This window comes from Pseudopipra pipra, chromosome 5 (genome assembly GCF_036250125.1).
Source record: "Pseudopipra pipra isolate bDixPip1 chromosome 5, bDixPip1.hap1, whole genome shotgun sequence".
Taxonomy (NCBI): Eukaryota; Metazoa; Chordata; class Aves; order Passeriformes; family Pipridae; genus Pseudopipra; species Pseudopipra pipra.
The window spans coordinates 46,050,019-46,159,748 of NC_087553.1; the positions used below are offsets into that span (position 1 = coordinate 46,050,019).

Genomic DNA, 109,730 nt, shown 5'->3' on the forward strand with positions numbered 1-109,730 from the left:
CAAGATGCTCCAACAATGATTAGGACCTTCCTTTCTTGCCTGCATTTCCAAAAATGGGAAACCAGGGTTCTCAAAACCAAAATGGTGTAACCACTACTGCTGTGTCCTTTGTTGGACCAAGTAACTGTCTCATGGAGAAATGTCTGCACTGGTATTTCTTCAATCTTACATCACCTCCTGAGATGCAGCATATGTACTCTCCCAAATGGCAATGTCTTATGGAATATTAGATGATAAAAGTTTTCCATAGATTGCTAGTTGCTTCTTAATACTTTCTTCAAGAAAAAAATTTAAGATGACTATACAACTTAGTTTTCTCAGCTTGACATAAAGAATTTCTTCTTTATTATTTTTGACCACTTCCTATGAGAAATATTTCTAATTGATTCTTCCACCTTAAATAGAATGGTACGGGATGTAGTGTCTGCAACCAGCACAAGACTCAGATACAGTCACCAAAGCTCTAAAATGTGGGTTGTGTTATTAGACCTATATTCCAAGTGCCTCATAGGCATCCATGTCACACAGCTGCTCACTCACTATCCCTAGTGGGATGGGGGAGAGAAGAATAAAAGAAAACTCATGGGCTGAGTTAAAGACAGTTTAATAGGCAAAAAACAAACACAAAAAAACCAACCAACACCCTGAAGTGATACCAAAAAAACCCCAGTAGCTCACCACTAGCCACATAATACCCAGTCTGTCCCTGAACAGCAGCAGCCCTGGCAAACTCTTCACCCCCAGCTTCATACGTTGAGCATGATGCCGTATGGTCTGGAATATCCTTGTGGTCACTTGAGGTCAGCTGTGTTCATCCCCACTTCTTGTGCACCCCCAGCCTCCTCACTGGTGGGGTGGGGTGAGAGGCAGAAAAGGCCTTAACTCTGTGTAAGCTCTGCACAGCAGTAGCTAAAACATCCCTTTGTTATCAACAGCTTCCGTCAGAAACCCAAAGCACGGCACCACTCCACCAGCTAATACTTTCATATCCATAGTGGGTTTGTTGCTGATTTTCACCCTTACTGCTTATATTGTCATTCAAAGCTGCCAACTCACTCAAGTGAGGTTACAGAACCATTTAGAACCATTCCAGCCTCGGCAGATAGCACTGAATTTCCATACTCCTTTCCTTCAATTTCCACACTCCTTTCCTTCAATTTCCACCTCCTTTCTTACTCTTTTATGGGATCTGCACATTATCAAGTGCAAGGAATAACTTCCATTTTAAGTAGCTCTTACAGCAACAAAGAAATCAAATTCCTCCATCACAACATGTTTCCTTTCACCAGTGCTCTTCCTACCACTTTCCAGGAGCCCCACTGAGGCTGTTCTCTAGACCAGAGACAATTTTTTTTATATTGATCTGAAATAAATCCGAACTACATATGTTTGTTCTAAAGGAAGCAAGACTAAGAGCCATCCTTCTTCCTTAAGTTAAGGAACTGGCATAGTATATTTTACTTACATCAACAGGAAGCATACATCCCAAAAGGTTAAATGTGAACATTCAACACAATGTCAAGTATTGAATGGAAAATCAGTAACCTATCACTTATGAATGCAAATGAAACCTTTCACAGAAATAGCACTTAAAAAAATTAAAGACTCCTTAGTTCATGAGTAAAATTTAATCTATTTTTTCAAAATAGTCAGATTAAGCAAAGGACAATATAACAAACTTTTGAAAGATCTTACTGACTTGTTAGCTAATATAAAATACTCAAGAATACTGGCCAACAGGTCAGGCTCAAAGAATTATAGTAAAAGGGCCAGTGCTCTTTAATGTTTTTATAAATAAATGGTAAAGAGAGGAGTCAAATGTACATTAAGTAAGTTTGCTAACAATACTAAATTGAGAGGAGCTGTGGACTCCCTCAAGGGTAGAGAGGCCCTGCACAGAGATCTGGATAAACTAGCAAACTGGGCAATCACCAGCTGCATGACGTTTAACAAGAGCAAGTGCCAGATTCTCCACCTGGGACAAGGGTAGTTCTGATTATACATACAAATTAGAGAATGAGAAGCTGGAGAGCAGCCCTGCAGAAAGGGCCATGGAGGTCCTGGTCAAAGGCAAGTTGAATATGAGTCAGCAGTGCCCTGGCAGCCAGGAGGGCCAACCATGTCCTGGGGGCATCAGGCAAAGCATCGCCAGCTGGTTGAGGGAGGGGATTTTCCCACTCTGCTCTGCACTGGTGTGGCCTCACCTTGAATACTGTGTGCAGTTTTAGGCACCACAATATAGGAAAGAGATTAGGCTATTAGAGGAGGAGCCTGGAGAAGATTGAGGGGAGACCTCATTACAGTCTACAGCTTCAAGATGGGTAGTGGAGGGGGAAGTGCTGATCTCTTCTCTCTGGTGACCAGTAACAGGACACAAGGAAATGGAATGAAGCTGCATCAGGGAAAGTTCAGGTTGTACATGAGGAAAAGGTTCTTCACTGAGAGGGTGGTCAGTCACTGTCACAGACTCCCCAGGGAAGTGGTCATGGCCTCAAGCTGCCAGAGCTTGGATGATGCTCCTAGTCATGTGGTTCAGTTTTAGGTAGTTCTGCAAGTAGCAGAGAGTTGTACTCAATGATCTTTACTGTTCCTTTCCAACTTGACATATTCTATCACCATAAGCTTAGGTCTTACTTAATAGAAAAGCACTTGAAAATTCAGATACTTTTATCATGGTAAATTTAATAAGGCTTTTAACAAAGGAAACTCCTAACAAACTGTACAGTAACAATGGAGATTTTTAATCAAAAATATATTACACACAATTTCAGTATTTTTCCATTAGCATTTCTAACCCAAAGCAGAAACTCTGATGTAACACCCCAAAGGTTCTCTGTCCTGTAGACAAGTAGTGAAGTGCTGTAGTTATGCTTCTGCATCAGAGAAAACTTTGCCTGTGGTTCACAACTGATCTTGGTAAAACAGATTGCCAGAAGGGGTATGTCAGGTCTCACTACTGTGTCACAACAGGTTGCCTCTCTTCCCCTCTCTCCCTCACCAAATTAGCATCCTGTAAGGCCCATGAGCTGATTCCCACTACTGAGCAACTCACACAGTCCCAGGTGCCAACAAGAGTACTTGCAGGTCATCTCCTCTGAGCAATGTGAACTCTTAGAAACCAACAAAAGCCAACTGCAAAACTGCACCCTACTGACATGAGAACTAACCAGGCATCTCAGGAATCTGATGCAACGAATACTTAATACACTATAGGGAGATTTGCGTGCGCAAGATGCTGTGACACATTCAGTACCCTGTACGTCCAAAATCAATGCTATTTCATTTATGTTTCTGCACCCCATTCTGATGAAATCTGGAAATGGTGAGTTTGGTCATTAGTCCTTTTAGAGTTTCACATGTTCCTAAATGCAAATGTAGAGAAAACAATCATGCTTATACTTACCTCTTTGTGATTATGACTCAAATTATCCCTTTTCTAAAATGTTCATAAAAAACAGTATCTTAATGCATTCAATAGTCAGGATTCCACAAACAAGTCCTGAATATTTTTCACTGGGAGTCTCTTGACTTCCCTCAACCACTGTTCCCAAAATACAAGTTGCTCTATCACATAAAAAAAAGTGGTCCCAGAATCACCTAGGTTTGAAATGATAGTCAATTTGGGGCCTGAGGGATCAACTTTGTTTTACACCTAATCCAAAGCTACCTGGGGTTACTAAAGAGATGGTACTGCTTGCTTTCCTTTCCCATCTTTGCCACCCCAATTCCTGCTCCTTCTTGAAGTCGGAAATAAAGATTACACACAGCCTCGTTATTGTTAAAACTGATGGGTGAAAAGTGGTGAGAAGGTATAAGGGGGGAGAGGAACAGAGTAGGAAAAGGGAACTTTCCCTGCTCAGTGGCTGCCTGCAGTTACATTCTGTATGGTGTAGTCAAAAACACAGCAAATACAAACAGTAAAAAAAATTAGAATCCATCCTACATAATACTGCTTACTAGTAATGAGTCCTGATAGGGAAAACACCAAAATTTAAAAGGCATTTGCAGAATGCACAATTATAAAAAAATACAGCACTTCTTATATCAAGCAGTTAGAGTTGCTCTAGCAGTCAGAGACTAGAGTTAACCTCTTGTGTAATTTTACAGAATTAATCTGAATTTTTAAATTAAACCAAAACAGATTATTTAAATCATAATTGTGACCAATTTCGCAAGTCTTCCTTTCCTATAGTATATATGAAAACCAGACATATTTCTGCATATGTTGACAAATGAGAGCTGTGTCTTATTATTTTAATAAAAAATACAATGTTTGAAGTTACACTTAAAAGCATCAAAACATAAGAGTGCATACATCAGACTGAACAATTTTTACAAGCTAACAGTGTAAAGGTTTCAAAAATAGTTTATTGCTTTACAACATTTTTCAAAAGAACGTTCTTTAAAAGGAATATATGTCAACAAGGACAGGTAGGAACAATACAATTGCGGAGACCACAGTGAACAAGGGAACAGCCACCTGAGCTACCTCGAAGGAGCACAGCCTTGGGTTCATATCTCCAAAAAGATCTCATCTTTCCCTGCAAAAAGCAGATTTATATGCTATGGCATACGCAATGAAGAGGATCTAAAAGCATATTTTTGACCTTAGTATGAGCCCTCTTTGAAGGATTCTGACAGATCTTGATTGGCAGCATCGTACTGAGCAATGAAATGTTTGAGTTCTTCAATGCATCGCTCACCTATTTCATGCAAATTCTGCCTCAGGGCAAACTGAATGGACTTCTCTAATGATGGATCTTTATCAATTAGCATCTTCACTACCATGCCAAAGGTTTCACAGTCTTGTCTGTAGACCTAGAAACAACACATTTTACATTAAATGTAAGACTCTTCACCTTAGCATACCAACAGCCTTCATTGAATTAGATCCAAACCAAACAAGGAATATTGGATTTAGAGTGAGTTTCAACTGTAAAGCTTATTGGCATTTACCTCTCTTCTGACCTGTACTAATACAAATGTAACTAGCTCAGAACTACCTGGATACCAGAAATAACTTTTATTGGATGAAATGCCTTCAAAGGAGAGATTAAGTTCCTCTTGTAGAAATATTTAATAAATAATGGTAGAGCAAAGTGCAAATGCTAAACCAGATTTTCATTTCGATATATTTCAAATTAAACTGTGGCATGTCTAGCAATCTGATCTTTATACGAAGCATCAATAACTTAGTTTGTAATACTTCTTAATACTTTAAATACAAGGTGTGTTTAAATAATTCCACCAAATTTTGTTTGTTTGTTGGATATCTGTTTATTGTAAAAGTCCGTGATAAATATGACTTTGGGTGCACTGGTGATTCGATGACTAGGGAATAGAGAAATCCTGACAGTGCTTTACCTGAACCCATCTGACCTCATCCTGCAGGGAATGAGGAGTTTTCAAGTCAGTTATGCACCACATTTGAGGTGAAGGAACTTCTCATTATCACTGCAACTGTTTTTCTAACAAGCATCTGGCTATGCTCTTAGGTGGTTTTCAAAGCAAGTCAGTGGCATTTCAAATTTGGTTTTTTTCAAAATTCCACCTAAGTTTATTAATCTAAACACGCAGAGAAAAAGGAATTTGTCGAAGTCTTCCAACTGCCAGGTGCAGTTCATTTTCACACCTCTTTGGCCAATTTCCATTTAGAAAATGCACTGGTTTTTTTGAATGAAGATAGTAAGTTTTCTATCTCCATATATTTTTTTGAGGAAAATAAGCTAAAATGTTGATACTCTTCAAAGTATGATTATCTCTTAGTATTCTAGACTTGTCTTAGAACTTGTTTTTCACAGAGATGTGTGACCCTTTCCTCCCACATTTACCTATATTGTGGATGCCAGTGATACAACTGTATATGAGCAATTCCCCACTACTAAAAACAAAATTAAAAAACAAAGAAAACACCCATCTCACCCCCACCCAAAACTCACCACACTATTGTATTCATAAGAACCAGTCTGAGGTCACCTCAAGCATATTCGTGTCAGAGGAGCAGTAAAAAAGCCCAACATTCTGCACACAAACTAAACTATTCTCAGAAAAACAATGATTAACATGATACCTTTAATAAAGACAGTTCTCAAATGTTTGAAAGCATATTCTATAAAAACAGTCTAAAACAAGACTCAAACACTGTTGACAAATGAAAGAAAACCTTTCAGAAGAAACTGATTTTCAATGGTGATTAAAAAATTAAAAAGAAGAGTACAGCCCAAACCAAACTGGAGCTGAACATCTTCAGTGTGGAAATGTTGTGCACATGGCATTTTTTTCAGAGAAGGCTTTGTGGTAACTTTTGGGTAACTTTTTTCTCTGACTCTTTCCAAAGAAAAAGTTCAGAAAGAATTGCTGTCTCTGATTAGTCATGTGAAGACAGATGGGATTTTGCTTTGGGTAACTCAGGCCTTTCAAGTACTTGCAGCATGCTTGCTAACACCTTCACAGGACGATTTCTGAAATGTTTTTTTCCCCACAGACATTATGCTTTGGGGGAAATAGATTTTTTTTTCTTATTGCACATCTATTTGTCCTATTTTACCACCTTCAAAGTGGTCAGACCAAGGATGTGTGAATGATCTTCCACAAGTAAACAAACCTAGTAACTCTGAGTCTTCAGAGGACCCTGGCACTAACAGACAACACAGATGCATTGCCCCATCTTCTGCACAGGAAGGCACCCAGAGCTACAACTGAAGGAAATGCTCTACTTCTAATTGGTCTTCAAATGAATGGCAAATAGTACTATCTGCTATTTCTCTCACACACCACAAAGAACTAACCCAGATGAAATTCTCTGACCTTTAGCATATAAATATTAGCTCAATCTAAGCATATTTTTCTTTCAAATTTTCACAAAAGAAGATTTGGAGAAGAATCAAGAGAGCCATTGTCACTGCATCTGGAGTCAGAAGTCACTTTGCTGTCACAACAATCTGGAAACTAAACACCTTCATACAAGAGATGAACATTTTCAATACTTTATGACAAAAGACTTAAAAAAAATAGAATTGACCTAAATTAGGGGAAGAGGGCGAAGGTGGAGCCGGAAGGCAGTTCTAACAACAGAAAACAAAGGAAACAGCTCAGCTCCTCTAACAATAATTGAGCAATTTTCCCTCAAGAAGCTTTCTGCCCCAGCTACTAATTCTGATCCTCCTGGTGCAATCTGCCTCCTTCCCAATTGTGCTGATAAACTTATTTGTATAGCTGCAACATAAATTGCATCACTGAGATTATCCCTTTTAAAATTACTTTCCCTCAATTAGTGTGATTCAATGATTCAATTCTAAAAACAGATGCATCAGCACAACTGAAAAACTGTGAGCCATGGTCTTAAAGTGAAAATAACTTCACAAACCAGTTTATATCTGGTCAGTGCACAACTACCAACCTTCAGAGCGAAGTTACTATGTCTTACAGAAAGAAACAGAGATTATCAATTACAAAAATATCAATACAGGAGATGTTAATTACAACTTAATGGTACAATCAACTATTTGAAAAATGTGTGAAGCACTCAAAGCTCTTAAAAAAAGGAGGACAGTGGCATGACATTAAAATCCATCTTTACACAGAATACAAGGAGGCTATTTCTGGAGAATGAGCCGAGAATGTGATGCTTAAGAAAGGAAGAAAACTGCAGAAGAGACTCTAAACAAGCAAAAGAAGCTCTCTGTTGGAGAAAAATACTGAAAGAACTTGTGATCCAACAAGGTACAAAAATAACCCTATCTTTAAAATTCCAGCTGATACTGATTTTGATCTCAGACCATGAAAAGCTCATCTGTAAACATCTGGAACTAAAAGCTGAAAATTATATCATGTGTGGGGAAAGAAGAAATAACGTTTTTAAAATGAAAACCAAGAAAGGGAATGATACCAATGACATGATTATTCTGTCTAACATATGTCAGATAATCCAGACAACAGCTAGAGCCATAGGGTGATCATTTACTGAGCATACATTTATTCTCTGACCTAAGCTACGGCACCAGCATAATGGAAAGAGCATGTACAACTTCAGTAAGCAGATGAAAGAGAAGTATAAACAGCTGTTCTGTTCCACAATACATAAATATATTTATTTTATATATACATACATGGTCTTAATTTTCCTATGAACCAGAAGTATTTAAGCTGAATTGAAGTTCTTTTTGAAGAGTTTTCCAAAATCAACACATCTGACATCTGTGAAGTCAGAGGATCACAAATATGCATACTTTTATATTATTCTCATGGAATTTTAGCTCTTTTTATTGTTACATGATAACAGCTTAGAAGCTCTGGCTGAGATCAACCATTTGCTGTGCTGGTCTCCATATAAGCACTTGATGCAAATCTAAAGGTGTGATGCACCTGCAACATGTTAGTGAACACTCCTCATTTATTTCAGAAAACTAAATCAAAATTTGCACTTAGAACTGTTTAAATATAGCTAAAAGACATTTATTTCCAGATACAGTTTGAGAAAAGGAAATGTTAGTCCCCCAGGTGTGAGGTCATCAAGCCCTAGAATTCCCCAGGTAGAATGAAATGTGAAAACTCCCTGATCTACGTCTGTGCTGTTTTCACAGTTAACCTCAAAATGCCATCATCAGTGTCTTAAGTTACAGTGTATGACACTGACATGAAGGGAATGATGGACACCACAGACTTCTTTCAGCTCAGCTCTTCTCTGAACAGGAAGACAGAGGGGCAGAAGCAAGCACATGGGGACTGCTCATGTCTTTGACTACTATATCCCATCTTCAGTGATAATCTAAAAATGGTCTTGGCTTAAACCAAAGAAAAACATATTGAATGGCTTTGCTGATGAGTGAAATTATACCTAGCTAGGGAATACCTTGACGACATGCCTACTACTCACTGACAAAGTCCACATAGTTTCCTTGCTCTGCCTAGCACAGCCCCATGTTTTCCTCCAAAACTGTTCCAGAGTGGTACACGCATTTTGTTCAACAGAGCTGTTGGACAGTAATGAGAATGAAAACTAGGACTTCAGATGTCCTCCCCTGCAAATGATTACAGGCTGCAGAAGAGTCATAAGAGTAATATTGATCTCAAGGTCTTGCATACCTGGCCAAAAATCAGCTTCATTTCAACAGCAAGAGTAGACACGATATTCAAAGGGCATGAGGACAACCCTTATTTCAACCCGTGCACCAAGTTTCCCCCAGCTTAGCTCTACAGTCTGTGCAAAGAAAGGCTTCTTAACCTCTCAAAGTGACTCAGAATAGCTAAACCACAGCATCTGTTCTAAATAGATTTGAAGAATAGGGAAACAAGGCAGAAGTTCCCTGTTCACTGGAATGATCTCCAGGAAGACTGGTCCCACCAGGACACAAAAGTTAGCCTCTGTATCTCCCTTGTCCACAGCTCATAGAAAGTAGAACTGAGTAGAAAACGAAAGATGCAAATTTCTACTGTCTTAGAAAGGACTCAACTGAATCTTCACTTCTCATTTGTGGGAGAACTGATCTAATGGATGTGCTTTATTTTATATACAGGCGTTAAAACATTAACTTTCTTCTCCAGCTATGGCTTTGAATGAATATGGCACTGTGGCACCTTTTTTGTATGCTCTTGGCTTTATGCACATGTAAAAGCCTCTTGAATAGGAATCATCAAGAGACTTGCATATGCAAGGATTAAGCAGCTATATGCAGGAGATGGTCAAACTCACTTCAGTGCCGAAGGATAATCTCTTCTGCTCACAAACACAAGCAGGACCACCAGACAGACAAGGGCCACATCCATTAAGTGGGTGTGATGATTTAGCAAGTGAAATCTGTGCCCACAATTTCATCTGTAATTTTCAACCCCTTGCTCTTTTTCATTGCAACTTTTCCTGCATTTTTTTCAGTATTTTTATCATTCAATACATTTACAGATTCATCCAACACTCTCTTGCCTCCACCAGGGCTCCTTCTTCAAAGCAACACAACATGCGTCTAGGCCCTCTGAGCAGCTCTATACCATATGTATATAGCCTCAGTGCTTTTGAGTCAGTGCTCTTCTTCAGAGATGCCTGTTCTTAGCTCCCCATCCAAAAGGCCGAAGACCCTCAAGGCTCAGTTCACAGAGGGGAAGGAGCTAAGGTTGTGGCTCAGAAACCACGTTAAACAGCCTGCAACCCTTAGATACTAACTCACCTTTGAGAAGACCCAACATGCCCAGCGATCACAATCTGACATCTGTGATTCATGCAAGTACTCATTTAATATATTATCTTTCAGAAGACAGAAGCTCTTCATTTACCAAGGGCACATTTCCCACAAGTATCAAATACCCCATGCAAGGAGGAAAGAAGCAACATGCTTGCTGGTAATTGTTTGATTTCTCACAAAGGCACGGCATGAACTTGCAGAGCACAAGTACAGCACAAATTTGAAAGCCATAGCACATCCCCTCCAGACACCTCAATAATGAAAGAGCAAACTACCGGAAATTTTCCTTGCTTCAGTGATGCCCCAGGGCCCCCCTACACCAGGGAGAGGTAACAGCTTTTGTTCCCCCACCTAAACCACGATAGCTGGGTTGGTATAGCCCTCTGGTGGTATAAATCAGTTTCTTATTTCACCTCATCAGCAGACCTAAAATAAGTCTGACAAAGCACTCTTCTGTTAACCCAGCCACATCTATGCCAGGTTTTCCCACCATGGGTGAGACTGTAAGACAAAATTTTTCTTCTACTCCTAACTAAAAGCAATACTGAAAATTTTTGTAATGTAGACTTAACTCTCAACTGATTGCATGTGCAGTCAAATTTGCATTTTAATTGTGCACGTAAGCTCTAGCAAACTGGGAAAGTAGTATACATTGAATGACTTCTGAACCACTAGTATCAGTTTTTTCTTTGCCAAAAACATATTTTAAAAGAAATTATTACCTCTCCCCAAATCTCTTCTTTTTAATTTATTTACATGCTATCTTGGATTTTTTTCAACTCTGCAAATTAGACTTCATTAACTTACCCGAAATTTAGTCTGCTAAAGTACAATAAGCTAATCCTCTACTGAAAGAGTGCAGAGAAATTTTCATTGCTGCAGTGGCAGTGTAATTGTACTGTTATATTTATGAGTACAATATATAAATTTACAGCTCCACAGTACAAAGAATGCTCAGAACTGTCATTAAACCACTTGCAGACAATTCTCATGATCAAGACATTTAGAATTCATTTTCAACCAAGATAAACTATTTTTTATGGTTACAAAAAGCTAAATTAACATACAAAAAATTTAATGCTTGGTTACAATAGAGGTGTACAATTTTTAGTTATACAATATCAACAAGTCTATTCTATTCCTTTTTTAAAAACACACTAACAATTTTTTCCTGAATCCATGTAATATTTTCTGCACCCATTAATCAATGTGTTTATAGATCAACTAGATATTCATTGAAATGCAAATTGGGAGAAATAAGTTAATCTACTATGTAATAATGAACAATTGCATGTTAATCTGCTACTTACTGAAGTTATGCAAAATGTTAAAGTTATTTGCACTTAAATGCAATTCTGCCTGCCCTTCCACTGAACGTTTAAAATGGCTGGTTTAATAGGTTTAATCAGCTTTCAGAATGTAAGTCCAATATTTTTGGCATCTAAATACCTGACTGGAAGCCCCTCATGTGGAATAGATGTCGACACAGCCCTCACTTTAAAAGCAGCATGATTTCGGATCTGGACTCTGCTTCGCCCTCAAGGACCAGGACTGGCAATCTATGGGGGCAACAGGGGAGCACAGCACAGCAGGGACTGGTGCTGGGAGCCACAGTGCCTGGGAGGAGGCCCTTGGGAGAGGCAGTTGAGGCTGGCCCTGGACTCCCCAGGAGCTGGGGCCACAGTGTTTCTGTTCAGCTGGTCTACAGCACCTTGCTTCTAGGTCACAGCATCTCCTGTCTGTGATTTTCCTTTTTCCTTTGACTAAATTAATTTGATAGAGGAAATGCAGTGTAAAACAATGCCACTACAAGGCTTCATTTAAAAGTAGAATTCTAGAAAGGAGATGAAAAGAGCTCTGTAAAACTGATGGGCGGGTGTCTATGTCTACAGTAACAAACTCTGCTAAGTTTACACATACATTTTAGGGGCTGAAAACCCTGAAGAGTTGGCTTGGGTCCTGAGACACAATCTTGGTCTTTTCCATGCTCTGTAATACACTGGGAAAAAACCATGCAGGCCAAATTATTTACCTGCGTGAATCGATTACCTCCAGTTTAAGGTCGAGACATCATTTGGATACTCCTTTGCTTCATACCATGCCCCCAATGACACCTCTGCTATTTTGGTGAAGCCATGGGCTTTGAATGGGATGGAGCCCATTGCTGCTCAAGAGAAGCCCATGACTTAGGCATGCCATGTCTGCAGTTGTGCTCCAACAAAGCCACACTGCCTTGTCTTCCACACATCAGCCTCCTCTGCCCATGGCTTCTGCTCTTCTCTGCCCCTCGAGAGCAATCACACCTCTAATCATCCCTGCAGAGAAGCACCACCCGTCCTCAACTCCCTTCTTCTTTTCACCATCCAAACAAAAAATTACCTGTTTTTTAGCATTTGCTCAATGCTTATAAAGCAATCTAAAGATGGAACGTGCAGCTTTTGTATGACACTGTTGAGGAGACACAAAGAATAAGAGGGTCTCCTATTATTAAATAATAGGAGAATAGTAATAAATAGTAATAAAATAAAATAGTAAAAAATAGTAATAAAAATAAAAAGCAATAAAAAGGTAGGTCCTCAACAAGTGCAGTACATGTTTACAGCTCCAGTTACACAAGGACGGATCTGTAGAGCAAGGCTGTATAGTTCAGAACAATCATAGCAAAAAACAGCCAAGTTGGTACTACTTAGAAAGGTGTTCATATAAACTATTGAACTGTCTCAGCAATCTTTAAAGTCAAAGGGAACAGAGAAAGCATCACATTCAAAGCAATTAGCACAATGCAAGATTAATATTAAACTGCTGTGACTTGTACTGCCTGGCAATTAAATTTGTATCTGGACAGCTCAGCAACAGAGTTTTCATTTATGAAAACTTACATTTTGCAACTAATTCCCCACTGCTTTAAAGTTAATACACATAAGTTTTCAATAAGAAGCAAAAAATTATTTTAAATATATTGCTAGGAAATCCATGGATTTACTTTAATATTTTTTAATGCCGTGGTGGAGGACTTGACACAAATGTTTAAATGAACAAGAACTGGTACACAAAAGAAATGTACATGATGATACACTTCATTTAATGTTACATTTTGGCAAAAGCAACTGTATTATTACTCCTTCAAGAAATGTCTTGCTCAGTCAAGCAGAAGTAGCTCCCATGTGGGAGAGCAAGGACTATTATGTTACATGGTTTTACTGGAGATAATTCTTTGCTAAACCAATCAGACCACATAATAACAGCATTCTAACACCAACTAAAGGCCCTTGGAGACCAGTTTGTGTGTGGCCTAGATTTCATAGGCTTCTTTACAACAGATGTATTGGATGAGGGTAGTGTTACTTCATATATTAACTTGTGTGTTCCTTAGGTAAAGCAGCAGTACAAGTTTAAATTCTGCCTCTTACATATTCTTGCTATAGAAAGTGTGTGCCTTCTGTAAGCAGATCATAAATCTGAATTCAAATAATCCATAGCAATTACAGTTCATCAGTTTCTAAGCCTCACTAGGAGTACTGATAATCTCTTGAAGATATATCAATGACATCTTTTCAGCTTATGTATAAGAATACCCAGCTATATGTTTAAGAATGCCTAGATACAAACAACTGAGCAGCCAAGTCCAAAAATTGTCTGAAAGAGCAACTATTTATGTATCTAATTATTTCTCTTTGTTCTATAATGATCTTCAAGTCTAGAAACTGTGTTTTCATAGGAACATGAATGAAAACAAATTCCTAAATACTCTCCTCTCTGACTGATGCTAGAAAACTCCCATTACTTGAAATGTACCAGTTCTGGATTAAACAGGAAATAATCAGCTTTATGCCAAAGGAAGGACCTCGCCCTGCAACTTTTTATTTATAAAATACTGAATTGATGGAAAGCTATTTCCTAAATCTGCTCCATGGTAAACTTATTGCTCCATCCAAAACAGGAAGGGTGAAGTTTATCTGCAGAAGACTCTACATTAATTCTCTTGTTAAAAATGCTTTAATAGCTTTCAGTTATGTCCGCTGACCATAAAGGAACACAGTATTCATTTAAGCTTCATCAGAATGGGCTGCATATTAACAGCAACAATAAAATGGCAAACCAGTCTTCCTTGTCATAAAAACACACAAATATTTTGTATGAAATGTACAGTAGTTCAAAATCCACACCGACCGGCTGTGTTGCGGTCAAGATCAACAATGATGCACTTGATTTTATCAAAAAGTGACTTGTGGTGATTTAGTTTTCCCTCAACAAAAGTTGTCACACTTTCAATTTCAACAAATATTCTCAGCTACAAATATTCTCAGACTCAATACTGTGTTATGAGGGCTCATTTTCATTAATGGGCGAGACAGAATTTTATCCTGAGGTGTGGATCACCTGTATTTTCTCCAACTGCAAAATGAAAATAAGCAGCAATAGAAAAAAAAACAACCAAAAAACCCTTTTTCCAATTAAAAGCAACTCCAAGTAGTTAGTTGCACAATTAACTGACAGCAGCATTGCTAATATAACTTCAAAGCTGATGGATCCAGGAGTTTAAGAACTAGTCCTCATATGAGAAGACTTCCTCACCATCACTATAAAAAGAGCAACTTCTTTTTTTTTTTTTCTTTAATGGTTAAAAAAATGCTAAAACAGGTTTGAAATTGCATGCCAAAGGGTAGGTTTTTTCATCACATATGCAGCATAAAGAAAACACTACACAAAATAATTAAACTACTGTATGTAATGGACAGCTTTTCAGAAAGGAAAAGCAACAGCTGCAAGAAGAAAAACAATTACTTCGATTACCCACATTTTATTGCTTAGTTTATGTTAAACCTTACTGCTTCTGAAAGTTTAGAATTACTTCACACATTATATTAGCCTCACAAATCGATTTTATTAGTGCCTCAATAATGGATCAAACTTTTTTCATGTCCAAGTCATTGTCCTGTCTCTACCCTTGAAACAGGCTCTCTCGTAATTTATTTTAAGTACTCATTTCAAATCTAAAATCAAATAAAGGAAAATGACAATTAAGACCATGTTTTTGAAGACTTCTGTAATCTTTCCTTAGCTTGTGGACAGATATCTTTTTCCACATGCAGCTGTGACAGCTGAAAAGATTCTTCCCCCTTCCCAGCTATCAGTATTCCTATGCCAGAAACTATAACCCCACTTGTTTGAGTGAGCCAGTAGGATACAGGACTAAAATGAATTTTTAGGCAAAACCAGCCTCATTAGGTCACATGATAGCACATTGGTTGGGGTGTGGAGAGGAATCACCTATCCTGGGTGAGAAGGTGACAAGCATCTGTGAGTGAGGACTTTTATCTATAACTTTACAGTAGTGTTTACAGTCTCCTTGAGCTCATCTGGAACTACTCACAGAACTTCCACATAACCCAGAAAGACAAAGCATACAGGATCTGTGTTTAAATGTTTGCATATCTTAGTAGTATCTTTGGTCAAATACAAAACATACACAGAAACAGAACATACAGCTAGAACAATGGCTGGGGTTGGAGCAGGTCAGAAAACCTTTATGATGAAGCCTCATTTCTTATTGCAAATATATGCATTCCTTCTGTGTTTTTAGTATTCAACACCCAAATCATCTCTCTTCCTGAATCTGTTCCCACAATTCTAGCTATTTCCACTTCAATTTAGAAGCAGAAATTCAATCCAAAAATTGGTAAAAACAGAAAGCATGTCTCTCCCCGAAGAGAAAGCCACAACGAGTAGAGACTGTCTTTTATGGTTAGTAAATCATATGTCTTAGGGCAGCGATTACCAACTGTGGTCCCAAGGGAACGTAGTACGAGTTCTGCATTTACTGAGTGGATATACCACTGACTGTATCCCACAGTACTTAGAATTAATTATTTGATAAGTTTGGGTTACAGCTCATAAGTAATACTGAAGAATCACAGAGATTAGCTGGTTCAAAAGAGCTCGGGAACCACTGGTTTTTTTCATTGTGAATTATTTTTCCATGTGAAAAACAAGCCTATTTGTATTTAAAAACATCATCTCAGAACACTAGCTTTCTGCATTCTATTTACAAGCCTTCTTATTGAGATAGTTAAGCAACACTGCAGCATTTCAGCACAAGAACTGTTACCTATCAAACTCATTAAAGGAATGTCTGCCCTGTTCACTGCCCAGTGTCACTGTACATTTTCCAGAAGTTGTCTGATGGGGTGAACTGACAGAGGATATATTGGGAACAAACTTGGCAAGATATGTGAACACACTCAGGACTTTTTGAAGTGTTTGCTTGTCTCCAGATTCTGGCATCCACTGAAAAGCTTTGATTCTTTTCAAGCCTGGCTTCAGTCAGTCCTTATAAGATGTTTTATGACCATAAGAAGAAAACCAGGATCATCAAATACTGTTCTGTGTTGGGTTTTTTCCTAAGACAGTTTTACAGAGCTTTAGCTCCGTATTCTTCAGATAGCTTACAGCAGCTTTCTGTGATCTGTGACACCTATAACTTGTGGTAACAGCATGATGCAACAAATCCACTAAATCAAAGAATAACAGAGATATTTCTAGTACTCAAAATCACAGAATCATTAAGGTTGATCTCTAATACCTCTAAGACTGAGTCCAACTGTAAACACAACACTGCCAAGTCCACCACTAAACCATGTCCCTAAGTGCCACATCTACACATCTTTTGAATACCATCATGGATAGTGACTCCACCACTACGCTGGGCAGTCTGTTCCAATGTTTGACAACTGTTTCAGTGAAGAAACTTTTCCTAATATCAAATCCAAACCTCCCCTGGTGCAACTTGAGGCCACTGCCTCTTGTCCTGTCACTTGTTACCTGGAAGAAAAGGTTGACACCCCCACCTTGCTACAACTTCCTGTCAGATAGTTGTAGAGAGTGATGAAGTCCCCCTGAGCCTCCTTTTCTCCAGGCTAAACATCCCCAGCTCCCTCAGCCGCTCCTCATAAGACTTGTGCTCCAGACCCTTCCCCAGTTTCATTGCCTTTCACTGGACACACTATAGCACCTCAATGTCTTTCTTGCAGTGAGAGGCCCAGAACTGAACACAGGATTTGAGGTGTGGCCTCACCAGTGCCCTGGGCCTGCCGGCCACACCATTTCTTATACAAGGATACTAGCAGTCTGGACTCAGTCCTCTTGGATATGAAATATTTAACTGTAAAACAGGGAGGCTCATTATGGTGCCAGTACTTGTTTACTAGTAACAACAGTAAAGCATCATGTGAATTAACAAGTCAATAAAAAAAAAATATAGCTAGAACAAATCAGCGGCTGCCCTGAAACTGTCCACTTCCTGCAGGTTAAAGATTTGATCAATATCATCAGCAGAATTGACCAATTCTGAGATTCAATTCAGAGATACAGCAAATTCTGCTTCTGGCCAAAATTCCAACATATGGAACTTCACTTTGGCAAATCACACAGACAACTGAAGGTATGGGGGAGTTGACCCTTTAACTAAACACTTAATAAAATTTCAAATTACCACCACCTTGTCAATGATTTGAAGACATCATCAAATAACTAGAAAATCTGCTAATACCTGCAAACATACTCTTCCAGTTTAATCTTACCTTTAGAGATACAAATTATATAGTTTGAATAGTCTAAAATAACTCACTTTACAGCAAACACCAAACCAAGTACTTTCACATCAAACAGCCAAAATCCAGGGAAAGAGTACGGTAATAAGGAGGCAATACAAAAGAAGATCTGAACTATAATGAAGCTGGAAACCACAAAAATATAAATTAAAGTATTTATTGAATAGAATGTACTGTTACAACATAAATAAACTTTTTATGCTGCATCTCTAGGCAGAATAATAGCTGCTGCTCATAAAGTCTACTGATGCTGGATTGATACAGTGTGTTTTGGATAAGAACAGCATGGAAAGAGAGCAGTGAAGTCTCTTTTGATAAGCAGAACTAAACAGTTTACTGCCTAAGATAAAAACAGGCTGCCAAAGGTCAAGCACTTTAATGCAACAGCCAAAAGAAACAATACCATACCATTTACCTTTTAACCTTACTTCTTACAAGATTACCATGTGCTCTCAAAGATACAGAGTAGATGGGTTATTCACACAAACATGTCCTGAAAAATAAGGCATTCCTCCCTTCATGCAGCCTTACAGAACTTTTTGAGAAAAAAACCCAAACAAAACATCAACACTAAAAACAGTTTGTGCTTATAAAGATCTGGCTGAACTACACTGCCTAGAATCAAAACTAAATCAGGAAAAAATATTTAATTATTTAGAACAGAGCAAGTCAAATTAAATAAAAAAAACACAATGAAAATGAATTACATTTTCTTATTTAAATTGAAAATTTAATTTTAATTTAAATGGGTTTTCTGTTCTTTAAAATCTCATAAAGGTATAAACATTGCAAACTTCCTATTTTCAAATCAGCAGGTAAGGGATTTTTCTATTTCAAGGATCAGCATCCACAAAGAATTCATTTATATAGTAAACAAAGGATTATTTCATTTATTTATATATTTATTTAAGAGTACCATGGACTGTGTAGAATAATAACACTAACTTTTAAAAAAATGAAAAGTTGCCTTCTCTAGGGTAAGTCAGTAGCTCACACTCTTAATGAAGAGAACACGACTAACTCTTCCCGTTTGTTGGCTGCAATGCACCAAAATCCAATCCTAAAATTATTGCTTAGTTGTAACATAATCCATTGACTCACTTCATATTACCTCAACTTAATAATAATCTCTTTTTCATTTGTTCACATCTTCTCTTTGTTCTCCTTAGTTCTCCACCACTCAGCAAACTACACTGTGGACAAATCACTCTTCCTGCCCAAGACCCTGCAGTTGGCCAATACATATGTGACAAAGGAATCACTCTGACAACCTGCACTTCTGCCACAATTTTATCAGAGTCCTTTCCATTCCCTTGGCAAGTCTTCACTGAAGCTCTCATACAACCTAGCACTCTGAAAAATCAAAAATTCACTGAAAAACATTTCACGTCAATTGAACTATCTGAGCATCTTTATATTACTTTGTGATATATATGCATTTACATTTCATGCATTTCTGCCAAACAGGAAAACATAAACAAAAAGTATGTTCCTTAGTTACATGGAAACATCCATGAAAACACTGTCCACTGTATATATTATATACATATGCACACATGTTTTTTCAGAGCTTAAATATAATATATAATACAGCAGCTTTAAGAAGTATTCATACTCAGGTAACATGCTAGGTGACCTTGCCTCTTTTAAAATCTTAGTTGATCCACAACAGACAAAAACAAGCTCAGCACTTTATCCCTAAGAGACCTCTGCATATCTTAATATAACTCTTCAGCAATATGCACATATGTTTTTTGAAGAATACTTAATACAACCTTAACAGTAGATGGGATGCTTTTCTTTGGGATCACTGCTGGCTGCTTACTATGACACAAGTAACACCTACACACATTAAAAGGCTCCAGAGCCAACTCATTATAATGATACATGCTTTTCTCAGTAGCAAAAAGCCCATCCTGCTTAAAATAGGAACACTCCTAAACCACAGTTTTCTTGGTGACTTATCTGGGTCATGAGAGACCATATAATTACTTGCTTATCTCTGTTTCTGATTTTAGCAAAAACATAGTTGCAAGAAAACCTCCTTACATATCAACATAAGAAAAAGGAAAATTGTACAGTGAGCTGTAGTTACGTTTATGAGTAAATTTGACAAAAACTATGAAAAGCATTAAAAAAAAATCAGGGCATTTTTGAGTTATGGCTAGACCTACACTAGGGTAAACAGATTAATAGTTTCATTAAAAATTCATTTTTACATTAAGAAATTTTTTTTTCTAGTTGATGACAAATACAGTAAACTGAACCAAAAGCACTGACTGACATGTTCATCAAATTTTTTAGTAGGCAATTTCAGGTACTCGATGAAGGAACGTTGCATTTCCTGCCTTACAATTGTAGCTTCCTGCAGACACCTCAAGGGCATCCAGAAGGGAAGATACCATGCTGGAAGCACCTGACTGCTCCCCACTTGTTTCTGGCACCAGAAATAGCAGCAACTTTTCTTGCATGATGTAGCGTCTCCACCCTCCAGCCAGGGAGTAAACTCCACTGCATTTGCCCATGAGCTTTAGAGCTAATTCCCATCTTAAGAATTAATTCCCATCTCCACCCATGTTCCCCATCTCATTCTTTCCCCCACCCTCTTGGCTGCAGTTCCTGATCTTGGCACAAATCTTTATTTTTTTTTTTCAACTGCAAATCCAGTCCCACCCTGGTTCATTGCTTCCCACACTCAGTTACTAACCCTACCTCTCCTGTCACCACAAATCCTTTCATCCCTTCCAGATTTCCTCCACCTTCCAATTCAGAGGTCACCTCATTCCTCAGCTAGACATAGTTCTACACTGCCTCTTCCACAGAAACTCTTGTATCCTTTTGTCCCTGCCTTCCCAAGGACATATCCAGTCCTCCTCTCTTCCTTATGTTATGGTCCACCTCTTGGCATATAAAAGAACTTGGACAGGAAGATTCCTAACTTGACACTCGCCTTCCTAGATTGGTTTCTCCCTTTCAGTTGTGCGAAAAAACAAAATTTTTTTGTTGGGTGTGGAGGGGCCCACCAGTGCCACTGCCAAGAACTGGTGAAGTTACAGTCTCCATCCCCTTTGCTGGGAGAGCTACAGGCGAGACTGCACCACCAACAGAAGTCATCTAATTACACGTATCAAGGAGGCCGCGTCTAGCTCACAGGTCCCCCCAAACGAACAGAGACATCCTTATCTTAAACTGTAACAGAGTTCTTGTCACAACTACCCTGTTCAAGTGGCAGGTAACAGACACATGCAAAAGAGCTTCCAGCTTTACTTTACAGCAAGCTGTGCCTTGGTGTGGGAACACTTCTCTATAATTGCACACTTACAGTTCTTCATTGCATTAGCTGAGAGACAATAAATAAAACAAAAATCTCTTGGTATTCATTTTCCTAAAGTGAAAATATTTTAAAGAACTGCGAGCGATTAGAGTTTGAATTAAAAGAGATCATTTAGTTTACAAAACCAAGCTATCTGACTACCAAAAATACTGGTTTATTGTGACTGCTCTTTCTGCTCAAAATCTACTCAAAAACTTAAAGGCTGGAGCCAACAGGTACCAGTTTGGTTCACAACTAAATCGAAGTTTGGCTCCAACAGGCCACGTGGAAGAGGCTGTTATGAGGGTGTCTAGTGATGCACTAGTACTTCCAAGTGAGTTAATTCTTGAAAATACGCAGAACCAATGCTATCAAAGTTAGAAGATAGTGAGATGTCTTGAAGTGAGTTCTCGTTATGGCAGCTTTAGATAGAAATTGAACAGAAATATTTTTTAAAGTTTTATCTTCCCTGAAAAAATAAACAGCTACTCTGCAAATACCACCAAAGACTACAGCTTTCTATAGATTACTGCCTGATGATTAAATAACTAAGCAGTGTCTAAGCAGTACACTAAGTGTGTCTGAACAGTACCTTCAAGATAGTGAATGTTCAGAGATGGTAGTGGCTCGACATACAACACAGCAAGGGTACTCCCTTGTAGCAGCAGGCACATTTAAGGAGCTACACTGTGAATAAGAGAACTGGGTAAAGGAGTATCTATAAACTTTTCATTCTTTTTCTTGACCTGATTCATGGTCAGGCCCACAAAGACTACTGTGCCAGCACAGGGAACAGTACAGGAACATAATTTCTTAAGCTACGGTAGCACCAAACTCTTTGTAATGTGCAGCTGAAGTCTGCAGTGGTAAAAGTTGGGGTTTGGTTGTTTTTTTGTTTCCTTGTTTTTAAACAGCAGCACTTGCTTAAGGAGACTTTTGGGTGTCTAATGAGATGCAATCATAACATGGTCTCCACTGGAATGCATGCAGTTTCTGTCACTGCCTATTTTCATAAAGCTTGTAACAATTAATCATTTTGGTTTATGCCTAAATTGAATTTAGTTGAAATCTGACAATAGAGTCGAAAGATACAGAGCATAGATACTCCGCAACTGCATAAGCTAGTTTCTCCAGAAAGCCAAGTTTTAAAAAGAAACATAATAAAAGGGGAAAATTTCCAGTTGAAGCTTGTGTTGGCATATCCTAACCTACTTATGATTTTCTGTTTAAAAATGCTTATGTGGAGATTTTTTTTTTAGGTAGCACGTGACCAAAAAAGTTAATATATAAATTATCTACTATACTGAGGTGGTGAACTGCTTGTGAGGTATACTTATAGTCAAGTAAGCAGACACAGAACCCACATAAGTACAACATTTCATGTTGTAATGAAACTAAGTATTTAAGGCATCTGCAGTCAGGAGAAGGGGAAAGAAGCGAATTAAACACTGGAGAAACAGTATCAAAAACATGTATCAAAGGTCATTAGTGTCATTGAGAGCAATACTTGAAGTTCAGTAGTTTAAAAAATTCATGTATGAACAATCCTTCTAAAGAAGCATGAAAAGCTAAAGAACCACGAACAACATGACCCACTCGATTGGTCAGTATTCACCTTCTGTGTTTATTTCAAGTCAGGCTGACTCTCTTAGCCTTTGCAAGTCAAAGTAGCAAGGAAAACTGGCACACTGTAACCTTTCTCCTGTGGAGTCTCGGCCCTTGTTTTTCTGCCATGTTTTGTGACGCGTGCCCTTGCGATATCCATACTAATGTACGTCCAGACAATCATTGAGGACTCAAAAGTTGCAACATCAATGCAAAAAAGAGTCAAACAAAACAGGAAAAGTGATCCTTGCGGGTCAGCAATAAATGATTATGTGCATTAGTCATTTATACCCCAAGATAAAAATCTAATGTTTTCACAATCTTAACTTACAGAAGAAGCCCATGTATAAACAACTTATGCTACAATAGATTTTTTCCCCATATCATTTAGGAAAGTTCCCAATTCTGATGCCTTTTGAAACTATAAGATTACCCTGTATTTATTTCAAGGTCAGAGAAAATTAATACTTTGTATGCCAAGGTTTTAAGATAAAAACCTAAATAAATATTAAATGTACTCAAAATAACTTGAACAAAAAACTATGTAACAGTAAATTGTAGCTACTTTTAAATAATCCACTAATATTCACAGAAAAGAACAAGCTATTGCAAAAGGGTGTAGTCTATCCATCTTTAGAACATACTGAGTTTAACCTGCTCAGTGAAACAACTGCCAAAAGAAAGAAGACATCAGGCAGTGAGATATAACATATAAATTTAAGAATCAGGTGACAAATACAACCTGTCACCCAACTGTCTTTGGTCACAGATGATCCTATATTTACACATGCATCAGTGTTGTATATAAATCAGATTACAAATGGATCACAGGATTAAACTATATTCACCAGGAAAACTCTCATCTACAAACCAAGTTTCTGTTATATAAAGATAAGCACCACAGTCTGTAAAAGACACAAAAATCCATAAAACTGTAGATTCACACTTCTGCAAATTTTCCCTCCCTACAGGTAGAGTGATACTACTCTGCCGCTGTCTACTTCAACCTCCTGAGGCCTGAAAGCTCTTGTCAGTGCAGGAGAAATGGAAACCAGTTTCCATGCCAAACATCAAGTCCTTCCTGTCACCACATTTCATTTACCACTTACAGCGCTTTTTGCATGTTCGCTCAATTACCGCATTCCCATCATCACATGGTTTTACGAAACCTTTCCCTTATGACACCATCCTCCATTTGCTCTACAGACATCTTATTTTAAGCACCACTTGGACTCTTGTTTCCTCTCTAAGTCTTTCAGAAGATCAATGCTCAGACTGTATTGGGAATACTGATAGAGATGATGTGAATGGGGAGGTACAGACGTTAGACAGTAGTTCTTTGAGCTTAGGCTATTTCTAAGGGAATTTAGATCTCTGGATCTAATTACTAGGTTTATGGGAGTGATCCTATTCTCACTCTGTTTCAATCCACGAAGCAGCAGGTTTCCCTAGTAACAATGCTGAAGAGACATTATGTTATAAGAACAAAAAATACTTAAAACTTTGATCATCAGTGCCTTGAGTCAACTAAAAGAGAATTTGATCTTTAATCCTTAAAACAGTCCAAAAATAAAATCAAACACCACTGCTAACCTACTTCTTAAGTCCACCAATGCCCTTCTGCTAAAGAAAGAATAAACTGGAGACAAAATTGAAAAGGAGGCTTTCTCTATCCTCTGAACTAAATCCAAGTTATCAAAAGCAACAACAACAAAACTCCACCGACACCACCAAAACCCCCATAAACCCAACAAAACCCCAAACAAAAAAAACCCAACCCCTCCCAACAAAAAACGCAACACACCACAAAACCAACACTCACTCCTACAGAAATTACTGCCTTTATCAAGGCTCAGACTATGCATCATTTCTGGTTTCATCCTTCAGCATTCTCAGGAGGTTCGCCAGTGTCAGTTCAGCTTATCCTTCCAAGCATCTCAACTTCTGACAGTTTTTTCAGTAAGCAATTTCTCATAATTAGTTCCTAATTATATAACAAGGCCCACACATTTTTAGTGAGTTTCTTCTCTTTCTAATACCTTTCTGCACTCATCATCTCCTAAAACTAATCTTTTTTCTTTCCAGCCTACTCAGTATTATAGTTTCCAAGTCTTCTTTCATCCTGTCTTTATGTTCTTCTGGTTTCTCACGACAGAACCAGAAATCTTAAATCAAGCAATCACTGCTAGCTGTTGATTGAAAAAATGCTATTTAATATGTATCTCCTTAAACTTCCACTTTATCTGACCAAGAAGTGGATCTTGTCTTTCAGATTTGAACAACCTCCTTTCACATTTTCTTTGGTTTCAACCTAGTTCAGCAATTTTATCAAGTACCTAACTACTAACCCTCTATCATTTAAGTCTTACAGAGATTTGCGACCACATTGTAACACCTGTAAACAATCCCCCTTAAGACGTGTGTAAGCAAACAGTTGTGAGATCTTGCAATCTGCAGTACTGCATGATCACATAATGAAGTGCCTCTACATCAAAAACTCTACATCTGTCAATGGGTTCAGCATTCACCAACTCCAAAATAATGTGATCAGCACAGGCCTAAAACTGTTTACACTAAAAAACATAAGATCTTCAATAGATAGTTAGTGATAGAAAGCTAAAGGTGAATTATATCTAATTCCAACCTCTCTAAGAAATACCCTACTGTTATTGCATAAATGCATACATTTCTGGTATTAAGTTCTCTTAAAAGTATTTCCCTGAGAGTGTTGCATATAAATTAACACTTTCTATCAGTTTTCCAATGAAAAAAGCTGCTGGCAAAAAGCTGAAATGTGGTAATATATTTCCTTATTAAACCATACCTTCAGGTACTGAAGTAAAATGAATGAGTTGCACTGATTTTGCATATGCAGCAGTTTGTAATTAAGAACACAGCAGTGCCTACCAAATAACCCATTAATGTCCATGGAAAAGGAATAGAACACAGCTGGAAAACCGTAAAGTGAAGGACTACAACTTCTAAAGCATTGTGACCCAAACACAAGAAAAGGAAAGTAGCTAAAATTTTCACATCCTTTTACAAGTACTTTGCTTTAAATAAATGTATTTGTAAGAAGAATAAAAGATACTATGAAGATGGTGACCAAAAGCTTTTATGTGCTTCATCTTGCAGTTTCATAAACACGAAAACACAAATTGCTAACAAACAGCTCATATTTATAACACTGAAAGATCCCAACACCAAAAAAAAGAATTAAGGCAAGTGTGAACTACAGAGATCAAATAAACTCAGCAATGTAACCAATTTGATTTTGCAATGATAAAAATGAAGTCTAGAGTAAGAAGTAAAAGGTCGTAGAAAAATCAGCAAGTCAGAATTATTATCGAAGAAAAAGTGTCTAAGAATGTGTAAAAAGAAATAAATTATTTGCCTTTTATATATAAAGAGAAGGATACTGATACAAGGAAACTAATAAACCACAAAAGGATGAAACAAGATCATAGGGAGATGATAGAATTAAGTAAAGGGATTGTCATCAATTTTTCTGAGAAGCCTAAGGCAAAATACCAGAACCTGAGACAAATGTTTTCTTGATTATGAAAAAATAAATTAACTCTCTTAATTACAACTTACATTTAAATAAAATAAACATAAGCTCAGAGGAGGCATGATACATACTATGCTACCAACCAAATTAGACTGATGATGATGATTCCATCATTAAGGCCTTGCCACTGTGTATTAAGTACACAAGGTTTGAAGGACAACAGAAAAGCTAGGAGGGAATGAAAATCTACAGCCTCCCCATCTTTTACTCTCATCTGCCCTGTTACTCTTGTCTGGTCTATTCCTGTCAGAAACAAAGCATGCCTGACCTCATCCACAATCAGAAATAATCCTTTAATGTGTTTTTTAGCCACTGTTCCAGTTCTTTCAGCTTCACTTAACTCACCTAGTTCTTAACTTATATTTTAATTAGGGGATTCTTTTCTAACCTAGATAATTTTGCCTGAAATGAGCAGCAGCACAAGCAGACCAGCAAGTTAATCTGAGGAAACAGTAACCTGTTTCCCTGGCTCAGCTAAAGTCAAAAGAAAAGGTGCACCCAAGGCCAGCTTCAAAAGCCTCTTTAATTTTTTCCTGGACTCCAATTACTCCAATTAGTAATTTATTTATTTTACTACAACTGCTAAAACTTAGGTGCTTAATCTATCATATCCAAGCCTTACAAAACTTTTCTGATATATTTACCATTAGCTTATTCCTAGCCAAGATGCAGACGCTACTTCATATTTACACCCTGTTTCATCTTTACACTGTTTGAAGCAAAACAAAACTAGCAATGGACACTGGGGGGTTGGGGGCAGAGAGGAAGGCGTACAGTATACTCTCATACATTACAGAAATTGTAACTATTTTATTACAAAAGAAATGCCTGTAATAATGTTTTTATGTTCTGATATTAGAACAAAAGCTTTCTTAACTAAGTCCTTGCAACGTGAAGTATTGCTTTGCGACAGGTCAGTCTTCGCTCAGAGCAGCACCTCCAGAGAACAGTCCCATTAATTGTGTTAAATACACACAAAGACAATTCAGCTATTGCTATATAGGTTTTACCAGAACAAGAAATATGACAGAGAAGGAGAACAAGAAACAGTTCTTCTGAAACTACACACACTATAATTGCTAAAACCTGTTTTTCTTACTTAACTGTAACTTCTAGGCCAGAGATTTAAGCAATTTACTTAAAAAAAAGGAGTTAGCAGATCTGAAAACAGAATATGGGCAGCCTGTGGACCCAGTCACACACCTAGGTTTCCTTCTTTCTATGCATTGTAGCTATGAAGTTTCAAATGCAAGCTTTAGAAAAACGTCTTATTTTCACCATCTTCCAGCAAGAAGGCTGTTAACGAGCAATTTTCATTTAGAAATTCAAGTAAAGAAGCAATTAATTCAAATGTTTTGAACATTTTAAAATACTATTCTGCTGCATATTTAAAGACATTGGTGAACTGGAAGCATACAGTCTGACAGTAATTCTCTTAACAGAAAAAAGCATTCATGAATGTATTAATTCCTGTGCTTCCTTGTTAGATGCCAGAACTCTGTGATAACAGCCAAATTGAAGCTCTGAGTGTCAAATCTCATTCAGAGACTAAGAGGTTTGATTTTTGCCAAAATCAAGGAAGGTACTTGGTAAAATTGTCATTTGGTAACATCTGTCTTCAGAAAATAATACTTTTCCAAAGGTAACCGATGTCACTCGCATACGCAATGTGTAAGAAACTGGACACATAATAATGGACTAATTAACACAGTATTGCAGACTTGATGTCTAGACAAGATAAGACATTTTAAGAATCCCTGCTACTCCTGCTCATAAAGGAAGAACAAAGAGATAGCCTTTTGTGTAACACTGATGCTGAATAGCTCCAATTGTGAGTTTAACACCAGGGAGGTATTTGTCATCACTTCCAAAAAAATACCACACTTCAGCACATTACATACTGAAAGCATAAGCTGATCCTTAACTATATAAAAACAGAAACTAAACAACTCCAAAACAATACTTTAATGCATACTGCATGTTATTAAATGTAAAAGTATTTTAAAAGTGCATTAAATGGTTACATTAGCAAACTATAGGCATTCATTGATCTTGACATGACAATGAAAGCTTTTCTGCTACACTATTTTCAAGTACTCAGACCAATCTTTTAAGCATCTCTTTAATGGGGTTCTACCTCACTATGCTCAGACAAATACTCAGACAACATGTAACACCTTATTTCAAAATTATAAATGTAGAGCAAAGAGGGAAAGCCATGTTCAAAGGTCTAAGGAAACACCCAGCTTCAAAAAAACCCAAACAATCAAAAAACACCTCAACTGAGAAAGTTAATTACTTCCCTATTTTATTTTTTAAAAACTCTCCAAAGCCTCCTATTACAAACCGAACATTAAAGAACACATCATAGATCTAGACCCTACTTAATGGAATATATTAAAATATGAGACACACGTTAATGCTGCAGAATTTTCATTCAGTGCAAAGAGGCACAAAGATTGAAAAGACTATGCACTCGGATGGAAGGAAACAGTTTTCCCAGTACCTGCTGTGCAAAAATGACAGGAAAAATTCTGTTCTTTCAACCACAAAGTGGCAGAGCCAGAGGATTCTAGGAAATCAACCCTTCCCTGAGAACAGCTGAGCCCACTCCCAGTGCAGCAGGTCCTAAAAACAGGGGAACACAGCAAGGAGCTGGGATTCTGCAGTTCAAGAATGGGGACAGGAAGCTGTCAAGAGAAGCAGTGAGCAGAAACTGTGTCCTTGTTGGAAAAAAAGCATGTTCTGGACTGTGATGCAGCTGAGCTCAAGAGACAGAGCAGTGAAACACTAAAATAGGCTGTCCAGAGAAACAGCAGTCTTCTTCATTGGGAATATGTGGGACTCAATTTGACAAAGCCCTGAACAACCTGATCTAAGGCCCTTTTTCAAGAGGAGACTGGCTCAGGTGAGATCCCATCCAAGCTGGATGTTTCCACGATACTGCCACTATGCCTGTTCTTTCAAAGATGAGGTCAGAAATGTCCAGGATCTGCAGTCCCAGTTCAGAAACGTTTTCAAGCACCTGTGCATCTTCAGCCATGCTCTTCCTTTCCAAGTAATATTGGCACATTTCAAATCAAATATAAACTTTGGAGTTTTTCTAGTTTGAGAGTGACATAGATAATTCTTGGCTCTGTTAAAACAGTGTCTGGATTTTTCCAAGCCTTTATCCATGAAACTTCTAGTCTTCTCTCTTTATGTCAGCTTCAGTCAATATTTGCAAAGCAACTGCAGACTCTTAAAAGATAGTCACTATATAGCTAACAGCAACTAGCACTTGGTCTGACACTTTTTCCCCTGTTATCATCAGCACACAAAACTTCATTTTTCTTTAAATGGCATGATTTTACATGAATGCTTGCAATAAGTCCCCCGTCAAATAAATAATATACAAATATTTTCTTCATGAGTCGAGTGATCATTTACAATCACATTTCCTTTAAAATTCTGAATCTGGAGGTTCTGTTATTGTAGCTTAGAGGAAAGGCAAAGGGAACTTTGCAAAAGAGTGATATGAGCGATACACAAGATATGGAGAAGCACTTATTTAAACAGAACACCTGTATGAATATTTCATTCAATTGCTCAAGGGATTTTTTTTTTGTTTGCTTTTATTAAGAGAAATAACAGACTATATCACAAGCTGCCACCACCACCCCCCAGGGCATCAGGCTGCCTGTTTCTCTGCTGTACAGCAATGAATTTGCTCATTGCGACACTGCATGTTCTGTCAGCACAGTTTTCTGCCTCTGCATTTGCCTGAAACAGTACCATGTAGTAAAAGTACTATGAACAACAGTACTATGAAGTAAAAGTACATATTTGGAAAATTTTGCTCTTTTTCCTGGTTGGAGCTTTGGAGACAGGTGGAGAGGACAAAGCAAAGAGGGCTTTATCAGGAGTTTGGAACAGCAAAAATACCTGGCAATCAGGTTAAGAATAAATATGAATGGAAAAGCAAACATCACTAGATCTGGTGCTCCAAGAGAAAGCAGAACAACTTGGGAGACAGAAGTAGAAGAGATCCAATGGGTCAAGCATTCTAATCAAGCCTCATTTCCTCAAACACTAGCTGGACCCTCACCAATTCTTTGACACATACCCAGTGGCACAAGCCCTGTCTGACCTCATTACTTATTTTAAATACCTTAATAGCTGTCCAGTGTATACTGAAAAACAACTGTTTGGAAATCTTGCTTTGCAGAGGGATTACAGCTTCACCACTTGTGCAGCATAAGTCTTTGCAATAAATAATTTATTTTAGTAATCCTTCCACAAAATTACATTCCAGAAATAATAACTAAAACTAGTTATTCAGAAACTATTTTAAACACCTGAATGAAATTTAACTGAAAAGAAGTCCATGGAGCAAAATTTTTTCTGCTATTACTTGAGTCTTCAAGACAAATAATCAGAAACAAATAATGAAAAAGCTTTCTTATAAATATATTAAATATTTTCTTATCAGGTCACTCTTTCTAAAGTGTATTATAGCTTACAGTTCACTTTAAAGATTTAAATGTTACATCTGTATAAACAATACAGCATGACTAGTGACAGTATTAAATTTGTATGATAAGGATTAATTTCACTGTGTGAAAAACAGAAACATACTTTCAGTTAAAAAGTAGTAAAATCAGTATAAATTATACTGAGAAATTCATCCAAAGAACCTTTAGTAAGCAGTTCACAACAGCACTGCAAATTTACCTTGCATTCCAGTCTTTGCTCCCTCTCTCATTACTTGTCAAAGGAAGAGAACTCAAGCCACACAGAACTAAATTAAATTTACTTTTGGATGCTGAGAACTCAAAGTCAATAGAATAGCGTATAAGTTTGTACAGAGAGACTGCTTCAGTATACAGTAGGAAGATTCACAGTATTTCATTATGATGATTCATTATGCTATTAATGATGATTATGAAAATCATTAGGTCTATTACAACAATAAAAAAAATCCAGAAAATTTAATTGCTGAAGCAGAATCTACTTTTAAATATTTATTTGAAAAATATACAGATAATTCTCCAGTCTTGAGTTTCAATGATCAAATAAATATTCTGTCTAACTCTTAACAAATTCATAGTACCTCATTTTATAAGAAAATAAGCATCTCCATCAGTTAAGATGTATTGAAGGTACTTCTAGCATCATTCTAAAATCTTATTTAAATTCTGTGGAAGCTGACAGCTTCAATATTCAAATCAACAACCAGAGAAACTGGTTCTGCAAAATCCAAATCTTTAATTATTCCTCAGGCTTTTCTGAGCCAAGTTCCTAAAAGTATTCCATTTCATGGATCATAACCTAGATTGCCTTAGAATTAAGGGCAAACTCTACCAAGTGCAATAGCATTAGATCATACTGAAAAGAACCTTAGAGTTTCGTGTCCAAATTTTCATCTGTTTTCATCACTATAACCCTGGGGACCTAGGGGAATTAAACCAATCCACAGATTCACCAGTATCAGCCTAAATAATCACAACTGCTATTTTTAAAAAAATCTGCTCCTAATCTTTGTATTTTTTTCAGTTTGTCATTTTTAAATAGCCATAAGTTTATGCATTTGGTAGCAGCTGATTTAGGCCATGTACGAGCCTATGATCTGATGCACAGGGATAAATCAACTGCACTGACAGCATACTCTGGTTAACTCCATCCCAGCCAGGCCCAGCACATGTGGAAAGCCATGATCACCAGGAACATGATTATGCAAAGTCACTATTAAAAGGGGAAAAAAACCCCAAATGCAAAACCAACTGAGTAGAAAGCTAGTTTTCAAGTGTCAATAAAAAGGAACAGTGTTACAGCACAGGAAATGGGTTCACAGGCAACAGAACAAAGGCCACTAGAATTAAGATGAAAAATGAAGACCTAGAATAAGCTTATCTCAAACAAGACATGAAACCTATTTTCTTGAAGATGTTATTATGAGATAAACATGAGGGGGGAAACTGATTTGTATTTCTATTTCACACATCCCAGGTATACACTGAAAACACTGTAAATTACAGCAAGTTTGAAGAAAGTCACCTCTTTCTCTCACCCAAATGATAAACTTTAAATGCAATTTACAGAGTTGGACATAGTTGCATTTACATTAGAAAGATCAACTCAGAAAAATCTCCAAACTCTGCATTTAAAATAAGAAAAAACAGAAACAAACCACTTTCAGTTGTTTATGACAAATGAAATTGAAGGTCATTGTAGATAATTTTCTTACTTTGAGGTGACATAATAAAGACTAATACATGAATAAGCTTTCATTGAACTACCTCAAAAACTCTGTTACAAGAGTAATAGAAATCTTGTTTTGTATTAAATCAATCCCCAGTACTCAACACAAAAGAGAAAAAAAAAAATACAGATTTTGAATACAGTAACCCTCTCCCATCTGTCTGTAGTCAAAGCAAAATTTGATGGTTCTTAATACTCAGAGAATGACAAAGGCACTGAGATTCAAAGCTGATTTAAAAAAACCCAAAACAAACACAAAATCCCAACAGCACCCCCCAATCACAACAACAAAAATAAACCCAGCTAAACAAATACAAACACACAAAACAATAACAGGCAGCTTCTGGTGTTCAATCCCAAACTGCATACATTTCAGTGAAGGAAATTACACTGCAAAACTGATTTTTGATTATTTGATCTCACATAAAGCCTTACTTTTTAATTACATTTGAAATTATTTGTATTATATTTGATTTTAAAACAATTATTCAAAGAAGCAGTCATTATCTTAGCTTGAAAAACAGCAGTTGCTGTATGTAAGTTACAGAAAACTACCGCTAATTTCCACGTGCAGATAAATGTCATGGTTCTTCAGAATGAAATAGTCAGAGATGTTATCATCACATCATCTCCAGAAATCAGATTACATTCATATTATACTCCGAGAAGGAGGAAAAAATAAATCAGGATAATTCTAGCAGAGCAAGCCATTACTGTATTAGTGACAAAATGCCAAAAGGACTCACCTGTTCAATCTCCTTTGTCTTAGTTGCAATTGCTTTTGAGCGACCAAGAAACTGGCCATCCTCATATAATTCCGTACTATCTGTTATATTTGCTTCTGTTTCCCCCGTTTGTTCGACATATAATGGAGCTGAAGATCCAGCCTAAAAAAACCACAAACAATAGATTCAGTTTTGAGAGCAAAATAAAAACCTCAGTGTGAGGAAAAAAAATAAAATCCCAAATGCAGTCATCAAGTCGATACGGAGTTTGCTCATCAAGACTGTTAGTGAAGTATTATTGCTACAATCTTAAAAGATACAGAAATAGGGATTTTAAACAGGTAGAAAACATGACATCATAAAAACCTCTGTGACTCAGTCTTAACAGTGTAAAGGCAATGATTTCAGATAATCTTTACCTGCCCATCCACTGAGAAAAGATTTGTATATGTAATATTTGTAACACCAGCTAGCAAGAAAAATCCACAGTGAAAGTGTGATTAATTTTCTGTGAAAGGATAAAAGTAAGAAAATCAAAGGTGAATAGGCATCAACAAAATAAAAATGCTGTCAGAAAGAACTCTTGCAGCATTCAGGACCAAAGGTCTAATATTAAAGGAAAAGTGATACCTACCATATAGTAAAAGCAAACATGTGATTAGAGGATTTCTAACAACATGAAAAATTACACTGAAGTACTGAAATTGTATAAACTTCCCTCTAAAACAGAAATTAAGACAGTATCCCTATACTAAAGAAAACAGACTCCAACTCCAAGGAGTTTGTATAGAAGATGCAGTAATTTGCTTTTACAGCATTATTTAAATCTGATATTATGGAACAGATTTGTAGAGTAGTAAAATATTTTTTAAAAAACAGGATTTGAGAATTGAAGAAGATGAATAAAACTACTTTCTATTATTCAAAAATAGAGGTGAAGAATCTTAAGACTTAACCAACATGAAAGAGAAAAGCATTAGATAGAAAAAAAAAAGACAAAAGCTTAAGTGGTCCTGTGAGCACCTGCTCAAACCTTAGTAGCAACAAAAACCATTAAGATTGCATCCAAATCTTGTCACCACAGTAAATATTGAAATGCCTAAGAGTGAGTAAAGGCTACTAAAAAGTTCAGTGCAACACAAAGCTCAACTGTTAAGCACTATGTAAAATAAACTGCATGAAGTTAAAAACTCTTGCAATTCATACATGACAGCCTACTAATCAAGGTGAGAGGTATCCTTTCTTCTAGAACTCAGAATGAGATGCCACACCTCCTTCATTAGCATTCCTACAGCCCACTTTCTTAGTCAATAAACCATCTTAGACTGTGCCATAATCAACTGCAATTGCTTCATTTGATTCTTTATTTTTAATCTTTTTGCCACTGCAATTTTCTCTGAGGCACAGAGGAAGCTTTAAACAACTCTTCTCCATATGGCCCATTCTTCTTTCCTCCCTTGCATTACCTTCCCCTCATCAAGAACAGGAGTGATACTTCTCTTCAATGTTACTCTCCTGAACCTCTCAGAAATGTCCATCTGTATGTTCTCCTCCATATGGCATTCATCCCTGGATCAGTTCTTGCTTTTTCCTTACTCTAACACTTCCTCCCTTTTTCTTTTTTTTCCCCAATTACTTTTTTCAGTTTGTTTATCCAACTAGATCTTCCTGGCCAGTACTGAGGAATTGTTCATGCATTCACCCATTACATCAACAGAAAAGACTTAAAAGTTCAGATAAATATGGATGCAGTGAGTTTATTTCTCTAGCACAGCCTTACATTCCACAAGCGTGAAAACAGAAGAGGAAATGTGATGCTTCCCAAGATGCTTTCATTTTCCCTCAAATTATTTACAAATAAATAAAAAAATATATATGAAACCCATTAACTGTAAAGTTTAAGACACATGACTTTGTAAAGTAGGTCCTATTTTGTTTTTTAAAGAGTGTCTCTAAAGTTGAAGCCAAGTGAAAGTCAAAGAGCAAATTACCACAGAATTAAAACAGATAATTTAACATTACATGACTTTTGGGTTGTTTTAAATGATACATCTTCTACTAACATAATCAAATGAAAAAAGTACATCCTACCCAAAAGCAGCATAACAAAACAATGACTGAGAAGGGCTATAATCACACTTCAGTATAGCCACTGGTAGAAGACAAGGAGGGGCAAGAACAGATGGGAATAAACTAGCAAATAATTAATATTGATTATTAATGAAATAAGAGTTCCAGGGGAAAACAACACATCTACCCACTGCAGTATCAAGGTGGAAACTTAGTTTTTAATATAGAGGAGGACTACTTTCTGAAAAAGCATACATGACATGGTAGGCTGACATGGCATGAAACTGAACTCAATAAACCAGAGTTTCTCTTCTAAGTCTTATATTTTACACGTACACTCATGTTTTGACTCGGAAGTCCCTTGGTAATTTTAAGGAGTTCAGTAGGCATACAGAGGTATGCTGCTACAAGAGTTCCTTGGAGAATCCCCAGGACAGCTGGAGCCTTACTGTGTCAGTTGTAGGTCAACATGAATTCAAATTATACTAACAAAATGTACTCTGGCTTTGTCTATTTTTTCAAAATAAATAAATAAATCCCAAGAGTTTAGTCTCCCTCTCACTCCCTTTCAACAAATATTTCATAACATAAGCAGAAAAATTCAGGAGTAAGTTACAAAATGTGCTTTTCAGAAGAGTACAGAAAAACAAGAGTCTATCATTGTAACATTTTAAAACAAATGGATTAATAATCATATCTTACATCATACTCTGTTATTTCAGGTAAATTGCTTTCCTCAGCCTTCTCTGACTTTTCAGCTGCCCACTTGCTTGCAGCTTCTGCAAGTTCCTTTTCTGATAGTCTGTTGCTCTTCTCCAAGGCCTGTACAAACACATTATAGTCAAGATTTAACATGAAATACACTTACAGCAAAACATCTTCAAAATTAAATTAAGGAGTTATTCAGATCCCTAAAACATTTTAAAATAGGAAATAAGAAAGTTGAAATTATTTCATTTTGCTGACGGATTTCTTTAAAGAAAAGGAGGTGGGGAAAGAGCAGATAATAAAGCAATAAAGGAAGAGGAGAAAAAAAAATAAATCAGTGAAGTTCAGTAGACTGCTAAGAAACCACCACACTTTCAGAATCAGTTTTAGTAAATTCACAGGTCAGAGACAACAGAACAATTATCTGAGACCAGTTGGAAGCTAAAGGAAGTCAGACAAGTGTGGAGTGATGTAATAATTCAATGTGATTTTCAGGCATTAAAGGTTGTAACAAATTTAAATTAAACTACTTAATACTAGGTAGGGTATACAACCTAAGCAAATTAGGGACAAAAAGTATTTTATACATACTTTAAGTGATCAGTGCTGGTTCCATTAAAAGCAATTATTTTTTACTGGGGGTAAAGCTGATCATTTATAGCAGAGTCAGTCATGGCTTTATAGCCTTTAATTCTACCTTTTCATATGGAAATTCTTGTATAAATAATATTTAAAAATTGATTTCTCTCTAAGAATACTATTTTACTATCAGAGCAGCAAACAGACAATGACAAATACCAGTTTAGGAATAGCTAGCTTTATAGATCTTGTTACCACTATCGTGGGTACCTCATTTGAATTAACTGTATGTATAAAAGCATCCACCCAAGAATCTATACCACTCTAGCTTTAAAAATTGCAACACTAAGATGGATATCTAAAGAAAAAAGATACTCCTGAAAAGGCTGTAACAATGTCTACTCAATACCTGTTTCATCTCAGCAAACAGGTACACAAAAAAACCCACACAAACAAAAATCCAAATGAAAAAAACAACACCCCCTCTTATCATTAGTTCATTCTAGGTTACATAAATGGCCAGTGAAAGCAAATACTGTGACCTGTATCAAGACTGCTTTGTCTTCATATGTTTTGTGTTTACCTCAAGTAAACTATTATCCAAACACGTCTTTGTGCTTTAGTATGGCATAAGCACACAATTCACAGAACTCTTCCAGAATTCGGTGTCATAAAGACACCATCTTTATCTGCATCCAGAAGAGAAGTGCAACACAATGTTCCACCAGGAATCCCTGTTTTCTATAACTGCAAATTACAGAATTACAACCAGCAAAGTCAGGAAGTTCAATATGCAGGGGTATGAACAGGGCTCTTAAAAGCAAGGAATAGGACACAAACATAGAACAGCTGGTCAGCTCACCTTTCCAAACTATACAATTATTCTTACACTAGTCTAACCAGAAACTATCTGCTGCCAAGTTTTTTTCCCCCCCAATGTTCCTATTTCCCATAGTATGTCTGACTTTTATTTTTACCTCGACTTTTCCCTAGCTGCTAAAAAATCTTGTCCTGTGGTTCTATTATTAATCTCTCCCTTTTCTCAAATATAGCTCTGTCCATTACTAACAAAAAGACCAGTATCTTCATAACCAACAATCAGCTTTGCATGAAATGAAGATAAATAAAATCTCACACGACCTACTATATTTCCACAAGCCATAAAAAGAATCTGATCACTCTAATATCTAGTGGAACACAGACAAAAAACTGTTGGATTTAATCTCACTAAATTTAATTCTATAGGTTGAATGTCGATAAATATGTATTAAATCCCGAGTGAATTTTATGTAATAAAGTAATGGTATTTCACCAGGTACAACTGAAGGGAAAGAACAGGACATACTTCTCAGTTGAAAATGTCTGCTGCTACGCAGGCTGCAAACATGCAAGAAATGAACAACCTAGTATATCTTGTAAAAAATCCAAACTGCTCCCCCTCCCCACGTTCCCTGCCTCAAAACAGAAGTCTCTTTTTTTGGAGTGGGTTTGTTTGGGGTTTTTTTTACCTCATGGATAACACAGAACAGTAAAAACCTGTCACTGCTGAGGTTTCCCTGTCTCCTATATCTGTCTTTTGCTCTAACTACGTTGGACACAGCCTCTGAAGCTTATGGTCCACGCAGCTGTTAAAGAAAAACACGAAAGATTTCATGCCGTAGTCAATTAAACAGGTGGCTAAGATCTGATAACATCAACACGTATTAATTCACAATCATGATTATGTAAAAAATTAATTATAAGATAGATAAGAATACCTGTTCAGATTTGCAAATAGATACTACAGTGAAAAGAAGTATTACTGGAGAAACATACACCTTTGTAAGTATTTCAAAGCTAAATTATAACTTAGAGCATTGAAAATCATCTCCTTTAATCTCTAATATAAAGTATATAGGTAATTTCTCAAGCCTTAATAGATTGTAAGACTCTGGCTCTAGAGATGTTCATGTTTTTGCCAACACTTTTTCTGTCACTACTTCTATGTCAGTGAAGCACTTACGTAACTTAACTGGTCAGTGTAATCCAGCCAAGAGGCTGATCCCAAACAGACTCCACTGACATAGGACAGTACATTACAAGCAGATTTGGAAACTTCAAGAGAAAAGCAATAAACAGTCATGGAAGTACTTCCATTTCTTCAGCTGATGCATACCCAATAAATATTTGTGTTGTCTGCGGAATTGACTTTCATCAAAGTTTCATTTTGTGTAACCTATACCAGGTGAGCATATACTTGCAAACTGCTAGCAAAAAAACCAATGCAGCATAGATCAGATCTGACTGAAGACGAAAGCAGAACATTTACAGAATACTTTATGTTTCAAGCTCACACTACATATTAGAACAAGAGCAAGAGATTTTGCAATTCCTCCTTGTTCTCAAAGTTTTGTATTAAGCAAGGATTTGATATTAAGCTGCAGTATGCTGAGTCTGTAAGCAAAGTAGGTGAACTAATTATGAAGTTTATTTTATGATCTAAATCAGTGTAACTTATGCATAATAGCTTTTATCTTACTTTCCTTATTTACATCACTGAAAATATATCACTTGCCTCCGCCCTTAAGGACATTGGCATTTAGCTAGCACAGCAGTTCTAAAAGAGCTGCATAAGGGATAAGTACTTAGAATAACATAGCACAACCAAAGCCTGTTTTTTCCTCACCTAATTATTTTCTTCAGTGTCCCCTTCTCTCAACAAAAAGTACTTTTTTTTTTGTTTAAGCACTCCACTGCTTTTATTAAAAAGACCTCAAGAACTGAGCTAGTACACCATGTTACTTAGGGCAAGTGCTACTTTTTAATAGGACCTTATTAATTTCAAACAATATCATGCATTGTTTCTTTACTTCTCATTAAAGTATTCCTCAACAATTTACAGAAAATACTCCTGTGGAAGTGTTAATTTTAACCTCAAATACAATTTGCAGGGAAGCAGTCTGTGATGTGAAAATGATTTTGCTGCCACAGGAAAGCCAGAACAATATTGAATGTTGATTGTTCATCACTGTTTATTATTAGCCTGTCCATTTAACTAATTAGCAAGATTATGTAGTTGGTGCTCAGTCCACAAGATTTGATGGGAAATAAAACGGCATTAGTAAAAACATAAGGTGACACTTACCAAACTATCTTGCAATGGAGCTCCCTTCCCAATTAAATGCCATCATTCTTGCCACATCCTCGAGCACCCTGTTTCTCTGCTATTTACATTATCTTCTCAGTCAGTCAGACACTTTACACACTATTTCCAAATCCAGTCACAGCCTAGGAATCACTAAAGGATGAAGTTCAGTGCAAATACAGGCTTGTCCAAGTGATCTGTTGCTCCTAAAAACCACCTGACCATTTTTTTATTCCTTGCCATTCCTTTTCTGGCACAACCTGAACTTTGAAAAATGGCAATTTTAAATTCATATAAAACTCCCTTTTCCCTAAAATGCTACAGTGAATACCAAATAAAAAGGTCTGTCAGTGTCATCATTAGATACACAGCATTATCAGCACCTTCCTACCAGATAAGGAAGTCTATCCTCTGGTGGATTGCAGAGCAATTCAAGATGCTCCCTTTGATAACAATTGCACACAGCATCTCCTTCTAACTGAGGAAAAAATCCAACAATGAGCAATCTAAAAACATAGCGAGAAACACTCAAAAATTCACCTTTGATGAGGGTACTGCTGTGGACCCTGAAGGTGATGCATCTCTCGACGTTCTCAGTGTCCTCTCTTTACCTACAATTAAGGAAAAAATTAATGACTGTGAAATTAAAGATATATACATTTCAAATATGCTTACTGGCTTACAAAAATTGCAGTGAAATTTGCTCAAGTCAGACATGAACCTTATCACTCTCTAAAACTACCTGATGACAGGAGGCTGCAGCAAGATAGGAATTGGCCTCTTCTCCCAGGCAAATAACCAACAGGACAAGAGGAAATGGCCTCAAGCTGCACGGGGGGAGGTTCAGGTTGGAGATAAGGAAGAATATTTTCACTGAAAGGGTGGTCAAGCATTTTAACAGAATGCCCAGGTGGTGACCTCAATATCTCTGGAAGTGTTCAAGAAACAACTGGACATAGCACTTAGTGTTATGGTTTAGTTGACAAGGTGGTGTTTGGTCAAAGGTTGGGCTCAATGATCTTGTAGGTCTTTTCCAACCTTAGTGATTCAATGATTCTGTGAAATCTACATGCTTCATCATCTGATAAATATTGATAAAACTTTCTTCTCTTCACAAAGAGGGAAGAGATACAGCTGTGTCATTTCACGCATTTAGGAAAAACCACTATCCTTTACTCCATCATTAACTGAAAGGGCATATCAATGTGATTCAGCAAGATGATGTAGTTTCACTTTTTAATATTCATGTAATAATATAAAGAGGTGAAATATTAAACACAGTCAATCATTCCAGGAAACTAGGCAGTGTAGGAACTGGTTTAGCAGGCCACAGTATGTTGAAAAGCCCTGCCATGGGAAACACTCCTGTATTGTATCAGCCACAGGCTAGATGTTCTTTGTATGATCAGTGTTTTTCTTATAAGAGTTACAATTGGCAAAATGTCAAATCAAATTCACTGTGCTAATCACAGTCTGTGCATGGTCTTGCCACAGACCAGTTTCAGGCAGCCCACAGCAGCAGAAATGGTTGCAGTGTAAACTACTAGTTTTCAAGCTGTGGTCCACAGATTACATCTAAGGGATCTGCAAAAGGTAAATACAAAAAGCAAACATGTTGTCAGTAGGCCTAAATTAACTAGACTATTCACTCTCACTGGGAAACAGTTGACTGTTCACAAATAAAATACAAACTTACCTTGGCTTCCATTAAATTTTTATCAATACAATTAATAAAGAGATGACTTAAAATGCCTATCAAATACTTACAAAATTATTTTAGTAGAGCTATAAACATGATTGTTCATTATGGCTTTAAATACGGCTTTAATTTAATAAGTCAAAGCAATAAAGAGCAGACATGAAATCTCACTCCTATGAGCTGAGCTATTTTCCTTTTTTTTACTCAATGCCATAAAGTAATAGTGCATATGTATTTTAAAAATCCTACACAAAAATGTAAAGAAAAGTCTATATAAAATGCATATCTTTAACAACAGGAAATGTTTAAGAGGTATTTGAAAAGCTGGTCTTCAAGGCTTTTGCCACATTTTCATACCATATGTATAGCATAGACCTAATACAAAGCAAAGATCACTGTTGGAGGCAAGCAAGTTACTGCTGTAATGTTGAAGGCCTACTAATCCATGCAAAAATCTTCGCAGCTACTGATGGGTCTTTCAAAAATGCTAATGAAAATAGGTGGGAAAGTTACTTTGACAAAAGCAAATGTTCTAAATTGCACTTTAAACCTCAGTTTGAAGAGGATGCTAAATGGAGAGCATACTTTAAAAACACAGCAATCAACTTTATTTAAGAATTTCTAGTAGACATAAAACAAAAGAAATTGATCTTTAACAGAAAAAAGCTTTTTAAAAATAAATCATAAATAGAAAAATTATGAAAAATAAAAAGCTCCTATAAATACAAAGTATATGTCAAAACCAAAACCAAGAAAATAGAAATAGTCATGTCTTTAATCTGTCATACTCCTCAAAGCACAGAACATCTCCCTTGCCACCCTGAAGTTTTGCTCCTGTGATACCTGCTTTTCAGCTCCATGGCTGGGCCACCTCCTTTTAAATTTACAGACTACTCTAACTCTGCCTCCCACACACCTCCTCTATCAGACTGGATTCTTTAAAGATTATCTCAGTTGAATGGATTATATGTTTGCACCTAAACAGATGAAAATGAGCTGATACAAGTGGCAGTAAATTATTCAAAGTTAAGCAGAGAGAAAAACCACCATTTAATTTAGAGACATTATTAGGCCATTTTTTCTGAATATGTGTGGTTATTTTGAACCCAGAAGTCCTACCTGTAAGACTAAACGTGACACTTTCCATGCACCATATTTGCCTTCTTGCATCTCCTCCACACACCACCCTACAGACTCCTTACTTCCTGGCCCACTGAAGGAATACCACCCTGCTTCTCTCCATGCTCTCCCATCACAGATGAATGCCTGTCCTTTCCATTAGCCCTTTCCCTCCCTTTACCAAGCTTATTCACATTCCCCCAGTTTTCTTCATTTAAGTCCTGTTTTTATCCTAATGTATGAAGAGCTGTAGAGCATGGGACATTCCTTCCTCAGTGGAAGTCATGAGGCCTAACCAATTCAGACAGCATGATTTTAAACAGTGTTATGATATTCTAAAAAGATGCCATATTGGAAGTCCCACATGAAATAGTATATACGTTGCGTGTTGTAAATCCATTTAAGTACCAACTAAAATGTAGTGTTGATATATGTTGGTATATATGCCCCACTTTATGTTCCTTTTAAATACATAATACATGAGCTTACCTAAGGCAAATCATTCAAAAATTATTCTAAAAGTATTATTTAAGCCATTTATATTTTGTGAATAAGCCATTTTAGTTCAGTCATCTAGAGGAACAATTTAGTAGTACTGTTTTCCAGGAATGAGTGGTTATAAAGAAATAGTCCTCTGTACAAGCCATCTGGACCCTTAGAACTGATTTAAAGGTGATTGGGAGAGATGTTTAACCATGCAATTTGAAAAAAATAGCAAAAACCACAGACCTAGGTGTAAGATCCTCTCTTGACCAGCATCTTTTCTGGTCTGTGAAGATGTCTGCTTCTACTTCACTACTTCCACTACTGTCTGTGTAATTCTGACAATATTCTATATATCTGTACTTAAATGATCGAAGTCAGCTCAAAATTTTAGGAATACCCTGAAACATGCCAAAATTTTATATGGCTTTCTCACGACATTGTTCTCCTAGTAAGTATGAGCTGCACACCTACAACACTTCTATAATGTAGAAAAATATATTTTCCTTTTCCTCTCCTACACTTAGAGAAATTCATGTTCACTGAGTATTGCTACAAAATGTTAAAAGAATTGCAATGACCAAATAGAAAGATCATCTGTATTCTACAAGGAGTAAAATAATTCCTCAATATTTAAACAATGCTAACTAAACTATGAAGATCTTTTTTGGCAAGAAATGCTACATAATGGTTCAGTGTGTCACTCTGGAAACACAACACGTCTATCAGTGAATAAAAAAAATCTAATTATATTATAAAAGCTGCCAAAATGAACAGTAGGTTTGTATAGTTCACTAGAAAGCATTTGCAGAAAGGGAAATCAAATTGGATTAATTTACATAAGCAGTACAAACAGCAGTGGCTACAACTGTAGTATACTAAAAAAAGCAATTTTATCTTTTCTTTTTTTTTCCAAATCATTTAAATAGGAAAACCTCGAATATTTTCAGAACAGATGATTCATTAGACTTCTGGAAAACATTAACAGTCAAGTTTTTAAAAGGCAGAACACACAGAGTATAGACTCAACTGAGATATGTTTCAGATTTCTTTGAGGAAAGCAAGATTTGAGAGGATCTGACAACAAGATGAAACTGCTAAAAAACAATCAGTTTCAAAAGCCTAATAATACAGTTCTAAGAACATCTGGAGAAAATGCAACAAGTATGTACTTTAATTTCTCCAATTTTTTAATCCCTCTTTTCCCCTGGCTGCAGGAAGAAATGTCTTGATCTGCTATAGATGACAGCAAAGGTTCTTGTAAGGGAATCCAATGAAGCACATAAAGAAGTAACAGAAGGAGTTGATACTAAAAGGAACATAAAGTACTAGAAAAAGCTGTGCAGCTGAAACTCCTACAGTCAGTCTAGAGCCGCTACCAAAATAACATCTACAATCTCCCACATGAAATACATAAGGGAACAGAAAGTACAATGAAACAACCAGAGCAGACAACACATAGATGGTACAAAATGTCTAATCTTCTCATTGTAAAAGACAGTATGTAAAGAAGTGAGTTGCAGTTTCACCTCACTAACCAGTGCTCATCAATAATCCAGCATTACCTTGCTGAGAAGAAATATTTCTTTTATGTAAAGATGACATACTTCTGCTATGCTGGTGGAAAGGATAAGCTTTGCTTCTTTCAGGAGAGTAGCTCCTGCTGCTGACACTAGAGCCAGATCTGCTGTGCGGAGAATCCCTTCGGCTCCCTGGTGATTCCCTGAAGAAAGGAGAGTCCCTCTTATGAGGGGATCGATCTCTCACATAATGAGAAGGATAGAAGCTTTTTCTTCTGAAGCCATCTCTGACGTCCCTTGGAAGACAACACAAAAATTAAAGTTACTTGGTTATCCTTCCAATGTTTCTGGAAGAGCACTAAACAATACAATGGTAACATTTTATGCCTTGTAAATACAAATAGATTAGCTGTCTAAAATCTTAGCATTGTTTAGAGTATAGGCAATGAGTGAAAAACAAGTGGAAAAATAAAAGGTTGTAATTTTTTCAGATTTCATTGAACTACTTCATTGCTAGAAGTTAATTCCTTTCTATTTCTTGATAATACAGCTAAAATATAAGAAAAAGACATTCAAGAAATGGGAGCTCTCGCAATTTCGCAATTTTTTTTTCAGATTCAGTCTACTTCCTCTGGAAATAAAGCTTTCATTTACAATTGCTAAAAATGCACATGCAAATATTGGTCACACTATTTGGTATTTTTCAGCTTTGTTTTTCTCTTATTTTCAAGGGACTATATCCCTCATTTGACTTCACACATATTGCTATGGGAAATATCACTGAGGGATTTCAGCTTATATCAAGCAAAGACAAAAAGAAATCTGCAGAATATCTATTCTCATGCCTATGTATCCACTCAAGATTAAATCTTGAATGAAAATATGAAGACTTATACTTCCTAAAAATGTTTTTCACAGAATACAATATTAGTTTTGAACTTTACTGTAAAATGTCCCAGACTCAACTGATATTAAACCATAATCTAGTAACCATGACAACTTTCTATTAAATTTAGATATTGTTACTCCAGACCATACCATAAATGTGTTGGTTACCTGTAAATTATATTAATATATATGTACGTGTACAGGTAAAAAAAACAAAACAAAACAACAAACTCAGTATCCTTTTGAACTTGTCCTAAAGAATCTCAGAGCTAACAAACACACAAGCCAACTAATATAAAACTTGTCACATTCGCCTTGGTCAGAAGATGTATTGCTGAGAGAAGAAAGTACTTCCCAGCTTCTTCACAGCATTGCTAAAAGTGAAAAGAAAGACTTCATAGCATTTCTAGTAAATCAGAATGCATCATACTTCACTATTCTTCTCCCCTATGTCTCATCACAGTCCAATATTTTAAACAAGTGAATGTCTCACAAAGATGACCAAAAATCTGGTGGTGTTATTTAGAACCATGTAGCTATAGCTATGAGATGTATCCAGAAATAGGGAACTAATGCTTTATCTACATCGTATGTATGAACATTTTATGTAGCAATAGACTTGAAGCAGAAGTTCACACTTGAAGAAAATGAGATTAGCTCAGTACTGAACTATTTTTTCTAGCTAAGTGAGGGTTAATTATTTATTTATTAAAGAACATATTAATCAAATATTTATCAAGAATGAGTTCGGTACAGCCCACTTTTTCTTCCATTTCCTTCTGAACTTCTCTTTATGTATACAGAGAAGTTTATTATGGAAATGTTTACAGAGCCCCAGCTATTGCACACATAAAAGAAATGCTCTAATACCCACATAAGAATTTAAAAAATATCACTGAAACATACTTTTAAACAGTAACACATTTGAAAGCCTCATTCTACAATAATATTATGCACCCTAAAATAGAATCTCACTTTCAATTTTTGAATTTCCATTTCATCACTCCACGTTAATTCTTAACTGGACCATATCTCATACAGAACATTCAAACCATTAACTATATTAAATCTGTTTTGGACAGCATAGCAACAGCACAGCATTTCTGATGTTTTCCATTAATGTAACAAACAACACTGAATAGAACAAAGTAAGTATTGTTTTGCTTTTATTTTTTTCCTTAAATACTTAAGCTAACATACACCTGCAATTTGGTAATGAAGGCCCCAATTCAAGCAAAGCAGTTAAGCACATGCTTCAGATTCCAACACATACTCAAAAGGTTTATTGAGCAGGGGCAATATTTAATAGAGATGCAAGATTTTGTGCTCAGCTGTAACTTTAAAATAGAGCTACTGCCCTTAATAACAAATACAGGATTAATCCCTTTTATATAGCACCCCTGAAATCTTTTTATTTTGCATTCTTATTTCAAACCTAGTCCTGAAAGCACAATTTTGTTCTCAGCAGCGTTGCAACAGAAAGTAGGATCATTGTTAATCTCGATGAAACCTGACCAATAAATTCTCACTAAAGCTGACATTCTTGGATGAGCTACTAAAATTTTACAAGTAAACAGCCATACTCTGATATACCATTCACCAAGGGCTGCTGAGGGAAGAGCACAAGTCTGAGAGCTATTCCAGTTAACCATCAGCTCCAGCTTCCTCAAAGATAAAACACAATTACATAATAGACAAAGGTATGGCTTTCTGCATAGCAGAAGACCAAGAGAATACAACACAGGGAAGGTTTTCAGATGCCAAAGGATCAGAAACACCACCTTCTCTAAGCTATCACTACCACAAAGAGTACTTCTGGTCTCATTCCTCCCTGCAAACCATTCAGCAGCAGTGTTGTGGAAAACTGAGGGCTACAGGAAGTCATGTAGTTTACAACAGGGAGTGGTACAGCTTAAGCTACGTGAAAGAAAAAAACTGGTGTGTCAGTTTTATATTTTAAGAGTACATAAAGGTAAAATTAAATCACTTGCTAGAGGTGAAATGCCCAGGAATGGAGGTGTACTTAGGTACATGATAGCACATCATATGCAATACAGGAAAAAGCTTTGTTGTAAGAAGAATCTTAGTGCACTCTCACTGAATTCGTGCTCCTGGGCAATTGTGTGCAACACCTTGTCTCTGGAGCTTCTACGTCCCAATACAGACGTTCATCTTTTCAGATAAAACATTAATCTACGATGTGGTCCATCCATAAAGGACATAACTCTCAAGTTTGACACTGAAATGAGGAGACTGGCAACAAAACAGCACATTGCTGCAGAACAAAAACTGAGGTTCTTCCAATAATTTATAGGTGAGTGCTGTTTATGACCTAGATAAAAAAGTCAGAGAAGTTTTTGTGATCCTTCCATCTGAGAATAATTACTGCAATTGTCAAAGGGGATAAATATTCCATTTATAGGCTTGGGCTTAATTACTAACCTTGCCTAAAAATAACCCACACAATTTTTTAAATAAATTGAGAAAATTATAGATAGCTTCTACAACACCAGACTTCGGTGCAAAGAGGTAAAACAGACAAGATTTGAACTGAATTCTTCCTGTCTCATAATACACAGGCAAGGGGGAAGGGGAGGGAGAAAAAGTGCAACTAAAATAAAAAATCCTCTTGCCTTGTCAGGACACTGCAAGGGCTAACAGAGCTCATGAGAACATGATTCAGATGACATAGAAAACATTTAATAAAATATACTACACCCCTAATCTCTAAAAGAAGAGTCGAGAACACTTCTACTTTTAACATCTTCAACATAAATGTAGGTGGTGGAAGATTCCAGCCACCATCTTCTCTCCCAGAAGTCATTCTATTTCTTTCCGAAGTATGTGGTTGTGCAACAAACCAACAACCTACTCGGGTTCTGCTTTGGAGACTTATTATAATCTCATGTTGTTGTCCCAAGATTTTTATACAGATTTATCATAATTTAAAACAATACAGTGAATTACACCATCACAGATATAAGTAATTGCACCTGGTTCCAATGGCTTTCATTTGAACATGTGAAATGATGACAAGATTTCTTATGACAACTGTTTTTCAACGTTTTATTACTAAGCAAGTAACTGCAGCACTTGTAAGTGATTTTTCAATTGCTTTAAATGAAACTAAGGTAATTAGGACTAGTCAATGTAATCTTATTAACAGTTTTTTGCATGAAGGCAAGAGGAAATAGGCATTGTGAAACACTGCTAAGTCTCATGCAGGGAAGGGTAACTACACATATAAAATGTACCAAAAAAACCCAGAAATATTTAAATGTTTCACAATTTTTATGATGCATGCAATACTACTGAAGTTATCATATCCAAAAACCAAAACTCCACACTGATGCCACTTGTCCACCTCACTCAATATGAAAGCTACTCATCTCCCACCACCTCAGGATGTCATGATAGATCAGAGAATAAAAACTAAGACAACTTGAATATTATATCAACATTAGAGAGAAATGCCTCTTTGTCCTTTAATGAAATAGTAAAGCTGTGCACTTCAACTGCACTGGAAATCCCACTACATTCCTCTTTATCCTTAGTAAAGAGTACCTTGTTTCTACCATCATCTATAATGTACTATTAGACTTGCTGGAAGATAAGTCCACACAATAAAAGCATTTTTAAACTAAAACTCTCTTTCTATTATCTGACACAGAAAAATTATGCTCAAGTGTACAGATAAGGACAGAGAAACAAGTAACAAAGAGTCCAGAAAACAACAGATTTAAGTACCAAAGAATTAAGGGCAAACAGTCTTATACAACTGTTTGCAGAATAAAGACAAAATACGTTCATTAGACAAATCAAGATCCAATTAGACAAAAGAATTGCATTCAAATGCACGTGATCTTAGTTTCTCTTTTCAAAAACATGGGCTTAGTAAGTTCCCTGCAATTTCTCTACAATAGAAAATAAATCATAGGTCTGAAGTTCCAGAGGCAGCATTAGTTTTAAGTGATGGACCAACTTACAATTTCTATAAACAAGCTACAACATTTACAACTGCACTTTGAGTAGCATATCATGCCAGAAGAGTCAAGCAGTTCAGATAACAAGCTCAAGGAATAAACCTCTTTCATTTTATGTAGTAGCAACTGAATCAATTCCTAAACAGACTCAATTCAAAATGGAAATAATTGAAATCTTCTATCTCAATACAAGCTTAAAATCAGACAGAAGAAGGAAGCACAACATGGTATATACCTTCAAATACATTTTTCCGCTTATATCAGAAAAACTGGTCATCATTACTGCTTCTAGACAAAGTTTTAATGGGACAGACCTTTCTGAGTAGGTCTTTGTACATTTACTGTCATCCTGCCACAAGCACATGGAAAAGAACTTTAAAATATTTCCCTGAGGTACCAAAGACATTGGTACCGCTCAAAAAGGTGTTTTCTTTGGGGTTTTTGACTTTGTTTTTTACTTCACAGTCAGTATCAGTACTTGCAAGTGATTCAACGCAGGCAAGCATTTGTCTTATATACACACTAAGCACTAGAAAGAAAGAGATATTTTTGCACTTTGTTTTAGGGACATAAGTGAAGGTTATGTTCAGCAAACTATTACTCTTTGCCCCAAAAGCTATCCTTAAAATCCTTAAATAAAAGAACCCAGAAACCTTGAAATATCTGCTGAAGGAGCTCTTAAGCTTTTCATCGGTGTGCCGCAGAATGCTATTAGTTTATTGATGCGTAAAAGAAAGTAACAAGCACTGTAGTAGTATATACTGATTTAACTCTTGGCGTTGACTTTCTAAGACTATCAATAAAACGCTGCAAAAGCAAAGAACAAGTTGTGGAACAGGTTCGTAAGCAGTAATACCTTTTGTCAGTAATACTGATACACAATGCCCCTGTTGTATTTACTTCTCCTCTATCTTCAAATCCCTTAATGAGATCTATAAATCAGAAAAACACTCCATTTTTCTCTATAACAGAAAAATACTTCACAGAACTCTATGTTTTTATTCTTAAATTGAAGTGAGATTTGAAGCAATTAGGTCAAATAGGTTTCACCTGCTTATGCCCCAAAGTGTTGTATGAGTGGTATGGACTTCTGCATAGCAAATTTAAAAAAAAGTTAGCAAACTACCTCTGCTTTTGGATTTCTCAATATAAAAGACATGATACATATCTGACGAAAAAATTCATTATACATAATGGCGTTTTTCTTTATGTGATCTCATTCCTTCCTGTCAAGTACATAGTTTGTTCAAAATCAGAAAGCCTCAAGTTACGACATATTTCCTCTTATAAATTATTCAGCCATGTAGCTTTATCGTTTTTGTTTTCCAGTTCATTTTTTCCCTTCACTTTGATTACAGTTTACAGTCTCTGTAATAAACACTAACTTGCCTCTTTTTGTAGGCCATTTCCTATATATTACAAACAGCACTTACTTGAACATATTTAATGCAGAAGCAAGTTATGCTGCTTGGGTAAATTCCTTATTAAAAATCCTTTTGCAACTCTTGTATGCCTCCAGTTATTTCAATGATTTAATAACAGTTAACTTCGGAGTGTAGCTCCATGACAAATCATACTGATGGAAACTGGTGCTGCTAAAATCCTGAACTTTGCCATCTTCCTTGGACCCATAGTCCCAGTCTATATTTTATTTCAGAAGACTAAACTGGTAGACAATTATTTAATTCATTATGACAGTTTAGCACTCAGGACCAACTCATTGAACATTCAAGGCCAGGCTGGATGGAGCTCTGAGCAACCTGATCTAGTTAAAGATGCCTCTCCTTATTGCAGGGGGGTTGGGCTAGATGACGTTTAAAGGAACCTTCTAACTCAACCATTCTATGATTCCATAAGTCAACACATCAATTCACCTTTTCCATTTTACTTCCGAATTTCATAATCATGCTCTCAAACATAATTTCCAAAAATAATTAGACATACTAGTCTAGGTAAGGTAGGACTTAATTTAACATATGCAACTATTAAACGTCGTATTTCAGAACAGGAAGACATTCCCGCAGCTCGCTGACAAAACCCTGTTGCATGTAATGGCATCAATATTCAGTTTCACTTGGACAAAAGCATTTATTATCAACTAACAACAAGTACTACAAACCTTCATATACAAGGGAAAGAACCTTTAAGGTTGAACTAATGTCAAGACTAAAACTGAGAATAATTTGTTACCATGCAAAAATAGCATCATCTTTCAAAAATAATACCAATGGCATGAGATCATAGAATTCCCTTATTGATGAACTTTTCCTCAGTGTAGTTCATAACATCCTAAAACACAGTAGTCAAAAGTCAAAAAATCAAAAATCTTCTCTTTGCAGCAAAATGCTTAGCAAAAGGATGTCTATACTGTCAGTAACACTAAACTTTTTCCTCTGCTCTCCTGTATCGTAATATTCCCACCCTTTCTCAACAGGAATTAAATTCCCTAAAATTTTTAGTATACTCATTATAAAACAAACAAGTCCTTGCAACCCAATAAATGGAAAATTTGCCTCCTAAGGGAAATTATGTCAGTCCTCGGAGGCAATACTCCTCAACCCGAGAAAGCCACAACCACATTCATCAATCCAATTCATTGGCTATCACTGAGATGATTTAGTTAGATGCCATCTGAACAGAAGCTGTTTGGACTCGAAGGGAGACTCCCTTCTCTTTCCCTCCCCACTGTCTCTCAGTACCTAGCTGTTTTTCCACAAAGTTGTTAGGAAAACTTTCCAGAATAATCAAGTGCTACCCATGGGAGTTTGCCTCATTATTTCCCAATACATCATTAACTTGCTAGTTTGATACAATTTATAGTGCTGGCTGTAAGACTGGACCAAATGAGCTTGCTTTTTAAAGACTTCCTTTAAGTAAAGTGTTAGCCAAGATCTTACAGTGTAAATGTACATAATCTTATCTTTAGGCACGTTACCCTATCATACATGGTAAAGAGAGCATCTCCTTACAGTTGATTAGCATTATGTAAACAATATTGACAAGAAGAAAATACTAATTTTCCCAAAATGTGACTTAGTTTTAAACAACAAATCAATGTTGTTACAAAACAAAACTGAGTTTGCACAGACTACTGAATTTTTCCTTACAGGTATATCATAACATATTAAAATCTGTAGTAAAAGTTCTCATGCAATAACCACTGTTAAAAATATGATGGTAGCAATACCATATGACAATTTAAAACCTTACAAAACTGCAGTGGGAAACAGTTGTACACACAAAAAGAAACAGATCCTTAAAACATAACACAGCCCTGGATCAAAAGCAAGTCAAACCAGATAGCAGTTGAGAAGTGACAGGAGGAGAACTTCTGTTTTTTGGATTTTTTTTACCAAGTTTGGTACTCTTGCTGTAATTGTTGTCAAATACAAGTCAATTTACTACCTAATCATTTCTTGTACAACAAAAATGTTCAAGAATATAAAAATTTTTTTGAGAAGTTTTATAACTATCTGTCTCTATCTTTTCTCAACCCTTTGGAGTCACAACATAGAGATCACACTTATATATAACTAAAACATTTCAAAGGACCAAAGTATAAGAAATGCCATGCACACAGAATCAGACTGAAAATACCTATTATAATTACACTTTTCAAAAAGAAGCTTACCCAGTTTTCTCTTACAGCTTTTAGAGGTGTTAAACCCAAGATTTTGAACCGTTCCACATTTCATATAACAGGTAAGCTCTACTACATGAGGTTGTATATTTACAAGCTCAGCAGGGAAAAAAAAATCAGGTAGTGGGAAGTTCTGCTACTTTGATAATTTCAATACATGAGAAATACAGAAATATTTTTAGTAGAAAAATAAAGCTTCCCTGACATCATTCAGAAATGAAATAGAACAGCCAGAATTCTCTGTAACCAACAACAGCCAAAGGAGTCTCCCACCAGCTAGGAGTGGGGAAAAAAAAAAATAAAAGCACAGCTCAGATTTGTTTGGGAAGTTCTAGGGTTCTGGTTGAATGCTAAAAATACTGGCACTGCCCTTACAAGCTCATGATAAGAAATGATTACGAGAAAAACAAATTAAATTATCAATACACCTTATATTATGACTTTAAACTCCTTTCTCTCAACCTGAGATGGAAATTGCATAACCAATTAAAAGAATTCTGCAAGGCCTTCTGAAAGGAACAAAATTATCAGTAAGCAATTTTTGAAAGTAGACTTTTTTTAGAATTGGATGGATAAATTTCACAGAAATAAAACAGGCCTTCAATAAACATTACAGTCAATTGTTAGACAAAATATTTAAAAATTAAAAGCATTCACTCAGCAACTAAAACTAGCTGCCATTCACCTCACAAAATAAGCACGCAACCAGCTAAAACATAAAAAAAAAAAAAAAAAGGTTGAAAATAAGAGCAATTTTTACCTCCTTTCCATATTTTTACACTGCAGGGTAGGAGCAAAAAAATTCCACAGTTGAAACCCTCTCTACCAGTCAAATTATAAAACATAATCTCAATGTGCAAACAAATTAGCTCTGTTGTGCTTTGGGACAATTAAAGAGGCAGTGTAGCAGAGAACAGCTCTTAAAGAAAACATAGCAACTACTGAATCAATAAGACCGCTGCATAAGACACGAACTGTAATATGAAGTCATTAAATATTTAGTGTAAACCAGAATCAACTTTTAAGTTACATATTACCTATTATCTTGTTCCAAAAAGTGCTAACTTCCCCCTTCCACCCTCCAAAATATCATAAGCCAAGGTAAACTAATTTAGCCAGCAGCCTAACACAATGAGTTTTCTGAACTAAAGATTTCAACAGACAAGTCCTTGCCTGGAGTTGTAGACAGGTATAACGAATCTACCACAATGATCTATTATAAGGAAACCGTAATTTTGTATATGAATAAACAAGCTACTCTCAGTTGGTCGTGTGAATACCTGAGAGGTTCAGTGTTCTGGCAGGGATTTTACTTATTTATTGAAAGAAAAAGGCATGTGCTAATGAATATGATTACAACTCTGCTTATCAGTTTGTCAAAAGCAAGACCATTTTCTTTGGGTGACTGCCATATTTATTTCCCTCCACATACGGTTTTTAATAAAGAATGAAGTTCTTGTATGGTGTCCCTTAAGACCTGTCAAATATTGCAACAGAATAGCAGACTTATGTACATTTATAGCATCAACTCATAAATCCCTTTGGCTAAGTTTATCTTTTATAAGCAAGACAAAAATCAGTTTACATTACGAGAAAGTTTAAATCCAAAGCCTAAAGACCTCCCACAATATAATACACTGTTTTAAATGAGTATAATATTTAAAAAGGTCCACAATTTCATTAATTAAGGAATACATACAAGGGAGGAGAACAAAAAACAACAAGAAACAACCTACCCCTTGTAATTCAAAGGTGATTGCATGGTGTTAATGTTAAGATAACTGCCTTGGCCTATGACACATCTGAACCCTCAATATGCAATGCTGGTTTATTACGAGAAGAGTCAGTGACCCTTAACCTCCATGTGGAGACTCTCTCATCAATGGTTTTCATTTAAAATAACTATTTGTGCCGAAGAAGAATTTTCTTCTCAATGTACAATTTTCAGACCACTCCTCTACAACATCCTGTCATCACATAATCCTGCAAGGAGTTAATCACTAAATGGTAGTTCAGGCAGAGATCAGAAAGCCAGGATTTTTGGGCTTCTATCCCCCACTTTGTAACCAATTTTTTACATGCTCTTCAGTAAACACAGCCTCACTGTGAAGGTGTATGCATCTATAAAAAATTATTATGCTGTACCAACCTATAGAGGTAATTGCAAGTTTAATGTTCAGAAAAACATGTAAAATTGTCAGAAGAAAGGCAATGTGCCATTGATTTAAAAGATTTCTAAAACAAAATATTGAACTGACTGACGAATTTCAGTTCACAGATCATTAATTGTTTAAAATTAAGTTTCAATATTTTGCCAGACAGTTTTCTCTCATTTCTAGCACCAAAATTACTTTAGTATTTCCATTTCTTACACAACATTTCCTGTGCACTCCACAGATAAACAGATTTGGTTTATATAGACAAATGAATTAGTATTAAAGACTGGACTAAGACTACTTTCTAATTTCACAGTGAATATAGGAGAAAAACCCAACCAACAACCAATAAACAAAACAACACACATAGTAGCAGTGAGTTTCCTTCATTAACAAAGAAAAAATTATTCATAACAACTGGAGAGGAGATATTAAAAATGTCCTAAGTAAGCCACTTCTCAGGAGTCTATTTCATATAAACAGTATTCCTACTGACACAGAGTACTTAGTCTGCAAATACGGCAATCCTTATTTAACAAAAATCTGGGCCTCGGATCATTCTAAGGATCAAATTTAATGCATGTGTAGCTGGGATTTACAAGTGCGTCATTTTGTAATTTCTCTTTGAAGATGAGTCTTACACATCTTAAGTTGCCAAGTTTCGCATATTTCACATCTTATGAACTTAGTTTGGTTGGGAAAAAAAAAGAATGAAGTAATGCTCTGTGCACTCAAAAGGATTATATTTTGGCATGACTAAAGTGAACAGCAGCTAGCAATCTTCTAAAGCATTTCACACTGAAAAGTTCATCTGACCTCACAGAAATGAACATATATGCAAAATTCATTGCTATGAGGCCCAGAGAGAACTAGAGTCCTTCAACATATAACAGCATAATTCCCTGCAACTTTTAAAAAAATTTGACATGCATGAGTGCTTCGAATAAATGAGCTTAATATATTGCTAAAGACAGCAACACAGCTCCAGAAGTGATCAACATCAGTGGAAGATAAATATACAAATAAGTATATCTTCACTGATCTCTACCCCTCTCAATTGCTAAGTTTCACCATTCTCAGCATCTTGGTCACCAGCATCAGTGACCAAGAGAGTAAAACTGTCATAACATGTGCGGAAAATTTTCTCCAAACTAAGAGATTGTGCTTTGATGTTGGATTGTTTATATATGCCAACTACACTTGAACCAAGAACCACTTCAAACCAAGCTAAAACTGTAAGGTTACAAAATTCACATCAGTTCCTAGAGTTCAGAAATCCAGCAAGAATTCCTTAGGTGACAACAGGGGAAAAAGAGCTAGGAACTCATTTTGAAATCTATGCCCCACATATCCTCGGAATTACTTTATTTTTTACATATAAAATACGATATTGCCATAAAGAAGTCGTAGTCAGTATGACAGCTGTTCACTAAGCATAGTATAAAACAGGGCTAACAACTTCCAAGAACCGTGAGATCCAGAGAATAGCAAAAGGACTTGTAATGCTCCACTCCGTGGTAGACATGATAATGTCTACTATGTAAATGAAAGCTGCTTGGAAAGTGGAACATAACTCCATAAGAAGGATGAAGGCAAGAAAAAAAAGACAGCTAAGCCAAGTGGTAGAACCTCAGCAATCCTCTTGTCACTCACGGACAAATGTTGCTGGGCAGTAGACACATCACAGCTGAAGCCTCAGCTCTGCAACTGCTAAGTAAGCAAGCACTTCCTATTTTTAGCAAAAAGGCAAGAAGCTTAAAAAAAAAAAGCCACCACAAAAGAAACAACAGCAACCAAAACAGCAACCAAAAATAACACTACAAAAAACCTGACAGCTGGTTTCTTCAACATAGCAAAGTTTCAGAAAACCACAGACTCATAGAATATCCTGAGTTGGAAGGGACTCACAAGGATCATTGAAGTCCAATTCGTGGCCCTGCACAGGACAGTCCCAAGAATCACACCATGGGCCTGAACACATTGTCCAAATGCTTCTTGAACTCTGTCAGGCTTGGTGCTGTGACCGCTTCTTTGGGGAGCCTGTTCCAGTACCCAACCACACTCTGGGTGAAGAACCTTTTCCTAACACCTAACCTAAACCTATCCTGAAACAATTTCAGGCCCTTCCCTCGGGTCCTGTCACTGGCCACCACACAGAAGAGATCAGTGCCTGCCCCTCCTCTTCCCCTCACAAGGAAGTTGTAGATTGCAATGAGATCTCCCCTCAGTCTCCTCTTCTCCAGGCTGAACACAAGTGACCTGAGCTGCTCCTCCTACAACTTCCCCCAAGGCCTTTCACCATCTTTGTTCCCCTCCTTGCGACGCTCTCTAACAACTTTATATCTTTCTTATATTGCAGTGCCCAAAACTGCACACAACATTCAAGGTGAGGCCACACCAGCGCAGAGCAGAGCGGGACAATCCGCTCCCTCGACTGGCTGGTGATGTTTTGCCTGATGCCCCCCAGGACACAGTTGGCCCTCCTGGCTGCCAGGGCACTGCTGACTCACGTTCAACTTGCCATTGACCAGGACCCCCAGGTCCCTTTCCATGGCACTGCTTTCCAGCATCTTATTCCCCAGTCTGTACGTACACCTGGGGTTGCCCCATCCCAGGGTGATTTTATCACTCCCCAAAATTCTGCATCATTTAAAGATTTTTGATATTGCAGATAAGCAGCATTTTACTGCAGGAGAATCTCATGTTTTTTAGCACTCCGAATCAAGATAGGGGGAACAAAAATGGAAATAGTAGGAGATAGAAAGTACTTTTCGACAGTTATATCAAAACCCAAAGCAGGAAAATCTGAATGATGAATGTTTAAAAGGAAATGCTAACATGATATTTGCAACAATTTCTTATGGCACATTTTTAGCTACAGAATGAGTTTTTAAAAATACTCAATAAAACTGATTATTTGGGTCAATAAAGTGCTATTATTTTTAGAATTTATAGTCACTGCACTGCCTATGAAAACCCATTAACTATAGAAGTCTCCTGAGTGTCTTTAGCTTCTAATTTTGTACTATGTTTTAGCCATGTTCCACGCAATTCAAGAAAAAAAATCCTTCTTAGAATAATCTTAAATCTCCTTCTACTACCTCAAAGAAAAAAAAATATTTATATGTACTTCAGAAGAACTTACCCAAAATAACTTTCAGCATACCCAAAGAGAAAGCATTTTTGCATATACTAACTTTTTAATATCATGTTTTATAGAGCAAATGGAAAGTAATTAGCATTTTCACCACAGGAGACAACATATACCAAGTACTGTATTTTGATTTCCTCTGTTGAGATCCACTACATAGCTCAATAGTGAGCCATATGCAAGAAATCATAATTAAGTGTATTACAAATATGTAACACTACAAGTCTTTAGCAGTCTGATCACAAGATTTTACTTTCACGGTTATTTACTATATTTATACAATAAATCAGTAGGGTTTCATTTAATTGCAAATATATTCTCATACCCTCAATTGAACCATGGATCTTTATGAAGTTCTTCCATAGCATTACTGCAGTTGTGTAAGTTACATAGTCTAAAGTATAAAATGAAGACTCAGATGGGACTATCACCTACCACACAACATGCTTTTAAAGACTCCAACAAAATGAGCTGACATTTTATCCTCACATTTTAAAAGGAAGAAATCAGGATGCATTTAAGACAATCTTTTTGACCACTGGGTGCCACTCTTGTTCTGTGTACAATAAACTGCCTGACAGTAAGTCACTCTTCTCAGCCTTTTAACTTCCTCAGCTTTAAACAACTCTGATTCTCCTAAATTGAGAGGAAAAAATGGAAGAATTTTTACATAAGTTTCTATTAACCACTACTTTTCAAAAACCTTTACTATTTCTTTTAGCCACAGGAATGCAATTTTGAAAGAAGTATAGTACACACAGACCCTTATGGTATATGGATTTCTTTCACGGTGAGGTTATAGAACAACTCAGTTATATTACATCTAAACAATAATCACATTCAAAGGAACAGATGTATCTACTGCAACTGTGTAGCCCTGTATTGATATTGCTACTAACAGCTTCATATTCATATTCAAGACTAAGGCCTTGAGCAAGCTTGTCAGGCTTGCTCTGTCTGAGCTTTTCCTGACCTCCCTGAAGGGGTTTTTTTAACTTGCTGCAGGTTTAATAGCAATTTTTGTAACTGACCAGGTGTCTATAGCTAACCTGGTTTACTTTAGTTGAATTTTGTATGGTACAACCACAGTTTTTAATACACAGCAGTAAAAAGGAGTTATTCTATGATATTTATGACTAACACCATGATGCAGTATATACAAATACAGGCCTGGTATAATAGACATCTCGAGAAGTGGAAATGCAGGATGTGGCATATAAAAGCACGGCCATGAGATAACATTCTTAGATTAGACTGTTAATATTTCAGATATACTAACAATCAATTCTTGTCTGAATATTTAAGGTGGGTTTCATCCTTTTCCATAAGTTTTGTGTAATGCTACCCTGTGCACTTTATTTGCTAACTGAAATAATCCCTTATCAAACATCATTCCACTGTATTGTGGCCTGAAGATACTCCAATCACAGAATCAAATAACAGACCAAAGAATTCTCTGAAGTCATCTAAAAACTGTGACTGACCAGAGAGATGCAGTAAGTTATTTACAGGCCTAGGTTACCATCCTAAACATGTTATCATTATGCCTCCTATCCTTATTAAACACATATTAAAGCAGAGACTTTCATGCCATACCATTTATTTTATTTCTATTTCAAACAATACAACTAAAAACCACTGTCCACTATTGTCTTTTACTTCAGCAGATGTTCTTTCCCTGTCATTGCACTGCTCTGCTCTACCAACTGTTTGGATAACAAAGTAAAATACCCTAAATATTTCCAGCTTATGCATGGCACTACTATAGTCTTATAAAGTACCTGTATTCAGGCTGCCGACTTGTAGGATGATCATCCCTTGCCCATCTGTATCCTGATTCATCCTGCAAAACAGACATGCAAAACAACTGTGTGACATGTATCTCAACATCAGATGTCAGGTACAGCTAGTTGCCAACTAGTTACCTACTGCAAAATCAAAGCATTTAATGAGCTAAAAAAAAAAATGTTTTAATCTCTCACACCAAGTATCCTCTTAATTTTTTCACAGTACTCCATTTTCTTTCTCTATCAGTACTGAAGAGAGCAACTTTGCAATGCTGTACAAAACACAAAAACTACAAAAGTTTCTAAAATAACTACAGATGCTTTGACTTAAAAAAAATTTCCTCTTTGAAATACAAATTACCATCAATAGCTTGAAGTTACAGAATTCCAAACAGCTGGATCGCAGGAGGCAACAGTAATAACCTTTACAAGGGACCATAAATTTTGTGCTTACGTGCAGCTATTGGAAAAAAAAATGCATTCATCATCACAACAGTGTTTAACTAAGTGAACAACTGTGAGAACTAGAAGGATACGTAGATAACATTCAACAACTTGCATGTGCAAAGACTTGTTAAATAGAAAGATTCTGCAATCATTCTTCCATTCATCCAGGTAACTTTGCACTGCATTACAGAGAGGGCTTCTGGCCATTTTTGTTTTCCCAGTTCAGATTCTGGGCTTTCACATCCAAAACCTGGATTTCTTTTCTATTAATTCTATTTCAGTTTGTGATAACAGCAGTAACACCAGTACTCTGTCTGAAATAGTATTTTAATTGTTTAGTACTCAAGCATTAATGAAAAAATAAATATCATAAACATGCGAGAAGAATCACCTTACGTACACCTCGGTGTGGAGGGCCACTTCTTCGGTCATGGGCAAAACTACGACCCTCTTCATAGTCTCTGTACTCGGCATGACTGTAATCATCATACCGACTGTAATTTCCATCCCCAGGTCTCTCAAGCAGTGGTGGTTTCTTGGGCACAACGTTTACTATTCTGTGGTAATCACCCTAAACCACAAAACAAACAAAATCACATTGCTTTTAAAAGACGAAAATCTGTAGTGAATAAACAAAACTAAAAATAAATTATTTCTAAATATGGGACTTAAATAATCTTAAAAGAAGAAACTGTACAGGAAAACAACAAATATTAAAAATCATGCCAGTCTGATGGTGGAATAACTTATTAAATCTAATTGGACACCACTCAGATTCAATCCTTAGGCATCACAAGTTTAATTATAGAGAGAAAATTTTCAACAGCATTAGCTACTTTTTAACCATCAGCTACATGGTTTTTTTAAGCATTAGCTACACGTATTTCTCAAAGACTTTTATATTAACTTTGGAAACCAACAGAGCAAGTTACACCTGTAATGCCTGTAAAATAAAGAGCACATTTGAAAATATTAACAATTTACTTAATGTCCACAACATCCCACACACAGCAGAGATTATAATTAAGACAGTCCTTGCTTCATAATGTTAATAGATAAGCACCCACTCAATACAATGCAGTAGGTGATCTGAGGATTCAAGTGACAGAGAGTTTTAACACTCATTTTTAATTTTAATGCAAGTTTCAGACAGCTTTTTGCAAGAACACAAAATTAATTTACTGTATTTCCTTCAAATAAATAACAAGTCATATGCCATTGCCAATTAAAGAAATCCTTTGTTTATTAAGCAAAAATTGTCCAGCTGTAAAAGATACACATTCAATTTTCTGGAACCAAGTTTTACCTAAGTCAACTGCAAATAAAAAGCAAATGAAAACATGAATGAAAGATTTTGTATTTTAAGTCTTCTTCCTTTAGCAAAATATTTTTTCTTTGGGCCTTAAACCAAAAGCTACATATGCAGAGAGTTGAGTTAGCATGTGCAATTTGGAGGGAGAAAAAGATATTCAAACTACTGTTTTAATAGTAAGCAGAAGTCACAACCTAATGCACCAATAGTTTTTGTAGAAAAATACACAAAAATTACACTCATAAACTGCTAAATATTGTCATGCAAAACAACGTTAGTTCTGATTTCACAGGCCACCCAACAAATGGACTAGAGGGCAATCCCAAGCCAGGCTATAGCCATACTGATGCAAAGTGGATACTTCACACACAGTCATACACAGCCACAATGCTTGATTTACCCTTACCTCATTGAACATACTCCACATGTAATTCTTTTTTTTTAGTTTAGTGTCCTACAAAGAGGTGCTCTGCAGCTGAAATAAAACAGCTGTATGCTTTAACCTCACCCAGAAGACCCCATCACATAACTATATTGACACACATAAGGACAGTCACATGAAAGCTCAAGGTGTATCTAGTTACGGATACTAGTTACTGTGCCAAGTGCATGCAACTTTATGTTCTTTACCAGGATCTGAAAGCATGTGTTTCTACTACAATCTATACTTGATATATAATTAGCACCCAGTTTAGATCAGGACACAGCTCTTGCTCTCTCAAACAAAAGATACTTCATTCTGTATCACTGGCACATCTCAGTTCCAATGTACTAACCTATCAGCAAGCACTAAGCACATTCATATCTTGAATAAATTAATGCCATTTCACTTGCCTAGTCAAAATTAAGTCAGACTTCTACACATGGACAGATACAATGGCACAGGCTTACAAGGACAGAAACTGCCTTCTAATGGTCTTGAATCTGCAGAGCTCTATGAGAAGGAACTTCATCTTTCAGTATGGCAGAGAGACACCGCATTTTGGTTTGCCCAGCTACTGGGGTGTTGTTTTGGTAGAGATGGATAGTATTAATTGTGATGAGTGTATTCTGCTAGTCCTTTCATCCCCAGTTCCAAACACATGTAATATAAAGCTAGCTTTGAACTACCTAGTTAATTCTTGCATCAAACTGAATGAATCACATCTTTTAAACTGTAAAGTAAATTTTCATAATGCATATGTCATGATTTGTTCTCTGAACAGCCTGAAAGACTACAAGGATTTAGAAATGTCATTGATGCAATGGTAAAATTAAATCAGCAACATGTTAGTCAAGTCAAACTACTAAAAAAAAAAAATCTGTGAAAATACATTCTGCCTTTCCTCCTGTCCTACTCTTGATAAGTATTTTGGAGGAGGAGGTATCTAAATACCCTGTCCAAATGAATCTGATTTCCAGGTTGCTGAAAACACAGAAATTTTGTTGTTCCCTGTAAAGAGAGTTAAAAATGCCACAGAGCAGCCAAAGTCTAATACATTACTCAACAGAGAAGCCTATATAACTGGTTACCAAGTTACTGACATTGGTATGCTTCCAAAATGATGAGCTGAAAATGTAACAAATGGGACCCAGAAGGTATGCTAACTCAGCTATGCTATTATTTCACCATTTAAGATAATTAAAAGGAAAGTCAGATAACAGGCACTGGTATCTGAAATTTTATTTTGCCTAAAGCACATTGCACAGGATGCAAAATATAAATATCAAACAGTATTCTTAAAGTTCTATTTATGGTGTAATGCCTCAAAAGACAAAGCTACAGCCCGGTTTATATCTTTGTTAGAGACTTCAGACAAAGAAAAAAAATTACCCAACTCTTTGGCACAGAAATGTTCTGAAAGCATTCTGAAGTTATTCTACAGCAGAGCAAGCATAGCTTCTGTGTTTGCTTTTACAAGCACAACATACATATGTAACATACCACAAAAGACTCCATGCCTACAAAGTAGATTTCCACTGACACTTCTTGAAAAGCATTTCCCTTACAAGACTTCAAAGCACAATTTCTTTAGTAAAGATGTATTTTCAACATTTGTTATAAACATTTCCTCCAATACTTTAAGCATCATAATAAAAAACTGTATCGGTGACAAGAACAATTTTGAAAGTAGTTACTTTATGACCTCAAATTACTTAAAAGAATCACAGATCACAGAACAGGCTGAGTTGGAAGGGATCCACAAGGATCATCAAGTCCAACTCTTAGCCCTGCACAGGATCATCCCCAGGAGTCACACTACGTGTCTGAGAGTTATCGTCCATACTACTGACATAGAAAGAAAAGACTGGAAAAATACAACACAGTATGGCCTTTTGTTCTTTAGAAGTTATTAAAACCCTATGTTTAATAACACAAAGAATTACACCAAAAAAATTCAATTTATCAAAATACAAATATTCTGAAACAGTTACAATAGACTTGAAAATAAGAAAAAAGTACCCAAGACTTAATTTTGTAGGCATCCTATGACTTCTATGCAAATGCATTTGCTAGCTTGTTGGCTTGAAAGACTGAGAAAAGAAAAGAACTTGGGGTATATTAGGAACATAAATCCAGCCCTTATGGTACAAGCCATTGTATAAAGTGTAACACTATAATGCTATAGAAACTTACTATACACTTACATCACCGTGAATCCTTGGAGGGAGACGTTCTCTTGGAACTCTTTCATAGTCATATCGCCCTTCAGACCACATTTCATCTCTTCGATATGCCACTAAAGACAATAAAAATACAATTAGTGAAAACCAATTACTTATGAATAGACAAAAGGATAGTGAGCATAGAAATAAAGGTTCGCGGACTTCTCTCAATATAATGTATTATGCACCAGCTCTGTACATACACTTCCTATTGTCAGCCCTTTAAAATAAGTACTTCTAGTTATACTAGAAATTACTATAGAAAGTAATTAATGTACTTTAAGCAAAAATAACTCACAGTATGTGCCAGAACAACTGAACAAGTGGAAATTAGTGTAGCATAATCAGCAAAATTACAGGACTTACAGATATTATAAACAGCTCTATTGAAATATATGCATATTGCAAATACTAGCTGTACATATAAATGCATACACATATAGCAATTTTGATACTGCTCTGCTAAAAATACTGGACTCCTAAAAAATATTTAAACTATTTATTAAATAATTTCTAATTTTTAATATAATATAATAACTTTTAATTATTTCATTAACTCAACTATCAAGCAGTTAAAACACAGCACATCATTCATTTACTAAAAAGTTCTGCGCTTTGATTACATGAATAAAACACATTCTTCATATGCAGATACTTCCTGTTTTAAATTGGAAGCCAGCAGAACACAAAAATTCCTCTTTCCAAAGAAGCGTGACTTTCAAAGTCAAAATTAGTAATTAAAGGCAGGTAGCAATAAACCATCACCCTAAGAGATTCTAGTCATGCTATGTTGGGCAATACAGACTTGAGGAGCTCAAAAAACTGCTAGAATTATATTTTTCAAAGCTTCCCCTCACAATGGTAGCTCTGCTATTAAAAACAGTCATTAAGGAAAAGTAACAGCAGGTCATATTCAGAAGAAGAAATACATAACATTACCTACCTGCACAAACTAAAAACATTTTATTGGAAATAGACTTATGAGGCTATACAGAAATATTGATTAACACAGATGCTAACAATCAACATGACAAAGGGATTAATAACTGTGAACAGAGGTAGTACTAAGATATGTACCATTGCATAAAACAACAAACACTCACATACTCACTTTTCCGTCAGTTTTAGCAACTCTGCTCCTGAAGATCCATTCACTTTCCTACAAAAAAAGAAACTGAAATTAGCAAAAAATGCATATATATTCATCATAAGTACATTTTTTTCTTTTAAGTAAACCAGACAGCTAAAATCTAAATGTTTTACCCACCTGTCCCCTGTGATCTGTCTGAATTAGCAGTTACTTACCACACTCAATTAAGAAAGAATATGAATTACTCAGCTAAATAAACAGTATCAAAACCTTCCTGTGACAAATTATTACAGAAAAAACACCTTCCTAATAAATTCCAGAATTTTCTTTCCCTTTTGTCATCTTTTACTCACTATCTCAAATCCCAGTTTTTCTTCCATTCATTAGCAAAAGCTTTCGGAAACTACTGTAACTGCTTTCTTATAAGCACTCAGAAAAATATTTAACATATTCACTTAATGAATATTTATTTAACTGTCTTTTAACATCATTAAGAAAAATAAAACTCAGTTGCATGTGATGAGAGGTTACGATTTAACAAAGGCTTTTCCTTTAAAAATACACTGTAAATCCCGACAAAGCAACTCTTTCCTCAACTGTAAGATGCATTTATGTTCAGAGACTTTTACCCTACCATTGGTTCAAACGAACCAGAGTATCTTCTTAAAATATTGTTCCATTTTATAAGAGACTTGACCTTAAGTTTGTTCAATAACCAAGACACAGGACTAGCCTGATGTAGCCACAGATTACAAATCAAAAGCTGACTAAGCCAACCAGCTGATCCTGGTTTTAGTAAGGGCAAAAGCTAGAGGATCCGCTGGCCCTGCCCTCTAAGGGACAGAAGAGTTACTAATTCTGAAACCACTTTTCATATTGCTGTATTGGATGGTCAGGTGTATCATCAGAAGTACTGTCCTGGCACTTTCACAGTAACTGTCTCAACTTTTCTTTATTCTCTACTCCAGGGACTTTTGCTAAAGCCTTAAAAATTCCCGCCAGGGGTTACATGTACATGAACAGTTCTTTGACCAACTTCATGCCCTCCTTCCTACATTACAGAGAGGGTGTTTCATTTGCTCTCACACTGTCCCCACAGTCCTCTTTTCTTTGTGCCTAGTACCTGAATACCCATGTTTTTAAGTACCAGGAGGGAGAGATTTGGATGAAGCAAGACATGAAGCATCACGTGGTCTTCCTCAATACATTTCACTGCAGGCCCCTCATGCCCAAGCCTTGCCCCAGGGTGGATTATTCCTTCTGCCAGACCTGCCCACAGCTGGGGAGCACTTGAGCCACCCAATAGCACCCACTCCCACCCCTGTTTGTCCACAGCTCACCCCTCTCTCACATGTGCAGAGATTTAGGTACTTGACAGTAAGCCTCGGTTTTTTAGACCAACAGCAAATACCAGAAGCTGCATTCAAAAAAGGTTTTCAAGTGGGCTTTTTTTTTTTCCATTTTGATAAATACAGTAGTGTCCCTGCCCTGGTGCCTGCAGAAGTTATGCAACTGTTAACTGAACACACCATTCAAAAAGCCACACATTTCAGACAAGTGCCACTGAAGATGAGTGCAAACTTACACATCGTGCTACTCTGTCAGTCAAACCACCTCCAACATCCCAACACGCATCACTGGCAGCAGGCACCACCACCACCACTCATGTACAAGCTCCATTATATTATCAAGCAGCCAGGCTGATAAAAACACTCCCTTTTTTATCACTGTTGGACCTCACTGAAACTAGCAAGAATTATCATCAGTATTTTGACAAAGCAAAACACAAGCTGGAAAGAAGGTAGAGATACACTATCACAAAAGTCAGTAGATGGACATAAAAAAATATACACCAGAAAACAAGCAACTATGGAGGTGGAAAAGAAAATCTCATTCTCATTTAGAGGAATTAAATGAAGGAGTTAATCAGACAGAATCAACCATCAAGTACATTGCTCAAAATGCTAGTAAGGTGAACAAGTAGGAGAAGACTGATTTTACATAGAAGACTAAACAGACAAATTTTAGCTGAGACCAATGAGATAAAGTTAGAAGAAAAAAGATGTTTAAAAGGAGGAAAATGCATTTCCCAGCATCTTGAGTACATTTCATCTGTTTCTATAGAAAAAGAAAAAAACCCATTACTTAAATCATGTGACCTAACACAGCTTTAATAACAACCATGAAGAATCGAAACTCTTAAGGTCAATATGAGAATATTCCATTAACAAAGATTCAGGAGATCAAATCTCAAGTTTATTATGCTGAATTCAAATTCATCTGTTCTCTCAATGAGTACAAAGTTGTTGTAAAACAAATAAAAAAAAAATCTGTTTCTGTTTCACAGCTATCAACATTGCCACTCATACTGAATGACTATTTTCTATTAGCAAGTACAGCAAAAGTAGTTGATATGTCTTTAACACAACCACTAGCTATATTAATTTAAACAATCTCTTCCTAATTTTGATCAGAGGTGACTCTTCTACCTAAAGCAAGGTCTTTATTTTCTCAAATAAATACATTCTGTGAATGGAGAAGCCATTCTATTAATGCAACACAAGCTGCTCTACTATGGCCGGCCAAGAATGGCTTTGCTCCGATTATCACAGCACTCTGTCTGTATGTATATACATATAACTGATGTAATACAACAAGGGTTTCTTCATTAAGCACATTACATAGGTCACTTCAGATTTTTTTGCACAACTGGGTTTTCTTTATAAGTCATTGTTTTTTTATTCCTTTTTGCTTTCTAAATAATGTGCTAAAAATCCTTCATGCATTTGCAAAAGCACTCCAGTATTCTGAAATACTTTGTACACAATTCTTGTCTGTTTACACTTACTTGAGACACCAGTCTTCATCAAGGCTAGAAATACCTACTTCTCCAGGATTCGCAATTTTCTAGTGTGTGCCATCATCCTTCTGTAGAATCTACATTTTTGTTTCCAAAACATACAGCTCTCTAATCCAGATGGCTATATCTTGCCATATGTGAACAAAGCATAAAACCAATGCTGTGCTGTAAATGCAGAGACAGGCAGCTGCAGTGTCTCCCATGCTAAGGGATATATCTAGGTTCATAATATTACTTTGACAAACAGCAAATTGACAAACGTGGGCCAGTTCTGTCACTCCTCTGCTTTGGAAAGCTCTCCAAAAAAAGCTCAGCTGCTTTTGTGAAAGTAAGATCTGGGACAGATGTAACTTATTAGAAATATCACTATTAACTTTGCAATGATTCCTGCAGTGAGGACATAAAGACAGAGAGAAAACACTGCTTTTTCTTCCAACAATTAGACTCCATATTTGATAATGCTTCAAAGATATCCTAGCATCTCTTACCTAGACGATTGATAAGATGGATAAAACTGAGTTTGAGAGGGAAAAAAAACCCACAACTTTCTCAACCTCCCCTCATATCTGGGACGGGCAGAAAACACTGAACAGTCACAGTCCTACTCGTAGGATGAAAAAGCAGAAGTGTAAGAGTAGAGAGAAAAATCCAACACATCAGGAAATAAAATAATGTGAGGGGGGCATTAAGAAAAAACAGAGATTCAAAGACAGTCCATCTCTCCCTAATAACAAATATTAGGCTGTAAGATTTTCAAAAGCAAAAAGAAGTATGATTGCAACAAGTCTAGGCATATTCACCTAGATACCAAATAACCTGAGGAAAGCAGCTTTCTTCCAAAGTCAAATTAACTTGCATCTCAAAAGAAAAAATTGCCAGACATGCATAAGCTGAATAAAATTATTCAGAGCAGCAGCATTCCAATGAGAATTTACAATCCCATCAATTCCGTTTTCTTACCACATCATTCCAATACATCCCTGAGAGCAAGAGAAATGGAGGCAACGCGTTGGGGGTTATATTAATACAGTGACTGATGTATTAGCACTTCTCTTTGCCTGACCACCTGCAGATACCAACCTGTCCTTCACCAGTGCCAATGCCACGAAAAGAATATTCCACCAGGCTGCGAGGGGCTGCTGCGCCGGCACCGTCAATGCAAACAAGCGCATGGACCTCCGCCTCCTCCGCGGCTTTGTCTTGCGGCACACTTGGACAATAAAATATGTCAGCTCTCCATACTGCTGTCATAACAGGTCAAAACTGCAATGCTCTCAACAATTACTCCTGAAAGTACCAACCAATCCTGCGTATTTCACCCAGGGCAAATCACTGCAACAAACTGTCCTCACTGCTTGCACTGACTGCGTGAGTTTCCACGTCTTTTTGTGTATTTCTGACAGTTTTGGTTCCCCTGAAGTCCCAGATACCCCAGACAAAGAATTTACAATCTACCCTTGAAAAGGGGCAGGCGGCCCCGGGGCGCCCCGCAAGGACAGAGCGCGCACCGGCGGGGCCGCGCCATCGGCTGCGGCAGCGCGCAGTACCCTGCTCGCCCCGCGGCGCCCGGCCGGACAGCCGGCCCCGCTCCGCGCCCCGCCGCTCACCCGCGTCCAGCTCCCGCGGCGCGGCGGCCCTGGGATGGCCCCGCACGTCCAGGACGGCTCCGAAACCCCGAGACAGCTTCGCACCTCCCGCACGGCCCCGCACCGCCCGGACAGCACCACACCTGCACCGCCCGGACAGCACCACACCTCCACCGCCGCTTCCGGCGCTATCGGCGCGTCAGCGGAACCTCCGCCCTCCCGGGGCCGCCGCCCATTGGCCGCAGGGCGCGGGGCGTCAGCGGAAGCGCGACGGGATCGGGGCGGTGGGAGCGGGGAGCAGCGAGAAGGCGGCGAGTCGAGAGTCCGGACCGATCCCGTAGGGACCTGCGCGTCCTCCAGTGCCGCGTGGCAGGATGGGCTCCCTCGCGGGCTGAGCCCTCCGGGACGGGAGCACCACACGTGTGGGAGCGCTTGTTTACAGCTCCCTCTCTTCGGGCTTTTGCGGCGTAGGAAGGGATGAAATAAGCAGCTGGTCGGGACCGTGCTGTGGTAAGGGAACCGCGGGGTGATGCTACGGCCAAAAGCTTTAGTACAGCGTGGGGAGTCTGTGAGCAGTCTGTGGCTTTGTTGCCTTAATGGAGGTTTGCACGTACCGAGCTCTGAAATGGAGTCAAGTCTCTCGGCTGGGGTTTGAGGAGGAAGGGCCGTCACCTACTAAGCTACCCAGATCTGCCCCTCCTGGGTGAGGTTCTGGGCGAGACCAGATGCGATTGAACCAAACAGCTCTTCTCCAATCTTGGCTATACTGGAAATCGCTTTAAAAAGACTGTTAAGAAAGAGCTTAAGGTAGTCCTTGCTGGTGGTCTGATGCTTGCTTACTTAATGTCCCTAAGTTTTTGTAGCTAGATTAGTGCGTAAGAGTGGTTCAATTCAAACGGATCCTTTTTACGTTCCTCTTTGGCTTGGGCAGACTTTCTTTCTTTGCTGATAGCATTAACGTTGTTTACCAAACTCTGATCCTGTTTAATATTTGCTTTGTACTATTTAGGTGACTGTGAAATAAAACAGATTATGCTTTGACAGCTTATTCCATTCCCCCTCTGTAGGATAGAATTGTAACAAGTGGTTAATACCCTTGACAGGAACCAAGGAGAACATGAGTTTGGTTTCCTCCTTGACCACAGACATTTGATTATAAGCCTGAGCCAAGCTCCTCTGAAACTAATGGTTTGTTGATTTGGGTCTAAACTCTGTTCATGCTATTAAATCAGGAATAAAATACTGTGTTTTAAGGATCAAGATAGAAGAGCTCAAATTAGTTGGCCTGAGTGAGCAAGCCTTGAGAAACTTGTTCACAAATCATTTATGCTACTTTAATTGATTAAATTATAAATCTGACCTTGCTGCTCTGCACTTAAACACACAAATTTGTGCTTAAGTGGAAACACTGATGTTAAGTCTTGGAAGTATGAGTAAATTTAGACTCCACTTGGTGCTTCAGAGGCATCTGAACAGTTTTGCTGGTGTTCTTATGTGTTCTGGGACAGAGTAGAAAAGCCGGTTACTGAAATTAATCATTGTCTTTTCTTGTGATGTCCCCAGCGCTAGTGACAGATGCTGCATTAAGCATATTGGATTCAAACAAAACATATTCATGTACCTGATCTATTTTTCAGGAGACTTAATCATTACTGACAGATGGTTCTTGTCAAAGAATGGCTTCTTTTAGTTCAAGTTGTTAGAAAAGTCAAAAAAGATTGAATTCAAGAAGTCATTGTAATGAGAGACAACTCTATCCTCAAAGTTAATATGTAAAAATTATGAAGGTGACATTAATATTACACAGAGGCTGTTACATTAATGGGAATTTTACTCAGTCCCATGGGAATAATGTACTCACTTTCAGCTGATGCTTTAAAGTTAAGTAATCAGGTAATACCTTGAAGATCAGGGAAACCCCATAAAAGCATCCAGGATAAAACAGAAATGTTTTGATTTGTTGGAGAGCTCTAGCAGGATATAGAAGTCAGGCTGTACATGACTCTAAGGTGAGTCTCCTGCAGCAAGTAGAAAGCTCAGATGTTTTTTGGTTGCTTTGTTTGGTTTTTTTTTTCTTGAGGAAAGGGAATATTTACTTTTTTTTTTTTGCCAGCTGAGCAGAGTGACTAGTGATCAAGGAGAAAGAATGTGATGAAGTGTTAAATTTTTATTGGACAGTTCTATGAAGTAGAAACTTCCTGAAATAGAAGACCTCTCAGCCTTGTAATGGTGAGCCTCCAGATGACATGTCTCATCTAGAGATCTGCCTTAAAGCTGGAACTGGCATTTTTTTACTCCTCCCACTAAAAATCATCAGATAGTAAATGATGATAGCCCTACAGTTACAGTACTCTGTCTTGTATTAAACTTGTGCCTGTCCAGTGAGTCAGACATTAAAAATAAGAAATCCTTGCACAACAGTCCTAAACAATAGAAATTGCTAAAAATATTTGGGCAGTTGGAGCAGCAAAACTGTTACACTTAAATTTGTTCAGAGGACTAGAAACAAAGTTCAACCTCAGCTGTCTGGCAGCCAGCACTCCAAGGTGCAACTCTTCCAGCTTGCTTCTGGAAAAAGTAGTGTGCAGCTGAAAATGGTGGTTCTGTAGGCTGCCTTTATTAATAATTTCCTAACAACTGAGGTATTAGGCCCGTAGTAATCTCTGCATGATGTATCACCTCCTCTTTGGAGGTTTGCACTGTGGTGCTGTGGAATGTGCAAGCTGACTGCTCTCCAGCGATGCCGTTCTCCTCAGCGCCTGCCCGTTACAATGAGGGCTGCTTGATCTCCTGTTACAGGATGCTCCAGCTTCTCTTGTCATTTAGGCAGACTGAAATTGCTGTCTTCAGACACTTGAGGTTCACCTCTGCTGTTTTCTCCTCCACTGTTGCAATATATTAGCACTGGCGATGTACTATAGCGCAGCATTAAGGTCAATCTTACCAAGTCCTTCTATCCACTGTACATCTGGATAACTCCACTTCAGACCATCTATTCGTGTGGAATGTTGCCAAGTCAGTTTGGTTAGGCTTGTCAAGGATACTAATGCCAAGCAGAAAGGAATTTGGGATAATGAATCCAGCCTGCATAACACCAGATGCAATGTATAGCCTTTATTGAAAATTTATTCTGTTTTCATTTGCTTAACCTTTATGCTTCTGTTTTTGCTCATGCCAAAAAACCTGTCTCTGAACACAGAGAACCTCAAAATTCAATCACTTGGAAACTGCCACTCAAATGAATTGTGATACAATAAGCATGTCAGGAAAAAGAAGCAAAACACTTGGATAATCAGTGCCTGTTGGGAATATCATGTCTTCAGATGGCTGAATCATGAAATGCCTGAAACCATCAGCCAGATTATAATATGATATTAGTTACTTTGTTGGCACTTGGCCAAGCAATCTCTTCAGACTAGCTACCCAAAAAGTCCCATAAGAAACTATGTGCTATGGCAGATGTTGCTTTTAATACTTCAGGTTTTTTTATCCCTTGATCAGCTTTTGTCTGCATTTTAAAAATGAGTTGGTCTTGCTGAAGAAATGGCTTAATCCTCAGTTAGAAATTGGCTAGAAGTGCCAAGAAGCAGTAATAAGGCTGTAGGAAACTGGACAAGGAGGTAGCAATTGGACTGTGTAGGTAGTGGATTTGCTGTACTATTTGGTGTGCTCTTTCAAAAGGGCTGTGTTTTGATCTTAAATTTTACTCACATAGCTCTTGGTCTGAGCCATGGCTACAGAATGGATCAAAGAGAATGTTTTACACAGACTTTACATCACTTAAAATTTTGGGAAATGTCCAAATGGGAAGAAAAACATTGGCTGTTCTTTCTCTAGTTAGTTCAGTTACTCTTCACCTAGTGTTAAAAGATATGTACGTGGTTATAACAATATTTTTTAGTTGATTCATTGTTTCCGGACGTACTTAGTTTCAAGACCATAGAAAAGATTGGAAGTGAAAATGGCTTTGAAATTGCCCTGTTTCTTGCCGGGATAGATCTGCTTAATTAGGAGGAGGAAGGGAAGTGCTTCTAGGGGAGAATGCTGCCTTATGGTCAGCTCTGGAATACACTTGGAGTTCTAGAGGAGTGTAGAAACCTGAGCAATAGCTACAAGAGGAAATGCATACTGCTCTAGCATCTTACTACATTGACTTTAAAATGTATCTATCTCTCTCTCCAATTATTAGGGCTCTGCTTTAGGGAAGCTTTTTTTCACTTAACTGATTGTGTTTTATGTTGAATGCAGCTGAACTGATACTTGTATAAAGAATCATATCATGCAGGTACTTGAACAAAGGTCAATAATTTCACACACATATGGCTCATATACAAGAAAAATATGTTTGGATCCAGGAGAGGAGGAAGGAATGTATGTCTTCTGTAGCCCCTGAAGGCAAACACTAATTTCCATGTAAAATGATGTAAAGGAGATAAAGGGAAATAAGAGCTATGCTTTTCTGCAACTTCATCATGGCTGTCTGGGCTGGGTTTGAAATACAACTGAAAGTCTTGCAACTGTTTTTTTAATTGATTTCTCTGTTGAATACAGTTTAACTCTTCTCTCTTTCTCCTGTTACCAGAAAAATGAGTGGTGGGTTGGCACCAAGCAAAAGCACAGTGTATGTGTCCAATTTACCCTTTGCTTTGACAAACAATGATCTGTACAGGGTAAGTTTTAAGAGCTGCATTGTTTAGATTTAATTTGCTGACAACGATTTTGAGTGTAAAATCATACTGATATATATCAGTTTGTTGTGATAAATTTATTACTAATGAAATGCAATTGTCTGTTGCTAAATCTTTTTATTTTGTTTTATATTTCAGATATTTTCAAAGTATGGGAAAGTTGTCAAGTAAGTGACCTGATATGGCCTTCTATTTTTGTACCTCTCATTTTAAATATTTAATGTCTTTCCTTCACCTGAGAGTCTTGAGCTTTTTATAATTAAAGCATGAATGTGGAACTGTATTGAAGTTCTGTTCATTTTAATAAAGTATAAATTTAATTTAACAACTGGAAGTTCTTGCAGTTACATACATAGTACAAGAATATTTGTGCTAGGGACAGGTTTTGCTAACCATTTCCTAAGAGCAAGTAGAATGTCATTACATACCATCAGTCTTTTCTCTGAAATAGTTGAAGTAGTATTCTTCTAGTAAGTATTGTTCTCCTTCCCTTGAACATGTGTGGGGCACAATGGATAAGTGTAGAAGTGAGAGCTTTTACTTATGTCAATCAGATATCACAGTTCCCACAATTGCAATGTACAGTTCTCTACTTGTGATTCTTGAGGGACTTGTTATTGTGACTGCTTAGTATTTTACCTAAAATTAGATATAAGGATGCACTTGAAATCAATAAGAGTTGAAGTTGTGTAGGTTCCCACACCCCTGCCCTATCTTGTAATTTCTTCTTTTTTTTTTTTTACTGCATCTAGATCCTTCTTGAATTTCTCAATGTGCTATTGAAGCTGTTGATATCAATGTTAGACTGAAGATTTAACTTCATGTCATGTGAAATAACACATGTATCCATAATCCTTGGATTTCAGCTGGAGATATTTGTAGAACAATACTGCACATACTTAGCATTTCTTACTGTGAACCTGTTTAGCTGATTAGTTCTACACAAACATAGATTTCTCAGTTTGGATGCAGTTCAATGCACTGTGTTTTTCAGCAATAATAGCAGTGATTAGATTACTCCTGAATTTTTCTTTCACCTCCAGTATGCGTAGTTCCCTCCAGTTAGGTTGCCTGCAGATCTAAAGAGTATGTTCTCTGTTCAGGTCATCCAAGGGAATTAAGAGTGACACTGTCCCCAGAAATACCCCACATTCTTTTTTAAAATCATCTCCACTCTACCTGTAAGCACATGGCCAGGTTAGCAGTTCCTTTGAATTTCTCTTTATTGAGCATTTTTATTGTTAGATATACTTTAACCTTTTTGCTATATAACAAAGCTAAGATCCCACTGAGATCTTTAAGGAAAAAATGTCTCTGAAGTCATTTTAGTGTATCAATAATGCAGTTATATGTTTCCAGAGTTACTATTATGAAAGACAAAGACACCAGGAAGAGCAAAGGAGTTGCCTTTATTTTGTTTTTGGATAAAGAATCTGCACAAAACTGTTCTCGGGCACTTAATAACAAACAGGTAAATTGTGGAAAGTCATTATGGCAGGAGGGTTGGGTTTGCAGTCCCAAAACATTTACCTTTTCTTTCCAATTTTCTTCAGTTGTTTGGAAGAGTAATAAAAGCAAGTATTGCCATTGATAATGGAAGAGCAGCAGAATTCATTCGCAGGCGTAACTACTTTGATAAGTCTAAGTGTTACGAATGTGGGGTGAGTAAAACCAAAAATGTAGAGAAATGGAGAAAAGTTGTGGGATAAGAACAGCCTAATAATTGAAATAATATAAAATAGTAGTAATAATAGTAAATGGTAATGAAAATGAAAATAACAAAGAGAAATAAAACCCAAGAAAGGCAAGTGATGCAAATGAAAACAATCGATCACCACCAACCAATCAATGCCTAGGCAATCCTTGAGCAACAGCACCCCTGCCAAACTTCCCACTAGTGTTATGGCTGAGCATGACATCATCTGGTCTAGAAGTATGCCTTGGGTCATTTTAGGTCAGTCGTCCTGGTTCTGTGCACCCCCAGCCCACCCAGTGTTGAGGGGGATGAGTGGCAGAAGGGACCTTGACTCTGTGTAAACTCTGCTCAGCAATAGCTAAAACATTCCCATGTAATCAACTGTTTCCAGGACAAATCCAAAACTATAGCTAGCCCCATACCAGCGACTGTGAAGAACATCAACTATCCCAGCCAAAACGAGCACAGAATCTTAGCTGGTGTCTTCAGTTTGGCCATTGCTAATCCTGCCTTTGCTGTTGAATTTTTTTTGGTTGATATTACCAACTTGCATAGCACGTTGTATCATTTTCAGGAATGATAGTACCCCTTCTGTCTTTTATTCGAGATTCTGGGGGTGGGGGAAAAATACGTGCGTGTTACGGATGCTTAACATGCTGATGAGCAGACAAATCTGAGTGTCAGTATAATGCTGTTTGTGAATGAAAATCTCCTAATCTTTGCTTCAAAATGCCTGCTTTTGCTATATCTTTAGAAGTTCACAACATAGTTGGCAGTAAAATAAGCAGTGGAAACAACTGTTTTATCTAGCAGTGAGTTTTAAGTTTTAGGCAATTTCTGACTTTTACTGAATGTAATGATGTAGGACATTGAGATTGTATTCAATGAGATTCAGAGATGGTATTTAATGTCCAATACAAACTTGATTTATATTCATAACAGCAAAAATGTTGTCTCACTTCTGTGTCTTAACTTGTTAATTCTGAGATTTCTATCTTGAATATAAACCGTATGTAGTATATTCAGCTATTGCAGCAGCCAAAGAAATCTTTTGTGTTCATGGCTTGTTCTTAGTATGCAGTTAAACATGCATATCACCACCAATCTCTTAATTTCCATGGCAAGTTTATAGAGGGGAGTTTGTCTTCTGTGTGCTAATTCAGCATTCCATTTATCTTACTAATTGCTTCCATTTTTTTCTCCATGAACTGTCTTACATTAACTTCCCTCATGATATGTTTTAACATATAGTTGTTTGTAATGGTTTGTGTTAAGCAATATTTCTTTTTCTCCAAGGAAGCAGGACACTTAAGTTATGCTTGTCCTAAGAATATGCTAGGAGAGCGGGAGCCACCGAAGAAAAAAGAAAAGAAGAAGAAGAAGAAAATAGTTGAGCCAGAAGAAATGTATGTATATTTACTTACATGTTCCTACTTCTTTTAGGAAGTTTTTTCATACTAAACACTTAAATTAAAGAACTTTTATTCTTTTTCTCTCTGCACAATGAAGTGAGGAGGAAGGAGAAAGTGAAGAGGAAGGAGAAGACCCTGCTCTGGATAGCCTCAGCCAAGCCATAGCTTTTCAGGTACAGAATTGAAGCATTGCATATTTATTATTATTTTTTAAATGCAAGTCTACTTCCTTCTTCAGATGCTCTTCAAAAGTTCTGAATACGTGCATAGGTCTGTCCGCTCTATAGCACTTGGGGGCTCTTGCTTGGCAGCAGCAGTTGGTAACTGTAGTTACATCTTCACACTGCAGTAGTAGTAGACTCATCTCTCGAAACATACTGAGTGCATATTTTGTTATGTAGATACATTGTCTGACATCTGTATTACTGCCTTTATTACTTGTTTACACACTTCTGCTTCACTACACAGAGCAAACCTGACCTGTTATTCAAATTTCTTTGCTCCCTCTCCGCTGTGTGCCTGTCCCCAAAAAAACCCTCAAGAGTTATTAGCACAACTTTGTTCTGAATCTGACTGTAATGAGTGCAGAATTTTTACATTATGTAGTCCAAAAAAATAATTCAAATATGCACAATTATTCCCCCTTTCCCCAAAAACTCCACAATTGAAAATAAAACCTATGAAGCCAAGAAACATTCCCGTATCTCTCACCATCCAAAAATTTTATCCGGTAAAAATAGGAAGCTTCTATTTAAATCTTTAGCTGAATAACCTTCAATAATAATCCCCAAAGGCATTCATTATGTGAATGAATGATTGCAAAAGACAACTGTTAGAAGACTTGTTAGTGGAACAAAGCTGATTCAATAACGTCTATTTAAAACGTGAGGCATTCTTTGCTTCAGATCTTAGCTGCTCTATAGTTTTTTTGCCATGGGCAAAATTCCACTTTTTGAAAATACAGGATAGTCCATGTGGCCTGCAATGGTGTAGAAGACTGCTTGTGTGTGAGAAATACTTTCAGGAATGTTTCCTAGTGCATTTATCACACAGTTTACTGGAAATGTAGATAAACCCTTGCAATTCTCTAACTTATTTAATGATTCAATGCATATGAATAATTAGCATTATTATTTGTAATGCATCTTAGTTGTTCTTAGTCCTAGCTAATACTTTTCCTTCTTTCATTGTAGCAAGCCAAAATTGAGGAAGAACAACAGCGATGGACACAGACTGCAGGGGAATCTTCAATTTCAGATGATTCAAAACGTCCACGGATTAAGAAAAGTGCTTATTTCAGTGATGAGGAAGAACTTAGCGATTGAAATAATACTATTCTATATGTATATATAATATATGTAGTGTACCTTTTGTAAATTGCTACAAAGTGATCTGTAATATAAGTTTGTTTTGGTGTTGGAGACACTGAAAATCATGTTGTATTTTTATTCTGTCCTCTCACTCTCCTGTCTTTTTATACCTGTTCTCAAAACTTCACCTTTCAAGGCAGCTTCTTAAGGAAATGGTGTGTTCCTACACTTAAGTCCAGAAGAGTATCTATGAGAATACTACTTACAGTTAGTATCTAGACCCCAACCCTGAGAGTGAAATCTTACCTAAGAGAATTTCCCACAGCTTTTTTCCCAACAGGATTCCTCTTAGGACGACTGTTAGCACCACTGATTGTTTACGTATTGGTCTGTTTATTGCCTGCTTGGAAACAGGAGGCTTTAGCAGTACTTCAGTGGAATGCGAATCTTGCACTAGTTCCTATTCATAGGGTTGAATTTCAGCTTTAAGCATTGTACTAGTCTTTTAACTTCTCATACAGTAGATGAGAAATTACTGTCGCATCAGCACTGTTTTTCCTGACTGCCGTTTGGGTGCCTAACATGGTAATTATGATTATCCATGGCGTTTTGAATATACTTGTATCTAACCTGGGTCACAGTTCTATGTTCACAGCCATCTGAACCTGTTGGCAAAATCTAAAAGGCACAAAGTTTCCTACATGCTTAAAAATTAGCTTTCATGTATACTTGGAACCATCATGGTCTCTAAGCAAAGTGTGTCGGCACCTATTTTGCAAATAAAGCTGTCAAGACCTTTTAAATAGGGTCTCCATCCTTACATCTCTAGGGTTCTAGTCATGTTCTCCTGTATCAGCGATCATTCCCAAAACCACAGACACTTGATTTCTTACTGTTCTTACAGTTCTTACTGTTTTACCATCAGGACTTAATTTTCTTCCAAATATTCCATTATCTGTTTTTAATACCAATTTATATTCAAATACATAAGATGCAAAGCAAAGAAACACACACACACCCCCCCATCAAAGCTAGTATATAGTCTCGTTCCGAAGGTCATTCTTGTGCTTGTGTTGCTCCATAAACACAAGAATTCAGAAACAAGAATAAGGTAATAAAAGTTTTTTCTCTGCAAGCTACTCAAGCCATTGGAATAAGGAGGAATATTGAGTTCTAAACATAGGAAGGTCTTGGACTCAGTAATCAAAGGAATGTTTTTAAGACTGACTTTTTGCTGAAAGTACCATATATTAAATCTGAAGCTTCCTTTACTGAATTTTGGGAAGATCTCTTGATACTGAATAGCAGAGTGCTAAAGTGCCAGGCGTAACTTAGTGATAGTAAATGCAAATCAGTCTACATCGTGTATGTAATAATAAAGCCTGAGGAGTTCTAAACTCTGCTAAGGAAGAAAGTCTTGCTGCCAGCATGCTTCTCTGCAAATGCTAGGTTAGGACGCAGTGACAGTCAAAAAAAAAAGAAAGCAAAACAAACAAAAATATTAGACCACTACTTAAAATTGGGGTTTGTCTTCTTTTCAAGTACCACATTCAGTGCTGTTTTTTGAAAAAGATAGAAAACTAAAATGTGACAGAGGACCAGTTTGACATTGTCCATGACTTTGGTTTGGGAATATTTGATAGCTTGTAAGAGTTAAGATTTCATTGAAGTGATTAGGCAGCAAGTTTCAAACTTGTATTTCATTACACTATGTAATGTAGTAGTGGAACTCACTGCTAGGAGACTTCAGGGTCATGCAGTCAAAAGGATTAGGCTTCTACGTGAAACAGATTTTCAAATGTTAGTTTTCAAATATCCTCAGTTGCTGGCTACTTCTAACAGTTAAAATATACAGAGATATTAACAGTCTCGGAATGTATTGTTCTTACACACTTTACTGTTTCATATTTGCTACTGGTGTCTTGTCAGAAAGCATAAAACCCAAAACTGACCCTTGTTCTGACCTAATAAAGTACTTTTTCAAGAGCTGCAGTAGCTGAAGCATGTTGATATATTTTTCTAGTCTGCTGCTTCTGCCTCACTGCTTTCCCAGTAGGATTTGCTCTTGTCAGCATGAAGCAGTAGCTCAGTCCAGACTTTTACAACTGACCCAGTGTTGTTCCTCCATGCTCTTTTGTACCAAGCATAAACAGTTGAGGTAGGTGACATTGGAAGAGAAGAGTAAAAATGAGCCTGCTTCTGTGCATAATTGGCATCTGGAATTCCTTCCCTTAAGTCATCTTGCTGTAACAGTTTTCTTAACTCTGAACTTCTGTTGTTTAGCAGTGCTTATAGTTTTTGCCTTAGAGTCAGGATAAAGAAGAATACACCTAATGCCTAAATCATGATCTAGAGGGACTTGGGAGGAGTCAGATTTTTGCACTTGATCTTCTGAATAATTTTAAATTTCTATTCTTTGTTGCCAAGATAACAAAGCATTTCTAGGTGAGGAATTCAGAGCACTGGCATTAGTTAGTTAGACAGTTAGAGTAGTTAGATAGTGTGAGTACCTGTTCTGCTTACTTAAATCCAAAATTGTTTCTGGCAGCAGCCCCTGATGCAGCTGCCTCATCCTGAAAAAAAAGGCCAGAACTTGTCAATGAAGTCTCTTTCTGATCTTTGAACCTGGAGAGGTTTGCTCCTATTCATGTCCACCATCACCTACTCTAAGCAACATGGCTTCAGGTTGCCATCAGAGTCCCATCAGCACTGAGGAGCAAGGGGGAGTGTTAACTAGGCTCCTGATTTAGGTCAGGCCAATAGGGTGCAATTATTTTGCAAAGCTTCAGCAACAGAGTGGTGCTTTTGTCAGTGTGGTATCATAAAGCAGCAACTCCAGAAAGAGAAAGCAGCTTTGGTGGTTGTGTGGCTCTGGGCCAGACAAGGTGAGACTCTAGTCTTGTTATCAAAAGAGAGAAGAATAAAAATCACCTTGTAGAACCCTTTATTGTTGCTGTTAGAAAAACCACAGGATTGTCTTCTGAGGGGGCCGTGTGCAGGAGGTGTGTTGGTTTGGGGTTATTTTTAGTACTTTGAGAACTTAGGTTAGCAAGTTGACTGCTAGTTTTAGAGTATAGATAATATGGCTCTGATAAGTAGCAGATTTTTTTTTTTAATAATGTCAAAAACTTGGATCTTTCTGCAAACATCCACTTATTAGATTTTATCTTTCGTAGTTTCCAAACAGCTTGAAAATTGTCAAAATGTGTTATGGGTCATAGGACCTCTTGTCTGTTGAAATGGCTAACAGAGTAGTGTCTCAAAAGCCACTAGGAGATGCCTTTTATCTGTCCTTGTGGAAGAAGGGGCTATGGAAGTGAGATAAGGACGATTAGCTTAACTGAATATAAATGGTATTACTCACACTGTGCCTGTGCAGCACTTGTTAAAACCATTGCAGCTATGAGACACAGGAGTAATTTTAGTCCATGTTTAACAGGCTCCCACTATGTTCTCGGCATATTCAGGTTACTACTCTCAACAGAGCAATAGAAGGGACTGTAAATACAAAGAACTGTGTGTAGCTAAATATATGATGTCTGGAACAAATTGTAAACACTTTGGCTTCTGGGTCACTGTTCTCTGGGATAGCCCTTTAATCTGCAGAGATGACTTACTGTAGCATGGGAAGGTGAGCTGTGCAGGCTGTCTAGCTGTAGTCTTCTGAGGCAAAAAATATTAAATTGCTTAGAAAAGCTAGATGTAAAATGTGATATTTTAAAATGGCATTTATGAAGTGCTACTATAAGCGTTTCTATTCTATTTTGCATCTGCAGTGTCAATATGATTATATATTCTGTCACTATTCCATCATTGCTCTTCTATAAAAATATTTCAAATAATATTCTTCCAAATGTGCTATCTTAAAATAGCAATATTGGATATTGCTTCTTTTTAGTATAAATTACAAACCCATTTTTAGATGTCCTTTACTCAGCAGCTTTGTTTATCTTACGGGTCTTAAGAGGCTGAGGGTTTTTTTTCTGTAGCTGTTGAAGGTAACATTAAAAATTACTACACTGTTCCTTCTTTAGAGAAAAAGGTGTAAAATGGAGGGTTTAGTCACTTTTAACATACATGACCTTGTTTTTCGTATCTATCCTGGTATCTGTAAAACATATCCTAGAAGGAATAAGCTGAGACTCTCCATGTAAAAGAAAACAATATTTTTTCAGTCGAAGAACTGTACAGGTTTGAGAAGCAACCCTCCATCACTGTCAGGCTAACCATGACCCTGCTGTGCATTCAGACAGACAAGGTGTGTGTTTATGCATGTATTTAATGGATGTGATAAGTAATACAGCAGGCAGAGAGTTACAGAACTTGTGGCAGCAGAATGTGATAAAAGAGTGTGAAACATTTAACCAACCCACTGAGGCAATGTAGGTCACAGTGGCTTGAAGAAATACCACAGTTACTAATATGAGAAGTTTTCTGTCTGATGAACAGGATGCTCCAGAGAATCAAAAGCAACTCTGAGGTTTTAAGTTCATCAAATGCAACAGCCACAAGCCTACATCAAGATGAGCTAATCCATGAAAATTCAGTTTTATCAATGTGCAGTCAAAGAGAATTAGAAGGCATCCAAATTTAGATGCTGCAGCAAGCTCAGTGCAGTACAGCAAAACATGTCGCTTGGTTGCAAGAGTAAAGATGCGTTATTTTAACTGTGTATATGGAGGCAGAGCATGTAGATATGTTCTGCTCAAAGAACAGATGTGGCTATGGAAGAAGGAGAGCCCTAAAATAGAACCAAAAGGGATATTAAGGACTCTGTGGCTATGCTGTGAAGTTCTAAGGCACTGAACTGTATTTTTAGAGTGGGATAGAACTGATTGTACTATGTTTGCTTAATTGAAGAATGAGTGTCTTATATCAGAAAATTATGAATCTTTTGATAGTACAAATTTGTACTGATGTTCAAATGCTCAAGAAAATGAGACAAATTAAAGGAGGATACAGTTCTACAAAGAACCTTACTTGGGATGTCTTTGATGTATGAATTTGATTAGGTGGCAAACAGCCATCTGCCCATGAAGCCTGGAGCCATGAGAGTGCATATAAAATTAAATGGCTGAGCAGCATATGGCAGTTAGGAAAGATGAGAACATGCAGTACTTGGATGTGATGGTTTTGAGTTCATGAACCATGTATCTGGAATGAGTGATTGTAGTTTTTGATATTATGTTCTTTCAAAGAAAGTTTCTGAAAATTCATCAGCTAGATTTATTTTCATTACTGCAGCATAACATTTTTAAGGAGTGTTTTTACTGTGGGAGGCTTTCATAGGAAAAGCTTAACAGAGGAAACTCAATTAATTAAAATCTGTAACACAGTTCTGCAGCAAGGGTGGATTCTCTGTGAGTCCCATGCTTGTGGCATCCTAGAGAATGCAGGGCCCCAGGGCCTTATTCATGTTCATATTTAATTTAGCTGAAGCTGCTGGAGAATGTCCAGAATCCTCTCTTCATTTGCTGCACAATTTAGGTCAAGCCCATAACAAAGTACTTGAGTTCAGGACAAAGTAGCCCTTGCAAAAGTTTCACCTTTTTTTCACTCTTATGTTATTTGTTCTAGGATGGTGGATTTTTTGCTGTATCGCACACCTTTGAAATGGCAAACTGGTAGACAGGAAGTTACTTAACTCCCTTGATTTGAATGTGGTAGGAGTAACATACACACATTACTCTGCTGCTTTAAAGAAGGGGCAAGGAGTAATTATTGTAACAGCATTCTCTGGATGCAATTTCACTGCTTCCAGTGGCTGGGAGCCAGAGAAGGAGGGAAGGAGGCAGGCAGGGCAAAGAATGAATAAGCCAAATGTGCATCCAGAATAAGTGTACATGACTTACACTAAACATTTTCAGGTTTCTTTCTACAGATTCTCCTTTTAACTGTACTTTATATCAGAGTTTATGTAGATAAAATTCATGGGGCTGTCTGGATTACATAGGTATAATAGGTCTAACTGCAAAGACTTTATTTCAGTTGCATAGAAGTATAACTTGGATTATATTAATTCAAATGAGAGTTGCTACATTTTCATGTTAAGTTATCTTCATGCTTTAACTGGCTTCTCCTGGGGCACAATGACACCTGTCTGATAGAAGAACTATTTATTGTAAACTATTTTTATGTAGGTGTTATATTGAAATAGATTCTGATATGAGAGGCTTGAATGCAGACAGCACAGTAGCTTTGTGGAAATTAACGGATGTATTCTTGGTAGAAGAGGAAGAAGAGTTTCAGAAGTGAGAAAAAAACAAATAAGGCAAATAGCAGGTGAGACTGAGAATATTGGTAATGCACAGTTCAGCATCAGAATAAGGGACAAAAGGGAGCAAAATAGGTTGACTAAAAATCAACACACACTATCACCTGTAGCATTAATTCCCTTCTATTTAAAGAAGGCTCTTTTAGGAAATGAGTGATATTGCATGTTGCAGTGAAGGCTTGTTTTTCACATTGAACTCAGTTATCTGATTTTCTCAGGTGCTAGACTTCACAGCAATATGGCAAAGGTGGATGCGGCTCAGCTTTTTTTGAAAACTAAAGCCACAAATTACTTCCCAGTCCACCTTTTGCATCAGCAGTTATTGTTCAAGAGCCAATAACTAACTTGTAAGAGCTAATGATGCTTCTGAAAGCTAGTGTCTCTTAAACTCACTTCCCTTCTCTCCTGTCCCTCCTTCCCCCATGGGATTGTCATCGTTCAGAACTTTCTCCAATTTTTCCGACTGTCTGGATGACAAAGTCGTCTTGTCTCTATTCATTTCTCCTTTGATACGATTTATGCTGAGGGTTTTTTCCTTATTCATAACATGCTGTTTGTTCTTCTGCATATGATGATTTCCTCCCTAGATTCTTGACTCTCAGATGGAGAGATTTCTGTTCTGGGTTTCTTACGTGTTGATATCCAATCTACAGACCAGCTTCAGGGTGTCTCATTGTAACTGCACTTTACCTGCAAGATGTTTTTTAAAAAAACAACATTGCTTTCCAGCTATGCCATTCATTGAGTTATTTTGTCCAATTACTTTTCCACTTTTATTATCATTGACTAAATGTAATATTTAAATAAAGGCCTAGGTTTCCAGCTAAGGGAGACTTTACTCATTCAGGTTCTTTTTTCTTCAGTAAACTGATAATGATGTGAGTGGTTCAGTTATCTTCTTTCTTAGCCCATCTATTTTTAATTAACCAAAAAAAAAGTAAAATGTTTAAAAACAACCCTAGCGAGCCAAAGTGAACAACTAATAATAAGTTTGTCTTATGTTTTGTTCTAAAATTACTTGTATTAATTATAAATAAGGCACAAGAAATTAATTTCAAAATTTGCTGACTGGAAACTTTCCTCTGCCATCTCTATTTTTTCTCGTATTTGTGGCAGTTCCTTCACGTAATATGAATAAGTTAAATTTAGTTCACTGAGATTATTAAAATATATATGATTGTCATTAAATGAATTATAGCAAAAACAGCAATGAAGTACACAGGCTAATGTTTGCTGCCATGTTCATTGACAGATGTATCATGCTTAGGCTTCAGCTGATGGAGAGGCCAACAAACTATATTTCAAATGTCTAGAGATATCCCTTTGGAGAATATTCAAGTATGAGTTTCATACATGCCTCCAGTCTGAGTGATGAGAGCATTATTCATTGATAACTGGTTTAAAAATATGTATTTTGTGCCATAGTATTGTGATAGGCAGCATTTTTTATGTTGCTATCTTAAAAGGCTTATTAGCTGTTTCATTATATTTTTTCTTTCTTTTTTTCCCCTCCTTTTTAAGGATTTCACTGTGGAAATCTGCTGATGTCTGACAGAAAATACCCGCTTTAGAATCATATCTTTCTTTCTAAAATAGAAAATACCATGGTGGGGAATCTCTGTGATATTTGTCAAAGATACTGTCTTAAGGTTATGCACTTCATTTTTTGTACTGCTATTGACTTAGAAACAAAAATAAGCTGATTGTCGCTTTTAATAAGAACAAGCCAACCATATTTTGATTTATATTTCTATAGATCCATAGTCAGGCTGTTTCCCAATGTTCATGTTTCATACTAGCACCACTACAGCTGAATACTGGCTTAGGGAAACTGCATTTCAACTGAAATTTCAATCACAAGAGGGAACTGAGAGAGTGGAAGGAGCCTTAGCAGATGCCTATCATTCACGTGGCATGAATAGTTTGTTAAGAAACAGGAAAGTCATATGAAGTAAAGAAGCCACCTTGCTAAGAAGAAACGCCACACAGCTGGTCATTCACTCTTACTGGTTTCCCAACCCATCCAGAGAAAGTGGGTCAAGTTTCACTTCGTAAAATCATAATTAATTCCATTAATTTTCAAATAGAGTCACAACAGAACTGAAGCAATGAGAGGTGAGAACTTGCAGCTCATGGGAAGTAGGCAAAAGCAAAAAGGCAATTCCTTAAAAAAGCTGTAATAAAGGCACTACTGCAAAATACTTCGAAGTGAAATAAAATACAAGTGAGATAAGATCCCAACTTAAGTAAACCATGAAATCTTCAACAGCGCTTTAAAAAAAAAACAACCCTAGAGGAGTTTGCTAAGTGTAACTAGCACAAGGATACAGAGTCAAAATCAAAAGATCAGCCAATCAAATGAGAAACAGTGGTGTGTGCCATACAAATATCAAAAAACAAGGAATATGTTCAAAGGAAGGATAAAACGGGAGCAAATTGATCCACCCTTCACCAGGAGGAATCTTCAGTGTAGCAGCTGGAAAGGCAGGGGTGTTTCATCCTTGGTGGGATCAGCCCTCACTGAGGAAGTCAACTGAAATGCTAGCAACAATCTATCAGAGTGCAAGCTACAGCTGGGACAGAAAGGAGCAGGGAATGCTTCAGTTGATTAGAGGTTGTTAAAGAGGTTGGGCCTTCCAGAATATGTAAAGACCCTAGGCAATATTAGGAGTTACCTTTGGCAATTTGCATTTATAAGTGTACACTTGGATTCTGGTTTTAAAAAGTGGGAGCTGAGGAATTTTTGGAGCCATGGTTAAAATAAAAAAAAGTCCTGGAACAAAATTATCAAGCAAAGACATGAGATGTAAAAAAATCAGTATAGACTCTAATCATTCTGACGTCTTTCTGTACAAGGGCGTAGATATTACACGTATGAAAGAGGTGGCAGATGTCATTTATCTTGACTTCATTAAGATTTGTGCTATTGTGACATAGTAAAAACACGGTAAAAATGCTACTACTGTAACCTGAGGGAAAATTTTGTGGGAACACTGCTCTCAGCATTTCACAGACAAAGCGATGAGATGAGAACTGAGAGGGGTTCTGCAGAGATCTGTAATGAAGATACTGTTTTATACTCTCTTTAAACCTTGGATGTGGAATGGAAAATATGCCTGTGAAAACTTGTGAATAATGAGCATCACATAAGACACCAGCTGTCTTGGCTTTTCATCTGATACTACTGAATATTGAATGGACATAAGAATAGCTCTTCCTTTCCTGGTTGCTTCTGAGCTAATCAGTTACCTCTGATGACCTCTGCGAGCACCTTCTGCTCAGCCCTTGCTTCTCCCCATGGTTTTTCCATGCTGGCATGGGCTGCTGCCCTCTGCTTATTGCACCAGCTGAACTGATCTGTGCTCAAGGCTTGTCTTTGTGTCTTTCCTATGGAGACAATGGCAAGATGATTGCTAACTTAGGCAGAATATTTTATTAAAGGTTTTCTGGACAAAAATGAGACTGAAACCCCTAAATCTGGTTTCACATACTTGACCACTTTTTTCCTGTCTGATCTAAATTTTCAGTAGATTCTGTATCTCTCTTCCAGAGAATGGTAGGTCTGCTAATGTTTGGTTCATGAGCACATTAATGTTTCAGAAAGGGAGCCTTTAAAAGTGGGTGGGGTGTGTTGCTTTGGTTTGGGGAGGGGTCTGTTTGCTTTGAGGGTTGTGTTTTTTGCAGGGTTGTTTGGGGTTTTTTTCAAATCTTCAAAGCTCCTGTCTGTCAAAACAAGACTCTCTTTTCCTTGGAGGCAAGTTATAAAATCTTCAAAGCTAATAACTGTTCTATGTCTTTCAAGGCTATGTGGAAGCCTGGGGCCATAGACTGTATTTCCCACAACACCCAACAAGTTCCATTATGCCTCTAGCTGTGATGCCCCTCTAAGTATCAATAACCTACCATCACTAACAAGGTCAAATACCACGTTTATAAAATACTTCAGTATTTTAGATTGAGGGCAATCCTATCTTTACCTGGGTTTATACACCTTTACAGCAGGACACTGGTGCTCTGCTGGAGTGGTCGGGGGAGACATGCATTGCAATGTAGTAAATGTCAAAGCTGAAATCCACGCTTTCAGGCCTTGTTTGTGTTCAACCCCTTCATTTTGTCAGCACGGAGTTTATCAACATGTGGGAGAAAGAAAGAATGAGAAACAGACTCTTGAGCACAAATAAGTGACAAAACTGAAAAAAAAAAGGGTTCTTTAAGTATGTTCTTACATTTCAAGACTTTTTATTAATTGGAAAGAGAGCCTTGTGTGATATCATCATTTAAAGTGGAGGCAACTGCAAGCAATTTCCATTAGACACCAAGAGACAGTAAACTTGGTTGAGGTGTTGGACATGTTCATTACATTTCTTATTTAATCGTGTGACACTATCAAGCCTTACTCACTGGAAACCCTAGCACTCTCATTGTGCACAGAATCATGGTCCTAAAGAACAATGTGGTTAGATGAGAAGAGTCAACGCTTAATAGTTTTGCAGCCTTCCACATATGTTTGCAGAGCAATAAGATGAAAATTTCCAGGTTGTGCTTTGATAGATCACAGCTTATAATTATAGTCATGTTGCATGGGAAGGTGGGCACACTGCTGGCGAGATTAAAGAGACAGACAAGATCGAAGCCTCCCTGTCATTTTTTTCTCTCTCCGACTGTGCCAGCTTGTGCCTATTTTATAAATTTTGGTGAGAATGTTTCCATACTTTTTCTCATTTCCTCATTTTTATAGCTTTGAAAATTTCAGTGGTTCTGCTTTGTTTCAGTTCTAATAAATTCTTCTTTTGCTTGTCCTTTATTTATTCCACCGTGTTCATTTTACTGTACTATATTCCTTTTCTCCCTTTGCCTCAATCTGAGCTCTCCACCCCACTCAATGCTGTCTCCAGCTCCCTCCCTGGAGGCAGGCCCTGTCATTACCACCTCTCCTTCATTCCTCTCTTCCCTGACACAAACAAGAAGCTCAATGACACACAGTTTCCTGCTTAAAAGCGGGCTGTTCATCACTGGCTTTTATTTATTTAATAGTCCCCTTTCACCACAGTGCTTTACAACTTATTGTAGGAGATACAGGAAAGAAAATCAAACAGTGGGTTATGGAGCAGTGGGGCAAAGATGTGGGTCTGTCTGCCATCCCTGGTTCTTGCACTGCACTGGCAGATGTGATGGTGCTGGGGGCTGAAGGGCTGTGGGTCATGGTCTGGCAAAGCACTGGGCCTGCCTTTTGAATGCCTTGCACCCCACCAAAATATTGCAGCTACATACTACATAATACTGATAGGCTATAAAGTTACTTCAAAAGGTGAAGTGTTCCGAAAAGGGGTTAAGTGCTTATTGGTTGGTCTCATGACATATCAAATATTTTCTCTCCAGGATTTTACTGAACCTGCCATATCTCTCCTCACCTTTTCTTAGTCAGTTCTTTGCCCACTTATAACCGTTCTGGCCAAGAGCAAAGCTGATTTCTCAAAGCACCCATTCTCAACCCTGCTCTTCCTTTTCCTGCAGGTACTGCACGTGGATCTCTACAGCCTTTACCTTGCTCCATGAGTTTCTGTTGCCATAGTAGCTGGCAATGACACTATCACCTGTGTGTCCCCAGGTGATATGTGGTGTCACCACACTGAAGTGGGTGACACAGAAGTGCCATTTGTTTTCAGTCTTCACAGCTGTCATTTGAACTGGATCTGGGAAGAGACCTGCTGAGGCTCTGGAGAGGAGATGCTGTGCAGCAGTCCTTCACTGCCAAATGGCCAGGGAAAAGAAGTATCATGCCAGTGCCTTGTGCATGGTTTACGGAGAGGCATCAAAAGGACTTGGAGTAGTGGAGCACCCTAATCAAGGCTTTGAAGAGGGCCTATAAAGAGTCTAAGAATACTAATGTATAGTCCAGTGCCAGAGGATGTCTTGTTTGTACCAGAATGAATTTGGCTGTGGTTAGTTTGGGAGTAGGGATATAGTTCCCAAGTACAGCAGGGATCTGGTAGCTCAGCTCCGAGCCTCCCTTCCGTAGGAGCCACTTCCCCTCCTTTGGAGGTGGACATCCATCTACACTGATCAGAGTATTGTGAGTACAGTTTGGGGGGGGACAGTAAATGGGTAGGTACTCTTGAGAAGGCTCCATGCTAACAGGCACAAAATGAGAGGGACAATCCCCTTTGCAGGTGTGTTACCTCTTATCATGGTAACTCTTCTTTTCTGGGCACACTGCCAAGCAGCAAGATTTTCCAGCAAGGTTGTCAAGTCTTCTCAGTTATCCCTCACACTGACCTTTCTACACTAGAGGTACTCCCTTCTCTGACCCATCCCACCTCAGAAGTTTTTATCAAGACCATGTCCCATCCCACGTAGTTTTTGCTTGCTCCCTCTCTCAAGACCTTTCCCACTGAACAGGCATAGATACAATTTTTAAAGTAATGGCAGACATATTCACACATTTCACACAAACCCAGAGCTGGTTTTTATGGTCAGAAAGTGTTTTGACAATGGATGGACACAGAACCAGCCTAGCTGCCTGTTCTTTTCCAGTTTTCAATGGTCATTTATATTTGACTTAAGTGATACCAGAAATTTGATGACTTCTTTAGTTATGTGTTTAATTCCACTGAGAACACAGTTTATTTATTTAGGTCTAGACCTTATTATTAACTTAAAAGTAAGAACTGCACAGTTTATTTCTTACAGAGTAATAGTTTCTTTTAATTTCACAGTAGAATACATTCTCTTTTCCAAATGTTGAACTCAGTTTTAAATCCGTCAGGCCTTCTCCGGATGCTAAGCAAATGCACCTAACAATGCAGATACAATAATTGCCCCCCAAAAGATCCACTGAAATGCTGCCTCCCAAGTAATGTTGCTTTTATCCCTAACCCCCTAGGAGACAGTGAGAGAGATTAAAAGATACTGCAGTTTCATCCATGTGTTCTACTCCATATTTGATATTACCCATGACAACAAGAAATACAGGGGGGGGAAATCCTAAATATGCACTTCTGAGAGATGAATGCCCTGGAACAATAGAAACACAAGACAGCTCCCTCAGGAGAAGAGTAGGATTAATAACCTTGATTGTTTTATAATGATCTCTGGTATGTTTTTCCTGTTAAGAGGGGGGAAAAAGGCTATTTGCTACACGAAAAATATATTGTAGAGCCTACCTAGTGCTAAAAGGCAAGGGTGTGAAGTATAAATAACTTACTGAGAGAATGAGTGCTGAAAGAGTCCTCCATGGTTTCATCAAAAATGTGTTTGTAATAGTTTAAGAAAAAAAAAACAAAACAGAAAACAAACCATTTAATTTGAAGGAGTTTTCACATGTATCTCATTTCTGAACTGCATAAACTGTGTCTCCAACTGAGTGATTAAAGGAAAACTAAAGAACTCAAAAAGAGTGGGAAGCAGTTTATGTTACTTTATAATATTATATTTTCCCTCAGTAGAGAAATTGTGGTCAACACATTCCTCTTCAAGAGTGGTTCACACTACACTTAATCTGGTATAACTGTGGGCTGCCACCAAAGATGGCAGCCTTTCTGTCTTCAGGTCCCCACTCCCACGTGTGTCCCTGTTCTCTTATTTGCATCACGTCAAAGAATTTTGCGACTTCAGGATGAATGAGATCCCCTGATCCAACAGAAAATAGACAGGGGTTTTTTGTGCGGTAGTTTGCTTTGGGGTGACCCAAGAAAACTGAGCTCTAGGTGGAGGGGGAGGATGGAGAAGAAACTGGAGAGTGTATAGGGCAGTGATCTTATCACTTACATCAGTTTTAGCCAGAGCAGCGTTTCTGACTGCAGTCTTAGGCAGCTTCAAAACTGGAAAAGCACACTGTTCTCTATCAATATGCTGCTGGACCACCAGCAAAGATGTGGGGGAGAAGGAGGTGACAATAAATGTGATGGAAGAGGCAGAATTCTGAGAGGTTTGAATGCTAAAGCATATGGGATATTAGGAAAATGGGAAACTACCATCTCAGCTCTTTTCAAAGAACAGAAGGAACTAGACTCATGTGTCTTCCATTACCTGGTGACTGAGGAAAGTTTTTACTGAGGAAATTAAAATCTCACTTAGCTTCAACCAAGAAATATTAATTGTTTTCTCATTTGCTCCTGTTCAGATATTTGCCACTGATCACAATCCAGTGGATGATGTGCTATGAAAGGTGGAGGCAGCATAAAATGTCTTACTGAATAATTGATCACCACCCCTGCAGGCTATGTCCATGGATGAATGCATATGCCAGTTAGGATGAGTGTGTCCCCAGTTAATGCCCTTAATTGACAAACACTTGATCTGAATTAAAATAGTGTCTTCAAAGACAGAAGGTTTCTCATATTTTACAGTTTCTTTTTGTGTGTGTGTTTTTCTGATTAAATGGAGACACCTTTTGGCCCTTTAATTGTATAGACATTTAGAAATGAATTATGTATTTTTAAAAAACAGTAGTGTTATCTTGATCACACCAAATCAATGGGAAACCTCCTGTTTACCTTCCTGCTGTACTTCTTCATCCAATATCTGTTGCTACCAAGTGGTTATAATTTCCTCATCTCTTTAGCAGGAATTAGGGGACCAAATAAAAGCCAATATATCATGTCCCTGTATCTCATTCACAAAGGCAACACAAAGCAGTAAAGGGACAGAAGGCTAGACAACAGGGTTGCTGAACTCAGTATGTGGCAGAGATTTCCCACCTTTAAGTCCATTTTACACATTTATTGTCTTTTCACAAGAATCACAGGAGGATAAGAGATTTTACCTAAAAATAGCTCTGATTCCTAAAAATTAAAATTTTTAATGCAGCTGATATTATGCATATGTTGCCTTCCAGAATTTACTTCAGACTCTGGAAGAAGGAAAAATATACAAACTAAAATTAAAAAAAAAAAAAAAAGCTGAAGGAATGAAAAGAGTTGGAAAAAAGGCAGGATTAGTACCAAAAGGTGCCCCTGTATGTGAGCTCTACTCTCAGCTTTCTGCCTCATCTCAGCTTTCTCAGTGTTGCGTCTTCTGAAATGCAGAGAGTCTGGCTCTTAGTGGCCTTAGGCCATTCTCGTCTGTTTGCCTTTGAGACAAATAATGGTTACTTTGAGGCAGCTGCCAAGATTTTCTCCTCATGTGACGGTTCATGCAGTCACACCCAAGCTTGATCATGTTCGTTTTATATTTGCTATGATAAATTGATTTGCTATTTCCTATATAAATTGTTTAACGTGACCTTGTAAATCCAAAGTTAACATGAATTATAGAGGGAGATAAAATCAAATCTCATCACTAATAATGTTTTCTATCTTTTTCAAGATATTTTTACTTTTCTTTCAGGTAAGAACTTTCTCCAAAGCATATACAGGTGTGTCCACGCATCATGCATGCTGTATGTAACCCTCTGCATTACAGGAATATTAATTAGAATATAGGTGAAGCTTTTGAATGTTAGAAAGTAGCAAGTTTAAAATCCCCTTATTAGTCCTTCTTCTTATGTATTCTGCAGTGAACCAGATACAGATCCCATGGAGGAACAATACGTGCTGATACTGCATAATACACTTTGCGCAAGGTACTGCATCAAGGTTGTGCAGTCACCTGGCATCTTATAACTTTTGGGTAGCTGACTTTGTTACCCAAATAACTTTCTTTACAAGTAGCTTCCTTGTCTCTTTTTACAGAAAAAATCTTTTTAAAGAAGAAGATACAATCGTGTATGTGTATCCCAGGTTATGGATAGATGCCCTTTTCCAGATCCAGCTGTGCTGGGATGAAGAGATGTTCTCCCTGCAGTTCATAGTTACCTATCCCTTCCCCTGTTCCCTGGTACCCACTAGCTGAGCCCGTCCACCTCCAAGGTCAGAATGAAACTACTCCAGGTTAGACAGGGTGAGCAGGAGGCTTCACTCAGCTGCCTCATTTGGTCTGATTAGGGGAAAGTAAAGGTTCCCAGGATGAGAGTTCATAAGTCTCTCAGCAGACTCTAAGAAATGATACCCAAGAATTGATGCCTCCTGACAGGGAAGGGTACAAGTGTGCTAGTGCACTGTTTGCACAGGGACATTTGCAGAGTGCTTTTCTGCCTACACCTGAGCAGCCCTAAGAGAAGGACAGTGGTCATTCTGTTCTCTGCTACAGTTATGTTAGATGTTCTTGTGACAGAGGAAAGGCATTTAGCTGGAAAATATAACAAACTTTATATAAATTGTGCAATTTCTCAAATAAAGAGAATGATTTTTGAAGGCAAGAATGGACAAAAACCTGAGCAAACCAGTCTGACTTCAAAATTGACCTTGCTTTGAGCAGGGGACTGGACCGGAGACTTCCTGAGATCCTTCCAACCTGAATTATTCTGTGATTTTTTCAAAATAAAAAATAACCAGCTGTAGCTGATTATAGCTGTCACTGGTGCTATAAACTGAATGCAAATCATTAGCACTTTGGAGAGCTTTTGGGAGGATTCCCGTTACAGCTGAGACAATTGGATGCTTGGCTGCCCACAGAAGGATAATTTCCACTCTGCCAGACTTTTTGGTTTCTTCAAACCGCTCATATGGTCCCACAGTTTTGGGGATCTGCTGGCTGAGCTGGCAGAAAACTACTTAGTGAGCTGACCTGGCTCACCCATCTACAGTAGTAAATGCAAAAAAATTGGAAAAAGTGGGGGACATGGCCAGGATAAACTGTGGGAAAGTAGGGCCTTAGCTTTTAGCATCAGCAGACTGTGAGATAGTACAGTTTTATTCTTGTAAGTTAATGTAGATGTGTCTAGTCAGTGTTTGGGTCAGTTCTCCCACTATCATGTTTAATTATTTAATATAGTATCTGATCCCTCAGGTCTGCAACCCCACGATGTAGGCTGGTCTCTGTACCTCTGTCTTGCAATGCACAGAGCGAGGGCTTACACTGTGAGTGCCAAGAATCAAGTCCCATCTCTGTGAAGTGCCACTGTTATTAAATAAGTGATAAACTACAAAGAGCTTTTTGCTTCCCAGTAAGTTGCCTGTATGGAGGCTTTTCTGTCTTTTGATCATAGTCAGATTCATATCCTTTTTGATGTTAGAACAATTTGGGATTTTTGATAGATTTTTCAGTGCAATCTCCAATGCTGTCCTATTGCTGAGGTTACCTATTTTTGTTGCCGACTTGTGATGTGTGCAATGAAGCCTGATTCTCTGCAACCTAAAAAGAACGGTCCAGCTCTCTCCTCCTTGACTCTCCTTGCAAGCTCCCACTGCTTCCAATCAAACAGCTGTGGGCTGAGCTGGACTAGCTCACAGATTAGAGCAGAGAAAATGAACTCTGGAAAACACAGCAGAGCGGTTACAGTCAGCCTGGCAAGCTGATCCCGCTCACACGCCCTGCCCTTTCCCTAAGGCAGCCAATGCAGGGGGGAGACAGGAACACACCAATAGTCAGGGAAGAGGAAAGCTTCCTTGGGGGACAGCCTGCAATTAGCTTGTATAAAGTGATTGTGAAGCTGCAAGATCAGTCACCTTTTGCTCTTCAGAAGTACTTGCATTAAAATTTTTTTCCAGGTTATTTTACACGTAAAAAAGACTCTGTGGGAAATACCCCATAAAGCTGCAGAGCCAGTAAAAGACACCCTACCATAACTTCTTCGTCAAACAAATGTAACAGGAAAGAATGATTATTTAAAAGATATTATTTTATCTGACATAGAACAAGCCCAAAGACAGAATATTTTGTACTTTGCTTCACTAAATAATTACAATAGTAAAGTGCTGGGTTTTTTTAGCTTTCAGAAACAAATGAAAAAAACGTGCAATGATTAGCTATACATGAGGTCAGTGTAAATGAATAACAGTATTTTTAAGAAGTTGTTAGGGCCTTATCTCACAGCTGGCACTAGTAACACAGTAAGTAATTTCTGCAAACCTAGATAGGCTCCAAAATTAACACAATCCATTAAGAAAGACCATGGAGTGTTATAATTATGTCAGAATACTCTGACTGTCAATAAACAAATCATTCTTAATGCATGTTTTTATATCCATTAACACAGGTTTCTAAACAGAAAAGCTGTAATTTTATTTATTTTTGATACAACTTTATCCATATTTAGTTTAACATAATCCAGAAAAATAACAATTTTTCTAAAATTTCCACATCAGCAATTTTTGTGGGAACTGACCAGTTTGACATTGCCCTGTTTTCCAGTAACCTTTCCATGTTAACGTGTGCTTTCCCCCAGCCTCCTCAGGCTGCTCAGAAGTCACACAATTACTTCAGACTCAGCAGTGCACCAATAAATTACAGACTGTCCTCTAGCTTGGTTTTGTGCACCACTGGAAAACTTCTTTCCCGTGCTTATTCTCAAAAGACTTGAGATTCCATCTGCTTACTTTATTTCAGGTGGAAAAGAAAGGGGAAAACAAAAACAAATAAACCCCAAGATAAAACTGACAAGTCTACATCCATTTAAACTTCAAAATCTAGAGGGAATGCTTGGATTTAAGCAGAGTCACAGAAGATTTACAGAGGCAGGCAGACAAGAACTCAAAATCTTAGTCCAGGGAACACATGTAAACTACCTCTAAGAGAGTTTAAACAAGAGTGAACTTGTGTCCACTGTTTATTTCAGTGTAAACACATAAATGCTATCTTGAAATAAAGTCTGTCAATCAATTCAGGCAGTAAATTTGTCAACTACCAAAAGAAGAGTTCTCATCTATCTCACTGAAGGAGTATAGCAGACTAAGCTCCAGTGATCAGCTCCTAACTGAGCAGCAAGCCTGACTCGAGTAAAGGAGAATATTGCCATGATTCTGGAAATTTATGTATTGCGAGAACAGCCTACAAAAAAACCCAAACAACCTAGTGTATTACTAGTTTTTACAGCTGCTCTGACTCTTTCCACCTCTATTGGATTTCAAATACAAAGAATGACTGTGAAGTCACATTTGCCTGTAGAAAATATTTCATATGCAACGGGAAAAAAGATACAGTTGTTACCTTTTGAATAACATTCTTTTGTTTGTTTGTTTGTTTGTTTGTTTTAAATGTATCTACTAAAGGAATTTAGAAGCTCATAGTTTTTCCAAGCAAATAAAAAACTAAACTGATGTCCTTTGTACCTAAAATACCTTGAATTAGGGAAGATTCATGTAATCCATAATTGGCATAGGAAGTCTGAAACTGAGGTCTCCAGCACTACAAGTGGCCAAGATTACAAAGATGTGAAATAAGCAATGTTGGTGCAGTCCTGTGCTCTCTTTGGCATGCCTTTCCCATTCCCACTGTCCCTGGAGGTTTGTGGTTCTCTGAACCCTAACCATAACCCTAAACCTAATGGAGACTTGGGGTTGAGACTAAGGTCCCCAGCACCATATGTGGCCCAGATAAGAAAGTTGTGGAGAGACAGTGTTGGTGCATTGCTGTGTTCCCCTTGCCATGCCTTTTCCAGCCCCAGTGTCCACAGAGCTGTACACATTGTGGTTCCCTGAACTCAAACCCTACCCCTTGACCCTAGTGGCAGCCTGGGGTTGAGGCTGATGTACCAGGTACTATGAGTGCCCAGATTGAAAAAATGTGGAAGGAGCAGCATAGGTGCAGTTTTGCACTCACTGTGGTATCCCTTTTCAAGTCCCAGTGTCTGTCGAGATGTATGCTTGGTGGTTCTCTGAACCCCAACCCTATATCTAATTGTCACCTTGGAGCTTTGGCTCAAGGTTCCAAGTTCCATGGCACCCCAGAGAAGAGTGATGTGGAGGAAGGAATATTGGTGTAAGGTTGTGCTGTCCTTAGCACGTCTTTTCCAGGCCCAATGTCCCTGGAGCTGCAGGCTTTATGGTTCTCTGAAACCTCTTCCTTGACAATTAAAAATGAAACATAACAGCACACAGTAAAGGAAAAGTTTCACCTAGACCACCTTCTGGAACTTACTGTCTCTTGCTTTTAGTTCCTTGACTTTCCCACTAGCCAGGTACAGCTGTGACATGCTCATATGATCACTGATGTTCCTGCTGTTATCTTTCTGTGGGTAACATTAGTTTTACAATATTTCCTATCTTTGTTAGCACTAGAAACAGACATTTTAAGGTTGCTTCTGAACTCAGAGTTTTTGTGTAGCAACACCATTGATCAGCACATCTAAGACACTATGATTCAACTGGCCAGAAATAATTCTTCCAAGCACTTTACTGAGGACCTCACACTGAAGTGGCAGCATGCTGCTAGAGATCATCCTGACTATGCCTACTTTGACAACCTTTTTTACACCTTCTGAACATAAGAGAAAGCTTATATAATCTCTAAAATCATCACCACAGGGGATTTTTTTTTTTCTCCCAGTTCCAGACCTTCAATGTACTGTAAGGAACATAGAGAACTGGTGTGTTTCTGGTGTCTTAATACAGAGATCTAAGAGAACGATTCAATACTCAGCCTCTTTGCTTTGTACACATCAAAGTTGAAGATCCTTTTGTATGGATTGTAAGATGCATCACCTGTGCTTTAGATACAGCAGTTTTTGTGACAATTTACAGATAAAATGTTTTAACTAATTTTTAACTTAAAACATAAAAACCTAAACCAGTCACTTTAGAAATTTGTCGTTTGACAGTCTTTATCTGACATCTCTGAATCATACAATCAGAGAATCATTAAGGTTGGGAAAGACCACTAAGATCATCAAGTCCAACTGTCACCCAAGCACCACAACAAGTTCACCACTAAACCATGTCCTCAAGAGCTGCATCCACATGTGTTTTTTGAACTCTTCCAGGGACGGTGATTCTACCACTTCCCTGGGCAACCTCTTCCAATGCTTGGCAACCATCTCCGTGCAGAAATTTTTCCTAAAATGTAATCTAGACCTTCCCTGCTGCAACTTGAGGTAATTTCCTCTTGTCCTATTGCCTCTTACCTGGAAGAAGAGACTGACCTCCACCTCCTATAACCTCCTTTCAAGTAGTCGTAGAGACTGATAAGGTCTCCCCTGAGCCTCCTTTTCTTCAGGCTAAATAACCATAGCCCTCTCAGCTGTTCCTCAGAAGACTTGAGATCCAGACCCTTCACCAACTTTGCTGCCCTTCTTTGGACACACTCCAATGTCCTTCTTGTAGTGAGGGGCCCAAAACTGAACACAGGATTGGAGGTGTGGCCTCAGCAGGGCCGAGTACAGGGGGACAGTCACTGCCCTGGGCCTGCTGGCCACACTATTTGGGATACAAGCCAAGATGCCATTGGCCTTCTTGGCCACCTGGGCATACTGCTGGCTTGTGTCCAGCTGGCTGTTGACCAGCACCCTCAGGTCCTTTTCCACTGAGAAGCTTTCCAGCCACTCTTTCCCCAGCCTGTAGCACTGGCTGGGGTTGGTGTGACCCAAGTGCAGGACCCAGCACTTTGTCTTGTTGAACCTCATACAGTTGTCCTCAGCCCATCAATGCAGGTCCCCCTGCAGAGCCTTCCTACCCTCCAGCAGAACAACACTCCCACCCAGCTTGGTGTCGCCTGCAAACTGAGAGTGCACTTGATGCCCTCATACAGATCATCAATGAAGATATTAAACAGGACAGGCCCTAATACTAAGCCTTGGGAACACCACTAGTGACTGGATCCAGCTGCCAACTGGATGTAACTCCATTTACCACCACTCCCTAGATGTGGCCATCCAGCTGTTTTTTTATTTATCACCTGTCCACACCATGGGAAGCCAGTTTCTCCAGGAGAATGCTGTGGGAAACAGTGTCAAAGGCTTTACTACAAGTTTAGGTAGGAGACATCTGCAGCCTGAGACCTGCATGGCTACATATTTTTGTGGGAGCTCTGTCTGGGTTGCCACATCCTTTCTGGTGTGCACAGAGGATACAACTTTTGGACATTGTTTTGCTCAATAATGTGAGAACACAGGAGCATTCAAACTTTCCTTAGTGCTAAATCTCCTAAAGCTTCACATGAAGACGTAAATTGATAGTATGTTTTTAACAACTGCTATAGAAACTGCTGTAGGTGATAAGCAGGGGGAGATCTTTATCTTGATATATAGATACATGTATAGAGAGATGTATCTATATCTGGAGATAACAAAGCCGAGTGTTGTCCTTCCTCACTCACTGATTTGCATGATTCAGCTCAGTTGGGCAAAAGCAGTCAGGGATGGCCTCATTTGTTAATAGCTCTCCCTGACAGTGCACAGAATTATCCCCTGGTCCTCAATACCACTCTTGTAAAGTATGTCGGTGCCTGACTGCTAGTCAGTTAATGATCAGTCTCTTTGGCTGGTGTTCACCCAGCAATGCAAAGTGGCTAATCAGTAGATCTGACCTAACTTATGGCTGTATTTCACTTGCTTTACATTGACGTGTAGCAGCACAAAGCAACCAGTGCCTGCTCATGAATCTGGCTCAAAATTTCAGATGGTTTTCAGCTGAGCCAAGATTCCTCATATATATATCTTTATGTTTTGGGGAGCTATTATGCTACCTTTCTTATGTCTTCTCATTGGGTTTCTTCACAGGCTTTCTGGTTAAATATGCACATGTAAAAACTTTGAAGAAATTCTCACACAAAAATCAGTGTTGAATTGGAGTCGATATTAAGAATGTTTATCACTAATTTAACTGAAAATAATCCCGGAAAAGATGTCAGCTGCATCCAGCGATGGCTATTCTCATCAAAATCAGGCTTCCCTTTTTCACAGATTTGGTCATATCTGCAACTGATGAACTGAATGTCAGGACCTTAATGGGCACTACCAAAGAGACTAAAAGTAAATATGTATTCTTGCACTGAAGTCTGTTAGATGTTTTATTTTTCTGAGTTAATATTTCAAATGCAAGAATGTTTTGAATTCTAAACTGAGGTCTGTTTTGTTTCTATACTATTCCTTGATCTGTGGATTACAAAACTCATTAGGAAATAAAAATCTAGGTACAGAGAAAAAAACCTCTTGGATTACATTAGTCTTTTTTACTAGTCTTAATAAAGCAGGCAATTTGTTGGCAATTACAAAGTGTTTAGTTTAGTTAAACCTATATTCAGTCCTGCATATCAAGACAATCTGACGATTGAAGATTTCTGTATGTCCATTCCTCAACCCAGTCAAGCCAACCGAAAAATCCCAGTGCTTGGCCCGTTACAAGCATGCTAAATTGAACTTTAAACTATGTCATATTACTCCTTGAAGCTATATTACGCTTTGATTGCTACAGTGTCTAAAATGAAAATCGTAAGGATGATACCTACTGTGGTACTCAACCAATTCTATAGCTTCAAAGGTTATATCTTAAGTCGATTTGTTTTAGAAGATTAGCCTATCAATAATGCTAGCATTAATGAAAACAATATCCTTCTGCCCTATAAAGGGCTTTCTTCCATGTCTAGTCTGCCTGCCTCCTTCCTCATATCCAAGAAATGCTTCCAAACATCAAGAATTCCATAGTCCAAACTCCATTTAAATAATTTATTATCAATGCAATTTTGAATGCTTGCTTTTGAAACATTCCACATTTTCTCTGCCTTGAGTGTTACAGTGCCCTTTATTCTTTTAGACTAATACAAAGAGCTCGCTCAATATGCTTGAGTGTTCTGGTCTATCAGAATGATATCTTATCCTGGCAAATGTCCAGCTGGTACTTCATTTAAATTTACACAAACCATTAGGATTTTGAACTCCCTTCATTCAATTTTCATCACACAAACCCATGTTTGTACCTCAGTGCCAATACACAACCTGCCTACAACACTTTGAAATTAAGGATAGTTAGCTTCAGAGCATGCCATCAAATTATAAATTGTAATTTATCTTAAAGGTGCAACTTGAATAAAGCTCAGTTTGGCAGACCAGAGACATTATGACCTCATACTTTGATTTTACCTGTCAGGTGTTGTTGCAGTGTTGTTCTGGCTAGTGTCCCAGGCAGACTCCTAAGAAGACAGAACACAGCTCTTAGATTGTGTGCACCTTTTAGACTTCGAAGCTCCACGACTTTCTCTTGTATTTGATGTCCTGAGGTTACCAAATGGAGACAAAGTCAATCCGTCTTTTCCTGACACTTTCTTGTTGAGCTGCTTCTTTCCTATGTCTGCAGTACAGTTTGTTATCTTCTAGTTACACAGGGTAGAGTCTTATCCAGAGTTAAGAGTACAGTTCAGACAACTTGCATAAAGCTATAATAAGTCAAGCAGAGTATCTAGTATGTTTTACTGCACATTAATGAGAGACATGACTAAAGAGTTTCAGATATCTCTCTCTTCTTAACTGTGAAATAGCTTTTCTCCAACAAATAAATCCAATCATTTTTTTTCTTTCAAAGAATTGAACTACAGCTAGAACTACCGAATTTGTTTAAAGTTTTCTTACATGTGCAGCTAACAAATATTCTGCTGTTAACATATAAGCTAGCAACTCACATTATTATTTTCTTTATCTACTTAAGTACTTCCTCAAGGATAAGGGAAATGCCTTTATTGTGTATTCTACTGATATAATAAAAATTACATTCAACACTTCATTCTTAGCAATATTTATGAATATTTATATGAAAATGGTAGTAGTTAAATGGACTTAGCGAGAAAAAATTTGGACATTAAAATTCTCTGGAATGCTACATAATTTTCAATTAATTAAATATAGAAGCTTCTAAATAGTCTTTTCATAACCGTAGTCTTCAGGAAAGTGCAATTCTTTTCTGAACTATCTAATTTAATAGAATATGTATAAAGACTTTATTCTGGGAGAGGTACATTAAGGCACTGCATGTCCTTATCTGTTTTGCAAGTGGTAACGAACAAACTGAGACAGAGATCTGGTTGGTATGTTTGAAAGCATAAATCAGAAGCTGTCACGCAAAGCTGACTTAAAGCTTGTGCTTACACTGCCTTGATCCTGGGGTTTCTTTGAAGATTTCTTTACAGAGCTGTAAAAGAGCATTCTGAGGGTTAGTCAAATGTATGTAACAGCTACAGATGATGATATCTCCAATGCAGAATTAATCATAGAATCATAGAATCACAGAATATGTTGAGTTGGAATGGACCCATCAGGATCATTGAGTCCAACTCCTGGCCCTGCACAGGACACTGCAAGAATCACACCCTGTGCCTGAGACTGTTGTCCAAATACTTCTTGAATTCAGAGAGGTTTGGTGTTGTGACCACTTCCCTGGGGAGCTTGTTCCAGTGCTCAACCACCCATTGGGTTAAAAACCTTTTCCTGATATCTAACCTAAACCTCCTGTGACTCAGCTTCATGCCATTTACTCAAGTCCTGTCACTGGTCACAAGAGTGAAGAGATGGGAACTTGCCCCTCCACTTCCCCTTACAAGGAAGACTGCAATGAGGTCTCCCCTCAGTTTCCTCTTCTCCAGGCTGAACACACTGAGTGACCTCAGCCGCTCCTCATATGGCTTCCCCTCAAGGCCCTTCACTATCTTTGTTGCCCTCCTTTGGATGCTCTCTAAGAGCTTAATATCTTTCTTATATTGCAGTGCCCAAAACTGCACACAATATTCAAAGTGAGGCTGCACCAGTGCAGAGCAGAGTGGGACAATCCCCTCCCTCGACTGGCTGGTGATGCTTTGCCTGATGCACACCAGGACATGGTTGGTTCTCCTGGCTGTGAAAAATTTGAGATTTTTCAAATTCTGTTTTGTATAACTACATTGACTTTTTGTTTTGGTTTGGTTTTTTGGGGTTGTTTTTGGTTTTTTGTTTTGTTTTCAGCAGCCAGAAAGCAGCAGTTTAGCTTGGGAGTGGAGCTTTTGCATTACTGGTGTGATGCAAAAGCCTTTGCATCATTAGCCCTGCAGCCTTATGGTCATTTGCAGGCTAGACAGTCCCAGACAAGCTCTGAGGAGAAGCTGCCTTGTAGAGGTGTCATCTGACCTCAGTGTTCAGCTTCCAGTGATGGTGATCTGGGATGATCATTGCAGTGGTTTTTTTCCACAGCACTGTTTTTTGCATTTAAATCATCTTAAAAATAGCAGCACTGTAAGGTTCAATAGTCTTTTATTTGAACAGTTTTTCTTGAATCCTGTCTTCTACTTCAGCAATTACCTAACAGGAGGAATCAATAACAATCCATGTTGACTGACAGGTTCCTCTGGGAGATTTCTACTTCTCCCAGACCTAGAGCACCTGTCAGTGCATAGGCTCGCTACAGACAGTGCTCTGAACCTGCAGGCAAAGCCTGAGGGTACACTCCACATTAATTAAAGAACTTCATTATTCTTTCTCTCTCTCATTTATGTATTAATTTTGAAATTAGTATTTAAAATTTATTTTGAAAAAGAAGCTCAGTAAAACACATTTACCCAATATTGAGTCTACACAGACCAGCCCTGTACTTGGCAGCAATATAAGACCAAGTGGAAGGGTGGGAAGAGAGACAAATGGGTGGTAAGGTGCAGTGCATGGTTATTTAGGGTACTGGCGTTGCAATAACCTTAACACGGTGGCGAGGAAATTGTCTTCTCCTCAAGGAAAAAGCTTCCTCAGCTGGCCTTGATTCTGAGCCCACACAGAAATGTGTTCTAGTAGCTGAATCTGATCCCTCTGCTTTATTTTTTCCTTTTTGTTGTTTGGATTTTATATTTTGTATTCAATTTCATGAAAATGAGCAGGGAAAAAAAAAAAAACACAAAGGAAAAATGGAAAATGTAACACTGGAGCTGGAGGCAGAGGATACTGACATGGTTTATGTCATGAAGCGTATAATCTTTTGCCAAACTGAAACAACGCAAATAATTCTAAGCCAAAAAAAGGTGAGATCTCTTACCAGCACTCCTGGATGCTGCACCTTCATTAAATTTTTCATTCTCTTCCTTACCTAGAATAATGTGGAAACTGGGATAAAAAGGGACTCCTGAGGTTTCTCATAGAGATCTCTTATCTCAGAATATTTCATAATGAAAATATAGTGAGCTGATATGGAATGCCTTTTAAGAAAAATTTGAAATTGTTTTGAATATTTAAGTACCCATGTCTTTGTATATATAACTATAAGCAGTGAAATAGGTTTTTTACTACGGACAGAAAAGGCATTCTTCTCATGGACTTATCATCTCTGTGTGTTCTTTTCTGATAGAAGGTTGGTTTTCTCCTTCACTACTTCTATTACATCTGAAAAAATCAGTACATCTTCAATATCATTTTTTCTTGCTGATCCCACAATGAAGACACATTCACCCTTTCCCCATCGTTAGTCAAAGATAATGCCTGTAAGTCAAATTCTGATCTCAGAGTAAATCTGAAGGAATTCATAAAAGAGATTTACAGTGAGAAAAATTGAACAGCACTTTTGATCCGAAGGCAGCTTGTGGAATCCAGCCATTGCAGTAGGTGTGCTGACTTGACATGATGTTGGAGCACTGAACTAAGCATGGAACTTGCTTAGGGGCTTTAATTCCAGTATTTCATTTTTCACTCTGACAGCCTTAAAAAAATGCTATGCAGGAGCAGGAAGCTATGTGACTTTCAGCCATATTCCCTAATCAGATTCCAAATGCTTTAAACATTGCTGTAAAGTGTGAAATCTCTGCTGTTCTTCCTTTGGCACTAATTCCACTGGAAGCCTGCCACGTGCATGACACAAAACCAGGAAACTCAACCTCTTGTCAGATTTTAACACTTGAAAACAACTACAAGAGAGAGCATCAGTGAAAGTGAAAATCAAGCAAGAAAAGAGTGAGGCATGACAGAAAAGGAAGTTGGGGGATGGAGCCGGCAGAATTAGCAGTATGGAAGACTAGGTAGAAAGACAAATCCCAGACATAAAGACAAGGAGGAAAAGAAAACAGGAGGGAGAAAGAAGGAACACAGGTGAAGGAAAAGAAACAACCAGGAAGATGACAAAGAACAGAGAAGGAATGAGGGAGTAAATTAGGCGGGATAAAGGCACAAAATGAAATCAGGGAGCAGACATGAACAAATAGCATTGAAAGTGAGATACTTGTTTTCTCTCCTATAGCCCCAAGGGAGCTTGGCTTGTTAAATGAGGTATGTATGTGTTCAACCCTGTAACCAGCCAGATCTTATGCTGATGTCAGCAAGAACTGGCAGCTGAAGACAGAGATTGTTTCTGTTTAAAGGAGCCTCAGCAATACATACCTTTTCCCCCTCAGGGGGCTCTGGCTTTGCCCAAACAAGTCCCTCCTTGGCAGAGGATGTGCTGGACATCTACCTCAATTCACCTTGATGGGAGCAGACAGGGAAAGATTTAGCCTCAGATTTATGTAGTTGCCAAGGGCAGCTTCTCTCCAGTTCCTTTGACCCTGGAGATCCAAATTCACAGATGCTAGTGAGCCTTTTCTTCCTCTGCTTCCTTTATAGATGGTTCAAAGAAAAACTCTGGCTTTACCATTTTGAAACATTTGGCCTGTAGGAGACAATCTTTCACCATTTGTTAGGCTGGAAACTTCCACAGGTTCCTCAAGTCCAGACGCAGGGTGTGAACAGCTTTCCAGTGTCTGAAGCAATCACCTGGCATACCCTCAATTTAGCATTCAAAAGCAGTTTTAAGCACACCACTCCTGTGAGATGTATAATAGAATTAAGTATTGGTATTGTTTACTAACAATCTGATCCATCTGAAATTAATTATTCTCTTCAGTCTTAAAGAAGAGAATAATTGCCACCATGTGCCACCATGCCTGGAAATCTCAGTAAAAGGAACAGAAATATTTAATGAGTGTTGAGAATGTTCTTTTAGTCCTACCAATTATCCTTCACACCTCAGATTACCTCAGAGAGAGTCTGAATAGAAAAAGAAGGGAAACTTATACTTTAAGAGTTTTCTTTGATAAAGCAGAGGACTTAAAGAAACTATAGAACAACTTTTAAATTTACTACAAAATCTGAAAGGATAAAGGCTGTGCCCAAACCATGAGAATGAATGATAAGTAAGAAGTTACTGAAATAATTATTTGATAATTGCCAAGCATCTGAAAGTAAGTGGTTTGATAATTTCATTTCAGTTCATAGAGGACAAATATAAAAAATAACCCACTATGGTCAAATTTTTCTTGATCTTACACACACAGCTACTGCTGCTGTGCTATAACCTGCAAGAGTTATGTGCACAATTCTCTGTCTAATGTGTTTGGAGCCAAATTTGCACAAATCGGCAAATTATGGCCCCAGAAAGACTCCTGGACTTAGTCACCACCATGTTACTCGAGATTCATGACAGTATATCCCTGCTGATGTCAGGGCCATTCTAGCTGTGTGAAACCTGAAGGATATGGTGATAAACCAACTCTCATAAGTACCATAGTTTCCTAAAAGGTAACACAATACGTTTAGGTCAGGCTTGTACATGCAAGGAAATGCAAACTCTTTAAAATGGTTTTTAGGCTGTCTGATATTAGAAAATAATATAAATCTCTAGATGTGGTCCCTCTCTGTCCCAGCCCTTTCTAAATCAGAATTTCACACTCCTACCTCCACACACTAGTAAGAGAAGCATGGATTGTCAGGAGCCACTGATAGTTTTTTGATAGCTTGGGCTGCCCCTGAGGCTGAGCAAACACCGGCTGGAGAGGCAGTTCTCACTATCACCAATCTTACTGTCTTTATTATAGGGTCTGAAAGCAGCTTTCATTTTTCACTATCTTGGGGGGGCTTTTTTTGGGTTTTTTTTTTGTTTGGTTGGTTTTTTTTTTAATGTGTGTGTTTTGTTTTGTTTTGGTTTGGTTGGTTGGTTTTGGTTTGGTTTTTTTTGTTTTTGTTTTTTTTTGCAGTGCAGCATCACATAGAAACCCAGGCAGGATTTGGGCCTCGTTATACCATGTCAAAAAACCCCACAAGTCAAATTCCCATGAATTGATTTAATTGTGTTAATTTTGTTATATCGGTGCAACCCAAAGAGATGCACCATGCTGGAATAACATGCGCTTATTCTAGTGCAATTTTATACTTACGTAGTTTTCCTTTTCATGAATAAGAATTAAAAGGTGGCTTATCTACAATATAATGACAATCATTTTCATGGAGAGTTTTTTGAGCTCAAGCAGTGACAAAGTGATTACTTAATTGCTCAAGATGCTGATAATGCAGCAACTGGCTTAGGTTTGATGTGCACAACAATGGTTCAAGTATTGACTAAATGGCAGGTCTTCATAGGGATTTACACAGCAGCAGCCTATTCTTAAATAACCTTGTATGTGAATACCTTTTTTCAGGAACAACTGTGATTTTTCCCTGCAGCAAGAATTTTCACACAAAAAGATACTTAAAAAATGCTACCATCCCCTTTCACATCTTCTTTATTATGAATAAACTTTTAACTGAGAAGTCATGAATGCTGGAA

The 109,730-nt window shown here is 37.6% G+C and overlaps 2 protein-coding genes across 7 annotated transcripts; one reads left to right on the forward strand and one right to left on the reverse strand.

Moving 5' to 3' along the window:
• Window positions 1-1,794: 1,794 nt before the first annotated feature.
• On the reverse strand, window positions 1,795-70,229 carry PPHLN1 (periphilin 1). Of its 4 annotated transcripts, none has more exons than XM_064655884.1 (10): window positions 70,109-70,229; window positions 65,663-65,710; window positions 64,534-64,625; window positions 60,994-61,164; window positions 60,141-60,202; window positions 44,629-44,837; window positions 40,261-40,331; window positions 36,012-36,131; window positions 33,261-33,401; window positions 1,795-4,818 (listed from the first exon to the last, which is right to left on the reverse strand). In XM_064655884.1, coding segments are annotated over exons 2-10 (1,077 nt in total). In that variant the 5' UTR covers window positions 65,664-65,710; window positions 70,109-70,229; the 3' UTR covers window positions 1,795-4,608. The 4 variants fall into 4 exon arrangements, with proteins under 4 accessions (XP_064511954.1, XP_064511953.1, XP_064511952.1 ...); XM_064655883.1 differs by having other exon boundaries at window positions 60,985-61,164; XM_064655882.1 differs by having other exon boundaries at window positions 44,587-44,837; window positions 60,985-61,164.
• Window positions 70,230-70,347: 118 nt separating this feature from the next.
• ZCRB1 (zinc finger CCHC-type and RNA binding motif containing 1) lies at window positions 70,348-81,001 on the forward strand. 3 transcript variants are annotated; one of them, XM_064655887.1, is made up of 9 exons: window positions 70,348-70,597; window positions 72,201-72,316; window positions 74,670-74,757; window positions 74,914-74,942; window positions 76,135-76,246; window positions 76,329-76,436; window positions 77,768-77,877; window positions 77,981-78,056; window positions 79,077-81,001. In XM_064655887.1, exons 3-9 carry the CDS (start codon window positions 74,674-74,676, stop codon window positions 79,206-79,208), a joined length of 651 nt encoding a protein of 216 aa, XP_064511957.1. In that variant the 5' UTR covers window positions 70,348-70,597; window positions 72,201-72,316; window positions 74,670-74,673; the 3' UTR covers window positions 79,209-81,001. The 3 variants fall into 3 exon arrangements, with proteins under 3 accessions (XP_064511957.1, XP_064511956.1, XP_064511958.1); XM_064655886.1 differs by lacking the exon at window positions 72,201-72,316 and having other exon boundaries at window positions 70,349-70,597; XM_064655888.1 differs by lacking the exons at window positions 72,201-72,316; window positions 74,670-74,757 and having other exon boundaries at window positions 70,349-70,597.
• Window positions 81,002-109,730: the final 28,729 nt, after the last annotated feature.

Excerpts from the sequence above, each read along its gene's own strand:
- PPHLN1 (XM_064655882.1), bottom strand. Across the intron at positions 60,203-60,984 it reads CACACCGAGGTGTACGTAAG|GATGAATCAGGATACAGATG; the intron begins GTGATTCTTCTC and ends TCTGTTTTGCAG. Across the intron at positions 40,332-44,586 it reads AAATATTTCTTCTCAGCAAG|GTAAAGAGAGGACACTGAGA; the intron begins GTAATGCTGGAT and ends CCTTAATTGTAG.
- ZCRB1 (XM_064655887.1), top strand. The coding sequence starts at position 74,674 with ATGAGTGGTGGGTTGGCACCAAGCAAAAGCACAGTGTATGTGTCCAAT. Across the intron at positions 77,878-77,980 it reads ATAGTTGAGCCAGAAGAAAT|TGAGGAGGAAGGAGAAAGTG; the intron begins GTATGTATATTT and ends TGCACAATGAAG. Across the intron at positions 78,057-79,076 it reads GCCAAGCCATAGCTTTTCAG|CAAGCCAAAATTGAGGAAGA; the intron begins GTACAGAATTGA and ends CTTTCATTGTAG.